The sequence below is a fragment of the Bos indicus x Bos taurus genome, chromosome 1, assembly GCF_003369695.1.
Source record: "Bos indicus x Bos taurus breed Angus x Brahman F1 hybrid chromosome 1, Bos_hybrid_MaternalHap_v2.0, whole genome shotgun sequence".
NCBI classification, from domain to species: Eukaryota; Metazoa; Chordata; class Mammalia; order Artiodactyla; family Bovidae; genus Bos; species Bos indicus x Bos taurus.
In genome coordinates this window covers 80,856,255-81,000,433 of record NC_040076.1, presented here as the reverse complement: position 1 = coordinate 81,000,433, position 144,179 = coordinate 80,856,255, and the positions used below count along the sequence as shown (strand labels likewise).

General features: G+C 42.8%; 1 protein-coding gene and 2 pseudogenes across 2 annotated transcripts; 1 reads left to right on the top strand and 2 right to left on the bottom strand.

Annotated features, from left to right (window-relative positions):
* Positions 1-3,751: 3,751 nt before the first annotated feature.
* Positions 3,752-24,882, top strand: LOC113891132 (annotated as a pseudogene).
* LOC113897305 lies at positions 13,824-19,191 on the bottom strand (annotated as a pseudogene).
* Positions 24,883-83,946: 59,064 nt separating the features above from the next.
* Positions 83,947-143,283, bottom strand: ETV5 (ETS variant 5). 2 transcript variants are annotated; one of them, XM_027538816.1, is made up of 13 exons: positions 143,115-143,264; positions 139,886-140,003; positions 139,677-139,764; positions 139,496-139,585; positions 139,351-139,401; positions 114,689-114,818; positions 113,503-113,793; positions 102,322-102,581; positions 99,962-100,018; positions 95,094-95,162; positions 94,770-94,939; positions 89,993-90,094; positions 83,947-86,421 (listed from the first exon to the last, which is right to left on the bottom strand). In XM_027538816.1, the coding sequence occupies exons 2-13, from the start codon at positions 139,928-139,930 to the stop codon at positions 86,200-86,202; spliced, it is 1,575 nt and encodes a 524-aa protein (XP_027394617.1). In that variant the 5' UTR covers positions 139,931-140,003; positions 143,115-143,264; the 3' UTR covers positions 83,947-86,199. The 2 variants fall into 2 exon arrangements, with proteins under 2 accessions (XP_027394617.1, XP_027394626.1); XM_027538825.1 differs by having other exon boundaries at positions 83,952-86,421; positions 139,496-139,543; positions 143,115-143,283.
* Between the last annotated feature and the right edge of the window lie 896 nt (positions 143,284-144,179).

The following is a 144,179-nucleotide window of genomic DNA, read 5'->3' as shown; positions in this document are numbered from 1 at the left end:
CCCTAAATCCAAAGCTTCAAGAAAATGCAGGAATATTTTGTTCATCATTGAATCCTCACTCCAGAAACAGTTATGGAATGAATAAATAGACAAAAAAATGAATAGGAAGTGGGAAGAGAGAGACACTATAATTGGCTAGCCTAGGTTACATGCCTATGCTGGGAGGCAGGTCTATTACCGAGAAAAGAAGCAGTGCCACAAAAATGGTCAATGGGAAATTATTATGAGCTGGGCAGCTATCCCAGTTTGTATCGACCACAAGACATTCTAAATTTTTATGTAGTCAGAGCTGCAGATTTTCTTTGTTAGGAATTTCTTTATCACATATGGACTGAAAAAGTCCTCATCCTGAGTGAAATTAATGTACCTTTACATTTTCCTCTAGGTGTTTTCTTTTTATTGTTTCCTTTAAACATTTGCTAGTAGCTGGACAGGTGTCACTGTGAAAATGTAGAAGAAGACACAGAAAACAAAGTGTGTCTTACAGGAAGACATTTCTGAACTGGACAGATGTGAAAGAAAGGAAAACTTTCTTTGTCTTCTGATACACATTACATCAGACTTTCTTTGAGGGGTGCTGTGTGTCTCAGGAGAAAGTTAGTTCCCTAAACAAGGGTTAGAACCAGAACCCTCTGCTTGGAAGCACAGAGTCCTAACCACTGGAGCACCAGAGAATTTTCTGATATGATTTTCTTTTTCTGGTTTGCTAGGGTAAAATGGAATATCTTAATATTGTCCTCATCAGCATATTTATAGGGCCAGCATCATTAAAAGAAGACTCAAAGAGTCGGACTCAAGTAAGCAACTAACATACAGACACATACACACATACACACACAAAAGATGGACTGAGTTTTCTGATATGGATTGAAAGACATCTGTAGGTTGCCTTGGGTAGTATGGCCATTTTAACTTTATTAATTCTTCCAATTTGAGAACGTGCACTTTCTTTTCATTTCTTTGAATCATCTTCAATTTCCTGTATTAAATGTTTAGTAGTTCTCAGCATAAAAGTCTTTCACCTCCTTGATCAGGTTTATTCCTAAAGTATTTTTTTATGCAATTTAAAAAGGGATTTTATTTTTGTTTTTACATTTCCTTTCTGATATTTCATTGTTAGTGTAAAGAAATGCAACCCATTTCTGTATATTGATCTTGTATGCTGCTACCTTGCTGAATGACTGAGTTTTTTAAGTGTAATACAAATCTTCTCAGACCACATCAGCATGCCAAAGTGAGAAGCTGAATGAGTGATTACAAAACAGTATTTGATGCTCAACCAGCTAAATTTCCCAAATCCTCTCCCCATGCCCAGCCAGCCCTAATTCCTCCTGATAATCCAAGAATTTTTCTAAGGAGGTGTCCTCACTTGCTTCCTCTTTATGGCATTTCTCTACCACCCCTAGTCAGGACCATGGGAGCTGGGGCCTCTGACTTAGACTGCATAGCTTATCTTTCAGTTTTTTTTTAATTTATTTTTCATTTTATTTTGGGCCCCAAGACATGCAGGATCTTAGTTCCCCGAACTGTGCCCCCAGCAATGTAAGTGTGGAGTCTTAACTACTGAACCACCTGGGAAGACTAAGTAGTTTAATTTCATGTAATCCTCACCACGTCTATAAGAGGGAGATATTACAATCACTGCCCCCCCCCGCCATTTTATAAATGAAGAAACTGAAGTTTAGGGAAATTTTACAGTGTCCAAGAGGTAGGATTGGGATGGTCATACTCTAAAGCTTTGGTCATGTGTTGCACAGCTTTCTAGTTGTGTATTTACTGGGTTGAGTTAATTACACTTGGAAGTAAGAAGCAGACATAGGCAAGGGAGTGCACAGCTGAATGTTGAGAGCAGAGTCCTGCCCATTCTCTCATTCTTGTGGCTGGGCAGACCAAAAAAGCAAACTCTTCCTATCAAGGGGACCCTAAATAAATGTTGAGACATAAGCTTAGGATGCCTTCAAATTACAAAGAAAACGGCATCACTGACTTCTGTTTGAACACCTAGTCTCTTAATGGGTTGCTACTTGCCCTGGTAGGGATTAGCTTAGTTAAAAAGCTAACTTTTTTCCCGCACAGGACGAGATGGTTAGATGGCATCACCGACTCAATGGACTTGAGTTTGAGCAAGTTCTGGGAGATGGTGAAGGACATGGAAGCCTGGCGTGCTGCAGTCCATGGGGTCACAGAGAGTTCGACATGACTGAGCGACTGAAAAACAATGTGGTGGTCATTTAGATTGTCTCCAGGTGTTTTTTAAATACAAAAAATGCCATGGATTATTTATATTCCTTGAATTATATATTGAAAAATATATTGATTATATTCCTTGAATATAAATCTTTGTAATGGCACTGAGAACTCTCCATATGGCTAGGGTAAAACTATATGTAGTGTAGGATAGCAGAGGTATCATATATCTTTCTTGTGACATGAAATGGAAAGATGTGAATGATCAACTCTTCCAGTCTGAAGCAACTCCAGAATTTACCTCTCTGTTTCCTTGTGAGTTATACTATACAGGAGGGTGGGTGGGAGAACTGCTTCCTCTCACAAGGATGAACAGGCAGGAGTAGGTGATAGGAGCAGGAGGGTGGAGGGAAAGGCAAGGGGCAGACGGGCTGCAGGCAAGGGGCAGGTTACTCCATGTTTTGGTTCCATCTTCACAGCCTTTTGGCAGAGGGCTCCAGGTAATCCTGTGCTATCTGCTGTTTTCAGCTCCTCTTCATTTGTGATGCAGAGTTTGTGCCCTACAGCTTTCCCAGTGACCTAACTCTACCAATTATTCTTTCATTCATTCAACAAATATTTAACCTGCACCTGCCATGTGCCAGATATAGTTGTAGGCACTGGAGATATATGCAAGTGAATAGAACAAAAACAGCCTAGCTCTGGGGAGCAGGGAGCAGAAATAAACATATGAGCAAATAAACATGCCTGTAACATGTCAGGTCATAAATGTTATCAAGAAAAATAGAGTATGGGGGGAAGGAGAGAGCCACCTTTAATCCACAAATGTGTTCAAGTCTTTCCTACTGAAATAAAACTTTATTGTACCTTATAACCACAGTCCACTCTTACTTCCTTTATAGCAAATTTCCTTAAAGGCGACATCCACATTTGCATTTGTCATTTCCTCAGCTCCCAGTTTCTCAACCAGCTGCAGCCCCAAACCCAAAGGTCCAGTTCTGAGCTCATTTCCCCCTGAGCCCCACTACTGTTCCTCCACTGCCAACCCCTGCAGTTGGCAGAGCCATTTTTAGTCCTTTCTCACTTTCCCTTCCCCCATCCAATCAATCATAAAGGCCTTCTTACTTTACTTGCTGAATGTCTTTCTCTTCACCCCCATTGTCACTGCCTCTGTTGGCTTGCTAGGGTTGCTGCACCAAAGTACCACAAAGTGGGTTGATCAAACTACAGAACTTTATTATCTCATGGTTCTGGAGGCTGGAAATCCAGATTTTGGTAGGTCTGATTCCTTCTGTAGGCTGTGAGGGAAGGATCTACTCCAGATCTCTCTCTTAGGCGTGTGGATGGCCACCTGAACGTTCACATGGCTTCTCCTTGTATTTTCACATTGTCTTCTTTCTGTGTTCAAATTTCCCACTTTCTCTTGATTGATTGATTGGCCATGTTGTACAGCGTGTGGGATCTTAGTTTCCTGACCAGGGATGGAACCCACACTCTTTGCAGTGGAAGCACACTCTTAACCACTGGACCACCAGAGAAATCTCCAAAATTCCCCTTTTTATAAGTAGATCAGTCATATTGGATTAGGCACATTCTAATGATCCCACTTTACCTTGACTGGACCTCTGTATATACTCTCTCTCCAAATAAGATCACATCCTGAGGTGTTGGGAGGTAGGACTTCAACCCAGGAATCTTGGAGGGGCACACTTTTACCCCAAACAGCGCCTCCATTCAAGCTTTTGTCACTTCTCAACTGTATCATTTCTTATTTGTCTCCTTAGGGGAGACCCTGCTTCCAGCAGCATCTTCTTTCAATCCATCCTCCTCTCTGCTGCCAGAGGATCACCTAAACCTGCGGTGGCTGCCAGGATAAATCCACAAACCGGCCCTCTGTCCTCTGCCTTCTGCCATCCTTCCCAGTCTTACTTCCCACCACTCAAGTAGCATTTTTGCAGCCATCTGGAGCCCTTCGTCATGATTACCCTGCCTGTGAGCTTGACTGTGTGTGGCTCCTCCTGCCTGGGATGGTCTCTCTTCCTACTCTCACTAACTGAACGCTTCATGGGGTCTTCAGGCCAGCTCCAGCGACATCTTTCCTCAGAAGCCTTCCTTAACACCCCCATTCTGGGTTTTGTGTTTTCCCTCCAGGACCTACGTTCCCTCTGCATTTCTCTCTGCTTTTCTTTTACTTACTAGTCTGTCTCCCTTACCAGAGCCTCTAGTTCAGTGCCTAGTATACCAAAAGTACTCACTACACATTTGCTGAACACATGAGTAAGTGAATAAATGAAACCTCCTTTAGAAAATTGCAGTGTCAGAGTGAGTTAGTTAGGTGGTGATAACAAAAGTTTTTACAAGGCAGGGACAAAGTCAGCGGTGGGTGTGGTAATCAGAAAGGTTTAAAATTCTCACACGCGACAGATACTGCATTTCAGCTGCTGTCGCGGTTCGGGGGAAAGTACTGCTACTGCATTGATTCTTTGTTTGGTAACATGACCAGCAAGAAAATAATTGCAGTGTTTGGAGCAACAGGTAAAAAACTTCTTACTTTAAAAGTGTGTGCTGACTTGGCTTACTTTCTTGTTTTCCTGTTTTTAATTTCAGAGCCTGCAAGCATAAACTGAACAAAGAGCCCTTTGGAGAAAATTGAGAAAAGTCTATCATTTGCTTGCATTTCTGATGTGGTAAAGGGGCAGGGTGATTTGACTTGATTTGTTCAGAAATGATCTCAGAGGCACAAGGACATCTGACATAGTGTCTTGTTCTTGATCATGGGCTGATTTGTTGGTGTAAGTCTCATTTCAGCACAAGTTATCCGCTACAGACTTTTCTCCACTCGCTTCCTGACAAACACAAGGAGCAAATGTGAGAAGGCCATGGGCATGCAGAAGATAACTGCGTCCTGACCAGTACTGGAAGGACTCTGAAAGGACGGAGTGGGTGGGGATTAGGAGAACGCATGCCCGGACTTCTCTCATGCACAGCTGCCCGAGCCCTGAAACTGGCATTTCTGCTTCCACTCTGCCTCCCTCACAATCTGTTCTCCAACAGCTAGACCTATCTTTGCCAATCTTTCCAATCAGCTCACTCTCCGTCTGTCAGTTCTCATTCCTGCCTTTTGATGATCTATTTGAAACTTCAGATCATGGCAGGTCTCGGCTGAAAACCCCGTAACAGCGCCCCCTACATCACTCAAGTGAAACGAAAGCCCGACTATTGGCCTGCAAGACCCTTCTCGCACTTCCTCCTTTGCCATTCTCCCTCTGCCACTCTGCCTGTTCCTCACACTCCCAACTTAAGGCCTTTGCACTGGCTGCTCCCTCAGCCTAGAATAATCTTCCTTCCTTCGTCACCCACGATGTTTTCTCTCTCATGTCTTCCAAGCCCTCTCCATAACCGCTCTCCAGACTTTCCTTTTTTAATATGGCAACTTCACTCCACCCTGCCACCGTCTGACTCCCCTTCCTGCTTGATTTCTTCCTTTACCATCTTCTCTCCATACTAGGATAGAAGCTCTATGAGGACAGGGGTTTTGTCTGAAGGGAGGCAAGTGCTAAAGTGGGGAGAAAAGAGAAGTAAATTATCAAGAAACCAACAGCCATGGGCTTCCCAGGTGGCTCAGTGGTAAAGAATCTGCCTGTCAATGCAGGAGACACCAAACAGTTCAACCCCTGGTTTAGGAAGATCCCACATGCTGCAGAGCGACTAAGTCGGTTTGCCGCAGCTGCTGAAGCCTGTACCCTCTAGAGCCCGTCTTCCGCAACAACAGAGGCCGCCAAAATGAGAAGCCCTCATACTGCAACTAGAAAGTAGCTCCCACTAGCCTGGACTGGAGAAAGCCCATACAGCAGGGAAGACCCAGCACAGAAGCTGCCCACATTGCCCCCAAAACAACTCCAAGAGCCAGGTATGACACTGACTTTAAAAGGAAAAAAAAGGCAATCAGATGAGGGGATGATTGTATATCGTATTAGGGCAATAGTGAAGTTGTTGGTTTTTCCTGAAAGAGATGAGAAATCACTGAAGGGTTTTGAGCAGAGTTGTGACATGATAAGACTTGGTGCTAAAGTTTCATATTGGCTTCTGTTTGGTGAAGAAGCTGTAGGGGGCAAGGGCTGAAGCAGGGAGACTTATGAGGCTGTTGCCCTAAACCAGGCATGATTGACAGTGGCTTAGACTAAGGAGTGGTCATATCCCAATATGTTTTACGGAGCATTGACTTGGTTCCCTGATGGGTCAGATATCAGAGGTGAAGAATGACTCCTAAATGTTCTGGCTTGAGCAACTGAAAGAATAAAGTTGTGATTCACTGAAATGGGGAGGACCTGGAGGCAGCAGGTCAAGACAAGTCAGGAGCCCTGTTTCAGTCTCTTTAAACTTGAGTTGCTGCCTAGGCATTCAGAGTAGAAGGATGGTAAGAGCCTTGGGAGTGGCTCCTAAAGGAATCAGGTTAGAGGTGTTAAAGTTGAAGAAAGTTGACTTGCAGTTGGCTGAGGAGGTGTGCTGATTGCTTTACTGCCCAGTTTTAATCCTTTGTTCAATAACCTTGGATTTCTGGGTGTGTGTTTGGGAATTTGGGAAAGGGTTACTAGTTTGGCAGGTAAAAATACAAGATGCCTAATTAAATGTGATAGGGAAAGTGTTAACCGTTACTTGTGGATGCGTTTGCATGTCAAACTCTTGAGCATCATCTCCAGTGTCTGCCATTAAAATGTTGCTCTCTTCATGGACTCACCTGCAAGGGAGCACAGCCAATATGGCTGAATTTGTCCCCTGGTTAGAGTCTTAATGAGACATCAAAGTGGGTGTGATTAGGAGAGCCAGTCCTGGTTTTGGTTCAACTCCTTTTATTTTTTCATACTTGTCCATATCGCTTGCTTCTCCATTTTATGTGGGTCCAGGCAAAGACTGTCCATCTGAAAGCTGAGAATGCAGAGCACAGAGGTTTCATTATTTGTACTTCCTTCATTCACTGATTCTTTCATTCAGTAAACAGATATTGAAAGCTTGCAGTGTTCCAGGAACTAATCTCAAAACATGATTGGCAAACGGGGATAAAGAGTAAACAATTTGTCTCCAAGGTGAACTTTAAGTTACAGTACAGTCATAAGGAAATAATTACAACAGTCAGTGTTTTGAGTTGCACCGTGTCCCTCCCCAAGTTTGTATGTTGAAACCCTAATCCCTAGTACTTCTGAATGTGACAGTATTTGCACATATACAATGTGTTATTGTATTGTTAAAGAGGTCATTTAAAGAGGTGGTTCAGTTAAAGTGAGGCCATAAGAGTGGGCCACAGTCCAATCTGACCGCTGTTCTCTTGAGAAGAAGGAAGTTTGACACAGAGACACGAGGGGCTCAAGTGTGCACGGGAAAGCCCACATGAAGACACAGTGAGCAGCCTCTCTTTTCACAATCCGAGGAGAGAGGCTTCAGGCGAAATCAAGCCAGCCGAGGACACCTTGTTCATGGACTTCTGGCCTCCAGGGGTGTGAAAAATATGGGTTGGTTAAACCCCCATTCTGTAGAATCTGGTTATGGCAGTTCTAGCAAACTAATAAGGTCAACAGATTTTTTTAAATTGATTTTTAATTTTTATAGAGGCAGCATTTCAGAAATAGTGTTCTCAATGTAATATCTTCTCCAATCTCTGAGGATATTAATTCTTTAAAAATTTTCTTCTGTTCCCTGCCTTTTTTTATCTTTTCTTTTTTATCGGTTTGTTTATTTTCGTTTTACCTTTCATGCTGGAGGCTTTCCTCGAACATCTGATGAACTTTGGCTATCCATTCATATTCAGTACAAGAGCACAAAACTGGCTAAGGATCCAAAGGTAAAGTCCACTGAACGGCAGGCTGACAGGATTATCAATAATCTATCAGTTGGGGTACCCCCAAAAAGAAGTGCCACACTCTCTCAGAGAAGTTGAGAAAATTTAGTAAAGATGGGAAAGAACAGAAAGACCAAGTAAGCAACACAAAAGGACCAAAGGATAAGAGAGATGACCAAACCCTGGGAAGAGCAGCAGTGTGAAGGGGTCACCTCTGCTCCAACCCTTGGGTCCCCTGTTGATGCTCTCCTCTGGCCAGACCCAGACTGAAGGCAAAAGAGCCCACTGATGGAGTCCATACAGGGCAGCCTCTCAGGGAGCTAGGCAGGAGAGAGAACGGAAGATGTTTTTTGAACCACACACACAAAGTTCAGGACAGATATGGGACCAGTTTGATGGAGGATCCCAAATATCAGTGAATGTGCAGAGTATGTGGCACCCCCCCATAGGACATTCAGTAAATATTTGTAAAGTGGGTTAATCAGGTGAGTGATGATCATATCATGAACAGTCTTAAACATCATAAAAAGAAACTTCTGCATTTTCAACTTTTAAAAAAAAATAATAGAATAGGAACTTCTTTTGAAAGTAAAACTCTATGAAGAACCTAAAAAATGAAACCTATGACCGGTTAAGGCTTCTCTTGTGGCTCAGATGGTAAAGAATCTACCTGCAATGTGGGAGACCCAGGTTTGATCCCCAGGTTGGGAAAATCCCCTGGAGAAGGGAATGGCACCCATTCCAGCATTCTTGCCTGCAAAATTCCATGGACAGCGGAGCCTGACCAGTTAAAAGTAGAATTGCTCAGTGGACTCTGGGGTGGAGGCTCTGGTCCCCTGCTCCCCTGGCCTCCCTGTTGCCTCCGGGCTCCCCCATTCTTTCTCTCCTCCATGGCTTCTGCTAAGCTACCTCTGAGAACGCTGTGAGAAACCTAATTTGAAAACCGCTCTTGCAAGCCATGGGAATGCCTCCTGAAGTAGTTAGAGCAGCAGTTTTACTCTGAGTAATTGGATTCCTTAATCAGCTTCTTTTAGTGAACATTCTTCCTGATCCTTTCTGTATTTTTTCTTCCCCAATTCTGCAGGAGCTCAGGGCGGCTCTGTGGCCGGGCCATGTTGGAGGGCAAAAAGTATGTGGTGAGAGCGCTGACCCGAGATGTGACCCAACCAAAGGCGCAGGTGCTCCGGGACCTTGGGGCCGAGGTGGTTAAAGGGGACCTGAATGACAAAGCATCGGTGGAGGCTGCCTTGAAAGGAGCCTATGGGGCCTTCCTGGTAACCAACTCCTGGGACCATTTCAGCAAAGAGAAAGAAGTGTGTCAGGTGGGACCCATGTTCAAGCCCTTTCTTTTTTCCTGCCTGGCCATGCTCCCCTCCCTGGAAGGGGGTGGGCCTCACCCCATCACTTCCCTCTGGCATTTATGAAATCCATGTACTTCAGGTGGATTATTAGGTGACTGTAAAATCAGTGTCATGTGACATCTGTCCAGAGGTGACCTTGGAGATCTGAGAGTGGTCGTGTAGTGAAGCCAGCTTTTAGAGCCTCTGATTCTTACCGTTTGTTGTCGATGGCATGTGAGGGTTGGCAGCAAGGACATCCCATGAATTAAGGTTACTCTGAGAGTGAAATGGGAAGAACAAAATGGAAGGACTATGTTTAGACTTCCGGCATAGAATTTGGAAATGAATTAGCAATGGGTACATAAGAAAAGAAGTAAGCAAACAAGCAAATGAGCCACAAGGATGAACTCCAGGGAAAATGAAAATTTGTAGAAAAGGTGAATGTGACCATAAAATATCGCGTGGGTCTGCTTCACCCATGTTAGCACTGATGAATGATGTAGCCCCAAATATGATATTCTGAGGATGAAAAAAAGGCAGTTGTGTATGTATGTGATGGTTATGGTGGTGGTGGGCTGTATGTGTGAGAATACTGTTGTGCTGTTGTTAAGATATGTCCAACTCTTTGCGACCAATGGACTGTAGCCCACCAGGCTCTTTTATCCAGAGGATTTCCCAGGCAAGGATACTGGAGTGGGTTGCTGTTTCCTTCTCCAGGGGGTCTTCCCTGACCCAAAGATCAAACTCGCTTCTCCTGCTGCATCTCCTGCATTGCTGGTGGATACTTTACCACTGAGCCACCAGGGAAGCCCATGTGAGAGAGACAGAGAGAGGGAGAGAGAGCGCTGATGATGAGGCTCATCTGTTATAGTAGAAATTTAGTAGATGATTCCTTAAACTGAGAAAAATCGAGAATTAGCAGTATAAACATGTTATTTAGAAATAAAAAGCAGCTAAAAGAGATGAAAATGAGCACGTAGAATATCAGGAATGAGCCCATAGAATTTCTGGAAAGTAGTTATCACCATGGGGGTACAGCGAACTTTTCTGTCATTAAAAGATCTACTTATAGTAGTATTATAAGATCCCTTCCCCTATGCCAGTACTATTTGCAAATTATACATAAGTTTAAATAGAAAATATGAAGATTAGATTTTTAAAATGTAATGAATGGGGTCAGACTTTTTCAGAAATGGTAAAATTCAAAAAAATTAAGAGCAGGATTGAACCATTTTAGGAATGTCTGTTAATTACGTCACTTACAGCTTGTCTTTAAGTGATAAATTTAGGAAGGGCTTATTTTAGGAACTCTGAGTTCTAATTCTGATATTCACTCACTGTGGAATGTAGGGGTACAAGTCATTTCTCTGTCTCACTTTCTCAACCTAAGCCAGATTAGTTATGTCTTCTCTGTCTGGTATGGGGTTTTGTGAGGAAAAGAAGGAAAAAAGAGAGAGGGAGAGGAAGGATGAAGGAGCTTTGAAAAAAATGGAACTAAAACTACAAAAAAGAAAATATATGTACATCCATGCATGCTTGTATGTGTGTGTGTGTTTATAAAAACCAATTATATACATATATATCTCCCTCCATTTTGCCCTCAGTATCCAAATGGTGAACAGATATACTCTATCATCAGAAAACATCACACACTGCTTTCTCAGGTATCCCTGAGCTTCTTATATATATATATAATGTGGTAGTGGATCACAGAGTACTGAGCCCAGAGGCAGGGGCCGGATTCCTTACTGTTTGCACCAGAAGATGGGTTCAGCATTTTGACACAATGGAGCCTCTGCTCCTGGATCCTGGTGGCCTCTCCTATGATCTGAGGCTGGGAAAATCCCCTCCAAGGAGCACAGTAAGAGAAAGGCGGGTGGGTAGAGGACCCAGAACCAGCCCCCCAGTCTGCATGCAAATTCGACCTTCTCTATAAGGCGTCTACCTTTGTCCCTCAGGGCAAGGTGGTGGCTGATGTTGCCAAGAGCCAGGGTCTGAAGCACGTGGTGTACAGCGGCCTGGAGAACGTCAAGCGCCTGACAAACGGCAAGCTGGAGGTGCTGCACTTTGACGGGAAGGGAGAGGTGGAGGAGTATTTCTGGTCCATTGGCGTTCCCATGACCAGCGTCTGAGTGGCAGCTTACTTTGAAAACTTTCTTGGCCCATTGAAACCGGTGAAGGCCTCTGATGGAGATTACTACACCCTGGGTACGTGGAGGGTTGGAATGAAACTACCCTGACACCAGCTTTCCTGCTGCCCAGCCTCCTATTCCCCTCCTTCCTCTCTCCGCATGCCATCCGAGTGCCTGCTGTGTGGTTGGCTCTGGGTGAAGTGCTGACAGGGGCCCAGCATTGTCCTAGATTTCCCGGGAAGCTGGATCTTGGGCTGGAAACACCAAGGATTACACTTCCTGTCTCATCCAGCTGACGCTCCTCATATAAGCAGTGAGCCATGTGGCCTCAGGCCTCAGTTTCCTCATGTCTAATAGGAAAGTTGGACAAGATGACTTTCCCTTCTAGCTCATCTCTCTGCCCTTCTGTGGCCACAGGGAACACATTCTTCTCTTGACCTGGATCTCAGGGTCAGAATCCTGAGAGGGTCCATGGCCACCCTGAATGCACCCGAGCTTGTCTGATCTCAAGCTAAGCAGGATTGGGCTGGTTAGTACTTGGATGGGAGAATCCTGAGAGGGACACTGACTCCCTGGGAACGGGTTTCCAGCCCTGCCTGCAGAGTCTGGTTCCATAAGTCTGGTCTGGGGCCTGCAAGACTATAGTTCTAACCAGGACTCCTGGTAATTCCAATGCTGCCAGTCCACTGGCCAGCACTCCCCTGCCCTTTGGGGACATTTTCTTTGCCCATAGTCCAGGGTGGCTCTGTAGCATGGAGGGAGTGTGAGAGAATCAGTGACTGCAAGTCAGTCTTTCTTCCCTGCCGAATAATTAAGACTTACCAGGGACGTAACTCGTGTCAAAGTAGATCTGAGCCTGGAGTGCCTGCCACATGTCACGGATGACTTGGGTAATAGTTCAGCAGGTGACCAGATAAGTATGTAAATGTGATACATCGCTTTACCCCACTTCCCTTCTTCCTATGCCTCTACCAGATTTCAGAAGCCTGCACACGTGACATTTCCCAGGTTCTAAGCTAGGATATTATAATCTATGAATTAGATTGGCCCTAGGTGAAGAGGTGATGCTTTAAACTTCTGCTGGTATCCAGTCCCATTTGAGTTGCCTACATTTGTAAAAGGAAATGGCAACCCACTCCAGTGCTCTTGCCTGGAGAATCCCATGGATGGAGGAGCCTGGTGGGCTACAGTCCATGCGGTTGCAAAGAATAGGACACGACAGCGACTTCACTTTCACTTTCACTTTCTTTCATGTTTGTAAAACCCAGCCTCAGGTATCCCTGAGCCTCATCCTCTCCCTTCCGTCAAGCGCCGCCCCCTCCATAGGGAATAGCTCCCTGCCACCACCCCGCCCCCACCACACACACCATGCTATACTATGCTAAGTCACTTCAGTCGTGTCCGACTCTGTGCGACCCCATAGACGGCAGCCCACCAGGCTCCGCTGTCCCTGGGATTCTCCAGGCAAGAACACTGGAGTGGGTTGCCATTTCCTTCTCCAATATATGAAAGTGAAAAGTGAAAGTGAAGTCGCTCAGTCGTGTCCGACTCTTAGCGATCCCATGGATTGCAGCCTAACAGGCTCCTCCTTCCATGGGATTTTCCAGGCGAGAGTACTGGAGTGAGGTGCCATTGCCTTCTCCTACACACACACCATAGGGAATATCTAGCATTTACTGAAGACTTACTGGGTGTTTGGTGTCTGTTTCACAGATGGGGAAACTGAGGCACAGATAGATTAACTTTGCCAAGATCAATAGTAAGGTAGAACCAGAACTTGAACTCTGGTAATCTGACTCCAGAACCATACTCTTTTAATGGAAAAAAAAAAATTGTTTTTTTTTGGTCTCACAATCAGGCAAGTGGGATCTTAGTTCCCCAACCAGGGATTGAAATCGTGCCCCCTGAGGTGGAAGTGCAGAGTCTTAACCACTGGACCACCAGAGAATTCCAGAACCATATTCTTTCTTTTTTTGCAGTCAATAAGAAATTTACTTGTTTTAAAAAAATCCAAATGCCAGCATTGTCCAGAAAAATTTAACAGGTTTATTTATAATTGTTATAAAGTTGAACTGATGAGACTTGTTCACTGAAACATTCTGACATTCGTTAATGTTTTATGTCCCACATTTATATTAAAAATTCGCACACAAATGAAAATGGAAAAACTGCCAATACCTCATTTCTGTCCCCTATTTTTCCATTTGCAATCATATACTTAGGTACCTTTTGACCCCATGGGAAAAAAATATCTAACGTTCAGAACTACCAGTAGCAGGAAGAAGATAATTTTTTTTTAAAGACTGAAATGTTTACCATCTTAGTGGATTCTTAAGCACGTTCTCCACATATGCGGCATGCTAGCTGGATGTCTTATGGCATAATTGTTACACGTTTGGCATAGCACACAGGTTGGTGTCTTCAAAAAGGCCAACAAGATAGGCCTCATTTGCCTTCTGCAAAGCACCAATAACTGCTCTCTGGAAGCGCAGATCTGTTTTGAAGTCCTGAGCAATTTCCCACACCAGATGCTGGAAGGGGAGTTTGTGAATCAGAAGTTCAGTGGACTTCCGATAACGTCTAATTTCACGGAGTGCCACAGTACCAGGCCTGTAAAGATGAGGTTTCTTCACTCCTCCAGTAGAGGGCGCATTCTTGCGAGCAGCTTTTGTAGTGAGTTGCTTCCTCTGTGCTTTACCGCTGGTTGATCTGCCTACATACGAGCCATGGTATAGAGACCTTACTTAACCCTTTCTTCTTTGGCTGGAGCTAAGCGAGCTAGAGGCGACGCTGGCCGGCTGCGAACAGAATTCCAGAACCACTGTCCCTTAGCATCTTTTAAACTCAGCCCAAGAACTTCAATCTTCAAATAAAAGCAAACCTCAGAGTCAGAATAGACTTGATTCTGAATGCCTCAAAAACAGAGACTGCCTTTTTACAATTATAAGATGTAATTTATTTATAATATAATTTATTTATATTTATAAATTTATATATTTTATAATTATAATTTATATTTATAAATTTATATATGTTATAATTTATGCAGAGGAATGAGCAGACATTTTGCCTACCCAGATATCAGGTAGGAGATTAATTTTGCTGAAAAAAGACAAACTGTGACATTTAGTTCCTGGCTGCTAAACCTTAAGTCACTTTTACACTGGACTGGACTTCAGAGACCTTGACTCTTGTCCTGGCCTGTTGTTTTCTAACTGTAAGGCACTGGGTGAGTCAATAGACTTAGATTCTTCAGTTTAAAAACCAGCAGTGCTGGGGCTAGATCACGTCCACATTGGGTTCCAGCCTCAGGAGTGTGGGCTTCTGGGAATCTGTGAGAGGCTGTGCCCACCCGTAGGAAGGGCACAGAATTCGGAGTGATGGATGAGGGCTTGAGTTCTGCTGCTTGCTGGCTGAGTAACCTCAGGCAACTCCCTGATATTGCTATGTTTCAAGGTTGTTTTGAGGATTAAACCAGCCAATATGTTTGCTAACTGATTCATTCAATAAATATTTGAAGGCCTCCAACGTGCCAGTCACTTACTTTACTTTACTGGGGATTCAGTAATAAACCACTCAAAGCAGACAAAGCTCTGCCCTCATTAATGGAGAAGGCAATGGCAGCCCACTCCAGTACTCTTGCCTGGCAAATCCCATGGACCGAGGAGTCTGGTAGGCTGCAGTCCATTGGGTTGTGAAGAGTCAGACACGACCGAGCGACTTCACTTTCACTTTTCACTTTCATATATTGGAGAAGGAAATGGCAACCCACTCCAGTGTTCTTGTCTGGAGAATCCCAGGGACAGCGGAGCCTGGTGGGCTGCCGTCTATGGGGTCGCACAGAGTCGGACACGACTGAAGCGACTTATCAGCCCTCATTAAGCTCATATTCTGGTCGAGGAGGTAGACAGCAGAGAAGCATAATAGAGAAGTAAAATGTATTATATGTTAGAAAGCGATAAGTGCTCTAAAAAAATAAGGCTGAGTAAAGTGTATGTGGAGTGTTAGCAGTAAGCGTGGTGTGTGAAATTTAAATTAGGGGATTGGTGGGCTTCTTTGAGAAGGTGACATCTGAGCAACTTCTGATAGAGGTAACTAACTGGCTTTGTGAATATTCAGGGGAAGACATTTTCAGGCAGACAGAACAGCCAGTGTGGTTGGATCAGAGCAGGTTGGGGGCTTGGGGAGAGGGGAGTAGGAGGTGAGGCCAGAGGTAGTAGAGGGTCTGGTCCTGTAAGCCATGGTTTTTCTCCTGAGAGACACAGAGAACCATTGGAGGGGTCTGGGCAGATATGACATGAGCTAACTTTAGTTTTTACAGAATCACTCTGACTTTTGTGTTGAAAAGAGACTGTGGAAGGGCAAGAGTGGAATTGGAAATAAGGGGCCCAACTTTGCAATAAACCAAGTCAGAGATGGTGGTGGCTTTGTTGTTCAGTCGCTGAGTTGTGTCTGACTCTTTGCGACCCCATAGACTACAGCACACCAAGCTTCCCTGTCTTTTGCTATCTCCCAGAGTTTGCTCAGATTCGTGTGCACTGAATTGGTGATGCCATCTAACCATCTCATCCTCTGCCGCCTCCTTCTTCTCCTGCCCTCAATCTTCCCCGACATCAGCGTCTTTTACGAGTTAGCTCTTCTCAGATGGTGGCTTAGACTAGCGTAATGCCAGTGAGGATGGTGAGAAGTCTTCAAATTCTAGACACTATGAATACGACTACAAAAAAAAAAAAAGGATCTGGGGTGGGAGACAAATGTCAAGGTTGAATCTAAGATTTTTAACTTCAGAAACTGGAATCATAGAGTTGCCATTAACTGAGAAGGAAGTCTGTAGCAGAAGCAGGTTGTCCAGGAATTCATTTTGGGGCACAGTGAGTTTCTAATGTCTTTTAAACATTAAAATGTAAAATGTCATTAAACATTTAAGTAAGGATATTGAGTAGGACATGGGACAAATGCATCTGGAGCTGAACAGAGATATTGGGGTTTTTACACACAGAAGATGCTTCAGTTCAGTTCAGTTGCTCAGTCGTGTCTGACTCTTTGTGACCCCATGAATTGCAATACGCCAGGCCTTCCTGTCCATCACCATCTCCCAGAGTTCACTCAAAATAACATCCATCGAGTTATCTCATCCTCTGTCATCCTCTTTTCCTCCTGCCCTCAATCCCTTCCAGCATCAGAGTCTTTTCCAATGAGTCAACTCTTTGCATGAGGTGGCCAAAGTACTGGAGTTTCAGCTTTAGCATCATTCCTTCCAAAGAACACCCAGGACTGATCTCCTTTAGGATGGACTGGTTGGATCTCCTTGCAGTCCAAGGGACTCTCAAGAGCCTTCTCCAACACCACAGTTCAAAAGCATCAAATCTTCGGCACTCAGCTTTCTTCACAGTCCAACTTTCGCATCCATACATGACTACTGGAAAAACCATAGCCTTGACTAGATGGACCTTTGTTGGCAAAGTAATGTCTCTGCTTTTCAATACGCTATCTAGGTTGGTCATAACTTTCCTTCCAAGGAGAAAGCGTCTTCTAATTTCATGGCTGCAATCACCATCTGCAGTGATTTTGGAGCCCCCCAAAATAAAGTCTGACACTGTTTCCCCATCTATTTCCCATGAAGTGATGGGACCAGATGCCATGATCTTCGTTTTCTGAATGTTGAGCTTTAAGCCAACTTTTTCACTCTGCTCTTTCACTCTCATCAAGAGGCTTTTTAGTTCCTCTTCACTTTCTGCCATAAGGGTGGTGTCATCTGAATATCTGAAGTTATTGATATTTCTCCCAGCAATCTTGATTCCAGCTTGTGCTTCTTCCAGCCCAGCATTTCTCATGATGTACTCTGCATATAAATTAAATAAGCAGGGTGACAATGTACAGCCTTGACGTACTCCTTTTCCTATTTGGAACCAGTCTGTTGTTCCATGTCCAGTTCTAACTGTTGCTTCCTGACCTGCATATAGGTTTCTCAAGAGGCAGGTCAGGTGGTCTGGTATTCCCATCTCTTTCAGAATTTTCCACAGTTTATTGTGATCCACATAGTCAAAGGCTTTGGCATAGTCAGTAAAGCAGAAGTAGATCTTTTTCTGGAACTCTCTTGCTTTTTCCATGATCCAGCAGATGTTGGCAATTTGATCTCTGTTCCTCTGCCTTTTCTAAAACCAGTTTGAACATCTGGAAGTTTACGCTTCACGTGTTGCTGAAGCCTGGCTTGGAGAATTTTGAGCATTACTTTACTAGCGTGTGAGATGAGTGCAATTGTGTGGTAGTTTGAGCATTCTTTGGCATTGCCTTTCTTTGGGATTGGAATGAAAACTGACCTTTTCCAGTCCTGTGGCCACTGTTGAGTTTTCCAAATTTGCTGACATATTGAGTGCAGCACTTTTACAGCATCTACTTTCAGGATTTGAAATAGCTCAACTGGAATTCCATCACCTCCGCTAGCTTTGTTCGTAGTGATGCTTTCTAAGGCCCACTTGACTTCACATTCCAGGATATCTGGCTCTAGGTGAGTGATCACACCATCGTGATTATCTTGGTCGTGAAGATCTTTTTCGTACAGTTCTTCTGTGTATTCTTGCCACCTCTTCTTAATATCTTCTGCTTCTGTTAGGTCCATACCATTTCTGTCCTTTATCGAGCCCATCTTTGCGTGAAATGTTCCCTTGGTATCTCTAATTTTCTTGAAGAGATCTCTAGTCTTTCCCATTCTGTTGTTTTCCTCTATTTCTTTGCATTGATGGCTGAGGAAGGCTTTCTTATCTCTTCTTGCTATTCTTTGGAACTCTGCATTCAGATGCTTATATCTTTCCTTTTCTCCTTTGCTTTTCGCTTCTCTTCTTTTCACAGCTATTTGTAAGGCCTCTCCAGACAGCCATTTTGCTTTTTTGCATTTCTTTTCCATGGGGATGGTCTTGATCCCTGTCTCCTGTATAATGTCATGAACCTCCGTCCATAGTTCATCAGGCACTCTATCTATCAGATCTAGTCCCTTAAATCTATTTCTCACTTCCACTGTATAATCATAAGGGATTTGATTTAGGTCATACCTGAATGGTTTAGTAGTTTTCCCTACTTTCTTCAATTTAAGTCTGAATTTGGCAATAAGGGATTCATGATCTGAGCCACAGTCAGCTCCTGGTCTTGTTTTTGCTGACTGTATAGAGCTTCTCCATCTTTGGCTGCAAAGAATATAATCAATCTGATTTAGGTGTTGACCATCTGATGGTGATGGCCATGTATAGAGTCTTCTCTTGTGTTGTTGGATGAGGGTGTTTGCTATGACCACTGCGTTCTCTTGGCAAAATTCTATCAGCCTTTGCCCTGCTTCATTCTGTATTCCAAGGCCAAATTTGCCTGTTACTCCAGGTGTTTCTTGACTTCCTACTTTTGCATTCCAGTCCTCTATAATGAAAAGCACATCTTTTTCGGGTGTTAGTTCTAAAAGGTCTTGGAGGTCTTCAAAGAACCGTTCAACTTCAGCTTCTTCAGCGTTACTGGTTGGGGCATAGACTTGGATTACTGTGATATTGAATGGTTTGCCTTGGAAACGAACAGAGATCATTCTGTCGTTTTTGAGATTGCATCCAAGTACTGCGTTTTGGACTCTTTTGTTGACCATGATGGCTACTCCATTTCTTCTAAGGGATTCCTGCCCGCAGTAGTAGATATACTGGTCATCTGAGTTAAATTCACCCATTCCTTCTTTACTAAGAAGATGCCTGCTGCTGCTGCTGCTAAGTCACTTCAGTCATGTCTGACTGTGTGACCCCATAGACCGCAGCCACCAGGCTCCCCCATCCCTGGGATTCTCCAGGCATGAACACTGGAGTGGGTTGCCATTTTCTTCTCCAATGCATGAAAGTGAAAAATGAAAGTGAAGTTTCTCAGTCGTGTCCGACTCTTAGCGACCCCATGGACTGCAGCCTACCAGGCTCCTCCATCCATGGGATTTTCCAGGCAAAGTACTGGAGTGGGGGTGCCATTGCCTTCTCCAAGAAGATACCTAGTAAATGGTAGTTCTTTTTTTTTTTTAAATCAATACCCAGGTATTATGATATTTTCTCAAACAAACCTTATAATTGCATAGATGGTAGCGACTCAGTGTTACATGGTGTTCCCATACCTTTTGTTTAACTGGTTGATTAAATCAGATTGACGGGACCTACCAAGGATGTGACATAATTAGCTATTTTTATCTTTTTATTTTTTAAACTAGCACTGCCAATGGGGGATGTACCAATGGATGGTATCTCGGTTGCTGATATTGGAGCTGTCGTCTGCAGCATCTTTAATTCTCCAGAGGAGTTTGTGGGCAAGGCCGTGGGTCTCAGTGCAGAAGCGTTGACCATACAGCAGTATGCTGATGTTCTGTCCAAGGGTTTGGGGAAAGAAGTCTGAGATGCAAAGGTGAGTTTTTAAGAAACATAAACATGATCACAGGAGGTCACATCCCACTAACTTATAAATTCTGGGAGACTTTTCACAGATTTGAGCAGGGTTGATCTGAGGCTATCGGAAGAAATTGGAGAGGATTCCTGTTCCATGAATCTGTCTTCATCTGTTGGTGCATCTGAATCCTACCCTTAAGACATTATTGCTTTGGCTTCAGATTAATCAGCTTATTAAAATGCAATTCCTTTTGGGTGGAAAGAACTTAGACTCTGAAGACCAAGGTACAACGTTCTCATATACACCGTCCTATCCCTCCCCTCCCAGGGACTCATTGCTGATCAGGCCAGTGTGCCAGAGTTAGCCATCATCAGGCAAGGCACTTAGCCTCTCTGAGTTGTGGCCTCCTCATTCACAAAGTGGATGAGAGTATCTACCTGGGGCGTTTTGTGAAAATTAGGGTATATTCAGGGAGCTTAGGCTAGTGTTTGGCATATAACAAGCATATCTCAAGGACCTGTTATATACCTGGTGCTACCTTTGAGGACGTCACAGCAGAGTTGGGGTGAAAATCTCACACATGTGACGTCACAGTGATCAGACAAGAGCAGAACGCTGTGGTGCTTGATTGTGTTGCCCACACTCTCTGCTCTACGGGCGGTCAGAGAGGGTAGGAGAAGGTTTCACGGAAGGAGTAGCTTCAAGGTGGTCCTTGAGTCTGGGCAAGACTGCGTATGGGTGAAGGGAGCGATAGAGCTGGCCTGACAAGTTCTAGAATCAACAGGAATGAACTGGAGGCAGTCTGGGGAAGTGAGCAAGTCCTGGTTCTGCCCTTATCCCTCTGGGGACTCTTGGGAAGTTACTTAACTTCTCCATGGTTGTGTGTGCGTGTTCAGTCATGTCTGACTCTTTGCGACCCCCTGGCCTGTAGCTCACCAGGTTCCTCTGTCCATGGAATTCCCCAGGCAAGAATATTGGAGTGGGTTGCCTTTCCCTTCTCCAGGGGATTTTCCTGTCCCAGGGGTGGAACCCATGTCTCCTGAGTCTCCTGCATTGGCAGGCGGATTCTTTACCACTGAGCCACCTGGGAAGCAGACTTAACCTCTCCAGACTCCCTTAGTTGATATGTTAAAGAAGATTAGTACACCTGCCATAGGCTTGTTGCGAGGATGTGGTGAGACCCATGTGGGAAAGGCTAGCATTGGGTCTGGCATTTAGTAAGCCCTCGATAACGAACTGGGTTGGAATGGCCTGGGCTTGAGTGTGGCCACGACAGACCTTTTATGGAGAAGTGAGGGCAATGGTTCATCCTGAGTGCTTCCAGCCATTTCTCCAAGCAGCTGTTGTCCGAGGATGGAGAGAGAACAGTGTTTCTGAGAAGGAAGTGTGCATCTGTGTGTGCCTGGCCTGCACACTGTCGCATCTGAAAGGAGGACCCTACCTTCCCTCAGGCTGGCAGGCATCAACTAACACGGCCCTTTGCCTCTCCTGGCTGCTGTTCTCCCATCTGTGAAAGGAGAGTGTAGTCTGGATAGTTTCTCAGGTTCTGCCCAGCACTGACATTTCTCCAGAGCAGAGAGAGTCCCTTCCTTTTTACAGAGTTCGAGTCTGCTTTTGCAAATTAGGATTGATTGGAACACACCCACACTTTCGTTTGTGTATTGCCTCTGGCTGGTTTCAGGATACATTGGTAGATCTGAGCAGTTGTGACAGAGACCATATGGCCTAAAAGCCTTAAATATTTATACCTAGCCCTTCAAGAGTAAGTTTGGTGAATCTGATCTAGAATGTTTCCTAGAGTTAGGGGCAGAGGGTTGGTTTTCATTTTCATCGCATCTCTTGGGCCAGTGAATCTTGAGAGGCTGTCTAGACTCCCATTTCACCTGTTCAGGTACTGGCCCTGTGAGGAGGCCGACAGATATTTTGGGGAGAAAACTATTGTAGGTATCAATCCAGCTATAAAACCACATTTGGGGATCTTACTGAAAACCACTCAAATTTCATGGAGAAAATGTTACTCCCAAGCCCAAGAAGTCATCACTCATTCAAAAGATGTACTTATGAGAACATCTGCAAAGTCATCTATCCCTGGGTGCAAATTTACTATTTAGTGACTGACCCCTCTCCTAGTACTTTGCATTTGGGTCTTGTATTCATTTTGTCTGTGGGGTCTGAACTCTATAAAGAAGAAGGGGCTGCTGCTGCTAAGTCGCTTCAGTCGTGTCCGACTCTGTGTGACCCCATAGATGGCAGCCCACCAGGCTCCCCCGTCCCTGGGATTCTCCAGGCAATAACACTGGAGTGGGTTGCCATTTCCTTCTCCAGTTCTTAGAAACTACTTTGACTTAAAGCCACTGGTGCTTGTCTGGAGTAGAAAAAGGCTTACAGGCTGCGGTACTCTGGGGAAGGATGCATGTGGCCACAAGGTGGCGCTCCAGCCCTGGCAGTCTGACTTTCCCTGTCTGTTCAGAAGGTCGCTGTTTGCTTAATTTGCTTCAGTGACTACCCCCTCACCCCCGACCCCACTCCTGAACTCCCCAGAATAAACTCCCATCAGAAACTCTGATCTGGCTGAAACTGCCTGTCTAACTCCAAAAGGGACAGTGTTCTCTCAGAAAAGTGAGACACAACAGAGCAAATCTCTTTTCTTCAAAAACCTGCAGAAAAGAATCCCTTATTTTCCTGAGGAATATTAGTTACCAAAGTTACAGGATGAGAGAGTAACTCAAGGAGACAGACATTTTAGAAGTCATCTTCCATGCTTCTTTGATGGTGTTCTATTTTCAAATTCACTAAAATTTAAAAATGTTTTCTGATTTCAAAAATGAGAAATTCTTATGGCAGAAAATACAGAAATTTATTTTAAAAAAGAATATAAAAGTCACATTGTTTAATCTATCAGAGATAGTAACTGTTAAGATTTGTACATTTTCTTCTAGTCTTTTCCCAATATATATGTAATAAAATTAAAACAACATGCCAAGTACCGTTTTGTATCTGGCTTTTTCACTTGACATTAAATTATGAGCATATATTTCTATTCAATTTTTTAAAAAATATTGACTGCATAATATTTCTAGTGTAGATGTACCATAGTTACCATAGTTTATTTTACCATTCCTCTATTTTTTGGATATGCAGATTGTTCTTGATTTTTCATTATTATAAATGGCATGACAGTCATTGTTTTATATGAGTTTGCACCTGTCACATTATTCTAAGGCCAGATAGAGGTTAGAGTTTTCGGAGCGAGGTTAGAGTTTATTGCTGGAGGCTAAAGACTGATTATATTGGATCCAATAGTTAGAAATGTTCTTAATGGGAATCCCATGGTAATCCAGTGGTTAGGGCTCTGAGCTTCTCCTGAAGGGGGCAAGATTTTGATCCCTGGTCAGGGAACTAAGATTCTACATACCATGTATCATGGTCAAAAAAAAAGAAGAAGAAGAAAGAAAGAAGGAAAGAAATGGTCTTAGTTGATGCAGATGGCGTCACTATAGATCCACTTAGTGTCAGAAGGGTTTTGCAGAGGGTGACAGAGGGTGACTCAGTGGGTGTGTGATGGGCAGTGTTTGTTGGGCCTGGCCCTGGCAGAGGCTGCATGGCTGAAGTTCAGATGCTTGTTTCCAATCAGGAGGGAAGGATGGAGAGTCTAGTGCCTTGATGCTTCATGGAGGGCTTGATGGGTTGAAGATCTCCAAGGAATGCTGAGGAATCCCAGGAGGAAATGTATATGAAAACTAGTCAGATAAAGGGGCTATACACCCATGGTACCTTATCCCAAGTGCTTGTGGCCAGAAACAATTCAGCTTTCAGAATCTTTCAGCTTTTAGATGGGTTTATGTCTGTATCACCATCAGGGGCTGGGGCAGGACGCTATAACCAAACATATCAATATCTCTGCAGAGAAAGACAGGGCAATTTCCACTAAACAGGATGAAGACTATAAATAACTTCTCATAAGTTTAGATAAGGTTTTGCCTCCAAATTGGTTCAGGAAAGTCAGTATGTTGCCAAATTGCCCATGAAAAAAATTTCAGTGTTTCTTGGGTCTTGGGATTAGGCAAAAGAATTTGGATTTGTATCATCATGAAAGTGAACAAGTTCTTCTCCAACTGCTTTAAATGAGGGCTATAACATTTCCTGTTGTTTCTTTTCTTTCCTTCTTTTTTAACTTGTTCTTAAAAGATCACCCCAGAGGCTTACCAGAAGCTGGAATTTCCTGGAGCAAAGGAAATGGCCAACATGTGTCGGTTCTATCAAATGAAGCCAGACCGTGACATTCAGCTCACCCACCGACTGAATCCCAAAGTCAAAAGCTTCAGCCAGTTCATCTCAGAGAACCAGGCAGCCTTGAAGAGCTCCTAAACTGTTCACACAGGCCTCTGAGAATGCAGTGTTCTTCCTCCCAGATCCTGGTCTTCTCTAGAGCACTAAATCTATGTTTATAGAACAGATAGCTTAGAATACAGTTGTTGTACCCTGAAGGCTTCCCTGGGTTGGGTGTGGGGCGGGGGCCGGGGCGGGCGGTAGGACGCTGCAGAGCTGATTGACGCAGTAATTGACCCACAAGTAACGTTCCAGCTGCTAATAAAGGTAGCACACTTGTCAGGCTAAGTGAGAAGCTCCCAGCCTGCCACCCTTTGTAGTTCTCTCTTCCCAACCAACAGCCATGTTGCCTTGAAGTCTCCGGCCTGAGCAACTTGGAGCTCCTTCCCTCTCACAAATCAGTGGGGATGGGGGGACCCTCAGCTTTCTCCTTCATAAGTGACCTTGAGGCCTGTTTCTGGAACTCTCATAGACAACTCCAGTTTTTTCAAGCGCGTTGTCACTTCTCTGTGAGGTTTTAAGTGATTTTAATTTTCTTAAAAATCTTTGTAGAGGGTTTTCTGGGGAACTCGGTGTTCAGTGAACAAGTGTTGGAAATGGAAATTCAGTTTTGCTTCAAGGTTGGAAGCTCATCTCTGATTCAGTCATTAAATCAGCTGTTGAATCATCACTCAGTTACTCGTCTTTTCACTCACCCACCCCTCATTTATCCATCCCACAGCTTTCTTTTCAGCACCAGCACCAATGGTACATTTGTAGGCCTTGCTCCCCTCCTGTTTTCTTATTGGAGTGGTCCATTCTCCAAAGGTTGCCATGGCCCCTTTTCAGTTTGTGGTTGGGTTTGTGTCATGCCAGGGCAAGAGGGGGGCTATGTCACTACTTAGCGACAAGTGAAGCCCAGAGCCTGTGCAGTGGGTAAAGTCCAGGAGCTTGAGACCATGTCTGGCAAAAGGTAGTAAAGTGGAAAAAGAAGGTGATGGAAGTGCCCCCAGGGTGTCCTTTTCTGTTGCTAGCTTAGCATTTTTCTTTTTTTTTAGCTTAGCATTTTTCTATCCCATATTGTAATTGTCTTGCTTACTAGCCTTCCTCTTGGCTGTGAGAGATGTGGACCCCTTTTTACCCCAGCACCTGGCACATGGTAGGCGATCAATAAATGTTGATTGACTAAATGTGTGCATAAAGTTAACTGATCATACCATTACAAGGAAAGGGAAATAAATAGGTGCATGGGTTGGAGAGTGGTGAGAACCAGCAATTGAAACTTAAAGTGCAAGAGGCTGTCCACGTCCGGGAGAGGGCTTGACCCCTACTACTCTGGGGCAGGTAGCGGATGGGGCCGAGCAAGGACAGGGTGATGGTGCCTGTGTGAAAGGGCACAGTGGCCTGGGACCTGGCTCAGAAGAGGACACTCAGCAATGCCAGACGCCAGCCTTTCTGTCTCTTAAGGCATCCAGTGGTGTTTGTTGAAAATGATGGAGGTTATTGCAGACAAATTTTGATTCTTAAGGGGAAATCAGTCAACTTGAGGACCATGCTCCTTTCTGAAGGGCACTCTCCTTATTCCCCAAGGGAACAACTCGATTTGGCCTAAGTTATCAACCCTGAGAAATGGGTATGGATAAATTTCTAAAACAGGAAAAGAAAAACAAAGCCCTAAACTAAAAATAGGTGGCTTATTACTCATCTAGTGGGCCAGGCAGGAAGAATGGCCACTGCTTCCTAAATAAACCTCAGCATCCCCTAGGTGGAAGTGTCTGTAGGCCAGCGGGTCCCCTGGGCTCCCTGTGTGTTCACTGGGGTGGCAGGCTGGTTCTTTTAGCCTTTGGTACAAGGCTAGGGTAACTCTGGGCCAGCCACACGCTTATTCCTGGAAAGCCCAAGAAACCCATTCTGGGTTTAAAATATTTATTTATTTATTTGGCTGTACCAAGTATTAGCAGCAGTACATAGGACCTTGGATCTTTTTTGCAGCCTGTGGGATCTTTAGTTGCGACATGCAAGCTCTGAGTTGCAGCACGTGGGATTTAGTGCCATGACCAATGACAGAACCGGGTCCCCTGCGTTGGGAGTGTGGAGTTTTAGCCACTGGACCACCACAGAAGTCCCCCTTGGTGGATTTAGAAGCAAACTTTACAGTGGCTGATCTGAAACGAGTCTGCCTTTTAGAGATCTTGTTTGCATCTCCATCTCACACAATTAATAAAGGGAAAGAGCTGTTAACGTTGGCCTAAAACATTTTGACACTTGTGGACAGTAGATGAAGGGCTCTACTACCACCCCTGCCCCTTTCCTGCTATGATCTCCAAGCCGACGGAGAGAAAAGCTTCCCTTCCAAGTTTCTCAGAGAAGAGACTTGGGGACCCACAAGAGGCACAGCAGGTGGAAATGAGCTATGCACCTTAGGAAATGCAACCACCCTCTGTGGTCCAGGGAATGGGGTGGGTAGGGGTGAGGGTGGAGATGCAGGAACAGAAGGGGTGCAGGGGGTGGTATCTCTCTGTGATTCTATAAATGTTCCTAGAAACGTTGGCTATAAAGTCACACAATGCTGGGTTTGACTTCTGTCTGTGCCACTGACTAGTTGTGTGGATTTGGCTTCAGTTTCCCCATCCTCACAGGCGCTGCTGGGCTCCGGCTACAAGATTAAAAGTGGAAAAAGCACTTTGGATAGTCTTTGGCAGATAGTCAGTGCTCACTAATTATTATTGAGAAAAATTCCTGCCCTCATCCCCTTTGGGCTTCCCTGGTGGCTCAGATGGTAAGGAATCTGCCTGCAATGAGGGAGATCCAGGTTTGATCCCTGGGTCTGGAAGATGCCCTGGGGAAGGGAATGGCAACTTACTCCAGCATTCTTTTTTTTTTTTTTTAATTTTTCTTTTTTTTTTACAGTACTAATTTTTTTTTTAAATTTTATTTTTAAACTTTGCAATATTGTATTGGTTTTGCCAAATATTGAAATGAATCCGCCACAGGTATACATGTGTTCCCCATCCTGAACCCTCCCCCTCCTCCCTCCCCATACCATCCCTCTGGGTCATCCCAGTGCACCAGCCCCAAGCATCCAGTATTGTGCATCGAACCTGGACTGGCAACTCATTTCATATATGATATTATACGTATTTCAATGCCATTCTCCCAAATCATCCCACCCTCTCCCTCTCCCACAGAGTCCAAAGACTGTTCTATACATCAGTGTCTCTTTTGCTGTCTCGTATACAGGGTTATTGTTACCATCTTTCTAAATTCCATATATATGCGTTAGTATACTGTATTGGTGTTTTTCTTTCTGGCTTACTTCACTCTGTATAATAGGCTCCAGTTTCATCCACCTCATTAGAACTGACTCAAATGTATTCTTTTTAATGGCTGAGTAATACTCCATTGTGTATCTGTACCACAGCTTTCTTATCCATTCATCTGCTGATGGACATCTAGGTTGCTTCCATGTCCTGGCTATTATAAACAGTGCTGCGATGAACATTGGGGTACACGTGTCTCTTTCCCTTCTGGTTTCCTCAGTGTGTATGCCCAGCAGTGGGATTGCTGGATCATAAGGCAGTTCTATTTCTAGTTTTTTAAGGAATCTCCACACTGTTCTCCACAGTGGCTGTACTAGTTTGCATTCCCACCAACAGTGTAAGAGGATTCCCTTTTCTCCACACCCTCTCCAGCATTTATTGCTTGTAGACTTTTGGATCGCAGCCATTCTGACTGGCGTGAAATGGTACCTCATAGTGGTTTTGATTTGCATTTCTCTGATAATGAGTGATGTTGAGCATTTTTTCATGTGTTTGTTAGCCATCTGTATGTCTTCTTTGGAGAAATGTCTATTTAGTTCTTTGGCCCATTTTTTGATTGGGTCGTTTATTTTTCTGGAATTGAGCTGTAGGAGTTGCTTGTATATTTTTGAGATTAGTTGTTTGTCAGTTGCTTCATTTGCTATTATTTTCTCCCATTCTGAAGTCTGTCTTTTCACCTTGCTTATAGTTTCCTTTGTTGTGCAGAAGCTTTTAAGTTTAATTCGGTCCCATTTGTTTATTTTTGCTTTTATTTCCAGTATTCTGGGAGGTGGGTCATAGAGGATCCTGCTGTGATGTATGTCGGAGAGTGTTTTGCCTATGTTCTCCTCTAGGAGTTTTATAGTTTCTGGTCTTACGTTTAGATCTTTAATCCATTTTGAGTTTATTTTTGTGTATTGTGTTAGAAAGTGCTCTAGTTTCATTCTTTTACAAGTAGTTGACCAGATTTCCCAGCACCACTTGTTAAAGAGATTGTCTTTAATCCATTGTATATTCTTGCCTCCTTTGTCAAATATAAGGTGTCCATATGTGCATGGATTACTCCAGCATTCTTATCTGGAGAATTTCATGGACAGAGGAGGCTGGTTGGTTACAGTCCATGGGGTTGCAGAGTTGGATATGACTGAGTGACTAACACTCAACCTTCTTCATATAGCACTCTGAGTTCGGGGGTACCTATGGGATACTAACCTGCCATGCACTCATGGCCTCCTGGAGTGCAGATTCATCTCGCTCTCCCCGCCCTCTGCCGGAGGTCTGGCCCTTGCTGCCATCTCCCTTTACTGACCACTAGATGGCAGGACGAGTCTAGCATCTAGCATGGGAAAGGGTCCCTGCAATCTCATCGAAGCTGGCTTCTTCACCAGCATCCATTCTCCTGCCCAGGGCACACTTCCAACTCTGATGTCCCACTAAACTGCACAAGGGGCAGAGACGATTCCCCGAAAGGAATTCGGGGCACTGTTAGGAAAAGGAAGTGTCTACTGGGCCAAACACTGTGCACTCTCCAAAGCAGCTGTTCCCTGGCAAGAGTCAGCTCCTGGAGTCCTCGCAGAAGTGAGCAGGAAGGCAAGAGCATAGACTTTAAAACTCCCCAGAGTATAAGCTGTTAGACTATTTCTGAAGGGCTATTCAGCTAACGGTTACAAGAGGACTAAAAACGTGCACACCCTTTGACTTGGCAATGCTTCTAGGAAACTATTTTAGGTAAATAAACACAAATACAGATAACAATTAAATTTCCAGGATTTTATATGAAACTGTTGCTCATGAGTGAAAAAATGGAAATAAGCTAAATGTTCAGCATTAAAGGAATGGATAATTTAATTATTGAATAGTTTTAAAGTTCCCTTAAATTTTAAATTCTTAAAAGCTAGAATTTGTAAATAATTTTACTGGAAAAAACTTATTATGTTTCAAGTGAAAAATGTTGGACTTCCCTGGTGGCCCAGTGGTTAAGTGGTTAAGTGCTTAAGCAGTGGTGGCCCATCTGCTTCTAATGCAGGGGGTCCCAGGTTTGATCCCTTTTTGGCCAATTAAGATCCCATATCTGCACAGTGTGGCAAAAAAGAAAATATTGTATGTAAAATAATGTTATACCTAGCTTAATTCCAGTTGTGTAAAGTATGCAAGTATATGGTAAAATATTGAGAGGAAAACCACCAGGACATTAAAAGTGGTTTTCGTTGAACAGTGAGATTTTGGTTGGTTTCTACTTTCTCCTTTTAAGTTTTCCCTTTTTTCCAGGTTTTTGTAATTAAAATATGTTAGACATTAAAATTTTGTGTAAAAAAGTTCCTTTTAAAGTTTAACAAATATCATAGATGATCTTAATTCTTCCTTATGTTATGACAACTATAATAATTGTTATTTACTATGTACTAGCCACTTGCCTGGAAAATCCCATGGACAGAGGAGCCTGGTAGGCTGCAGTCCACGGGGTCGCTAAGAGTCAGGCACGACTAAGCAACTTCACTTTCACTTTTCACTTTCATGCATTGGAGAAGGAAATGGCAACCCACTCCAGTGTTCTTGCCTGGAGAATCCCAGGGACAGAGGAGCCTAGTGGGCTGCCGTCTATGGGGTCACAGAGTCGGACACGACTATAGCGACTTAGCAGAAGCAGCCACTATGATAGGAGCTGTATGAACATTCTTGCACTAAATCTTTACACAAACACTATAAACAAGATTATCTTTCTCATTTTACAGATAAAGAAACATATTTTGAAGAGTTTAGGTAATTTGCCCAAAGTCACACATTACTAGGTGGCAGAGCCAGGATTTAAATTCAGGTTTGTATGTATGCAAAGTCTGTGAGCTGTCCTGCATATCAGGACTTTGATCAATGCAATTCTCAACTTAAGAAAGAACTGGGTCATCGAATTCATTCAGAATTTAGTTGTTTGGAATTTGGGGCATATTTTTCTCTTAGAAATACTGTCACAATGCTAACCCACAACACTGTATAAAGGCCAGCCTCCAAAACCGGTGAAACCACATTACTCATTTACTGTGAAACCACAACTTTTGATAAGGTGTTTCTTGCTAACCCTTTCCCCCAGATGTACAAGCAAGTGAGTATAGGGGTGAGGACGAGGCAGTACTTGGGGATGTCATGAAAAGGCTGTCTCAAGCTGTATGTGTGAAAAAGGAGAAAGCAGACTCAAGGTGTGACCCAGGGTACAGCAAAAGCCATGACGTCTGAATGGCTGACTGTGTGAGGCATCCAGGATAGGAGGGGTGGGCCTGAGGGACAAAGCCCAGCCTAGAAACCTGGGAACCCTCAGGAGGGCTGGCTGTGTCAAATCCAAATGTTTCCTGGAGCCAGGCAGGTAAATTTATGAAGCAGCCAGATGTAACACGATAAAGGACGCTGGGAACCACAGCAGTGAGAGCCTGGGTGACCCAACTCCAGGGGTTAAGAACAGAATTTAGGAGAAACACAGTGTCACCAAGCATCATTGCTTCAACTGTTCCTAACATGATGGTTTTCTGACTTTAGGGTTTAATAGCTGAATCTTCCTATTTTGTAGAAGGAGAGGTACCTGGTGAGGCTGTAAGGACAGATCATGAGAGGAAGGAGCAGAAACAAGACTCTGGGGTCCCCGCTTTGTCAATGGGGAAAATGTCAAAGGCAAGGGCTGTGGGGGTCAGGGAGGAGCTTGTTGGCAGTAACTGCTCCTGTTTGTATGTCATTACAAATGAAGCTTTCTCTCATTGCTTCCAGCAAAATTTGGCCATGGGGGAAGAGAAAGAAGAAAGGAATTAACATTTGTTGAGAGCCACACAGTTTCAAAATCATCTCTTTTAAGTCTTACTATCTCCCTGAAAAGTTGGTATACGTGGCAAAGTCTAGCTAGATGTTTACCAAACCTGTTTCCTCATCTTCCTGGGCACGCAGCTGGACCTCATTTCTAAGTGTTCTCTGCAATTCATTGCAGTGATAGATGCTAGCCTGCAAGTGGAAGGGATGCAGTGTGTTTCTAGGCCCAGAAGAAAACCTTCCACTTGCCATAGTCCTACATTTTCTCCCACCTACCTTTGGCTGGACATCTACAAGGCTGGTGACCTTGAAAGCCGTGCTTAGAAAATGGTGAAGTCAGATAAAGAAAGGATGCAGGCACCTATCTCCTCTCTTGGAGAAGAGCAGCCCAGAGACCAGGAAAACTTGTTGTGGACTTTTTGAGCATCAGAAATCAGTTTCTATAATGTTAGAGCCAATGAACTCTAACTGTGTGTGTGTGTGTGTGTGTGTATCACAGCCACTAGCATTGCTTTAACCAATACAGCATTTTAAACACCCATTTTACAGATAAGTAAAATGAAGGTCAGAGAAGCCAACTAATTTGCCTAAAGTCACAAACTGAAAATGAAAGAAGTTGAACCCAGGTTTATCCTGTTCCCAAGCCCAGGCTCTTTCTATAAAAACATACTGCTTCCAAGAGAAACGATAAATGCCACAGTCATAATTTGTGATTTCATACCTTATTTTAACCAGCACACCCACCCCCCAAATCTGATGGGTGCCTCCAAAATGCAAGCGAGTGGGAAGAAATCATGTATGACTCACCAAGATCTCGCTCTACCATCAAGTTGCAGAGGGGGCAAGGCACAGGCAGGTCCCGGGTCTTTCTCCTGAGAGCCAGGCCGGCTGCTGGCAGAGCAGCGTGGGGCCTGACAATCCCGGGGAGGTTTTTCCATTCCCAATAGCGCTCTCGCTTGGTCCTCTTGTTCATTAACATCTGTGTCCCCTCCAATTTGGGCTCTGGCTTGAACTCTGTGAACTGCTCAAAGAGGCTCTTGCTACCTCTTTGTTCAGACAGACAATGGTTGCAGTAACAAAGAGGAAAATCAGATGCAGGTGAAAGTTTATTTTTAACGTTTCCGAGGCCAAATGGGGATTTCACATGAAAATCAGAGCCCTCACTTCCGCCTGCTCTCTCCGAAAGTGGCTGGGGTGCTTTGGGCTGGCCAGGACTCCAACACGCTTGGATCTTTTCCAAGCAAGTGCACCATGGATGAGGTAGATGGTTCAGTCTTTCTGGGGCCTTCGTTTGGCTAGAAATAGACATTTTGTTTGAAGATGGTGTTCAGCTTTGGCTGACAGAATGTGATAAGCCTAGGAAAGCAGGCATGCTGCTCTGGCCACCCAAATACATGAGGTTTCTTTACATTTTAGTCAAGTCAGACTGAAGCCTGAAAAAAATGTGTAATAAAGTGAAAATTCTTGGAAATCAGTAGATGAAAAGCTCCCTTCGAAGTGGGCCCCTAACTCATCCCTCCTCTGTGGCTCCCCTAGAGGCCTGCAGGGAGCAGAGGCTGGGAGGCTCCTGGGAGAAACGTGAAGGGCCATCAGAAGTAGCTCTTCAGGGCACACCCACATTGTGCAAAGAGCTTGACTGTGTTGCCTCCTCATGTCATCTCGGGAGGTAAGAGTTATTGTCAGCTGTGCTTGATTGATGAGCGGACTGGCTCTGAGAGGCGATGAGCCAGCCCAGTAGTTGCAGATCACACCTGGGATTATACGACTCCAAACTCGCACACCTTTGGGCAATTGTCTACAGCAAAGGAGGCAAGAATATAGAATGACTGCAAAAACCATCTCTTCAGCAAGTGACGGTGGGAAAGCTGGATAGCTGTGTGTTAATCAACGAAATTAGAACACACCCTCACACCATCTGCAAAAATAAACTCAAAATGGTTTAAAGACCAAAATATAAGACGTGACAACATAGAAGAGAATGTAGGCAAAACATTCCCTGAGGTAAATCTTAGCAATGTTTTCTTAGATGGGTCTCCCAAGGCAAAAAAATAAAAGCAAAAATAAACAAATGGGACCTACTCAAAAGCTTTTGCACAGCAAAGAAATCATCAATAAGTTGAAAAGATGACCTACAGATTGGGAGAAAATCTTCGCAGACAATGCAGACAATAGGGGTTAATATTCAAACATACGAACAGCTCATACAACTCAATATAAAAAAAAAAACACAAGAACAAAAACAAATCCCAACAACCCAATCAAAAAATGTGCCAAAGACTTAGACTTTTTCCAAAGAAGACATACAGGTGGCCAATAGGCACATGAAAAGATGTTCAACATGGCTAATTATTAGAGAAATATAAATTAAAACCACAATGAGGTGTCACCTCACACCAGTCAGAATGGCCATCATCAAAAAGTCTACAAATAATAAATGCTGGAAAGGGTGTGGAGAAAAGGGAACCCTTCTACATTATTGGCAGGAATGTAAATTGGTGCAGCCACTATGGAGAACAGTATGCAGCTTCCTTAAAAAACTAAAAATAGAGTTACCATATGATCCTGGGTATATATCAAAAAGACCCAAAAACATTAATTCAAAAAGATACAGGCACACCCATGTTAACAGCAGCACTATTTACAATAGCCAAAACATGGAAGCAACCCAACTGCTTATCAACAGATGATTGGCTTAAGAAGTATGCTGTGTATATGTGTGTGTATATGTGTATATATGCATACACGTGTGTGAATGCTCAGTTGTGTCCGACTCTTTGTGACCCTATGGACTGTAGCCTGCCACGGTCCTCTGTCCATGGGATTCTCCAGGCAAAAATTTTCCTTCTCCAGGGGATCTTCCCGACCACCCAGGGATTGAACCTGCTTCTCTTGTATCTCCTGCATTGGCAGGTGGATTCTTTACCAACTGCGCCACCTACTGTGCGTGTGTATATATATATGTATGTATAATGTATATACACACACAATGGCGTATTGCTCAGTCATTAAAAAAAGAATGAAATATTATCACTTGCAGCAAAATGGATGGACCTAGAGATTGTCATACTAAGTGAAGTCGGACAGAGAAAGACAAGTACCGAATGATATCACTCATATGTGGAATCCAAAAAATAATGCCAGTGAATCTATACACAAAACAGAAACAGACTCACAGACATAGAGAAAAAATTTATGATTACCAAAGGGAAAAGGGAGGGAGTGGAGGGATAAATTAGTAGTATGGGATTAATAGATACAAATGACTATACACACAATAGATAAGCAACGAGGATCTACTGTAGAGCACAAGGAACTATAACGTATACTTTATGATAGACTATAATGGAAAATAATCTGAAAAAATATATAACAGAATCACTTTGCTATATACTTGAAACTAACACAATACTGTAAATCAACTATACTTCAATAAAAAAAGATTACTTGACTCCAAAGTAAATTTTCCCCATTGACCCATAGTGAGGACAAGCATTAGCTTTTTTTTTTTTTTAATTCTTTATTCAATTTGTTACAATATTGCTTCTGTTTTTTTTTCTGTTTTTGTGTTTGGGCTGTGAGGCATGTGGGATTTTAGTTCCCCAACCAGAGATCAAACCCGAGTCCCGAGCATGTGAAGGCAAAGTCTTAACCTCTGGACTACCAGGGAAGTCCCACTTTATTTTCTTTTCCCTGATTTTTCTACCCACCAGAAAAACATGCAGAAATGGCTCTGTGCTTGCACTCTCTGGAGCCCCAGCGGTCATAGTTTTCTTGCAGAAATGAGGAAACCAGAAGTTGTGAGTTCATAGTAGCCGTGACTGTAATAGAGTGTTTCAAGAAAACAAAACAAACGCAAAACGGCTTGGTCTTCTTTTTCACTAAATTCACTTTACATTAAACTGGCCTTCGGGTACAAACTGGCTTTCCTTTCGGATGTCATTCTTTCACTGGCAGGTCTTGGGTGGGGTGTGGATTGAGGAAGAAAGGAAGAGGAGAACAAGCAGTCCCAAGGGCTAAGAGGTGCCTTCTTTTAGGACACTCAATGAATGTGCCTTCTTCTTCTTGCTTGTATTTTTTGTTTTTCTTTGTGAAGCAGGGGAAAGGTGGGGTGACCACCCAAGGAAAGGGAAGAGCAAGGATGGGCATCATGAGGAGGTAGGGTGGAAGTCCAAGTTTGGGGAGGGCCAAGTGCGTGTGTGTGTGCTGTCTCTTCAGTCATATCCGACTCTACGTGACCCTAAGGACTGTAGCCCGCCAGGCTCCTCTGTCTGTAGGATTCTCCAGGCAAGAATACTGGAGTGGGTTGCCATGTCCTCCTCCAGGGGATCTTCCCGACCCAGGGATTGAACCCATGTCTCTGCATTGTAGGCAGATTCTTTGTCGCTGAGCCACCAGGGAAGGCTGGGTAGGGGCAAGGGCTGCCTGTAAAGCCAGCTCCATGAAGTGGGTGGGGCTGCCTGAGGCAAAGCTGACAGCTGGGGAACACTGTTACGTCAACGGGGGTTATTGCCATCTACCTGCTTCCTCTCTGCTCTAAGCACCCCCGACTGTCAGTCCCTCCTGCCTCCTGGTGCTAGCTCCTTTCCCAGGAAAGAGGCACTCACTGAAGGTCACCAAACTGGTTCTTCCCAAATCCCCAACTCCAGCCAGTACTTTTTTACCACATAGTGCCCCCTATTACACCATTTTCCTCACCGGCAACTTTTGTGAAGCTCAGCAAGGGCAAAGTCACTGCTGAATCTTCTCTTACAAGCTAATTTCTCCTTCTTTTTTCCCATTTTAAAAGGGCCATTGCCAGTGACCAGGAACCCTGGAATGGAGTCCACATTGACCCTTCCTTTCCCAGGAACTCCCATAGTCTCATTCACAAAATCCTATCAGTCCTGTCTCCCCCATGCCTCTTGCATTTCTTACTTCTTTTTACTCTTTCTGCTTCCATCCCGAGCCAGCATCTTGTATCTGACTCTTGCATCTGCTCCTTGGCTGGTCTCTCTATAGACTCTTTCCTCTTCAGACTATCATCCCATATCTATTTATTATTCATTCATCAAAAGTGTATTTATTGAGCACCCACAAAGTGCCAGGTAATGTATTGGACACAAGATATATCAGGGAGTAAGACAAACATGGTCCAGTTGCAATTGTCAGGCAATTACAGTGCCTGAGGGTGAGTGTGTTGATGGAGTGGGTACAAGCTGCTAGGGAATGCCTCAGGGAGTCCAAGTCCAGATGGGGAGAAGTGTTAGGGAGGTCTGCACACTGCTGCCAGACTTATTTTCATAAAATAACAATTTTATCCTGTTTTAACCACAATGGGCCTCCGATTACTTTTGCTCCTTCAGGTCTGCAAAGGGATGAATGTTTCCTAACCCTCAAATTCATGTGTGGAAACTCTAGCCCCCAGTGTGATATTATTAGGAGGTTAGGGCCTTTGGGAAGTGATTGGGTCATGAGGGCGGAGCACTCAGGAAAGGGATTAGTGCCTTTGTAACAGAGACCCCAGAAAGCTCTTTTGCCCTTTTGCTGTCGTGTGAAGACACAACGAGAAGTCAGCAGTCTGCAACCCAGAAGAGGGCTCTCAGCTGAAGCTGACCCCATGGGCTTGCCAATCTCAGACTTCCAGCTTCCAGAATGGGGAGAAATAAATTTCTGTTGTTTATAAGCCATCCAGTCTTTGGTACTTTATTGCAGCAGCATGAAAAAACAAGGTTCAAACTTTGCACACTGAGATCCTAAGCCCTCCCTCTTCAGCCCAGCCTTATCCCCAGGACTCTGCTGGCAGAGGCAGCAATCATAGCCATAGCAGAATAGAGAAGCTTCCTTGTGACTATATACGCCTCAGGTCCTCTTCTAAGTGCTTCTCCCACGCTCACTGTCACCGCATTCTCTTGGAGGGCGACACAGTTCCTATCGCTAGTGTCTCCTCATTTACAGGTGAGGAAATGGAGACATGGAGAGGGGGCTAAATGGCAGAATCTGGGTTCAAATCTTGGCCATGTGGCTCCAGGTCTGACACACGACCACAATGGCCCTGCCTGTGGAACTCGGCCCCATGGATCTTAGACTTTCTATCAGTTCAGTTCAGTCGCCCAGTCGTGTCCGACTCTTTGCAACCTCATGGACTGCAGCACACCAGGCCTCCCTGTCCATCACCAACTCCTGGAGTTCACTCAGACTCACGTCCATTGAGTCGGTGATGCCATCCAACCATCTCATCCTCTGTTGTCCTCTTCTCCTCCCACCTTCAATCTTTCCCAGCATCAGGGTCTTTTCCAATGAGTCAGTTCTTCACATGAGGTGCCAAAGTATTGGAGCCTCAACTTCAGCATCAGTCCTTCCAAAGAATATTCAGGACTAATTTCCTTTAGGATTTACTGGTTTGATCTCCTTGCAGTCGAAGGGACTCTCAAGAGTTTTCTCCAACACCACAGTTCAAAAACATCAATTCTTCAGTGCTCAGCTTTCTTTAAGGTCCAGCTCTCACATCCATACATGACTACTGGAAAAACCATAGCTTTGACTAGATGAACCTTTGCTGACAAAGTAATGTCTCTGCTTTTTAATATGCTGTCTAGGTTGGTCGTAGCTTCTCTTCCAAGGAGCAAGCATCTTTTAATTTCATGGCTGCAGTCACCATCTGCAGTGATTTTGGAGCCCAAGAAAATAAAGTCTCTCACTGTTTCCATTGCTTTCCCATCTATTTGCCATGAAGTGATGGGACCAGATGCCGTGATCTTAGTTTTTTGAATGTTGAGTTTCAAGCCATTTTTTTTCACTCTCCTCTTTCATTTTCATCAAGAGGCTCTGTAGTTTTTTTGCTTTTTGCCATAAGGGTGGTGTCATCTGCGTATCTGAGGTTATTGATATTTCTCCCAGCAATCTTGATTCCAGCCTGTGCTTCTATGATACACCCTAAATTCCCCTTGGGGGCTTTTCCCCTGGTCCTCTCTCTCCCAGGAAAGCCCTTCTCTCTCTTAGCAACCCCTCTGGCTTTTTCAGAACCACCCTGTATAGAAAAAGAGCTAAGTCTGGACTCAGTTCTGTGTTTCAGTCCCAGTTTCCAGCCGTCAAACCCCTTCTTCTCCCTGACTCTCAGTTTCCCCTTCTCTACAAGGGGAACATTACTGTCCTCCTCCCAGGGCCTTTCTGAGCACGATGTGAGAATAACATATGTGAGTGAGCTTTGCAAACTCTGAGCCCTATGCAAATGCAAGGGAGTTGACAGCATTTTCACCTGTTTCCCAAGGTAAGACAATTTCTGTACAGCCTGTACTTCATTATAATGACATTTGATTATATATTCCCTTGGGCACATGCCTTCATCTTTCTGAACTTCAGATGCCTCATCTGTGAAATGGGCATAATATCTTCAGCCATATTGGATGATTGTGGGAATTAAATGCAACAGTGTTTTTTTTTTTTTTTGCAACAGTGTTTTTAAAGGATTAGACACACAAGAATGTGCAATGTTTATCTCCCAAACCTTGACTTTTCTCCAGCTGTTGGGGCTAAATTGTTTATGTCTCTAACTAGAAGAAGGCTGTCCAAAATCATTCCTTCTCTTTCCCTCCACAATTTTTTTTTTTAAATAAAGGAAAGGCACCTGTCTCCTTGGAGCTTCGGATTTAATTCAGCATCAACATTTGGAATATTTATTTACCAAAGAAAAATACTTTCCATGCTCCTTTTGACCATGTCGCCCAGATGCACCGCCACCGGCCGCCCAAAGCCCATTCTGAAGCAAGAGCATTTTGTGAGCACAGCAGTGCTCTGTGACCCTCCAAGTGCTTGTTCAGCTGAAATCACTCGTGTCTGGCACAGACCTTCTCTTTTCATTTTGGCAGAACTTCAGGGAGTGAAAAGCTGGGTTAGTGTTAGGGCTGGGATTAGAAATTGAGACTCAACAGATCATACTGTTAACACTTCTCCTCTTTGCTAACTTTATGAAGTTCGAGAAAAGCTTTCTGGGGAACGCGACACCAGCTTATTTGCCAAAAGCTGACATGGGCCAAGGAAGATGTAGTCAGCATTTGGAATCTCCTTGCCTTAGAATATAACAGCCAAGGAGGGAAGAAGGATGCTGGGGAGCTGGGAGCCGGGGGCTGAGGGGGTAGGTGTGTGGAAAGGAATTGGAAAGATTCAGGATGCTGAGCGGGCTTGGCTCCTTGTGATTCCACCCCCACAACACAACATCTCTTAAGCCATTCCTTCCTCTCTTTCTCTAGCTCAGCCCCTGTCCTGGTCCTCATCACCCTTACCAGCAACAGCGATACTTTCTAATCTACCTCCTTGTCCCTCTTGTTCATCCTAAACACGGTTGCCAGTTTTTATTCCTCTGCTTAAAAACATTCAAGGCTCCCCAGTGCTTATTAAACAAAAGCCCCACTTTTAGGTGAGTGCTCAAGCTCCCCTGTACCCCCACCTTCAAGCAGGCCCCAAACTGTCCCCTGACCTCATCTCATCCCTCATCCTCCACAGAGCCTCAAACACCAGCTAGGTAGACACGTGGTTATCCACTGACTTGCCAGTACAGTACCTTCCAACCTTCCAACCTTTTGAGCTTTTCCCCAGGCTGGTCCTTCTGCCTGGATGGCTCAATCCTAGTTCCCACCTTCACCTGGATTCCTCTGCAGGCTCCAAGACTCAGTTCAAGGACGGCTCCTTCTACAAAGCCTGTCTCAGCTTCTCCAAGCAGAGCTGACACCAGCTCCTCTCTGCTCCATGGGACAGTGTACTGCACTTGTTCACGTGCACCACTGCGGGGCCTTGAAACTGGACTAGACCTTGTCTGTGTCTCCCCCACCCTCACCTAGTGCCTTGTTCGGCTTATACTCTGTTACTTGGGTTTATGAAAGCTGATGAGACAAACTCCCACGATGCCAAGGAGAAGCCAGAGAAGTACACTGAGTTTTTGGCTGTGTCAGGCTCATGGGTTCTGCCTGTCCTAATCTCCAGAGCAGTGCAGTGTGCTAGGGAAATGCCTTCTCGTTTACTCTGGGTTGCTGCTCCCTGAGAACATGTCTCCAAGACAGTGTCCCAACTGGCAACTACTCCAGCTCAGTTAAGCTCCTGGAAGTGATCCCTAGTATGTGGCAGACCCTGTGTTTGACTCTGGGGACACACAAGTGAGTGTGATTCTGTGCCTGCCATGGGGGTCCTCACAGATAGACACATACATAATTTCAAGACAAGACAGAAGCTTGATGGTATGCTCAGTCCAGTCTGGGAGCATCAGGGTAGGCTTCTTAAAGGAGGTGCTACTGGACTGAACATTAAAGAATGTACAGGAGTTTGACAGGCAAAGACAGTGAGTCTAAACAACACAGCCTCAAGCTACCATGAGCATTCAGGACTGAAGGTTTATTGGTGGGGTGGGGAAGAGGATGACAGGCAGAGAGAGACAGTGACAGAGAAGATGATGGCATTTGAGCTGGACTTACAAAGATGAGAGTTTTGGATGTATAGAGATCTGAATAAGATAGAGGTTGAAGGACAATCTGGGCAGAGGAACAGCTTGAGCCAAAGCATGGAGCATTGATGTAACTTGCTTTAAGTGGTCAACTCCAAGAAAGTTATCACTGGAAAAGACAAAAGCTCTAATTTGAAAAGATACATGCACCCCAATGTTCACAGCAGCATTATTAATAGTAGCCAAGACATAGAATGAACCTACGAGTCTATAAACAGTTGAATGGAAAAAGAAAATGTGGTGTGTGTGTATATATATATAATGGAATATTAGTCAGCCATAAAAAGAAAGAAAGGATGCCATTTTCAGCAACATGGATGGACATAGAGATTATTATACTAAGAGAAGTAAGTCAGACAGAGAAAGACAGATATTATATAATATCATTTATGTGGAATCTAAAAAATAGCACAAATGAACTTACTGGGTGGAGAGCAGATAAGGCCTTCCCCAGTGACTCAGCAGTAAAGAATCCGTCTGCAATGCCAGAGGTGCGGCTTCAATCCCTGAGTTGGGAAGATCCCCTGGAGGAAGCCATGGCAACCCGTTCCAGTATTCTTGCCTGGAGAATTGCATGGACAGAGGAGCCTGGCAGGCTATAGTCCATAGGGTCACAAAGAGTCGAACATGACTGAAGTGACTCAGCACAATAGCAGATATATTATACATATATATACTTTACATTATATTCATCTTCATTATGTACAAGAGGCCAAATAAATTTGTCATAACTTATCTAACCAATCTCCTATTATTAGAGACTTTGGATGTTTTCAATTTCTTCTATGATAAACATCTCTGGATATGAAGTACTTTCGCCCACATTTTGAGTTATTTCCTTAGAATAAATTTCCAGAAGTGGAATTACAGGGTCACAGGATACAAAGTCTTTTATGGTTCTTAATACATTTTGCCAAATTTCTTTTAAAAGATTTGTACCGATTTACACTGCCACCAGCAATGTGTGAGGGTGCCAGTTTTCCCACATCTTTGGCAGCTTTGGACATTTTAATTAAAAAAAAAATTTGTTTTGCCAGTTTAATAGGGGAAGAACTTTACGTTGCTTTAATTTGCATTTTTATTACTTTGCCTAACATTACTTAATAAATGTTTCCCATGTTGCTTCAATGGTCTTAATAAGCTCTTTTATGATCACAAAACTTTTTGATGGTTGGGATTTGATGACTGAATATAAGAATAGGGCATTCCAGTTTAGTGACCACCATGAGCCAGAGCAGAAGGTCAGAAAAGCTCCCAGATAGGGGGTCCAGAGCTAAACTCCTTGTTTTCAACACTCTCTTCCTTCTGGGCTCTTCATCTTGGTGAATAGCACCACCAGCCATCATGTCATTCAAGCCAAAGTCTGAGTGTCATTGTTGACCTCTCCCTGTGTTTACTGAACCATACTTGGGTCCACTCTCCTGTATGCAGTCAAGCCAATCTACTGACCCCACGATGTAGTGAAGTAAAGTGCAGTGTTTATTGCAGGGCACCAAGAAAGAAGTCCAGGGCAGCTAGTGCTCAAAATACTCAAAACTCTCCAATTGGTTTTAGCAAAGCATTTTTAAAGGCAAGATGAGAGAGGGCTCTGTGATTAGCTTGTGCATAAGTATCTGATCGGCTGATGGTGACATAACAGGGTGGTGTCACAGGGCTTAACATTATCAATCCTCAGATCCCTATAGGCTTGAGGGTTTGTGCTCATGGTCATCAAATAGTTACTGTCTTTCTTTTGGTGGGGGTTTTTGAAGCTGTAAAACAACTCAGGAAATGTATATCAGATACTGTTATTTAGGTACCTCAGAGAGGATCTAAAGCAAAGGATATGGTGGAGGGATTTCCCCTTCCCAAGGACCCAAGGGGTACTGCTCAGTTTTACTTGCCCTTCATCACCTACATTTAATCAATAACCAGCTCCTCTAAATCACTCTTGAAGCACTACTGCTATAGATACTGAGTTCAGATCATATCATCTCTATCCAAAACAATTGCAGAAGCCTCCTAATTGATCTTGTTTCCCTCTAAACCATGTTCCACATTGCAGGCAAAACTATCTTTCTTACACCCGAATATGACTCAAGTGTGTTAACAAGTCCTGTTACTTTTGATGAAGTCCCCAAATTATATGCTACTTAAAACTATTTTGCAGGATTCCCAAGTGGCGCTAGTGGTAAAGAACCCGCCTGCCAGTGCAGGAGACATAAGAGATGCGGGTTTGATCCCTGGGTCAGGGAGATCTCCTGGAGGAGGGCATGGCAACCCACTCTAGTATTCTTGCCTGGAGAATCCCACGGACAGAGGAGCCTGGTGGGCTACAGTCCATAGGGTCACAAAGAGTCGGACATGACTGAAGCGACTTAGCACAACACAACACAGTCCCTTTTGCAAGCCTGCCATGATCTGAGCCCTGCCCTTTCTCAGGTGGTGCAAAGAAGCCTGTGTACTTGTCTCTCCCCTGGAGCTGTACGGAGACCATGACCTAGACCTTTGAGGACCACAACCACATCCTCAAAGTGGCTGACTGGGGCTGGGGTTAAAAGATGGGAAGCAGGACCTGGTTCAGATGAGCAGCGTTACTGATAGGCCCTACATCCGGACCAACCACCAGGGTGGTGCTTTACCTGGGTCTTCTTAAAGTAGCTCCAAAATTGGTCCATGAAATATTTGTTACTGGTTCATGATGGGGTGAGTATAGGAAAGAAAGCATGCATCTAGAAATTATTATGGAAATTTATAGGGTAATTTTATGTTTGGTCTTCCTTTGGTTTGGCATCTAATCATAAAAAATTGTATTTTGTTAGTCTTTTAAAAATTTCACTTGTCTATTAATTGAATTTATTGTATTTTAAAGTTACTGGCCTACAATCTGGTGAATTGGAAATTTAAAAATAAAAGCCCTTTGACTACAGACTGTGGACTTGAATTCTCTTGGAAAAGTTCAGTCTGAAACAATCTTCCCATAAGTTTGTAAATGAACTTTCTGGAGTAAAGAGATATTTGCATGCCCAGCTGGGAGAGTATGTTTCAAAGATGGAAGAAAATTCACAAAGAGAAAGAAATCACAACTTTAACTTATATCTTAACTTCGTGATTTTCATAGAGAAACTGTTTAAAAATAGAAAGTTCTGGCTTTTACCAAGTCAAGTTGTAACAGTCCTGGATATATTGAACAGGATGGTAACTTGGAACGCTTAAGGACGAGAATTGGTTTCAAGCAACTCCTTATTTTCCTGGTCTATAAGATGAGGGGGTGGGATGGAAAAACACCTTTAGTGTTTCAGCTCTAAGACCTTGTGCTTTCATGATTCTACGCTTGACTATTTAGTTTAAAACTTTGCTAATAAAGGTAACCACTGCTGTGTGACATGGAGTAACAAGAGGGCTTGATAAAAGAAGCAGATGGGTAGTAGTTATTTAATCTTCATTGACTGTCTACAAATTCACCACCTTTTTAACAGAAGAAACTGCCAAATATCGAGGCATTTAACAGAGACCTGGGTTCTCAACCACTGTGTGACTGAGGACCAGGTAGCTTCACTTATATGTACCCTGTGCTTTGTAATGAGGAAACTGGACTGTAGCCAGCATCCCTAAAGTGTCAAGAGGTCTCCCAGGGGTACAGAGGAGAAGGAGCCAAGCACGTTGGGTACTTCTTGGGGTTTTCCCCACTCTCGGCCAGAACAGCTCCTGTTTAGAGATCAGGTCTTTGTGTAAGACTTTGTTAGAAGAAATGCTTCACTGCTCTAAAGAGTTTGGAAAAGCAATCAGGTGATACAATTGCTAATGTCTGTTTCAGTTTTCTGTCTGCTGATAGGCATTGTACCATTTAGTGGCCAATGCCTGACTTGCTGTCATGATGTCTAGATGGAGGGACTGAAAGCTGAAATGCATAGCAGGCAAGCTATGGAAATGAAAGGAGGAGGCTTGATGTCAGCTCAGCAGGGAACCATAGAGAGCATGGTGAGCTGGAAAGTGCACGTCTTGTCTAAATGAAACCTCAGAAATTCAGCTCCTTCCCACTGTTGCCTTGTGGGGATGTGGGCACCTCTCTAAGTACCCAGTACATATTCTGGGAGCTAAATGTGACTCATGTGCCTCCACATTGTGGCTAACCTGAATTTCCCAGAATTTTTTTAATACTTATTTTTATTTATTTATTTGGCTGTGCCAGGTGTTTGTTGCAGCATGCGGGAATCTTTCAGTTGCATCATGCAAACTCCTAATTGCAACACATGGGATCTGGTTCCTTGACCAGGTATCGAACCCATGCTCCGTACACTGGGAGTGTGGAGTCTTAGTCACTGGACCCCAGGGAAGTTCCTCCTAGAATTTTTTTTACGCTAAATAGTGGCACATATGAACAATCGGTCTGGTAGGCCTAATTATCTTCCCAATTGTTTGGCACTGTATTTGGCACTTGGTCACCAGACTATGGATGTTAGCTATCATTATTATCAACATCATCATTATTACCTAATAATGATGTAGCAGACTTGGATCTGTTAATAATTGCAATTGAATTTTAACATGATTATACAATTTTGTGCTATTCAAGTTTAATTCCTTTAAAAGCCGTATCATGAAACTGCAGTGTTTGGGAGAATTACTGACAAGAAGAAAAAGGAAATAAATGATGCTTCTCTGTGAACTTGAGTCCTGTCCAAGGTGGGTTCTATGCTACCCTGCCAAGTGTGGGCCCTTCAACCTCATCAAGGCTCCTAGTGAAGTGTGTGGGTGTCCAGTGCTACTGCACACTTGGACATGTGTGCTGTGTGTGTGTCTGAAAGTCAGACCTATTCCAGTGAAGATACAACCACAGTCACACTCGGAGAGCCCAGATTGTTGACTTCTTTATTAGTGCCGTAATTACTGTAGCTTTAAAGGAAGTTATCATCTCTACAGAGATAGGCCCATTCCTTAATTTTTTTTTCCAAAAAAGTCTTAGATTGTTTATCAATTTATTTTTCCAGATAAGCTTGCCGGCTCATGTGGGATAGAAATGTCTAGAGGCTGATTTCTGATAGCACACTGAAACCTTGCCCAGGTAATTGGGGTTCTATCTAAAAAAAAATTGTAAAACAAAACACAAAAGAAAGAAATTTTTAAATGCTCAGTTCTACCAGCCTAACAAAATGATTGTCATTTCTCTACATTCTCCCTCACACATATTTGTACATTGTTAAGTAAATTAGATAATCATGACTTTATTGAATTTGTTGGCGGCTGGTGAAGGGGTAGGTGGTTACAAAAATATAGGATATATAGGATATAGTTTTTACCCTCAAAGGGAGGGAGATGGAGAGGTAAAAAGAATCTTAAAATGGAATAAATCAAGCAGGGGATGACAAGAGTGGGAGGTGGCTAAGGAAGAAAGAAACATAAAAGAGAAGGGTGCATTAACTCTGACTATGAAATTATCTGTCTGAATGTTCCCTAAACCGTTTTGAAACCTGTTTTAGCTGAGGGTTTTTCCATTGTGATTTCTTTATTTTTTTAATTTTAAAAAATTGGTATTGAGGTATAATTGTTTTACAATGTTGCATTCGTTTCTGCTGTACAATGAAGTGAGCCAGGGGTGTGTATTCATATACCCCTTCCCTCTTGGACCTCCCTCCCAGTGGAGGGTTTTTAATGCTGGAGTCCTAGCTGGGTCTGGAGGCTAGAGTTATATTTATTATTATGTACAATGTTGTGTTTTTCTTTTATTAAATTTTATATTAAGAAGAAAACCATTCCTCATGTTATGACCGAGCCTTTATAATTATTTTTTGTACTCTCCTAAAACATTCCTCTTGTATTAGGTATTTATGTTATATCCAGTTTATCCCTAATGCAAATAACAGTGACAGTAATATGTAATAACAGTAGAAGTAACAGTGGCAAACATCTTTATACATACAGCTTTTTTCTTTCATTACAATTATTGTCGTAGGATAAATTCTGTGGAATTGAGAAGCTCGGTTTTAAAAATATGATATTTTGGGGGAGGGCACACCACCCAGCCTGTGGGATCTTAGTTCCCTGATCAGGGATCGAACCAAACCCCCTTTACTGGAAGCATAGAGTCTTGACCACTGGACCACCAGGGAAGTCCCTTAAAATATAATTATTATTTTGACTTGTGTCATATTGCCCACTGTCTTCCTAGAAGTTTGCATACATTTATGTTGCTACTGGATTAAGTGAATTTCAATTTTTCTGTAGACTTCTGTGAATTGGATTTTATTCATTTTTGTTTTTATTGTTTTGATTTTTGTGTCTTTGAAGACCATTAAAGTAAAGGATCTTTTAAAACTCCTATTTATTTACTTTTGCTGTTATCATGTTAATTACCTACCTTGGTCTGCTCTCATTTGTCTAATGGGGTTGAGGTGATGTTCTTATATATATTTTATCCATTTTTATACAGTGTAAATGATAGCTCTTGGAGAATTATTTTTACAAATGGTTACACTGGCCAGCTGTTTTCCTTTTTAAATCTTAGTTTAACTGCTGCTGCTAAGTCGCTTCAGTCATGTCCGACTCTGTGCGACCCCATAGACGGCAGCCCACCAGGCTCCCCCGTCCCTGGGATTCTCCAGCCAAGAACACTGGAGTGGGTTGCCATGTCCTTCTCCAATGCATGAAAGTGAAAAGTGAAAGTGAAGTCACTCAGTTGTGTCCAACTCCTAGTGACCCCATGGACTGCAGCCTACCAGGCTCCTCCGTCCATGGGATTTGCCAGGCAAGAGTACTGGAGTGGGGTGCCATTGCCTGAGTTTGTGCCAAATTTACCCTGGGCTTCCATGTACTTTGTTTCCATTTCATTCTGGTGCCTACCAAGCTAGACTGCAATTACTGGTTTGTATGTCACTCTTCTGGTGATCCATCAGTTCCTTTCTATACCCCCAACACCTTACATAGGATTTTTTATATGATATTTGCTCAAAATTGCTTGTTGAGGTTTGGAAGAAAAAGAATGCTTGAGTGAAGGAATTAAGTGAGGGAATGCTCTGCAGTGATACTGTCCTTTTGAATTTCTAGAACTAGAGGGTGTCCCGAGTCTTTCTCCTTCAGTCAGGAAGGCAGCAGGAGACCTCTGGCTGACCCAGTGCGGAGGCCTATGAGTTGGAGTTCAGGTTTTCCTCTTTTCCTTGGGGCCTTACCCAAGACTCAGGTCCTACACGGTAAGTCCCTGGGGGTCTGGTTGGGGAGCTGCTTTCCTTTGGCATCACTTTCTGGGCAAAAAGTTCCAGTGTTTGGATTTTATTAGCCAATAAAATTAAGGGGAAAACGCTGGAAAAAAATCACAGCACACTGTTGTTACTCTTGTGAATGAATCACATAACTTGCAGCTAGACTATTCATGTCTAAATGGATTTTCTGTGCTCTAAGCCAAAACATATTTCATAAAGTTACACAGAGGTGGACAGAATCCCAGTTAATAAAAACAGTCATGGGTGAAAGATGCATGGTCTGATGGAAAGGGAGGTGATGGATGTTAGGTTGCTGGGATTGTTATATTTAACTACGATTTTATTTATTTTTAAAGAAAAATGAAACATTTTATTAAATAGTTGAACTTCAACATTATTACCAAACCCTAATCAGTAAAGGGAATTTATTGAGTGTTTGGAGATACAAATATGCTGATGGAACTTTATGAGGCGTTTTGAATAATTTTCAATATTGTATTATCAACCAGTTTAATTCAATCCTAGTTTTTCTCTAGTCATAGTAGGAAAGTTTCTTTTCCATCCACATTTATTTGTTGATGTAATATCCCTCCCAGAATTGTTGCAAAGTCCTAGAAGTTTGGTCAATACTTGAAAACAAAATAAATAACTCTACAGATTCTGACAGCTATGGATATCTTAGCTCAAAACATTATTTCTGTGATCCTTTCCCTCCACAATATTTTGTGATGATATATTTCAGAGCTTAACTTCTTCAGAGCCTCCATCATAGCCAGAGGAGAAAAGAAAAAATGCAAGTCATTGTTCTGAAAGCTTAAAAAACCCAGGACTTTGATCTGAAAAAGGTAACTTTTCATTCTATTATTAGAAATCTTCCCTGCTCCAACAAATCTCATTATTGGTGATCCTTGGCTGCTGGCTGGTGGCTGGATTTCAGCTGAAATTACAACCACCTCTTACAACAAGGCTATTTGTAACAATGGCTAGGAAATTTGTGGCATGGACACAGACTGCTTGGCAAAAGTAGTTACAGCCTATGTCTAACATATATCATTTTCCTTTTCTCATATATATAGTGCAGATATAATGTAGAAAAGTGAAAAATATGCAAAACAAATTTGATGTATACGCAGAATTGTACCAGATGTGAACAGTGGGTTACTTCTGGGTTGCAGAATTGAGAGTGACTTATTTATTGTTTGTTTGCTTGTATTTTTTTCTTGCAATAAGCCTGCACTTTTTAATAGTAGGGAGAAAAGAAGCTATTTTTCCTTTTTTTTTTTTTAAGTTTTGGAACATTTTGAACAAATATAAAAATAGCAAAACTAGATTAGTAAACCTAGACCATTACTTAGATTTGTGCACTGGGTTTCAGACTTGGCTTTGGACCCGTGAGCCACTTTTCCCCTTCCTCTTTCTCCTTTTTGGACTGGAACTATCCATACCAGGCCTGTCCTGGCCCGCCACTGTGTTTTGGAAGGACGTACTTGTTTTCTGGTTTCATGGGTTCACAGATAGAGAGGAATTTTGCTCTAGGAGGTACAATATCCGTAAGTCGTAAATGATTTAGATGATGAAAATTTTGAATTGATGATTTTTAGATGAGATTTTGGACTTAAGAGTTGATGCTGGAATGACTCTGGGGGGTGCTGGGATCAGGTGAATATATTTTGTACATGGGACAGATATGAATTTTAGGGGGCCAGAGGGCAGATTATACTGGATTGGCTAGTGTCCCCAAAATTCATGTCTTTCCTGGAATTTCAGAATTTGAACTTATTTTGAAATAAGGTTGTTGCATATACAGTTAAAATATAAGTTAAGATAAGCTCATGTTGGAGTAGGGTGGGCCCATACTCTGATATAACTGGTGTCCTTATAAGAAAAGATGAACACAGAGACACACAGGGAAAAGACCATGTGACAAAGGAAGCAGAGATTGGAGAGATGTGTTTAGAAGCCAAAGAATGCCAAAGACCAGACACCAGAAGACACCAAAGTCACAAAATGGGTTCTCCCCTAGAGCCTTTAAAGGGCTTCCCTGGTGACTCAGAGGGTAAAGAACCCATCTGCAGTTTTTAATTATTTTTGGGTTACATTGCACTGCATTGCAGTAACTTGGTTCCCCAACCAGGAATCGAACCTATACCCCCTGCCATGGAAGCCCAGATTCTTAACCACTGGACCACCAGGGAAGTCCCCAGGTTTTTTTTTTTTTTTTTTTTTTTTACCACACCACGTGCCATGAGGAATAGTTCCCCTACCAGGAATCAAACCTGTGCCCACCACAGTAGAAGCTCAGAGACTTTGCCACTGGGCTGCAAGGGAAGATTCCACACCCCGCCACCCCCTCGCCAACGCCAACTCCAATATTCTTGCTTGGAGAATCCCAGACAGAGGAGCATGGTAGGTTACAGTCTATAGGGATGCAAAGAGCTGGATGCGACTGAGCAACTACACATGCATGCATTAGAGACGTTAGAGAGAGCATGCCTCTGCCCACACCTTGACTTCACACTTCTAGCATTCAGAACAGACAATAAATTTCTGTCGTTTTAGGCTATGTAGTTTGTGGTGCTTTGTTACAGCAACTCCAATAAACTAATATAACTCAGATATGTGTTACTGTATTGGGATATTATGCATATTATAAAATATATATAGAAATAGGTATTTAAAATGTGTAAAAATAAAAAATGTTTAAATATAATTTTATCTTGTTTATTGCATGTAAAGAGTTTGAGAGCAACAATATTGAGTATTTTCTGTTTGAAAATTAATTTATTTTGGAATGATTTTACAGAAACATTGCAAAGATGGTGCACAGAGTTCTCCAGAATCTTGCCTGGTGTGGGCCAGGTAGGAAGCGCAGTGCCCTCCAGATCAACAGGCAGCCTGACACCTTACAGCACTGACCTTGGAGTAGGAGACCAATGTGAATGGTTAATGCTGCTGTCCACCATCCTCCTGCCTCAGTTTCCTCATCTGAAAACAGAGATGATAATACTTCCCTCATAAAGTTGTGCAGATGAAGTAAATCCTAGCTTGTCCTTGCTAAACGACCCTGGAGAAGACATCTGACTCTTTAAGGCACAGCTTCCTCTTCTGTAAGTGGGGCGAGTCATACCCTCCCTACAAGGTTACAATGGGGTGTGAAATCGGTCAACTCTAGGCCACCAGGTCTTTGTTCTTCCCTTTACCCCTCAGACATGTTTTCTTGGCGTTTCCTTTAAGAGAGTACTTGGTTACAGCTGCAAACATGCCAAAAGGAAGATCAAGTAACTACATGGTCTGTTAGGACCTGCAACGAAAACTCCCTGTGAAACTTAAAAGCCTGTGGCACTATCGGTATTGAGGTGCGTGCACGTCGGGGCGGGAGTGGGTAGGGGGAGAATAGCGCCCCTTTAAGGACCTTCCAGTCTTGAGTTTCTTTGTACCAAGATAAGCCAAAAATCTAGGCTTGATGCTTTTATGCTGGGAGTAGTCCTCAGCTCTGTCTGGAAAATTCCAGGAGGAGGCTTCTTCAGTACATATGTCTGAGAAGAGCTGACTTGTTCTAAAAGGAGCAAGTGCGTGGGCTGCTACGCAGGGCTGCTGCTCGGCGCCTCCCCTCGCCCCCACTTCTGTCAGCGCCAGCCCTGCTCTCAGCTGAGGAACCTCTGCCATCCCTGCTCCTTTACCCCTGAGACTCCCTCAGGGGGAGGGCACACCCCCCAATGTCTGGACTTCAACCCTTTTCTCCTTTTCCATAATGACTAAGACCACAGGGTACTCATTTTAGAGCAGGTTGTTCTTAGATCATTTAGTAAACGTTTCTCAATCCTGATTATACTTTAGAATCTCTTGGGGAGCTTTTAAAGCATACACACTCCTGGGTCACACCATCAGAGAGGCTGGAGAGAGCCAAGGGATTGATATTAAAAAAAAAAAAAAAGTCTCCCCAGGTGAGTCTAAAGTCCAGCCAGGACATAGAACCAAGCAAGTGTTTTGGACCATTGCTTACTGAAGGCAGAGGTCTTGTTTCTCTTGTTTACCACTGTATCCCCTAGCAACACAAATATTTGTTGAAAGAATAATTAGAGTTACTCCTTGGAGTCCTGGGCAGTCTGTTGGATGCCACTGATGGTTGGGGGAGATGAGGGCCAATTTACTGGGCACTAGGTCCTCATTTTTATCTGTTAATTTTAAAATATATACTTCCAGGTAGGATATGGAAGCTTGTCATATACTGATCAAGTCTGGTTGTTTTAGACAAATGTGTGCTGTGGTCAGTTGTGCCTACTCTTTGTGACCCCATGGACTGTAACCCTCCAGGTTCTTCTGTCCATGGAATTTTCCAGGCAAGAATATTTGGAGTGGGTTGCCGCACAAAAGAACAGGAAAAATTTCTCCTGATGCAGCAAGATGGCCTAAGAACAAGTAGCCTCATGATAAAATTCCAACACATATTCATTAAGAGGAATAATTTAATTATACATTTATGGAGTTCAATACAACACTAGAGCCATTTTTCCTACTAGACTTTATTTTTTAGAACAGTTTTGTATTTACAGAAAAGTTGTTAAGACAGTACAGAGTTTCCCACATACCCTGTACCCAGTTTTCCCCTTCTATTAATTTCTTACATAAATATATTTGCTATAATTCGTGAGCCAGTATTGCTACATTAACTAACTAGTGAAGTCACTCAGTCGTGTCCGACTCTGCGACCCCATGGACTGCAGCCTACCAGGCTCCTCTGTCCATGGGATTTTCCAGGCAAGAGTACTGGAGTGGGTTGCCATTTCATTCACTAAAGTTCATACTTTATTCAGATTTCCTTAGTTCTGACCTAATGTCTTTCTCTGTTTCAGGATCCCGGCCAGGACACCACGTTACATTAGGTGTCATGTATCCTTAACACTCTCTGTGGTTGTGACAGTTTCTTGAATTTTCGTTCTTTTGAAGACTTTGACCAGTACTTTGAGGGGTACTGGTCAGCTCTTCTAGGATGCCCCTCTGTTGGAATTAGTTGTTTCTCTCATGGTTAGATTGGGGTTATGAGCTGGGGGACAGAAACCACAGAGGAAAAGTGCTGTTCTCTCATGTCATATTCAGGGTATGTGCTGTCGACATTGCTTGTCACTGTTGATGCCAACCTTAATCACTGGCTGTAGTCATTTGTCACCTTTCTCCACTGTCCTCTTCCCAACACTTCCCTTTCCTACTGTACTCTTTGGAAAGGAATTTCTGTCAGGAGCCCACCCTTAAGGGATGGGGAGTTAGATAACCTTGCTTGAGGGAGTGGTAACTACATAAATTATTTGGAATTCTTTGACTTAGAAGACTTTTCTCTCCTTCCTGCCTTCCTTTCTTCTTCCCACCTCCTTTTCTTCCTTCCCTCCCCCCCCTTACTACTTATTCAATCATTTATTTATATCAGTATGGACTCTCGATATTTATACTTTGGGTTATAACCCAGTATTTTTACTTTTTTTTTTTTTTTTAACTTTTTTGGCTATGCCCCAAGACATGTGGGATTTTACTTAGTTCCCCAACCAGAGATTGAACCCATACCCCCTTCACTGGAAGCACAGAGTCTTAATCACTGTACTGCCAGGGAAGTCCCATATAATCCAATACTTCTTTATTTTTGTTGCTCAAATTGTTCCAGCTTTGGCCATTGGTAGCTTTTCTGGTCAGCTCCTGTGTCCCTCTGACAGATGAACATCTTTTTTTTTTAGTGTGTCTTTACTTTCTGGCATAACAACATGCTACAGGCTGATTGTGCATATTTCCTGGTCCAGACTGTAGCCATTTAAAATGTATTTGAATTGTTCTTGTGTACTCAATTTCAGATGAATGTATGTTTTTCTCAAAATAACTTAAAAATTTTTTTAAATTAGAGAAATGTGTCAGACAGATATGGATTTTGTGATGTTGGTCAGCTCTTAAGAGTTGTAACTTGTGATTTCATTCCACGGTTAAAATAAACATAATTTTTGTACCTATTTCATATTCATGATTTTCTGTATTTTTCTTTTAAGAAGTTCCCCTAATTATAAAAGTTTTAGGCCCTGGTGAGCCCATGGTATCCCTTGACTGCCTAAGTGAGCCAAGACACTTAGGAGCAGAGGGCTTCAATAGTCAGGATCAAGAGAAAGAATGACAAAATATGCATGTGGGAAAAGCTGGCCCATCCTGTGGCCAGGACAGCTGAACCTTCCCTTAAACAGACTGCTGACCACGGCTTTTGCTAAGATAAGAGGCCTGCTTTCCAATAATGTAACTTTAATTGTTTATTTGTTATTGTACTAAGCACATGGTACTAGTGATCCACTCAATAAATATTCAGTGATGACACCTTCTCCGTGTTAGGCATCTTGTGGGCATAGCTGGAAATAATACAACAAAGTTTTAAACTCCAAGGAATCTACACTGCTGAGAAAGTGATAAGATAGAAAGGTATATGGATAATTACAAATGGAATGGGACAGGTGCTCTGGGCCATAAAAAAGACTAATTCTTTTTTGAGGGGTCGGAGAAGTCTCCAAAGAGCAAGGGATATTTGGATTGGGTCTTGACCTATGAGTAGAAACTTATATATAGCATCATATTTAATAATACAAATCTCAAAAGAATCTCGGAGAAGGCAATGGCACCCCACTCCAGTACTCTTGCCTGGAAAATCCCATGGACGGAGCAGCCTGGTAGGCTGCAGTCCATGGGGTCACTAAGAGTCGGACACGACTGAGCGACTTCACTTTCACTTTTCACTTTCATGCATTGGAGAAGGAAATGGCAACCCACTCCAGTGTTCTTGCCTGGAGAATCCTAGGGATGGGGGAGCCTGGTGGGCTGCCGTCTATGGGGTCACACAGAGTTGGACACAACTGAAGTGACTTAGCAGCAGCAGCAAAAGAATCTAAATTTCCAACCATGGTGGATTGTTTAGACAAAGCGTGGTATATTCATTAATACAATAGAATGCTATATAATGATTAATAACAATAAAATTACATTTGTGAATATGAAACAGTACTCATAGTATATTACTGAGTAGGGATAGGAGATTACAAAAGCAAACTAAACAATATGAGCCCAGTTTTGTAAATTATGTTTGTATTTGTGTGTGTACACATACATTCATGTATGTTTATATATGAAAAATTTGGAAGACTTTTTATAAATTGTAGATTATTTCAATTTTCTCCTTTTCCTTCCTAATTTCTCTATATTGCATATACATTAAATATATAAAGACAAAAATTTTTAGAAAGCTTACATTTTGCAAAAAATGTTTTTGAAAAACCATAAAATAGCAATGAAAAGAGTTCCCTATTAAAATGCTGATATTTATGCATGTATGGGTGTATATATGTGTGTATGTGTGTGTGTATGGTGTCAATATTTTAACATTTTGTTGTCTTGTATTGAATGGTCTTTTCCTAATCATTGTCTCATTTAATCTTTAAAAGACTCTTACTCCTTGGAAGGAAAGTTATGACCAACCTAGACAGCATATTAAAAAGCAAAGACATAACTTTGCCAACAAAGGTCCGTCTAGTCAAGGCTATGGTTTTTCCAGTGGTCATGTATGGATGTGAGAGTTGGACTGTGAAGAAAGCTGAGCACCGGAGAATTGATGCTTTTGAACTGTGGGTTTGAGAAGACTCTTGAGAGTCCCTTGGACTGCAAGGAGATCCAACCAGTCCATCCTAAAGGAGATCAGTCCTGGGTGTTCATTGGAAGGACTTATGTTGAAGCTGAAACTCCAATACTTTGGCCACCTGATGTGAAGAGCTGACTCATTGGAAAAGACCCTGATGCTGGGAAAGATTGAGGGCAGGAGGAGAAGGGGACAACAAAGGATGAGATGGTTGGATGGCATCACCGACTCGATGGACATGGGTTTGGGTGGACTCCAGGAGTTGGTGATGGACAGGGAGGCCTGGCGTGCTGTGGTTCATGGGGTCACAAAGAGTCAGACAGGACTGAGTGACTGAACTGAACTGAACAGTCCTGGGTTAGAGGCTAGACTGGCAGTATTGTGGGTGAAAGGCGTAAATATTCATAACTGATGCTCATAGCTTCAGTGTTACCTGTGTACACACAGCTGGCAACTGGTTGAGCCAGAACTCACCCATAAGCCTCTTGACTACAGGAGCCAGAGCATTCTTCCCTATTATTCCAGAGATTATCCTGTGCGTCCATGCTAAGTTGCTTCAGTTGTGTCCAACTCTTTGCGACCCCATGGACAGGAGCCCACCAGGCTCCTCCGTTCTCAGGATTCTCCAGGCAAGACTACTGGAATAGGTTGCCATGCCCTCCTCCAGGGGATCTTCCCAACCCAGGGATGGATCCTGGATCTCTTTTGTTTCCTGCACTGGCAGGTGGGTTCCTTACCCCTAGCACCACCTGGGACGGGAGGCAAGAAACAGCCACATTAGTATCCCAGAGCTTTTTCCTGATGTCATAGCCCTTAAAAAATCATGCTGTAGAATACATTTACGTAAAAAAAATTCCTAAATGAAAAAAGCAAGTTACAAAAATATGATCCTATTTTAGTAAAACACTAGAATGTTTGCATAAACACATGGAAAAAACCTGAACTAGGATATATTGTCAAGTGCAAAACACTAGATGCAGTACATGTAATATGCTGCTTTTTATAGGAAGGAAGGTGTAAGATGAGAATTTATGTTTGTACTTGTATCTGCATTAAGAAACATAGGAAGGATACACAAATGATCAAGAAGAGTTCACTGAAGAGGGTGGGAGTCAGCTTCCCTGGCAGCTCAGACAGTAAAGAGTCTGCCTGCAATCAGGAGATGCAGGTTCAATCCCTGGGCCAGGAAGATCCCCTACAGAAGGTAATGGCCACCCACTCCAGTATTCTTGCCTGGAAAATTCCATGGGCATCGTGAGCCTGGCGGGCTGTAGTCCATAAGACTAGTGACTAACACTTCAAGAGGGTGGGAATGCACAAGAAACATGATAGATGGAGGCAGGTTAGCGACAACACTTCTTAAGGAATATCTTTTTAATACCACTTTGATTTTGAACTATTCAAAAAACTAAAATTAAAAAATATTCTAATAAACAAACCAAAACGCTAATTTTTTTGAGTGCTGGAGAAACAGGTATTTCCTCTTCTTGGTACATCTGTATTTTATGTGTGTAAGACAAGGAGTTACTTTTAAAAGTTTTTTCCAAATTTATTAAAGTCTTTGTACCTTTGGTTAAAAGAGGAATTGAATTTCTGGAGGGTATGGGGAGGGAGGAGGGAGGAGGGTTCAGGATGGGGAACACAGGTATACCTGTGGCGGATTCATTTCGATATTTGGCAAAACTAATACAATATTGTAAAGTTTAAAAATAAAATAAAATTTAAAAAAAATGAAAAAAAATGAAAAAAATAAAAAATAAATAAAAGATTTTGTGGAAAGGGCAGTCTGTAGGATACTGTAAATGAGAATCCTTTTTTCACCTGAAATTCTTTATGACTCCAGGCCACCAAGATACATTCTGAGCCTGGTGTCCATTATAAGAAAAGCAGTAGTCCCGGAACTCCTCTGGAAGTGTGTTCAAAACAAGGCTCCAACTGAAAGATGAAATGCATATTTCCCACCAAAGGCCAGTCCTCCCCACCCTCCACCCCCCGCATGTTGATTCAGGTAATGCTTTAAAAAGAAGCCCACACCACCTACTCTCAGGGAAATGGAAGACGTCTCATCCAAAGATACTCTTTGAGCTGTTAGCATTTTTGATTGATTGTGAAGTTAATATATTTTTAACTCAATTTAAGTGCTTCTCTCTCAAGAGACTGCTCCTCTGTTTCTGGTCTGTGGTGCCTGAGTTGTAGGCAGTGAAGTTTGGCTGGGTGTTCGTGGACACGTTTTCTGGGCAAGGCAATTTGAGAGATACTGACATTTCCCCTAGCTTCCTCCTTAGGCATCAACCCAGTTTCTCTCCCCATCCCTGTTGGGTATCCTGTCTCTTTCTTGGAAGACCAGACTCTGCTTTCGTCTTCACAATCTCTCTCAGATTTTTTTTCTTTCTCTTCTCCAGACTTGTCTCTATTCCACAGCTTGGTCCTCTGCCCAGCCAGCTTCTGAACGGTGCTGTCTTCCCAAGCATAGAGGCCTCTGCTTCAAATTCGGGAAGGACCTCAGAGACCTTTAGTTTGCGAATCAGGAATTTACCACATCTTTGCTAGATAGTCCTCCAATATCTTCTTAAACACCCTTAGTGACAGAGAGCTCACTACCTTTCAAATCAGTTGGCCGTCTATTGTTCATGTCAGAAAGCTGTTTCGTAAGGAAGCTGAGAGCAGGCTTGAGGTCATTTTGTTTGTTCTTAAGTTGATTTCTGATCCAAGTGAAAGGAGTGGTCTGAGAGAAGGAGGATGGGAAAGAGAAGTACTCAGCTTGACCAAAGGGAGCAGGTTCGAGACTGGCACTTGTCCACAAGGCAATGGGGGACAGTGTGAGGGGACCTGAAAAAAGCTGTGAATTTGATTTCAGGAGACAGGGCTTCAACCCAGCTCCATCTTTAAAATGTGGGTGTGTGTTAGTTGCTCAGTCGTGTCTGACTCTTTGCGACCCCAATGGACTGTAGCCCACCAGGCTCCTCTGTCCATGAGGATTCTGCAGGCCAGAATACTGAAGTGGGTAGCCTATCCCTTCTCCAGGGTATCTTCCCAACCCAGGTATCGAACACAGGTCTCCCACACTGCAGGCAGATTCTTTACCATACTAACTTTACCATACTAACCACCAGGGAAGCCCCATCTTTCAACTACTGACCCATTTACTGGGGCAGGTCATTTGTACTCTGAACCTAGTCTCTTTCATTTATAAAATTGGACTTGTAGTAATAATGATTTCACAAGGTTAATGGGAGGATTGAATGAAATAATGCATATGAAAAGAGTTTTACAAACAAGAGAATAGTTACCACCTAAGATGCTAGATGCCTAGTTTAGTGAATCTGTGAACCATCCCAGCCCAAGGAGGCTACAAAGTGGAGGGTTTGGGGACTTAGTAATATTCTGCCTGCACCTGTGTGTCATTGGCAGAATCAGCTCATAGCCGCTGTTGGCGTTCTCTGAGGAGCCAACCGCATGTGATGACAAGTCAAAGACTGAAGGATGCGAGTTTCCTTCTACTATAAAATGCTCATTTTGAAGATGGATGAGAAGGATTGATGACTTGCCCAGTCACATAGCTCAATACTGGTGGCCTGAACCTTGACTCCAGAAGTCTGATTTCTAGGCACAACTTCTGGAAGGTTTCCTGACAGAGGGGGAGTTGGTGCTTTGGACAGTGCTCTTTTCGTTGTGCACATCTTCCTGGCTGCTGTAGCAAGTTTAACATCTGTTCCCCATCCACTAAATGGCAGCAGCATCCCCTTGTCTTATGACAATCAAAAAGGTTCCCACACACTCCATGGCATCAAGGGCACAGTACCTCCCTGTTGACAAATTCAGTGATGTGCTAGCGCTAAATTGCTTCAGTCGTGTCTGACTCCTTGTGACACTACGGACTGTTGGGGGTTAGAAAATGATGTTTGCCATTAACTAGCTTTGTGATCTAAAGAATGTAATTTCATGTCTCCAAGCCTTTGTTTCCGCATCTAAGCAATGAGGGAGCAGCTCCAGAGGTCCTCTTAGGTCTCCTCTATTCCTCCGTGCTTCCAGCCTCCTGGCTTGCCTGCTCCCAAAACGCCTCCATCAGTGAGCCTTGGTGTTTAGCTCTTGACGTCATGGTTTGTATTCTTTTACAGAAGCCCTTTTGCAGCCTACATGTATTCCACACGTATTGTTTTTCATGGTCACAGCCATTGCCTTATCTTTCATTCGTTCTTTCCCTTTCTTGCTCTCATGCTCTTTCTCCCCGTGTCACCAACATCTTCCTGTTTGTATTTGCCCGTGGCAGCAACATCTTCCTGTTGGTATTTAAGTGTGCTCAAGTTTCTCTCCTTCAAAAAACCAAAAAAAAAACCCAACCAAACCAAACTCCAAACTTTGACCAACTTATCTCTCCCCTTATCACAATCAAATCTGTTTAAAAATCACACAAATAGTACAGAGAATTCCCACATACTCTTTACCCAGATTTCCCAAATGCTTGCATTTTATAATATTTGCTTTCTCTAATATAAATGCATAAACATGTTTATATGTATATATTTATCCCTTTATTTCCTTCATTATATCTTTGACTTCTTATTTCTAGTATTTTCCCCTTGTGTTTTCTAACACATGGATTTATTCATATATGTATTTTCCTGAGCTGTTGCATGTAGGGTTCTCCTTTACCCTTAAATATTAATACTTCATTTTCTATAAATGTAAGTATAATTATCAAATAAGAAAATTAATATTAACATAATATTATTTAATCTGCAGACCTTATTCAGATTGACCCACTGTCCCAATAATGTCCTTTACAGCAAAGGAAAATTCTGGATCATGCATGCTTTGTATTCATTTGTCATGTTCCTTTAGAAATTATTTTGGTTTTTGTAGTTTTTTTTTTAATCTGAAACAGTCTTCAGTTTTTTCTTTGTGTTTCAAGACACTGACGTTTTAAAAACTGTAGGGACTTCCCTGGTGGTCCAGCGGCTAAGGCTCTGTGCTCCCAGTGCAGGGGATCTGGGCTGGATCTCTGGTCAGGGAACTAGATGCAGCTAGGAGCTTGCTAAAGATTCGGCATGCCTCAACGAAGGTCGAAGATCCCTCGAGCTGTAACTAGGACCCAGTGCAGCCAGATAAATAAATGTTTAAAGAAAAAAAAAAAGTAGAGGCCAGGTTTTTGTTGTTGTTGGTTTTTGTTTTTTTTTCTTCTGTATAGGAAATCCCTTAATTTAAGTTTGTCTGATGTTTTCTCAGGATTAGAATAAGGTTATACTTCTTTGGCAGGAATACCACAGAAGTGGTATTGTGTTTTCTGCGTGTATCATACCAAGAGGCACATGATGTTGATTTGTCTTATTATCTGTGATATTAAAGTTCATTACATCGTGGTGTTAACCACGTCTTTCCACGTTTTTCCATTGCAGTTATCTTTGGGGAGATACACTGAGACTTTGCAAGTATCCTGTTAGTCCTCAAACATTTCATGTACTAATTTTAGCACTCTTGATGATTCTTAGCTTGAATTAATTATATTATCCTAATGATTCCCAAATGATGATTTTAGAATTTCTTCATTCCTTTTACATTTATTATGATTTAAATGCATGCTCTTTTACTTTTGTCAAATACCTTTTCAGTGTCTATGGAAATGATATTATTATTCCTCTTAGGCCTACTAATATAAATTATACTGATATAATTAATATAAATTATACTGACAGAATATGGTCCACTGGAGAAGGGAATGGCAAACCACTTCAGTATTCTTGCCTTGAGAACCCCATGAACAGTATGAAAAGGCAAAATGATAGGATACTGAAAGAGGATCTCCCCAGGTCAGTAAGTACCCAATATGCTACTGGAGATCAGTGGAGAAATAACTCCAGAAAGAATGAAGGGATGGAGCCAAAGTAAAAACAATACCCAGCTGTGGATGTGACTGGTGATGGAAGCAAGGTCTGATGCTGTAAAGAGCAATATTGCATAGGAATCTGGAATGTTAGGTCCATGAATCAAGGCAAATTGGAAGTGGTCAACAGGAGATGGCAAGAGTGAACATCAACATTCTAGGAATTAGTGAACTAAAATGGACTGGAATGGGTGAATTTAACTCAGATGACCATTATATCTACTACCGTGGGCAGGAATCCCTTAGAAGAAATGGAGTAGCCATCATGGTCAACAAAAGAGTCTGAAATGCAGTACTTGGATGCAATCTCAAAAACGACAGAATGATCTCTGTTCATTTCCAAGGCAAACCATTCAATATCACAGTAATCCAAGCCTATGCCCCAACTAGTAATGCTAAACTAGTAGAAGCTGAAGTTGAACAGTTCAATGAAGACCTCCAAGACCTTTTAGAACTAACACCCAAAAAGATGTGCTTTTCATTATAGGGGACTGGAATGCAAAAGTAGGAAGTCAAGAAACACCTGGTTGCTGCTAAGTCATTTCAGTCATGTCCGACTCTGTGCGACCCCATAGGCGGCAGCCCACCAGGCTCCCCCATCCCTGGAATTCTCCAGGCAAGAACACTGGAGTGGGTTGCCATTTCCTTCTCCAATGCATGAAAGTGAAAAGTGAAAGTGAAGTCGCTCAGCTGTATCCGATTCTTAGCGACCTCATGGACTGCAGCCTACCAGGCTCCTCTGTCCATGGGATTTTCCAGGCAAGAGTACTGGAGTGGGCTGCCATTGCCAGAAACACCTGGAGTAACAGGCAAATTTGGCCTTGGAATGTGGAATGAAGCAGGGCAAAGGCTAATAGACTTCTGCCAAGAGAATGCACTGGTCATAGCAAACACCCTCTTCCAACAACACAAGAGAAGACTCTACACATGGACATCACCAGATGGTCAACACTGAAATCAGATTGATTATATTCTTTGCAGCCAAAGATGGAGAAGCTCTATACAGTCAGCAAAAACAAGACCGGGAGCTGACTGTGGCTCAGACCATGAACTCCTTATTGCCAAATTCAGACTTAAATTGAAGAAAGTAGGGAAAACCACTAGACCGTTCAGGTATGACCTAAACCAAATCCCTTATGATTATACAGTGGAAGTGAGAAATAGATTTAAGGGACTAGATCTGAGAGATAGAGTGCCTGATGAACTATGGACGGAGGTTCATGACATTGTACAGGAAACAGGAATCAAGACCATCCCCGTGGAAAAGAAATGCAAAAAAGCAAAATGGCTGTCTGAGGAGGCCTTACAAATAGCTCTGAAAAGGAGAGAAGTGAAAAGCAAAGCAGAAAGGGAAAGATATAAACATCTGAATGCAGAGTTCCAAAGAATAGCAAGGAGAGATAAGAAAGCCTTCCTCAGCGATCAATGCAAAGAAATAGAGGAAAACAACAGAATGGGAAAGCCTAGAGATCTCTTCAAGAAAATTAGAGATACCAAGGGAACATTTCATGCTAAGATGGGCTCGGTAAAGGACAGAAATGGTATGGACCTAACAGAAGCAGAAGATATTAAGAAGAGGTGGCAAGAATACACAGAAGAACTGTACAAAAAAGATCTTCACAACCAAGATAATCACGATGGTGTGATCACTGACCTAGAGCCAGATATCCTGGAATGTGAAGTCAAGTGGGCCTTAGAAAGCATCACTATGAACAAAGCTAGTGGAGCTGATGGAATTCCAGTTGAGCTATTTCAAATCCTGAAAGATGATGCTGTGAAAGTGCTGCACTCAATATGCCAGCAAATTTGGAAAACTCAGCAGTGGCCACAGGACTGGAAAAGGTCAGTTTTCATTCCAATCCCAAAGAAAGGCAATGCCAAAGAATGCTCAAACTACCACACAATTGCACTCATCTCACATGCTAGTAAAGTAATGCTCAAAATTCTCCAAGCCAGGCTTCAGCAATATGTGAACCGTGAACTTCCACATGTTCAAGCTGGTTTTAGAAAAGGCAGAGGAACCAGAGATCAAATTGCCAACATCCGCTGAATCATGGAAAAAGCAAGAGAGTTCCAGTAAAACATCTATTTCTGCTTTTTTGACTATGCCAAAGCCTTTGACTGTGTGGATCACAATAAACTGGAAAATTCTGAAAGAGATGGGAATACCAGACCACCTGACCTGCCTCTTGAGAAATCTGTATGCAGGTCAGGAAGCAACAGTTAGAACTGGACATGGAACAACAGACTGGTTCCAAATAGGAAAAGGAGTACGTCAAGGCTGTATATTGTCACCCTGCTTATTTAACTTATATGCAATGTACATCATGAGAAATGCTGGGCTGGAAGAAGCACAGGCTGGAATCAAAATTGCCGAGAGCAATATCAATAACTTCAGATATGCAGATGATACCACCCTTATGGCAGAAAGTGAAGAGGAACTAAAAAACCTCTTGATGAAAGTGAAAGAGGAGAGTGAAAAAGTTGGCTTAAAGCTCGACATTCAGAAAACGAAGATCATGGCATTTGGTCCCATCACTTCATGGGAAATAGATGGGGAAACAGTGGGAACAGTGTCAGACTTCATTTTTGGGGGCTCCAAAATCACTGCAGATGGTGATTGTAGCCATGAAATTAAAAGACGCGTACTCCTTAGAAGGAAAGTTATGACCAACCTAGATAGCATATTCAAAAGCAGAGACGTTACTTTGCCAACAAAGGTCCGTCTAGTCAAGGCTATGGTTTTTCCAGTAGTCATGTATGGATGTGAGAGTTGGACTGTGAAGAAAGCTGAGCACCGAAGAATTGATGCTTTTAACTGTGGTGTTGGAGAAGATCCTTGAGAGTCCCTTGGACTGCAAGGAGATCCAACCAGTCCATCCTAAAGGAGATCAGCCCTGGGTGTTCTTTGGAAGGACTGATGCTAAAGCTGAAACTCCAGTACTTTGGCCACCTCATGCGAAGAGTTGACTCATTGGAAAAGACTCTGATGCTGGGAGGGATTGGGGGCAGGAGGAGAAAGTGATGACAGAGGATGAGATGGCTGGATCGAATCACTGACTCAATGGACATGAGTTTGAGTGTACTCCAGGAGTTGGTGATGGACAGGGAGGCCTGGCGCACTGCAACTCATGGGATCACAAAGAGTCGGACATGACTGAGCGACTGAAGTGAAGTGAAGTGAAGTGATACTGATTGGTCTGCTAGTATTGAACCATCTGTGTGTTCACAGAGTAAAAGTCACATAGGCTTTATTATTATTATTATTTTTTAAATTCTGCTGGGTGTATTTGTTAATATTTACTTATGACTTTTGCATTCATATTTATAAATTAGATTTATCTCTCTTGTGCATTCTGTCTTGGTGTATTGATATTATATTTTTATTATGGAAAACATTTACAAGTGTTCTTTTTTTCCCCGAAGCTGTGGAATAGTTTAAATAACACTGGCAGTATCAACTTGAATGGCTGGTAGTAGCTCACTGATAAATTTCTCACCTCTTTTTTGTGGAAACTGGTCTATTTTTATTTTCTACCTGTTCTTGGAGTTGATTTTAGAGAATTGTATTCTCCTAGAAATGTATTCATTTCATTCACATTTTTAAAGTTATCTGCATAGAATTAACAAAGCAGTTTCATGATTTTTAAATTTTCTGTAATGCCAGGTTGGAGAAGGCAATGGCACCCCACTCCAGTACTCTTGCCTGGAAAATCCCATGGACAGAGGAGCCTGGTAGGCTGCAGTCCATGGGGTTGCTAAGAGTTGGATATGACTGAGCGATTTCATTTTGACTTTTCACTTTCATGCATTGGAGAAGGAAATGGCAACCCACTCCAGAGTTCTTGCCTGGAGAATCCCAGGGACGTCGGAGCCTGGTGGGCTGCCGTCTGTGGGGTCGCACAGAGTCGGACACGACTGAAGTGACTTAGCAGTAGCAATGCTAGATTTATTTCTCCCTTGTGATTTCTTACTTTGTGAAGTTTCACTTTCTCATTGAATTAGTTTTATTGTTGTTGCTGCTTTTCTGCTGTAACAAATTACCACAAGCATAGTAGCTCATCATCTTAAATTTCAGAAGGTCAGAAGTCCAACTTGGTCATCACCAGCCTAAAAATCAGGATGTCCACAGGGCTGTGTCCCTTTCTGGAGGCTCTAGAAGAGAAGCCGATTATTTGCCTTTTCCATTTTCTAGTGACCACCTGTGTTCCTTGGCTTCTGGTCTCCTCTTTCCATCTTCAAAAACCAGTAATGGCAGGACAAAGTCTCACATGTCTCTGATCCATCACTTACCTCTCTCTCTCTGTTCACAACCAGGAAAAGTCCTCTGATTTTAAGGACTCATAGATTAGGTTTAATCCACCTGGATCATCCAGAAGACTCTCTCCATCTCCAGGTCCTTCATCCTAATCATATCTGCAAAGTCTCTTTTGCCACGTAAGGTAACATAGTCACAGGTTCTAGGGGTTAGAGTGTGGGCATCTTTGGGAAGTCAGTATTCTGTCTGCCATATTCTTTTTTTTCTTAAAAAGATTGGTTAAATTTTAAGCTATTTTTTATTTTTTTCTTTTATTCATTTCATCTTGATTTATTCTTATTTTTACTATTTTCCATTTCCTAACACATTGATTTGGGCTTCCCAGGTGACGTTAGTGGTAGAGAACCCACCTGGCCAATGCAGAAGGCATAAGAGATGCAGGTTCAATCCCTGGGTCGTGAAGATCCCCCGGAGGAGGGAAGACAACCCACTCCAGTATTCTTGCCTGGAGAATTCTATGGACAGAGGAGTCTGGTGGGCTACAGTCCATAGGGTCGCAAAGAGTTGGATATGACTGAGGCCACTTGGCACGCATGCAACACATTGATTTATTCTTCTTCTTTCTACTTCTCTATTCTTTATCTTGTTCTTTTTATAATTTTGGGGTCATATATTTAAACTGGTTTCTCTTCTATCTTATTTATCAGTACAAATAAAGATATGGAATTTCCTCTTCACATTGCTTAATTCTAGGTTCTGATATGTTGTTTTCATTATCGTTTCTAGACAGAGTGCACTTTCAGTTGTTGTTCTCCCTTAAGCCCAAGAAATGTTAAAGATAGAATTTTAACATTCTTTTTTTCTGAAGGTGGAAGGATTTTTAGTTTCTCATTTTCTTATTGTTGCTGTAGTCTTTCTCTCTTTTTTTCTTTTTATTGTATATTGTTCTGAGTATGCTTTCTTACAGCCTAACACTTCATGGAATTTTGTGAATGTTTCATGGGCCCTTGGGGGAGGGAGAAAGTATTTTTTTTTTCAGCGTGCAGAGTTGAAATTTTGTCTATCAGGTTTCCTTACTAATACTTATATATATAAAGGATCTTATCCATCATTGTTTAGCCTCTTGACCTGTCATGGACTGAGAGAGGAAAATTAAAATTTCCTACTAACATGTTTGTGTTTATTTCTTCTTATATCTTTTATAATTTATGGCTGTTTTACATTACATTGTATATAGATTTTCATAACTATTATACCTTCATTGTGAATCTTATCTCATTCAGTATACTTTTGATGTACAAAAGCTTTTAAGGTTTTTTGTGGTCAACTTTTATCAGTATCCTCTATAGTTTCTGTGTTTTGTGTCATGCTTTAATAGACTGTCTTTACTTTCAGCTTTTAAAATTATTTAGTCATGTACTTCTGTGATTTTGCTTTTTACATAAAAATTTTAAAATCATCTGGAATTTATTTTGATGTAAAGAGTAAGTAGGTGCCTCTCTTCGCTCCCCGCTCCCCAACCTTGGTCTTTTCAGATGGCTTATCAGATGTATAAACATCTTTATTGAATAATCAGTTTATGGGAAACATCTGTTGTTTTTGCCTTCTGCCCAGAATTCTTTGCCTCTTTTTTTAATAGCGGCCCCTTGAGCTTCCTTGGGGAACCTCCTCTTAGTCCATATGGTTTGTTTGGAACTGACACTAGCTCCTGCTCCAGGGTTGGGTATGTAAATCAACCTTAGTATCATCTCCCTGCCCACGGATATTGGTTCAGGGCTGGGGGATGACCCAAGCTAAGATGATCAGAGTCAAGATGACTCAGCGTTAAGACTTTCATTGGTATTATTTTAGAAGAGATAGTTTTTTTCTGTTGGACTTGAAGCTGTACAAGTGTAAACCTGGGTTTTCAGGGACTTCCACCATGTGTAGCCCAAGGATGAAACTAATACAATGAAGAAGCAGAGTCTTTGTGATGGAAAGAGACTATAGATACTGATGAAAATATCCTAGCCTATGGATCCAACTGTGTCTTACCCCTGGACTTTTCAGTGACCTGAGCCAATTTATACATACACAGTGACAGTTTCCATTTGTCAGCAAAAGACCCGTAACTGAAAAAATCCACTGACTTGAAATATTTTTATCATATATAAAATTATGATATGAATGTATCTCTCTAATCTTTTTCATTGACCTATTTATCTGTTCCAAGTTTCGTAAATTAGAGGAAATTTATTTTCAGGTAACTTTCGCTTAGTTGGCTCAATGTTTTAAACATTTCGAATTTGAATGTGCTGTGAGTGTTGGCTGGTAATAATTTTTAACTGCCCTCTTCTTTAGAGAATTGCTCTTGGTCAAACAGGAGAGCCCTCCTACCAGGGAGGCTATGCCCCCTGGGCCCCCCAGACTCTGCTAGTGACTGACTGTCGTATAATTGAAAAAGGGCAATTTTCTTTTCTTAAAGTAAGGCTATGTTCTAGAGCAGCAGTCTCCAACCTTTTTTACAGTAGGGATGGTTTCGTGGGAGATAATTTTTCTATGGACCAGGACGGGGGTTGGGGGGTGGATGATTTGGGGATGATGCAAGCACATCGTTGGTGGCTCAGTGGTAAAGAATCTGCCTGCAATGCAGGAGACACAGGTTTGATCCTGGGTCGGGAATATCCCCTGGAGGAGGAACGGCAACCCATTCCAGATTCTTGCTGGGAAAATTCCATGGAGAGAGGAGCCTGGTGATTCCATAGGGTTGCAAAGAGTCAGACGCAACTGAGCGTGCAGTCAAGCATGTTGCGTTTATGGTGCTCTTTATTTCCATTATTATTACATCAGTTCCCCCTCAGATCATCAAGCATTAGATCCCAGAGGCTGGGGACCGCTGTTCCGGAGCATTCTTGCCTAGCCTGCCCCCTTGCCCTTTTCAACTGCTTTTACTTCTCTCCTGAGAATACTTCCCAATAAATCCCTTGCACCGAATCCCAGTCTCAGGCTCTGCTTCTGGAGGACCTGACCTAAGAGAGAGGGAATTCTTTTCAGATGTCCTCAACTCTCATTCCTAGGATCAATCACTATCTGGAAAGAGTTGCCTCTCTAACAACTGAAGCAATGCAGATTAAGGATATTAATTTTTAAAATGTATCTGCAAAGTTTTCTGGATATACTCACCTTTCAAGACACATCAGAAAATCAACATTAGGCAAAAACCAATGTGTATATTTATTTATTCAGCCAGGTTATCAGAGGATAATAACATCATTGGGTGAAATTTAGTTGAGGAACAGGCTGCTTATTAATTATGAGTAGGGAACCAAGTACTTTTATAGTTCTTTTTGTTTTGGCATCTGTGCATTAACCAAGTGACAAAACTCAGCATCACTTATATCAGGGTAAATTGACGTCATGTGTCTGTTGAGGTGATGTAGTAGGAAACACAGTAACACGTAAGTAGCAGTCCTGCCAAAAATGTTTAATCTGGATGCAACCATGAGAAAACATCAAGTTCAGCTTGTGAGACAATCTACTAGACAACAGGCTCAGAAAATGTCCATTCACTTAAGAGCTTGCACTTCATACACTTTTCACTGAAAAGTATGTAAGTAGGGAGAAGGATAGATGAATTTAAATGAAGTATTTACTTGTGTTCATTATATTATTTTTACAACTTTTCATAGACTTGAAATAAGACAAATTTGCAAAGGAAATATTTCATATAAGCCCACAAAATATATTCTTATAAAAAATCTCACGTGTTTTCAAATTTGGTGTGCATCATTCAATTAAATAGTTAAAACCTATTTTGTCAAATCATATTGTGAAATGTGCATTATGATTATAGTCAATACTCATCTTATTTCAGCTTATAATAAGATTTTCCAGCTGCTATTAACTAAAAATAAAATTATATGCTAGCTGCCAGGCCAATTAGTTTTAGCAATATATATACCTTTCTTTTTAATTAAATACATGGGAAATTTAATCATAATGTCTAATGAAGTAAATGGAGCTATTTTGGCTTTTTAATGCATTATTTTATTGCATTATCCCCAAAAACTGTCCACTAGAGTTCAACATTCACATGAACACACATTTACGGAAAGAGCACATTGCTGTCAGTAACACTCATCCCATTAATAATAACTGATAACTTTAGCCACATATTACACTAGATAATTAGAAGGTAATGAATACTACCATTATCATCCTGCTTTGATAACTCTGATATGATTAATTATATTAGCTCTGCATCAATTTGATCTTGACCTGCTTTTAGTAATCTTTCTTACATTATGTGCTACAAAACATATTCCAAGCTTTTTATATTGTTTCTTAAAATTTTTACTGACACATTGATTTGAAAAATGACATCATACTGTTGCTATTAGAAAGTAGTACGTAGTCATGTTGGCTGATAGGTTTGATCATGAGTTCCAGCTCTGCCAAAAGATGTTCTAGTAAACGTTTTTCAGAATGTCTAGTATTGAATGTGGAAAGGCAATGGCACCCCACTCCAGTACTCTTGCCTGGAGAATCCCATGGATGGAGGAGCCTGGTAGGCTGCAGTCCATGGGGTCGCTAAGAGTCGGACATGACTGAGCGACTTCACTTTCCTTTTTTACTTTCATGCACTGGAGAAGGAAATGGCAACCCACTCCAGTGTTCTTGCCTGGAGAATCCCAGGGACAGAGGAGCCTGTTGGGTACCGTCTATGGGGTCACACACAGATACATTGAAGTTCATTTTTCAATATTGGAACCCTGTCAGAAACTGTCAGATTAAATACAAGTCCAGGTGAAAGAATCACAGACATAAGGGGCAGCTTGCATCAGAAACACCTAGAGGGCTTGTTGGTAAAACAGATTGCTGGTAAAACACAGATCCTGCCTCCAGAGTTTCTGATTCAGCAGGCCTGGGGTGGGGCCTGAAACTGCATTTCTAATAAACTAGCCAGATGATGCTAATGTAGCTCATCTGAAATCCACATTTTTTAGAACCACTGATGCAGAAGCATTTGGTAAAACCTTTTTGGTATACGTATAAAAAAATGAAAAAATGATTAGATTCTAATAACTGGTAACTTTTACTTTTGTCAAGTTAAATTGCTTTCAATCCCTTATTTTCAACAATTGAAGGAGAGCCTAATAGAGCTGTTAGTTGTTAGATAATTTCTGATGAAAGATCAGTGTGTGAATTTTGGCATAGAATTTGGAAAGACTTCCAAGAATGGAATGGCATTTCTATTAAAACAACAACCACAACACATACACACAACCCCTTCCATTCCTCAGTACTTGTTTAAGTGACCAAGGTGTATTAATTAGGGTAAGTTAAACTGCTATTACAAATAGACTCAAACATGGTTCAAACATCATCACTGCTATTTCTTAGTTGGCAGGAGTTCTGCAGGTGGTGAATCAGAGACCCTGGCTTCTCCCACCTTGTGCCTCCATCACCCTACAGTATCTTGTCATCATCTGCATCCAACTGGAATAGTGCGTGGAGGAAGGACACACGCTTTCTTCATAGCCCTAGTCCAGAAATTGTTGTTTAGCCGCTAAGTCATGTCTGACTCTTTGAGACCCCCATGGATTGTAGCCCACCAGGCTCCTCTATCTGTGGGATTTCCCAGACAAGAATACTGAAGTGGGTTGCCATTTCCTCCTCCAAGGGATCTTCCCGACCTAGGAATCAAACCTGCATCTCCTGCATTGCAGATGGATTCTTTATTGCTAAGCCACCAGGGAAGCCCAGTCCAGAAACAGCACACATTATTTCCCCTGAGAGAGAACTAAGTAACATGACTACCGTGTCTATCTGAGTCCACTCAAGAGAGAAGCCACAAAGTAATCTGAATAGGAAGAGTTTATTAACTGTGACAGGAGATTGAAATAACGAGATTGGTCATTCAGAGGTAAAGAAATAGCAGATAAAGAGCAGGTACTATTCATAGAGCTGAGATGGAGTGCCCAAGGAAGGGACCCTCCTTCTTCTCCACCCTCGGGGCTGAGTCACACTCGTTGGAGAGGTGTATTTGAAATCACACCCAGGTTCAGTGATTTGTGAGAAGGACTCAAAGAACTCAGAAAGGCTACTGTACTCTGGGTTATGGTTTATGAGAGTAAAAGGATATAGATTAAAATCAGCAAGAAAAAAGGCACTAGGCAGAGTCCAGGGGAGACCCTGTGGCAAGCTTCCGCTTGTCCTGTTCCAGGGGAGTCATATGAACAGCATTTAATTCTCCCAGCAATGATGTGTGAATATATTTATGAAGTACTGCCAATGACAGAAGCTCACCCGAGCCTTGCTGTCTAAGGCTTACTGCCCACGTGGATGACCTTGGTCGCTCAGTCTCCAGAGGTCAGTTGATACTGTGTGGTCCAAGGCCCCCCCTACTGCCCCACTATAAGTCACATTGTTAGCACAGACCACCAGTAAGGCCCAAGGTCCTAGGTAAACAGAGTCACCCTTCTCAAGCAGAATATTCTAAGGGCTTAGAGGTTATCTTCCAGAAGCCAAGCAAAGGTGAAACTTTTTTTTGGAATGTGCAGGGTTCAGACAATGTAAAACTGCAATAGAGGTCATGGCTATGGCTCACCAAAAGGCAGAGAAATGCCTGACTGGTGGAACTCGTTGGAAATCTACCTTTGCACTATGCTAACTGCCTGGGAGGGAATGATGCCAAAGGAGCTGCTGGTTCCTGGGTACTGCTGACTACTGTGTATTGCAGGAACCCTCACAGGCACTGGAGAAGCTCTGAGCATAGCAGGAGTCAGAGGCACTCTGCTACAAAATCACCCAAGGTAAGTGGTACCATAGAAAGCTGCTGGAAGCTGGCTACTGTGCCCTGCAGCAGCTGGACGCTGGGGAACCTTGATCACGTCAGGAGGCTGCATACAGGAACTAGGAATTAAACCCTCTTCCCCTTTAATGTCACACCAGTGCCCTCTGTCGACAGAGATTCAGTGCCAGCTAACAAAGGAAAGATGTTTAAAGGGCCCAGATCTGTTTCACAGAGCAAACAAAAAGGATAAATTTGAGCTGAGAGGTAATACATTGATAACTGCCCTAGCCCACTACAAGGGATGCTGGGAAATGTAGTCCAGCTACTTGTCTGCCTGCAATCTTTTTACCAAGGAAGAAGAAAACTTGTTTTGGTGGACAGCTAGCACTTTCTGTTATATGATATTTCTTAGCACTTACTTTAAATTGAAAATTAGAAACAGAACTGATGCTAAACCATGTCTCATTCTTGAAGTGAAGAAATGGAAAAAACAATAACACTTCTATCCCAATAAGATCACTGAGAGTTTTTCTTTTCTGACAAATTTTTACTTTTTATGTTTCATAATTACATATCAGATTTGGCTATATATTTATGCTGTTTTGATCAATTATGAACGGATAATTGTAGTAATCACTCTATACAGCATAATTTTTTAACTTGTAAAGCCTTACCACCAAAGGGAATTATTTAAAATAATATGTCGTATACAAGGTATGATATGTGTACTCAGTTGCTTAGTTTTGTCCAACTTTTTGTGACCCCCTGGACTGTAGGCTACCAGGCTCCTCTGTGCACAGGCTTTCCCAGGCAAGAATATTGGAATGGGTTGCCATTTCCTTCTCCAGTGGATCAGATCTTCCTGACCAAGGGATTGAACCTGTGTTCAGTTCAGTTCAGTTGCTCAGTCATGTCTGACTCTTTGTGACCTCACGACTGCAGCACGCCAGGCCTCCCTGTCCATCAGAAACTTCTAGAGTTTACTCAAACTCATGTCCATTGAGTCTGTGATGCCATCCAACCATCTCATCCTCTGTCGTCCCCTTCTCCTCCTGCCTTTAATCTTTCCCAGAATCAGGGTCTTTTCAAATGAGTCAGCTCTTCACATTAGGTGACCAAAGTATTGGAGTTTTAGCTTCAACATCAGTCCTTCCAATGAACACCAGGACTGATCTCCTTTAGGATGGACTGGTTGGATCTCCTTGCAGTCCAAGGGACTCTCAAGAGTCTTCTCCAACACTGAAGTTCAAAAACATCAATTCTTCAGTGCTCAGCTTTCTTTATAGTCCAACTTTCACATTCATACATGACTACTGGAAAAACCATAGCCTGAACTAGATGGACCTTTGTTGGCAAAGTAATGTCACTGCTTTTTAATATGCTGTCTAGATTGGTCATAACTTTTCTTCCAAGGAGTAAGCGTCTTTTTATTTCATGGCTACAGTCACCATCTGCAGTGATTTTGGAGCCCCCCAAATAAAGTCTGACACTGTTTCCTGTGTTTCCCCATCATTTTGCTATGAAGTGATGGGACTGGATGCCATAATCTTTGTTTTCTCAATGTTGAGCTTTAAGTCAACTTTTTCACTCTCCACTTTCACTTTCATCAAGAGGCTCTTTAGTTCTTCTTCACTTTCTGCCATAAGGGTGGTGTCATCTGAATATCTGAAGTTATTGATATTTCTCCTGGCAATCTTGATTTCAATCTGTGCTTCATCCAGCCCAGCATTTCTTGTGATGTACTATGCATATAAGTTAAATAAGCACAGTGACGATATACAGCCTTGACATACTCCTTTTCCTATTTGGAACCAGTCTGTTGTTCCATGTCCAGTTCTAACTGTTGCTTCCTGACCTGCATACAGGTTTCTCAAGAGGTAGGTCAGGTGGTCTGATATTCCCATCTCTTTCAGAATTTTCCAGTTTATTGTGATTCATACAGTCAAAGGCTTTTGGCATAGTCAATAAAGCAGAAAAAGATGTTTTTCTGGAATTCTCTTGCTTTTTCCATGATCCAGCAGATTTTGGCAATTTGGTCTCTGGTTCCTCTGCCTTTTCTCAAACCAGCTTGAACATCAGGAAGTTCATGGTTCATGTATTGCTGAAGCCTGGCTTGGAGAATTTTGAGCATTACTTTACTAGCGTGTGAGATGAGTGCAATTGTGAGGAAGGTTGAGCATTCTTTGGCATTGCCTTTCTTTGGGATTGGAATGAAAACTGACCTTTTCCAGTCCTATGGCCACTGCTGAATTTTCCAGATTTGCTGGCATATCGAGTGCAGCACTTTCACAGCATCATCTTTTAGGATTTGAAATAGCTCAACTGGAATTCCATCACCTCCACTAGCTTTGTTCGTAGTGATGCTTTCTAAGGCCCACTTGACTTCACATTCCAGGATGTCTGGCTCTAGGTGAGTGATCACACCATCGTGATTATCTGGGTTGTGAAGATCTTTTTTGTACAGTTCTTCTGTGTATTCTTGCCACCTCTTCTTAATATCTTCTGCTTCTGTTAGGTCCATACCATTTCTATCATTTATTGTGCTCATCTTTGCATAAAATGTTCCCTTGGTATCTCTAATGTTCTTGAAGAAATCTCTAGTCTTTTCCATTCTATTGTTTTCCTCTATTTCTTTGCACTGATCACTGAGGAAGACTTTCTTATCTCTCCTTGCTATTCTTTGGAACTCTGCATTCAAATGAGTATATCTTTCCTTTTCTCCTTTGCTTTTGGCTTCTCTTCTATTCACAGCTATTTGTAAGGCCTCCTCAGACAGCCATTTAGCTTTTTTGCATTTCTTTTTCTTGGAGATGGTCTTGTTCCCTGTCTCCTGTACAATGTCATGAACCTCTGTCCATAGTTCATCAGGCACCCTGTTATCAGATCTAGTCCCTTCAATCTATTTCTCACTTCCACTGTATAATCGTTAGGGATTTGTTAGGTCATACCTGAATGGCCTATTGGTTTCCCCTACTTTCTTCAATTTCAGTCTGGATTTGGCAATAAGGAGTTCATGATCTGAGCCACAGTCAGCTCCTGGTCTTGTTTTTGCTGACTGTATAGAGCTTCTCCATTTTTGGCTGCAAAGAATATAATCGATCTGTTTTTGGTGTTGATCACCTGGTGATGTCCATGTGTAGAGTCTTCTCTTCTGTTGTTGGAAGAGGGTGTTTGCTATGACCAGTGCGTTCTCTTGGCAAAATTCTCTTAGCCTTTGCCCTGCTTCATTCCGTATTCCAAGGCCAAATTTGCCTGTTACTCCAGGTGTTTCTTGGCTTCCTACATTTGTATTCCAATCCCCTATAATGAAAAGGATATCTTTTTTGGGTGTTAATTCTGGAAAATCTTGTAGCTCTTCATAGAACCGTTCAACTTCAGCTTCTTCAGCATTACTGGTCAGGGCATAAACTTGGATTACTGTGATATTGAATGGTTTGCCTTGGAAACAAACAGAGATCATTCTGTCGTTTTTGAGATTGTGTCCAAGTACTGCATTTCGGAGTCTTTTCTTGACTATGATGGCTACTCCATTTCTTCTAAGGGATTCCTGCCCACAGTAGTAGATATAATGGTCATGGGGCGTTAAATTCACCCATTCCAGTCCATTTTAGTTTACTGATTCTTAAAATGTCGACGTTCACTCTTGCCATCTCCTGTTTGATCACTTCCAATTTGCCTTGATTCATGGACCTAACATTCCAGGTTCCTATGCAATATGGCTCTTTACAGCATCTGACCTTGCTTCCATCACCAGTCACATCCACAGCTGGGTGTTGTTTTTGCTTTGTCTTCATCTTTTCATTCTTTCTGGAGTTATTTCTCCACTGATCTCCAGTAGCGTATTGGGCACCTACAGACCTGGGGAGTTTATCTTTCAGTGTCCTATCATTTTGCCTTTTCATACTGTTCATGGGGTTCTCAAGGCAGGAATACTGAAGTGGTTTGCCATTCCCTTTTCCAGTGGACCACATTTTGTCAGAACTCTCCGCCATGACCTGTCCGTCTTGGGTGGCCCCACACAGCCTGGCTCATAGTTTCATTGAGTTAGACAAGGCTGTGTTTAAATACAAATAATTACACTTGAAAATGTCAGAACTTACAATATACTGGAAATTATGTATTTTCAACTTTTAATAATATGATGGAAATTTTCAATGTTAACTTAAAATAATGCTAAAGGCTACCTTGTTTTTCAAAATTCTTTTATAGGCTGTATAAACAAAAAATATAAAAACTAGTGATCTAATTCACTCGGCTTTGTACCTGATATGTAATAGGTACTCAATAAGTAACATTTGAATAAATAATGAATAGATAAGAATGGCAAATAGACATGTAAATGTAAATAATGTCCAGTGTGGACAAATGTTGTGAGAACCAAGTAGTCTCCTACTGACACGGATACAAATTAATCATTTTTTTTTTGTGAGCCTTTTGCAGTAAATATGAAAATCCTTAAACTGTCTGTACCCTTTGCCAAAACAATCCATCTAAGAAATTATCCTGAAAGTCATAAATGAATAAAGATACACTTACAGTGCTTACTTGTTCAACAGATGTTTTAAAATCACCTATTTGGAGAGAAAGCAGCAAAACTGTATGTCCCACCTTCATGAAATTTACAGCCTATTGGGGAAAACAATTAACTAATTTTTCAAATAAGTGAATAATTAAGAATTGTGAGATGTGCTGTGAAAAAAAGATAATGAGTGCTGGAAAATACATAATGGGAGAAAAGAACACATCTAGGAAGGCAAGGAAATTAAACTTATTCACTTGTTTGCAGGATTAGCCGATTGCCTCTGGGGAGACCTCAGAATTGAGATTAGAGTATGTGTGGAGATTGAACTGGGCGGAGGTTAGGGATGGATGCAGAGGCAGTGTGGCTCCCCAGGTGTCTCGGTGGTAAAGAGTCTGCCTGCTAATGCAGGAAACGTGGGCTTGATCCCTAGGTCAGGAAAATACCCTTGAGGAGGAAATGTAGCTTGGCAGGCTACAGTCCAAGGGGTCGCAAAGGACTGAGCATGCAGAGATAGTGTTACATTTCAGGTCCAGGGAACAGTTTGTATCAAGGCTGGAGCAAGAAGGAGCAAGGTACAGAAGGCCAGGGCACTGGAGCATAGAGCATAAGGGAGTGAATTGGTAGTGGGTAGCTGAAGAGATAGGCAAGGACTTGTCTTGTAAGGCCAAGTTAAGGATTTTGGTTTTATCCCAAGAAATGACTACAGATATTTTTTGGGGGGGAAATTAGCATAAAATAAAATGCCCATCCATCCCTTGCTACCACTTATCCTTTGCTACCTTGCTACAACTAGGAATATCATGGTTCATTCTTTCTTTTTCATTGTTGAGTAGTATTTTGTGGTATGGATATGGATACCACTCCTGTTGGTGGACATTTGGGTTATTTTGGTAGCTACTGGGAATAAAGCTTACACAAATGTTCTTGCAGAGGTCTTTTTGTGAACACATGTTTCTCTCTGTCTTGCATAAATACTTTAGATTGAAATTGCTGGATCACAGAGTAGAGGCATGTTTACTTTGATAAGAAATTGCCAAACATGGAAGTGCTGCCACATCACGCCATGCCATGCGGCTTTCGAGGAGGCACTAAATCTTTCTGTACCTTGAATTCCCCTTCTGTAGAATTGGGTCAATACTACTCACGGCACAGGGGTGTGTTGTGAAGACACAGAACAACAATGTCAAACGTTTTTAATACTTAGGTAAGAGAGGTGGCATAGATGAAACCAGTGCTGCCTGAGTTACACAAAAATGGATATTTGGTTTTCTGTCCCAGATACCAGAAATGCATGTTCAAAAAACATTTTACCAACTCAAAATATTACTTGTTTCTAGAAAAAAAGGAATTATCAAACAGATATTCAGAGTGGCTGTACCATTTTACAGTCCTACCAGCATTGCATACTTGTCAACATTTCATGTGGTTAGTCTTTTTAAATTTTAGGTATTCCAGTGGGTGTCATTAAAGTCTCAAGAAAGGGAATGAGTTGGGCTAAAAAAAAATCACTCTGACTACAATATGGAGAAGAGTGGGAATGGGATAAGAGTAGATGTGGTAAGACCTGCTAAGGGGTGCCAGCAAAAGTGCAGGTGAGAGATGATGGTGAATTGATTATGACAGTGACGATGGTGATGGATTTGAGAAATATTAATAGAAGATAAAATTAATAGGAGTTGGCTGCTAATTGGGAACACTAGGAAAAGCTCAAATTATTATTTTTTGTTAATTTGATTTTGAGGGATGGACATCACTTGGCTTGATTTTGGATGTATATTTGTGGTGCCTTAATCTCCAATGAAGGGGATTGCTTAAATATGTCATGAGACTTGTGAACTTAGGGATAGCATGTGGTCAGGAATTATAAGAGAATATTTCATGATATGGAAGGATGTTTAAAATATATGGTTAAAAATAAATTTCAAAACTGTGTATAATATACGGTATAGCCACGTTTTCCATTTGAATAACATTACAGAGAAAAGCCTTCTGAAAAGATGTAAAGTGTTAGCTATGGTCTCCATGTTGAGTTTTCAGAGTAGTTTTAAATTTGGGCTATGGTTTTTTCTGTTTTTCTACAAGGAACATATGCTAATTGTGTAATATGAAAAAAAGTTATTTAAAAAAACACTTAACATTTCAGAAAAAGAAATTTAAGAGCACAAAACAAGAATAGAGTCCCATTGGGATGGGAAAGGTGTTGGTAACAGCATCTTCTTCTCTTTTATCCTCAAATGGCTCACCCTATACCTTCTGGGCAGAGTACTGGCCAGGATTCCTAAGCCTCTCAGATTTTGAGAGTTTGAGAATGGAAGGGCTTAGTGAGAGAGACTGGGCTGAACTCAAACCCAGGATTTTGGAATCCACGGAGCTTTTTTTGATCTCTGCCCCCAACTGAGACTAAATGCAAACCTCCTTTGGCTTTCTAGTAGCATCAGTCTGCTCTATTATCTCTCTTACTCCATAGAAATGGCCTGTGCAAGTAACCCATGAACTCCGTGTTGTCAACTCAGTCCCCATCCTCACCCTGCCTGACACATCAGAAGCACCTGCTGTAGCTGATCTCCTGCCTCCTGGAAATACCCTCCTGGTTATCCCTACTTCACCAGCCACTCTTTTGCAGTCTCTTCTGATGGTTCTTCATTTCCCCAACCTCTTAATCTTGGAGTGTCTCCGGGATTTCTTTTTTCTATCTAGACTTACTGCCTTAGTGATCTCATCCAGTCTCAGTTTTAAATACTCTCTCCACAATGATGGCACTTAGTTTCTCTTTCCAGTCTGGATCTCTCCCCTGGACTCCAGACTTGTATATCCAAGTCGACATTCCCATTTGGATTTCTAATAAGCGTCTCAAAGTTATTATGTCCCAAACAGAGTGCCTCTCCTCCCTCTTTCCCACCCTGCATTTGTCCTCCTCAGGCTTTCCTATCTCAGTGAACAGCGCCTCACACTTCCTTGTGCTCAGGCCCAGAGCTTTGGAGTCGTAACTGACTCCATTCTTCCTCTCACTCTACACATTCAAAACCTATCGGCTCTACCTTAAAAATAAATGCAGATTATGATCTCCATGTGCTGTGATCCAGAACATCCTCTTGCCCCATCTGGATTATTGCAACAGCCTACTCCTTGGTCTTGCTTCCTTCTTCACTCTCCTGCAATTGATTTCAACTCAGCAGCCAGTGATCCTTTAAAATATAAGTCAGATCATGTCACTTCTCTGCTCAAAGTCTCTAACAGCTAAACATTAACAGAGTAAATGCCAGAGTTCGTAAAAAACCTACAGACCCCAGATGATACCCACCACCCCAGTTACTTTTTCGACTTTCTTACCGTGCCCTGTCTCACTCCTTCTGACCCTGTTTCACAGGCCTTGTTATTCCATAAATAGTCCAAGCATGTTTAAAGTTTCGGGGTTTTGCTCTTCCCTCTGTCTACATGCTCTTCCTTCAGATAACCATCTGGCTCTTTATTGTCAAGTCTTTGCTCAACTGTGAGGTCTTCCATGATCTTCCTATTTAAAATTGCAACCCCCCCATCCCCACCACTCATCACATCCCTTTCTTTGCTTAATTTCTCTCCATAAGTTACTCAACATTATCTAAAAAATGCTATCATTTGTTTCCTTTTTTTGCTCCCTTCCCCAGATGTAAGAGCCTTGAGAGCACAGATTTTTATCTGTTTTTTTTCCCCCTCCAGTAATCCTAGAGCAGTACCTGGCATAGAATAGGCACTATGTATCGGATGGTGGTGGTTTAGTCGCTAAGTTGTGTCTGACTCTTGTGACCCCATGGACGGTAGGCCGCCAGGCTCCTCTGTCCATGGGATTCTCCAGGCAAGAACACTGGAGTGGGGTGCCATTGCCTTCTCCAAAGCATTCTACTCTCAGGTGGACAAATGTTTCCCCACTAGCCTGTGAGCTACTTAGGGGGTGCGGGTTTTCACTGGGTAGTCCCTACCCACTGGGTGGTCCCTGCACAATAGACACTTGATATATGTCCATTAATGGAATAATGGAAGCAAAGAATCACCCACCCACCTTAGGTACGACGAAACCAGGACATACTGGTGTTAAATGTCACAGATCTTGATGCCTGCTCCTGAGCCCACCTGAGTTACTGCACCCGCCATTACTGCCCACCACACTGAATACTTGCTCTTCTTCCCTTCCTGTAGGAATTAATTGAAGGGTTGGCCTCCCTGGGGATGACCCTTAACCAGTAAGGGCAGGAGTTGGTGGGTAAATGTCCCAGCCTCCTCAGGCTCTGGTATGTGGTCTGAATAAGATGATGCCAGTGGTGCTGCAATAGGAGCTAGTGAGTAGAGCACTTAAACATTTATAAGGTCAAGAATAGGGATTTATTTGAACATGTCATCCTAAACCTTTATTTTCCGTATCCAGAAGTTCCTGGCATCTAGTAGGTGTTCAGGGGATGCTTAGGGAATGAACAAACATATGCCTTTAATTGTGGGGCTGAGCAACCTTCAGGGTTTGTTCAAAGATGAGATATCTGTTAAATCTGCCAACACACACACACACCCATCCTCCCAACCCCCAACCTCCGCTTTGAGTTCCCAAGGAATTCCTTTCTCCTTTACCTCCTAAGGGATCTGGGAAGTAACAATTCATTAGGGGCTTCATCGATGTAGGAGGTTAGGCCAGGATGGCCCTCTGAGATCATCTAGTCAAATCCAATCAATCTCTGAGCTGGAACCAGAACCCCTATGTTCCACCTCCGAGTGTCTAGCTCTCTTTCCATAGTAGCCACTGAGAACGTTCCAAGAACATAATTTTGGAGGCCAATAGCCATGGATATTTTCAGATTTAATTTCAGCAAAGTGTAACCATTTAAGAAAGCCTGCCAGAAAGATAATGCAGATAAAAATGTACTGTGTAAACTGTGAAGTGCTATCCAGAGGTTAGTTATCTGAGGTCCACTGCCAAGGTCAACAAGACCTGGGTGTAGGGCCAGTTCTTAAATCAGAGGAGGAAAACAAAAGTTGGTCATTCAAGGGCCCCTTCCAAATGGGACACTGGTGTCTTTGCTGGGACCAGAAGGACACAGGGGCTTGTCTCTCACCCCCACCGGCCGAGTATAATACACTCTTGCTGAGTAAGATAGTTGGATGCTTATGTTATGTATGTGTTAAAACATAATTTTAACACATGATGATTTTCTGATCTTTCCCCCGTTTTTGTGTGTTTTAGAAGCCATATACTAAGCTCCAGCCACCTGTACCACTGGGCATCGACCGGCTCTCCAAGGTTTCCGACTGTGTACGTGAGTGTTTTTCTGCCACATTGGTTTACACTGGTCCCAGCTGCACTAGAATTTAGATTCTGTGCATACCCTGGCTCTCAAAACCACATTCTTTTGCCCTCACACTACTTCTCTGTCATCTAACCACTGAAAAAGCATTGTTTTACTGGCCTGGCTCAAGAAAGGGGACCTCGATGAAGAGTAAACTTCCCATTTTCTAGGCTTTCTTATCCTAGTGCTCTACAGAAGGGCGGCCCAGTGTTTGGTGACCTCCTGCATTAGGTTAACAATCTGGATCTGGGCCCAGGGGGATCATGATCCTGTGAAGAATGGGGAGCCGATTGTTAACGTCTAATCGTGGTAAAGCTGAGTGGCAGGGCTTACTTTGTCCTGGCTCCCCAGCCTTCTCCCCAAGCATCTCTTAAGCTGTTGAAGCCAATGGGTTTATGTGGCAGGCATTCATTCCTCACGAGCTCCGATTCAAGCGGCTGTGCACTGATTCAGGCTCAGATGTTTCTACACTTAGGGCTTGTAAAACAGTGAAAGAAAGATACAGATAACTCACAGAAAGCCTTTTGTTACAGACTAGAAAAAAGGATCTACTTGTTTCTCTACTGTAATAGAAGCCTTGAAAAGCCCAAATTAAGGTGCAGAAAAAGGGTGAAATAAGAGCACTAAAAGCTTAATACTGCACGGATGCACCTAAAATTGTGGGTTAAATTCATTTCACCTGCCTTCCCTAATCAAGGTTGTTTAAAGACCTGCATGTCCCCGAGCAGCATGTGGCTTAAACATGTTTGCTCTCCCACTGGGCATGCACAAGTGGGTGATCTTTTGATTTCTGAAGGCTGCAAACTCCACCCTCACAATATGCCTGTATCCTGGTTACACCTGTGCAGAATTTCCATCCCTCCTCTTTTCCCAATCACCTTTCCCCGGGCTCCCCACATCTCACTCTACCCTGATGTTTTATTCCTAAGCCTTCCAGGAGGCAGTTTTCAGGCTTGTTTTCCTGTCTCCTCTTTTTGCTGCAAACCTTGGCATTTCAGCATTTTGGCTTGCTGAGTGTCAGGCAAAATGAACCTGGTTCGGTAACAGGATTCAAACTCAGAAGAAAGGTCTTTCTTCTCTATGGCTAGAAAAAACAAAAGAGCCACGATCTTCCTAAGCTGTTATTTTTTGAGGGAACTACTAATAAAATTTTTATTTAAGGTCAAAATCTGGGGAGAAACTAGGAAAAGAGGTGGTCATCTTCTGTCTGGTTTTCCAAGAATTCATCTAAGGGGCTGAGCCAGACATCCTGGAACTCAAACTCCTAGCCTAGTTAGTGATCTTCTCACAATGAACCCAGGGCCTAAGGAAAGCGAGCTATGCTTTAAAAAAAAAAAAACAAACTGAGTTGGCGAGTAGGTGGGTTTGACGGGAGGGATGGGATGGTGTCAGCTCCCCACTGGCTGGGAAAACCTCTCTGCTTTCTACTTTCCTTCTACTCTTTTGGATCAAATGTTTAACCAGAGCTTGAGAGATGAGATTAGAAGAGAGAAGCTGTGCGCAAGTTGACTCTCAACTCTACAGTCATAAGGCTAGATAGCTAAGAGGGGGAGAGACAGGGAGAGGAAGGTGCCAGGTGACTTCTGCTTACTTTAAGATGGGGGCAAAAAAGATGCGGGTTTCAGGCACTCGGTAAACTGAAAGCAAACTTCTTTATTGTACACAGTACAGAATATAACGCAGCTTGGCAGGATGCAAACAGCCCTGCGCAGGGGAAAAGTATTTCAAATCAACTGGCAGGTTAAAGCCTTTCTGCACTGTAGATTTTCCACACTCTGGAAAAGAAGCAAAAACGAAAAACTGAAAAACCCCAAATCATCAGGGAGGTGCATGAGTCCGATGGGAATGCAATGGTGACGCCGCCATCCTGTGTCCCGAGACCGCACGGGCCACGTGGCCATAGCGGGGGAGGGGAGCTCAGGCTACAGACGATTCTTTTCATACTTGCTAAGACAGCATAAATCCATCAAAAAAAAAAAAAAAAAATCCCAACAAAACCCAAACCCAGATAAGAAAGGAAAAAAAAATCCTATACAGCATTTACAACAAATTAACCTCTAGCCAGCTTGGGGTAAAATATGCATCTATGTATAGACTATGTGTAGGTTAGAAAGCTATAAATACCATTTGGAAAGAGTCCTTTGATTAGAATACAATGCTAATTAAGGCCCAAGCTACAGGTGCAATACCTTTGTGGGCTAATTAGCTTCCAAGAGGGAAACCTTGTATTTCCACAGCTATGAAATGCACCCCTTATCTGTGACCCTCTTCACAAATGTGCTCCTGGTCACCTGGGGGACTGTTTGAGACTGCAGAGCGTTCCATCAATAGAAAAACAAAGCACTGTCCTTTGTGTATGAAGAGTAGCATAATCATTGTTTCTGTGCTCAGTGTCAGGGGAAGCACAGAACTCTCTGAACAGCAGGCACCAAGGTGCTACCACTTTCTAATGCCTTTTCCTCTACTTTGAGCTTTCATGTAGCTTTAGCTGGGTTATTTAAAACTCTTCCAATAAAATCCAGCGATCAGAGAACTCTTTTGTAAAGTGGCAGGAAACTAAGGCGCTAGCACTGTTTTACCTGTTGGTGTCGCGCATACGTCTCAAACCCTATTGAATCATATGCAGGGTTTAAAGTCCGAGGATTTAAAGAAAAAGGAAAAACAAAAATGGATGAAATGGAAATTGTCATCAGTCATGCCCAGGGAAGACTCCCTAGGGTTTCCATCAGGTGACCAGGTTTCAAATGGACATGACATGTATTATGTACATATGCTTTCCAGAGAGGGCATGGGAGGGAACATTGGGGACTATACACATAGAATCTAAACGGTGTGTCCAGGCTGCCCTGCACACCTCAAAAATGTACAACTCAGGTGCAAATGTTCCGTCAGGCTGTCTGGTGCAGAAAGCACAAAGCAGGCAATAAAGAGGGCTTGCACTCAGCCAAGGGGACGCCCCCAGCAAAGCCCCTTTCAAGCTGCAGCGTCTTCAGAAGTCGGCACTGCCCTGTTTATAGGACACAGTGCACAGTTACCAAAAGGTTTGTTTTTTTTTGCTTTAAATACCAAAACTACAAAAATCAGTTTATAAACTGGTTTTCCAAAACAAAACAATCCCCCGAATCAAAGCAAAACAAAATACTGTCAAAAGTGTTAATCACCTTCTCCTAAAATTAAAGCCATCCACACACAGCCATGTGACTGGGAAGAGAGAGGGGGCTTGCTCTACTTGGTGACCACATGGCCAGAAGGTTCCCAAGAGTAGCAATGGTTTATTTGAGAACCGTGGAGTGGGTAACAGCTATTCATCCTTTTCCCCTTCTTTCTAGACCAAGGGGAAACATTTCAGTGGGCTGCAAGAGCTGTCCAAGTTTTAAGGTAATACTTGGCAACCCTTCGTGGTTTGAGCCTCCCCAACTTAGCCTACCTCCTGTTCTATGGGTTTTGTGACTCACTTTTTCAATAAATTGTGCAAATCAGAGCCCTTCTATGTAAAGGCATTTAGTAGTCCTTGATCAATGCAGATTGTCACATACTCTGTCCTGGTTTGCGGGTACCAACCTGAACAAGGTATTGCTTTGCATATATATTGTCCATGGGAAGGAGGCTCCATTTCAATCACTTCCCAGAAACCTTGTCAGGATCAAGAGCTGAGGCACCAGCTTTTGGGTGGTTTTCTGCCCCTCCCTGTTCCCACTCCCCCGCCAAAGTTTCTGTCCTTAAGGGTGCCAATCCGGAGACAGATTGGATTCTCTATCTCCAGAGACAGATAATACTCAAAGGGCAAGCTTTAGGAACAGCCAGAAACACAAACAAAACCACTGTTCTCGTTTGCCTGAATGGGAACTGCTAGCTCTAAGGTTTGGCCGCTCAGCTGCTCAGAAACTTAGTAAGCAAAGCCTTCGGCGTAGGGGAGGCTGCCGCAGCGGTCCACATCCAGGAGATAAGCAGGGTTGTCCTCAAAGTGGGTCAGTGGCAGGGTGTCCTCCTCGCTGAGGTGGCACTCAGACTCTGCTTTCAGGAACGGACGCTGGTTGTCAGGGAAGGCCATGGAGAAAAGGGCATCAGGGTCGCAGACAAACTTGTAGACGTATCGTTCCCCAGCCACCTAGAGAGAAAATGTACCTTATGAGGCCCGGTTGGACCAGGGCATGGGGTGTGGGCACCAAGGGAAGAATGAGATATCTATTAAGCCACCAAGCTCTTGGGCAACCTGGGACCAGAGGCTCAATGGTAGCTGATTATCCAAATCCTTCGATTTATTTTGATAAATCATGGGTATGTGTTACCTGCTAAGTGTTTTGACACCACAGCTTAGCATCTGAAAAGAATATATGAATACCAAATTCAGGTTCTTCTTAAAAGAACATCCTCACTGTTAAAATCAGTCTAGAAACAACGGTTATGCTGAGGCTGGTGTTATGAGATATAAGGATTGAAAGATGCAGGAGTCAGCCCATGTGTTCAGTTTCCTCAAGTTTACAGTCTTCACAGGACAGCTTTGTTGTCCCACAGGGCTAGGAATTCAGAAGCTATGTGGGATTTTATCAGCTTGTTCCAAAACCAAATAGAACTGCTTTTTGGCTTACCTGCAGTTGAAAATGACTAATGTCATGGTTTTGCTACACTGAAGGAACTGCAAACTACCTTTATATGAATTTTATGCATTATAACATTACTTGAACCAACTAGTCTTGATTAAGGGTGGCAGGTGTATACAATCACTCATTCCTATTTGGGTTTTTTAAAAGCCAATTTACTGTTAAATCTCTGGTTCCCCAGCCAGAGTCAGCTCACATGTGGGAGAGCTAGGCAGGAGGATACAGTGATGATAATACTAGCTCTGCAAGTTGAGCAAATGGCTTCTAGCCCTGGCTTGGTCACTGCTGCTGCTGCTGCTAAGTCATTTTCAGTCATGTCCAACTCTGTGTGACCCTAGAGACGGCAGCCTACCAGCCTCCTCGGTCCCTGGGATTCTCCAGGCAAGAACACTGGTGTGGGTTGCCGTTTCCTTCTCCAATGCATGAAGGTCGAAAGTGAAGTCACTTAGTCGTGTCTGACTCCTAGCGACTCTATGGACTGCAGCCCACCAGGCTCCTCCGTCCATGGGATTTGCTGGGCAAGAGTACTGGAGTGGCTTGCCATTGCCTTCTCTGGCTTGGTCACTAGCAAGTCTCAATCTCTATGAATCCAGTTTTCCCTTTCAAAACCTGAGGGTATGGAACTAATGCTTTTCCGAGTCCCTCCCCGGATCAGTATGCTACCACTCCTCTTTCATTTAGTTTTCATTTCTTATAGGTCACATAATAAAGCAATGATCTCTTACACTGGATAGCATGTTACTATTTCTAGGACATTTTCACATATATATTACCCTTTTGAGATTAGATCCAGAATTATTAGCTACACTTTCATTGGAGACAGGCTTTGAAAGGTTGACTTTCCTTAAAGCATAAATAGGAGTGTTAGGATCTGAGCCCACCCAAGTCTCATTTCTATGCCTTCCTCTGTACTACTTTATGCTTAATTCTCAGAGTTCTCTTCTTTCTTAGAAAACCTAGGAAGTTCATAGGTGCAATTCATTGCCGTTAGTTCAAGTTAACTGTCTTGGTTACATTCCCTTGGATTGGGTCTGTATTTAGGAACCACAAAGCCAGTGGTTTCTTTTCTGCTGGCCCTCCTTCCTAAGTTTCGAATTCTACCTGGTAGTGTTAACACTGAATGGGGAGAATGTGTGAAGCTTGCACTGGGGAAAGGGGTAGTGACTGCTAATGGGTTCAGGGTTTCTTTTTAGGGTGATAAATTGTTCTAATGGGCTTCGCTGGTGGCTTAGTGGTCAGGAATCCACCTGCCAGTGCAGGAGACATGGGTTCAATCCCTGATCTTGGAAGATCCCCTGAAGAGGGAAATGGCAACCCACTCCAGTATTCTTGCCTGGAAAACCATATGGACAGAGGAGCCTGGTGGGCTACAGTCCATGGGGTTGCAGAGTCAGACACGACTTAGCAACTGAACAACAAAATGTTCTAAAACGGACTGTGAGTGACAGCTGTACTACTCTGCATACATATTAAACCCCCATTGAATTGTACCTTTAAAAAAAGGGGGTTTTTTTAGAGTATCTATTAACTATGCCAAGCACTGAAGTCAAATTCTCAATTTTGCCCTAAAGGAGCTGATATTCCTGTGGCAGATACTGACAAGCCAGGGAGTGATTTGCAATACAGAGAGTAGGGAAGTGATGGAGATGAACGCAGGTGCTCTCAGATGCAGATGGGACCACGTAACTCAGCTTGAGAACTTCAGATTCTTGGAGTAAAGAGGTGATTGATAAACAAGTAGGAGCTGGCCAGGTAATGCAGGTGTTAGGAATGTTCTTAAGTAGGATGGTAGTTTAATAGGTGTTTTTTCATTTTATAATAAGCTTGATAACTTACATGACTGACAGTGTTTGTTCACCAAACAATACATATTAAGAGACAGATGGCTGTGGTAGTGGAAGCAGACAAGTGCAAGTGAGGAAATGATGGTTGGATGGTGCCTTAGAGCCTGTACGAAGCATGAAAGTCTGAGTTTTATCCAGAAGACCATCCATGAAAAGTTTTAATAATTTAAGGAGATGAGAGGAATATGGGGTCATATTACCACCTGCCTATGAGAAGATAAGCCTGGTTTTAGCACAAGACAAGTTCTCAGCAACAATGACCATATAATTCTGAGTGCATCTACCATGTAAAGACTGCCTAAATGTATAAATGCTAGAATCTGGGTAACAGTACAGTATAAAATCTGGTTAAGAAAAACCAAAGATTTGCCATCTTCATCTTCTGCTTATACACGGCTTTTAAGATTTTGGTCTTTCACCACCTATCACAATAAGGATTTTGTTCTGGCTTCCTCAAAATATGCTTCATCCTTTATTCTGCAGCTTGTTATCAGGCGATTCTGCTCCCATTTTGCAAATCTTGGCTTTTTAACTTGTAGTTTCCAGTTTTTGAAAAAGATTTCCTTAGTCCTAACACTTAAAGAGTATTAAACCAACATATTTGGAGGTCTTGGTGTCTTAACAACTAAAGACTTCAACTAAGCTCTTGTGGGAGCAGAGACCTTTAAGTTGATTCTCTCCCTGGCTCCTTTATGGATGTAATAGTTGGCCTAAGTATCTGGACAATTAAAAAATTTTTTTCTTTGGCTGCACTGGGTCTCTGTTGCTGTATGCAGGTTTTTTCTAGTTGCGGCAGGGTGGGGGGCTACTCATTATGGTGGCTTCTCATTGCTGAAGAGCATGGGCTCTAGGCGGAGGGGCTGAGTTGCCCCACAGCATGTGGAATCTTCCTGAATCAGGGATCGAGCACTTGTCCCCTGCATTGGCAGGTGGATTCTTAATCACTGGACCACCAGGGAAGTCCTATCTGGACATTTCTGTAAGTCGAGATGGTTTATTTCTCTAAATAAAGCAGAGGAGGCTAGTTTTCCTACAGAGTCTTCCACAACCTCTGGTTTTCAGGTACCCGAGAGTATTAAAGGTGCTCTTTGTATCTCATTTAAACTCATTTTTCCAAGATCTTTCCTACCACAGAATTATGAAGCTAACATTTCCTCGAAGCCATTAGTCTTATTACAGAAGCCCTGGACAGTTTCTCTGAGAGTGATCTTAATTGTCTCTCATAATTGTTCACCTTCTGCATGATGCCCTTTTCATAGTAATAGCGTAGAGATCGGCTGAGCTTGTCATAGTTCATGGCTGGCCGGTTCTTCTGAATGCCCCAACGCCGAGCGACCTGAAGAGACAGGAAAGCAATGGAAACTCATTCCTTGGGTCTAGTGGGTTTCCTCCCAATCCCAGGAGAGCGTTCTAGAACCCAACTGCTCTGGTCAGTGATCCATTTCTCTGACCTGAATGGAAAAGCACTTAATTCCCTTAAGACCAATATTCAACAAAGGTGATGATTCAGTCATAGATGCTAAGAGGTGAGACCTGGAGGTGGAAGAATCCTAGCATTTTAAGATTGCAGAGGGCTTGGCTAGCGTCCCAGAGGAAGCAGGCTCTCTACTGTTTCTCCACATATGAATTATTGACCAATACCCATAGACCATTAACATGTTGCCATTAAGTGCTATGGTTTCTGTAGCAGTCAATAAGGAATAATTAGAATGGTCATTCCTGAAACATTAGAAACACACTAGTGAGTTGCTAATGGGCCAGCAGAGCAAAAGTTCAATTCTAATAAGATTGGAGAGGGGCTGGGAGATGTTTACGTATTGCAGCTCAAGGAGTAAAAGGGAATCAGATCATTTCAGCCTGCTGCCATCCAATCCCCTGCTCCCAGTGGACTTGCAGAATGGACATTAAAACATGTAGCACCATTATCCATTTAATGAAAAATTAACATGGCTTCCCAAACAGTTGTGAAGTGCATTATATCTAACCCGATCCACCTGAGGTGCAGTGATGGGGGGTGTAATTGGAACTCTGGGCAAAGAAGCCTTAAAGCAAGACCACTTACTAGTGGAGCTCAGCAAGACAGTCAAGCAACTCTGCTCAAGTATCCAACATCCCAAGCCCTACGTATAAGATGACTGTCAAGGCAGATTAACCTTGGAAATATGAGGCCTTTAAATGCATGCAAACCAGCGATCATATTTGGAACATTCTGGGTCAGTTTTGGAAACTTAACCAAAATAACTACATTCGTTTAAAAAAAAAGGTAAACATGGAATGAGAAGTAAGGAGACTGCAAATAGAAAGTGAAAGTGAAGTTGCTCAGTCGTGTCTGACTCTTTGCGACCCATGGACTGTAGCCCACAAAGCTCTTCTGTCCATGGGATTCTCCAGGCAAGAATACTGGAGTGGGTTGCAAATGGAAAAGTGGATCATAAAGCCACATTTCACTTAAAGTATTATTCAAAAGTATTTGGGGCAGAATGAAAGGAACATCTCAACTCAGGATTCAAGATGACCTTTAATAAATATCAGAAATGATCTGATAAGGAAGAAGTGCATCTGTCCTAATTATATTACAAAAATTCAACAGTCATGATTCCATTTTCCCTTGTAAGAAACTATGTGAAGGTTAAATTTCCATTCATTTGCTTCATGCCCCACAGCACACGATACCCTGGTTCTCTGCCTTTCTCCATATTGCACCCATTCAACTCTTTGAAATGACCAAAAAGGCAAAATTAAGCAAAAACACATCCCCTGTTTAGAGAAAAACAGTTTAAGCCAATAGAAATAGTGGTAAGAAAGAAAAGCTGGTAAATCAATACATGTCCATTTTTTTTTTCCCCAAAAGAAACAACACCATGAAGGTATTATTGAACTGCTGTTGGCCACAGGTGATGCAGGAACCCTTAAAAGAGGCCCAGCCTCACATTTGACTGTATTGCAATGGTGGAAAACAGTTCTTGACTATTTAACTTCAGCCATGGCCTTTCTTTGCTGTCACTTGCATATGCAGTAGCTGTACTGGAGAGAGGTTTTGTATATGTGTAGACTTCAAAGCAGCTCTGGTAGCCATAGTTACTGACTCATCCTCTTGGGCCAGGGCCCTGTGATTCAGTAGCCCTCACTGGGGCTGCTCCTAATGTAGTAATCATGATGCGGCACAACTGCAGAGCAGCTGGGAATAACGGCTGCCCCATTTTTGGGGGGGTGGAGGGAGCAGGCAATAGCTCGCTGCCAGCTCCTTCTTTCCTTCGTCTTTCACATTTGTTACTTTGATAGCATCTTGAGGATGGAGGCCGAAGGAGTTAAAAACAAAAGCCCAAACTCACATCTCTCTTCCTCTCTTTGTAAGAGCGCAGCCACAGCACAGGGAGCGGCTCTTTCTAAGCAGCACGTCCTTTTAAACCTCCCGATGGCATCAGTTATCTGCCACATGTTCAACAAACAACCCTACCCCCCAAAATATTCATTAATGCAGATTCACAGTTAAAATGGCTCCAGATTAAAGCCGAGTCAGTCATAATTGAGAGGGTGCTAAGCTGGATGACTATCAAAAGACATTTGATTAGGGGGCCTGCCAAAACGCAGTTCTAAAACCACAATTTCCATGCACAGTGTAATGGATATTATGGATAATTACCCAGAGTGCACTACTCAGCCACACAGCTGCCTACAATTACGTCCCAAACAGCTTCCTCCTCCGCTTCACCCTTCAAGCTCCCCCCATGACAACTTCTTACAGCATTTTTCGAGGAGTTGGTATCTTCTTGACACTACCAAGAGGAGGGCCTGCCAAGTTATACAAGGATTAGAGAGTGGGGAAAAAAGTGCTGCATGTCCTGGGGCCAAAGCGCACAGAGAAACAGAGCTGATCCTGGGGTTAAGGGAATGGAATATTTCAGAGTTCATGGAATGCTCGGGGATTTCAAGCTGCGGTGGCAAGAAGTACTTTCTGAAGAAACAGAGCTGTTTAATCAGCTGAGAGAGGCGCAAGGCCACCAGGAGACTCCCCTGTGACTGGGCAGCTTGGCATTTATGTGAGCATTCTGGATTAGCATTAGTTTCTTTAAGAAAGCCGGGGTCCTTTGCCATCTGTTCATCATTTTCTTTACCATTGGTTGGAGAGCAACAGATTCAATAACGGCTTTACAAAGGGTCATAACCAGGTTTACCTGCAGCTGTATAGCCTCTGCTTAGGCCCGAGGCAGTGGCAAAGAAGTCGTAAAAGCTCCTTTTTGTGAAATGAGATAAATCAAAAAGGGCTGCTCACATGACAGACTTGACTTTCAAAAAGCCTCAGTGAGTCTGGGCGACATGCTTTCCTCAAGCCTCATACAAACCAGGCCACATTATGAGGAAAAGAATGTGGGGTGGATGCTTTTCCGTGTGGCCGGAAACATGGCTCCATTTCTACACGACTTAGCCAAAAGACACCCTCAGGAGAACACAGCAGTACCAAACTTTGGCTTTGAAGGTAGAACAAGTCTTAACAGAAATTGTATATGTATGTACATAAGTATATCTTCTCTAACGGCCTTTAATGAAGCCCGCCTTCCTCTACCAGTCAGGATTCTCCTTAAGCCTCCAATTCACACATTCTCCTTTGCTCATCTTAACTTTCAGGCCATTTTCTCCCTCCAATTTCCTGCCGTCAACCCCCATGCCCACCTGTCCCCTTGGGTGTACTAAAGTGAGCCCTGGACCTGACTGAACATCTACAACCACAGTTCCTGTTCAGAGGCCTCCGAGAGCATTGTTCTCATTCTAATCACACCAACCCAAAGATACCTTTTTGTTCTGCTGGCTTAATGTGTAACACTCAAGTATATGCTACCAAAAGAAGCATATGTCAGACTTTTAGGGAAGTTATTTCTTTTCCATTTCTAACCTCTAGATTCTAAATCAAACAAAAATCAACCCCTTTGAAATAATGGCAAGCCCAGAGCCTGACTTAATTTGCTTTGTGATATTTAGGAAAGGGGAGATTCTATGATGTGTCCTCTCCTTTGAAGAAATGGCATTGGTTCTGTCCACTGGCCTTTCTGTCAATCTGGGCAAAAAGATGGTAACAATGTTTTTTTTCTATTAACAAAATAAGGGAGGTTTTTTCTATTAACAAAATAAGGAAGGTTGGCTATCTCATTGTAGTACTTTAAAAAAGAGATAGTAAGAACCTGATGACATTAGCTTTTTTGTGTTTGCTGTGCTGGGTCTTCATTGCTGCGCCAGTTTTTCTCTAGTTGAGGTGAGCAGGGGCGACTCTAGTTACAGTGCTTGGGCTTCTCACTGTGGGGGCTTCTCTTTTGCGGAGCACAGGCTCTAGTATTCGGGCTTCAGTAGTTTTGGCCTGTGGGCTCACCAGTTATGGCTGACTCTCGAGGACAGGCTCAGTACTTGTGGTGCACAGAGCTTAGTTGCTCTGTGGCATGTGGGGATTTCCCAGACCAGGTATTGAACCTGTGTCTCCTGCATTGGCAGGTAGATTCTTTACCACTGAGCCACCAGGGAAGCTCCTGTGATATTACATTAAAACAAAACAAAACACTAGGTTTCTGAGATTGAGATTGACTCATCTCTGATAATGTTATTTCTCTAGAGCCATTTTAAATACACCATAGGACGGTTGCAACCTATATTACCAAAATGTCTTACAATCTGTTCACATAATCTCTGACACAGAGCTTGTGTCATATGAGGGCTTGCACCAAAAAAGAGTTGGTATCACTGAAAGCACACTTGAAAGACTTTCCAAGAGAGAAAGCAGACCCTTTTAGAATGTAAGTCTTCATGGCCTCCCTCCCCAGAGTTTGCAGAAGGGTTACTAATACTTTTTACATATTTTGCAGTACATAACTTTGCCTTTCCCATTAATAGAAAAAGCACTGTCAAGCCCATTGGCCAGGCCAGAATCTGAATGAGAAGAGCATATCTGACACAGTAAAAAGGCTAGATGGAGAACTAAATAGGAACAAACATCAACAAATCAAAAATCAGCACCCAGTGCTTACCTCTTCGGGTTCTATCAGCTTGAATTCCATGCCTCGGCCTGTCCAGGCAATGAAGTGGGCGTTGGCTGGGTCGTCAAGAAGGGTAACCAGGAACTGCCACAGCTGAAGGGAACCTCGCCTCTGGTAAGGGGGCCCCTCCCGATACATGGTGGGCTCTTGTTTCACTTTGCCTGTTCAGGATAAAGATACATATGTGGTACTTTAGTCTCAAGTTTCTCACCTGATTTGGGCAAATGTTGCCAACCTGGCATCAAGACGACTGACAAAGGTGCTCTGACACGGTAAGAATTCCAGCTTTGCACAAAACCAGATGGGGCTACTTACCTTCCAGTCTCTCGGGAACGACACAAGTGTCGTCAAAGTACAACCGGGGATCCTTCTCATATGAAAAACCTGAAAGAGAATTTAGAAAGAAGATGTTGCTTAACATGGATCTCCGCTATGAGAACTCTGAAGGACTAAAACAGAATTTTCTATCATTTCAGGTCCTCAGTCCAATGAACTGCTGTATCTATGCCAGACTGAATTTGCGAGAGAACTTCACAAGAACCTAGGTGTTTGTGTTCTGATGCAACTGCGCGTTCTGCAGTCAGAACGGCATCGATTCCTGCTATTAGAGCCGAGACTGCAGGGAGGCACTGAATCACCAGAACGTTCCTGCACATCTTACTCCTGAGGTCTGCATGGATCAGTGACTAAGCCTTTATATCTGAAATGATATCTCATCTATTTCAGCTGGCCTCACTGGGGGGGATCTAATTGACCTATATGTGGTCTTGCCGTTTCCCTTTTAGCAAATATTAATTTCAATCTTTCGTACAGCTTGTCCATGCTGCCCACACACTTCATTCAATTATGAAAGAGCTTGGAAGGTAGAAAATGATGCCAAATGAGTAAAGACTGTGACAAACAATAATTTGAAAGGTAAGCTGGAGGTATCATCACCTCCAGACACTGTGAAAGGAATATGAAGAGATATTCCAGCAGTAACACTTATTGCATTGTTAAGAAAAGAGGGGAACTGACTGGGCCAACAACATATGTAAGTGGAAATGAAAGGAAGGCAGGGCAAAAAGTGGAAGGTGTCCAGGAGAAGGAAGGATGATGGCTTAGCATTCTAAACCCACTAATCTGGGACTTTCCTGGTAGCCCTGTGGTTAGGACTCCAGGGTCCCAATGCAGGGGGCACCGGTTCAGTCTCATTGGGGAACTATGCCACATGATAGTGCCAAAAAAGTAAACCCACTAACCCCTAATACGGGTTCAGTGCTGACCACCAGGTCAGCAGGCACCCTGACGAGGCCAGCAGCTCAGAGCAAAGCCAGTTAATAGACAAGCATGGTGGGACCACACCCTGGCTTGGGGTCCAGCCTATTTCAGGGGTGAGCATCCCTGTGTACTCCCTGCTAACCACATGCTTCTCAAGAGGAAACACCAGGCGCTCCTGTTTGCATGGCGGTACTCCCCACACTCAGTTCTCCGGTCAACTCGTCTGGCATGTGGACCAGGCTTATGAGTGTCAAGTATGTGGTCCCGGCAGGCAGGGGAGGCCATTTGCAGTGAAGAATGAGCACTAGATTTTTGAGAGGGATTTTCTATGACTTAAACTCCCTGGTAAAGGCTCCAAGAAATAATCTGTTCATTACAATCAGCTTGGATCAAGTTCTTCTTGGCAGGATCAGCACAATTTTAAAGAGGCCTGGGGTTGGGAAAACACTGCCCAACTTGGAAACAGATTGTTTTCAGGTTTCGTATTATTCATTTTGTTTCCTCAGCCCCAAGCATTTTTTTCTCTGCTTAACTACAAAGAAGTATATTTTTATGTAATCCAATAGATATTTATGCTGGGCACATGTTTGCGCTAGAGAAGAGGGTAGACTCGGTGCTTGCTCTAATGGAGCTCGCATCCCAACTGGTGGAGACAGATGACAAAGTAGGCAAAAAAAAAACAACAAAAAACATGGTGTAATGTGAAGAGCATGGGCCCTGAAGCCAGACTGACTGGATCTAGGTTAACTGTGTGGCCTAGAACAAATTAGTCTCTCAGTGCTCCATTTTTCTCATCTAAGGATTTGGAAGATAATTCTTACCTCACAGGCTTGTTAGTGAGAATTTAATGAGTTGATATATATTCTGTTCATTGACTGATTTATCCTTACAACAGAGAGCTTAAGAATAGCTCCCAGTACATAGATGTGCAATGCAGGATAGTTAAAAGAAATCAAGACAGTAAGGACTTGCACATTATGATAAATCTCTACAGTTAATCTCTTAATAGCACTTACCTTATTCTGTCATGGAATTCTAAGTTTCTAGAGGGTAAGGACCATATTCTGAATATCTTAGCATCCTTACTGCGCCTAGTATGGAAGTGCTCTATAACTATTGGAATAAATATGAAGGAATCTACAGTTTTCCATTAAAAGATTTAAGAATGCAATGCTAACTTCTTGGGGACTCCTATAATTTTCCAGTTTGGTACTAGGAAACTGACTTACAACAAACTGTCACAATGTATATTAAGAATTGCATAATCCATCAGGCTTTGTATTTTCTGCCTTGGCTGTTGGGAAGCTATGTATTTCCTGACTTTCTACATGAATTTTGCTACTCTGATGTTTTAACAGCCTTAATATAAAGTCAAAAGTAAACTACAAAGTTTACACACCTGCCAAAATTTCTATGTTATATTTAGAGCTTTTCTTTGAGCCTAATACACTCACAGTATATAGGGGAAAAAATGTAAACCTAGATTAAATTCTAGGTTTGGTTTTCAAACTAATCAGATGAAGCCCTGCCCATGAGTATCGTTCTGGTATATTTTGTGGTTTCTAGTCATTGCCACATGTGGTTCTCTAAAACATCTGGAAGATGCTGTTGGTTTAAGTGAATTTGTCAGTTGAATTTGCACAGCAGTTGCCATCAGTTGTGGTCACAACCATCTAGTCACTCAAAGGTGGCAGGAAGGAAGAACCTGTTTGAGGGGCAAAGTGGAAATGAAAGATTCAAAATAGTATGTAAAGATTCCAGGTGAATGCTAAGGCAGGATGGCTATCTTAGTAATCACAGATGCCAATCAGAGACACTTGTCTCACTAACTTTCACGGGCATCTGTGGTCAAGCCTGTATAAGGAGAGAAAAACTGTGTCAGAGTAATTTAGAGCAATTAAGAATGCAGATATCTTTGAAACTAACTTCTTTGATTCAGGGAAGAAGTGGGGGAAAAACACAAGCTTGCCAGATATTCTGTGTGTAGTAAGCAGCCCCAGTGCCTTACTAAAAGTATTTCCTTTAAGAGCATGCACCTCTTTAAATGTTGTAGTTATGCAAAGTGCTTTCCTCTTTCCTAGTTCACCTGCTACAGACATCAACTGCTGCAGAAACATTTGGGAACCTGGAAGAGAGCCCTACTACACATGTGTGCCCATCACAGAGGTCCAGTAGACAGCCCTTCCTTCCCAGGGCTGGACACTCACTCAGAATATCCCTGGGTGCCCGTGGCAGCCACACTTGGTCTCCCTTCCAACCAAGTCATTGGGAGACAGCCACCCATAGAAATCACTCTTGTGAACCAAATCACTCATAATAACCAGCTAGTGCTGATTTACCAGCTCTTTCAAACTAGCTCTAAAACTCTAGAACAGTGGTTGTCATCCTTGGACACAACAGAATCACCCAGGGAGATTCACAAACTACTAATGCCCGAGCCCCATCCTAGAATTTCTGATTTAGTTGCTCTGGGTGAAGCCTGGACACCAGAAGTTTTAACAGCTCCCCAGGTGATTCTAGGGATTCCCAGGTAGCGCAGCAGTAAAGAACCTGCCTATCAAAGCAGAAGATGCAAGAGATATGGGTTTGATCCCTGGCTCGGGAAGATCCCCTAAAGGAGGAAATAGCAACCCACTCCAGTATTCTTGCCTGGAGAATTCCTTGGACAGAGGAGTCCGGTGGGGTTGCAGAGTCGGACATAACTTAGGGACTGAGCAATTTGCACACAGGTGATTCTAACATGTAGCCAAACCTAAGCCTTACAACTCTAGTAGTTCTCTCATGAAATTAAAAGACGCTTACTCCTTGGAAGGAAAGTTATGACCAACCTAGATAGCATATTCAAAAGCAGAGACATTACTTTGCCAACAAATGTCTGTCTAGTCAAGGCTATGGTTTTTCCAGTGGTCGTGTATGGATGTGAGAGTTGGACTGTTGAAGAAGGCTGAGCGCCGAAGAATTGATGCTTTTGAACTGTGGTGTTGGAGAAGACTCTTCAGAGTCCCTTGGACTGCAAGGAGATCCAACCAGTCCATCCTAAAGGAGATCAGTCCTGGGTGTTCATTGGAAGGACTGATGCTAAAGCTGAAACGCCAATACTTTGGCCACCTCATGTGAAGAGTTGACTCATTGGAAAAGACTCTGATGCTGGGAGGGATTGGGGGCAGGAGGAGAAGGGGACGACAGAAGATTAGATGGCTGGATGGCATCACTGACTCGATGGACATGAGTTTGAGTGAACTCCAGGAGTTGGTGATGGACAGGGAAGCCTGGCATGCTGCGATTCATGGGGTTGTGAAGAGTCGGACATGACTGAGCGACTGAACTGAACTGAACTGAATGTGAGGGTGCATCATGGTTGCCTGGAGGGCCTGTTGGAATACAGAGCTGGGCCCTAACCCTGGAGACTGATTCAGTAGGTCTGGAGTGGGGCCTGAAAATCTGTATGTCTAGCAAGTTCCAGGTGAAGCTGATGCTGCAGGTTTGGAGAATCACACTGCTCTAGACACTTACAGAGATATGCATGATAGGAAATAAGACATACTTCTGAGGAACCGTTCTAAGAAAGAAAGCCTTCCCTGTTTCAATGTTTAAAAGAAGCCCTGAAGGTCATGACGTGGTTCCTAAGTTCCATTTTAGATAGTGTTATCTACAGCTGTATGGCCGCCTTGCATGGAAAAGTAGAAACCAGGCAGTTCACTTTCTTTCTTAAAAGTTAGGGTCATTACTACTGAAAAGGATGGCAGCCCTCACAGGTCAGGGGCGTGCCTCAACTCTGTGTCCGAGATGACTGGGGATCACAATCAGTGAGTGCTTGTGTTCACGAGCTAAGGAAGGTTTGAACTATGATCTCAAATCTTAGCTTGGAAACTGAGCCACTTTGGGCTTCCTTGAATATTATAATTTCTTAAAGAGCTACTTACCTTCATGGCTACCAGAGAAGTAGCCCCCTCTCATGTAGGACTGGCAGTTAGGCACTTCTGAAAGAGAAACACACTCCTGTCAATGGTCTCTGCAGCTGAAACTGGCAGAGGGAAAGCCCTTAAACCTCCAGCCCTGAGGTCATGTCTTTCTGGCCTTGTCTTGGGAAAGGGGTACCACCCATTTTTTGCACCCCCCACACTAAAAAAAAATCTAAAATAAGGGGAAATAAAGAAGAGGAAGCAGAGACATTACTTTGCCAACAAAGGTCCACTAGTCAAGGATATGGTTTTTCCTGTGGTCATGTATGGATGTGAAAGTTGGACTATGAAGAAAGCTGAGCACTGAAGAATTGATGCTTTTGAACTGTGGTGTTGGAGAAGACTCTTCAGAGTCCCTTGGACTGCAAGGAGATCCAACCAGTCCATCCTAAAGGAGATCAGTCCTGGGTGTTCTTTGGAAGGACTGATGCTAAAGCTGAAACGTCAATACTTTGGCCACCTCATGTGAAGAGTTGACTCATTGGAAAAGACTCTGATGCTGGGAGGGATTGGGGGCAGGAAGAGAAGGGGACGACAGAGGATGAGATAGCTGGATGGCATCACTGACTCGATGGATGTGAGTTTGAGTGAACTCCAGGAGTTGGTGATGGACAGGGAGGCCTGGCATGCTGCGATTCATGGGGTTACAAAGAATTGGACACAACTGAGCAACTGAACTGAACTGAAAGAGGAAAGAGTTTCTAAACGTGCAAGCTGCAAAATTCCCACTCTTTCCATTAATGATCTCATTTGATAAGCTTGGCCTACAAGATGGGTAATCAGTGAATGTGTGGGTGGGGGTAAAGAGGACCCCCAAAGACAAATGGAACTTTGTGTTTAACTTTCTAGACAAGAAGCCCAAAAGCAAACAATAGGTGTTTCAAGATGTTATACCTCTCCCTGTGTACACTGGCAGCTGAAGGACACAGGAATTTTCCCAGATGAAAAGTATTGCAACAGAGTAGTGACTCCTATGAAGCAACCAACAGGACAAACTTTTCCATGGCATACCCAGATCCCATACAGCCATGACAAACCAGATACTTTCTCAGAACACTATTCAACAATAGAGTCCCGTCCTACGTGTGGACTCTCCTATACTTATATTGGGAGTTCAATGGGTCATTGTATTCAAAAAAGGTCACAAAACTAGAGGCAGGACTAACATGCAGAAATATCCTTTGTCCAGTGACTTTAAGATAACAGGCCTTAAAGGGCATTATGAGAAACGCTGGGCTGGAGGAAGCACAAGCTGGAATCAAGATTGCTGGGAGAAATTTCAATAGCCTCAGATATGCAGATGACACCACCCTTATGGCAGAAAGTGAAGAACTAAAGAGCCTCTTGATGAAAGTGAAAGAGGAGAGTGAAAAAGTTGGCTTAAAGCTCAACATTCAGAAAACAAAGATCATGGCATCCGGTACCATCACTTGATAGCAAATAGATGGGGAAACAGTGGCTGACTTTATTTTTCTGGGCTCCAAAATCACTGCAGATGGTCATTGCAGCCATGAAATTAAAAGATGCTTACTCCTTGGGAGGAAAGTTATAACCAACCTAGACAGTATATTAAAAAGCAGAGACATTACTTTGCCAACAAATGTCCGTCTAGTTAAGGCTATGGTTTTTCCAGTAGTCATGTATGGATGAGAGAGTTGGACTATAAAGAAAGCTGAGCACAGAAGAATTGATGCTTTTGAACTGTGGTGTTGGAGAAGACTCTTGAGAGTCCCTTGGACTGCAAAGAGATCCAACCAGTCCATCCTAAAGGAGATCAGTCCTGGGTGTTCATTGGAAGGACTGATGTTGAAGCTGAAACTCCAATACTTTGGCCACCTGATGCGAAGAGCTGACTCATTTGAAAAGACTCTGATGCTGGGAAAGATTGAGGGCAGGAGGAGAAGGGGATGACAGAGGATGAGATGGTTGGATTCATCACCGACTCAATGGACACGGGTTTGGGTGGACTCCGGGAGTTGGTGATGGACAGGGAGGCCTGGCGTGCTGCGGTTCATGGGGTTGCAAAGAGTCGGACACGACTGAGCGACTGAACTGAAGGCTGGGTGCCAGCAATCTTCAGGTATGGACTCCGGTATACTCTGCGTGACATCTGAATGTCTATTGTGCTTCCTACCATTTGCATGACTTTTCTGTTTTGTATTAAGTTATGCATAAACATGTTTGCTTTAGTAGCTCCTAACTTCTTTGAAGGCAAACTTTAGAAAACTAGTCCCCAAAGCCCTGCATACAGAAGGCACTCAGTAACAACCAGACAAATGAATGAGATGATGAAGAAAAGAATCATATGATGTTATGCTCACCTGAATCAACGCAGTAATCCCGGGGCTCCTGCTTGATTCCCATTGGTGACTGGAACCCATGCGCTGGGGGACCAGGCATGCCTGGGACCCCATGTTCATAGAGTGGGTCATGGTATTCTTGTTTGAATCCCTGAGGGGGTGGGGGAGCTGCAGGAACAATAGGTTCTGACATTTGCCGGTGGTAATTAGGGCGATTATCTCCAGGAACTCCTGACTGAGGAGGGAAGGGGTGGCAGGGTTCAGACAGCTGTCTCTGAAATCTGCAAGAAGAAAGTAGTTACACTGTTTAAGTAAATATAGGATGAGTATCTACTATGATTTTAGCATTGAGGATTACAAATTCAAAGTACTCATTAATGCTTGCTTCTGGATATTTCATCCTTTTCTCCAAAATTATATCACACATTTTAAACCTCGTGAGTCAGGGACTGGCCCAAAAAAAAAAAAAACTACATCATAGTTTATTTTCTGTGCATGTTTACTTCATGCACAGTCTGTGTGTAGAGTTGAGCCAGATTATGTATCTGAATATATAAAACCAACTATTTGCAAATATCACTAACATTAGATTATGTTTGTTCATTGATTCATTTGCTCATCTGTAGACAGAATTAATTTTTAAAGACCAAAGAGCATTTAACCAGAAATTAACCAGTTAGAAAACATAGTTCTAAAAAAAAAAAAACAACCATATGTAACAGCAATCAAAAACAAAATCCCTAAGAAAAATCACAAAATGTGTAGGCTATACAACAAAACTTAAAACTTTTCTGAGCAACAGATCTAATTAAAGATACAATGTTTAGGACTTGGAAAGTCCTGTTTTATACCATATGCCAAAATAAATTTTATATAAAGATTTCAATGTGAAACCATGATAGTAAACATATACGAAGAAAAAATAATCTTGGGGGGGTGGAGGAAAAACCTTTCTATATATCATACCAATAGCAGAAATCAAGATAAACATGGGTATGTATCCTTGCATAAATTTCTGTAAGTCAAACAACAGAAACAAAACCTAAGGAAAAACAAACTGCGGGAGTAATTCTGTAATAGTTAGGAAATACGAGAAATAAGACCCAAATTAAACTGAAAATCTCTAGCAGCTATAGCAATGTTCATACGGTTTGATATAAGGGCCATGCTTTGTATTCTTAGTAGCCTATAGAAAGAAAACCCACCCCCAACTCAAGAACGCTGCAAAGCAAAAGAATAAAAGAATACAGACTGCGGTGGGGGAAATTAATAAAAGATGGACATGCCAACAGAAAAAAATGGGTAAAGAACACAAATAGGAAAATCACTAAAGAAATGCAAACAGTCATAAACAAAGTTTAACTTCATCAGTAATAAAAATAAGTCTAAAAATCAACAATGTAAGCCTATAAGGTCTTACTCTCTACTTTTAGTTTGAATCCTATCAATAGCTTGAAGCAAATAACTTGATCTGAATCAATTTGTGACATCTAAGGGCCAACAGATTTCTAGAATATCAAGATTTAAAATTTTAGTGAAGAGATTCGTGTGCAGAATAAAACGTTTTAAATCAGGGCTCGCTCTCTGAGTCTTTACTGTCTTACCAGTAGCAGTACCACAAGATCCTTTATAACCGGAAGATCCCCAAACTATTTTACATACATTTATCCTTTTATACCAAAAGCTCAGGATCTGCCTGATGAAATTACTGAAACAAGTTTTATGAACTCTAAGGATCAGGGGTTACTGAACACTGTGACAGTGGACTGGCAATCAGGAAAGCTGATTTTCAAGGTTACTGCTATTTCAGGAAAGCCTTGCACATGGTCTTCGAAGTATAAATCTGAAACTTGTGTTTAGGCTTGACATTTAGAATACAGGCACCAGCAACAGGCTGCAAACCTGATTTTGTAAAGAAAATTCTGAAGTGGGCAGGAAAGTAAAGATATTCTTTAGGCTTATTTTCATTAAAGTACCCAGAGCTTATGCCAGCAAGAACAGTAACAAGGGCACCCACTGTCCATGTTTTCTCCCCTCCTGCCTCTGCAACCTTCCTAGCACCTTCCAAGGTGACCTCCCCAAATCGCTTCCTTGATGGCTCTGAGATGGCACAGAACCAACTCTGCTCTGTAACCAGAGCCAGTGCAGCTGGCAGGCCCATCACTTCACTTCCGCTCAGAGCTCATCTTCTCACTTTCCAGAATGAAACTCTAGAGTTGGCCTAGTCCGATGCCCTCAGGAAAAGGTGCTTCCATGTGGGTACCAGCCAGCAACCTTCATCCCCTCCCTGCAGCATAACTTTAAGGATGTATGAAGCTTACAGGCCTGGCATCTGTGGAACACATTCTACAACTGGGATTGGCTTGTCCTGGTTTGTTGCAAAGGGCAGCTTAAGGGTAGGTCATAAAACCAGCATATTTGGAAGAAAGATTTCTCTCCGAGCTTGCTGCCGATAACAGCTTTTATTTGCAGAGATTAGTAAAGTAATTCAGTTTTTGTCCTCAAAATACACTCTGCACTTCAACCACTGTCCTTCATTTGAACCCCCTTTCCGCAATCCTTTTGAAGTAGCTTAGAATGTGTTGTATACATAGTACAGCTATGACAGAGATGCCTGTTGTTTACTGAGGCAGGCAATCATTTTCCAAGGAGGGAAGGCTTGGTTCCTAACAGACCTCTTCCTACCCCCACTAGCCACCCCGCCCTCCACCCCCACCCGTTATCCCAACAGAGCTCAGGCCATCATGAGCTCACAGTTGGTGAGCAAAAGGACACTTCTGACTACTGAGCAAGCCTATATTCAATAGGTTACAGATTAAGGCTTTCTCAGTGCCAGTTTATTTAAAGAACCAGTTATTTATTTATTTGTCAGATTTATATAGCGCCTTTCCTCCCAAGAGCTCACCCACGCTACCAACATTTGGTTTACATTATGAAAACCGTTAGATGCTTTTTCTGCATTTCCTTTTTGGTTTCTGCTGCCAACACAGAGTAAACACAATACTTAGAGAAAAAAAGGAGAAAAGTGTGGATTCAAAGAAGGCTACACAGTGGCTTTGGGTGCCCAGTGAAGGAGTGAGCAGTTCAGAGGCCAGCTGAAATGATATGGAAAACTGGCCAAGAAACCACCACCACGTACTTAATATTCCCGTTAGAGCAAAGAAAAAATTGACAGCGAAGCAGCACAGCTCAGTAAAAGAGGCTCTGGCTGCGAAGTTGGCACATCCTGGGCTGAAATCCAATCTTTATCACTTACTGACCCAAGGTCACAGAGCTAGTTACATAACTGCTCTGAACCTCAGTTTCCTCATCAGGAAAGTAAGAACAATCAGGTTACTTGTCCCATAGATCTGTTGTAAAGGTTACCTAAGACAACCCATGTAAAAGGTCCCAGCACACTGCTAGGTTCTTAGATACCATTACTCTCAAACATCAACTATCCAACCTCCTCCCCACAGCCTGCCATAAGCTAAATTCAGAAATTATGCAAAATGGTAGGGAAGATCTTAAGGAACTGGGAGACTTTCACGCACACGAGTTCCCTTGCTATCTAGACAGCCTCTAGTCTCCCTTCTCAAAAAGAGAATGCTGATTTTTATTCCAGGTGGTACCATGCCACCCAATTTCAATTAATATTTATTTTCCTGCCATATACCAAGAGCCAGGCACTGTTGCAAAAGAAAACCCAAACACTGTCCCTAAAAGCCCACCAAAGAGCTCTGAAACAGCTCTCAGAACTTTGTGTGAGGCCTGTCAGCAATTAAACTCAAATTGGCCCATCCAAACTGTGATAGAACACAGAGATGAGAAACCAAGTATGCCTTTTAAAGGCCTAGATATTTGATTTTTCAAGATCAAATATCGAAGGTGATATAAACACAAGATCTTCCCAGGAGATTAGACGGTAAAAGTATTAGTTTTTTATGTATACAACATTAATGAGTCTAAAGATGAAAAGATTAGGGGTAGAGAACTTTACATTTTTAAAACTTTAAACAAAGAGCTAAAAGTGTATAGGTAATAGTATCTATATCATTTTAGGAAGATTCCTTTAGTAGTTTTCTTTATGGAACATAAAAGTGATTTTTAAAACAAGATTGTCATGGAAGCTAACATTTGAGTACTTTCCCTATGCCAATGTGATTAAGTCACCCAATGATTCTATGTGGTAAGTATCTAGTAGTCTCCCATTTTCAGATAAAGAAACCAAAGCTTGGGAAAGTTAAATGCCTCCCTGAGGTCATACAGATAGGAAGTAGCAGAGTTGGGACTCAATTTCAGATCTGTTAATCAGTTCAACTCCAGAGCCTATATTATTCATACAATTGTTTCAATAATTGCTTTTAAATACCTTCTTGATGACATTTAAATATCATACAGTCCAGGCAGCTAGAAAACTTAAGTTTGGAAATTCAGAAATATACACTTGAAGAACTCTAGGATTGAAGAAATAATAAATACTTGAAACTGAATTTTTAAAATACCACAGGTCAGAACTTGTGGGGTATAGCTAAAGCAGGACTTGGTAGGGAGATCAAATAATCGATTACTTGTAACCAGGGTATTTTGGGGAGTAAAAAGAAAAGCTATCAGGAATTACTTTCACAAGCTATGTGACCCAGGAAAAACTGAAGGTATGGTCACCCCAGCCTTAGGAGAAATCTTATTTGGTCATGTATTTAGAGTATAAAGAAGCTACAAGTTAGCCAACCAAAGAAGCTAAAACAGAATAAACAAAAATATAGAAAATTTCAGTAGGAGCAGAAACCAATGAAATAGAAAGTATCCAATAGAACAAGCAAATCTAGAGTTGATTTACTGAAAAGACAAGTGATATAACCTGCTAAGACTAACACAGTCTAGATAAATAGAATAAAAAATGAAAAATGGATAAACAGATGATGCTATAGAGGTTGTTAAAAGGGCACTTTTGTTCAGTTGCTCAGTCACGTCTGATTCTTTGTGACCCCATGGACTGCAGCATGCTGACATTAGGAACAGCTTTATGCCAATTTTTATTTCTTCATTTTTAATGCACATGGGCTTAGTTGTTCTGTGGCATGTGGGATCTTCCCAGATCAGGGATCGAACCCACGTCTCTTGCATTGGCAGGCGGATTCTTTACCACTGAGCCACCAGGCAACACCATGTGCCAATTTCTAAAACTTGTGAAACAAATTCCTAGAAAAATTTGTTAAATTCACTCAACTAAACAGAAATCCAGACCAAGACCATAAAAGGTGAGGATACTGAACCAGTAATTAAAAATCTTCCCACAAAGAAAATATCAGGCCCCAATGGCTGTACTGGTAAATTCTTCCAAAATTTCAAAGAATAAAAAACCCCAATTTCACACAAGCTATTTTGGAATATATAGAAAGGAAAATATCATTACTCATCTGGTGAGAATAACCTCAATGCTAAAACCCAACAGGGATAATATAAGAAAGGGAAATTATATATCATTCTCAATCATAAATACAGATGCAGGAGTCCTAAATACATGTTGGAAAACCTAGCCCAGCAATGTATATATGATTATATATAACAAAGTTTAGTTTATCACAAGAATACAAGATTGGTTTCATATAAAATCAGTGTAATTCACCACATAGAAAAATTAAAGGAGAGCTATTCATTTGATCTCAATAGAGGCAGAAGAAGCATTTGATAAGATTCAACATGTATTCATATTAAAAAAGAAAACCAACAAAACCCAGCATTCTAGGGATAGAAGGAAATTTTCTTCAGCTTAATAAAAGGTATAACAAAAACAACCCTATTTTAAACATAAGGAAATGCAGAAAATGAGCCCTCTTAAGATGCAGAACCCTAAAAACTTCCCATACTGGAACTGTTGTTGTTTTTAGTTGCTAAGTCATGTCTGACTAGAAGTACACAACTCAGTCTGCTGAAGATTCCATTAAGCATCTATGAAACTCAGTTTCGGACACTAAAGTGAATTTGTGCTGTCACACATAACACACTGTTAACAGAAGTGCATGAAAGGGATGTGTCTGACAGGCTACAAGTGTGACTCACTGTCAGGTTCTTCCCTGTCTAAAAACTAGAAAATGTGAAGGACAAAAATGAACAATTAGGGTAGACCTGAGAGAAAGGAGAAGAGAAAAACCTGCATATATTATGTCTCTTTAGCATCTTCAGGGAATAAGTAGTTTTCTACTAAATCACAATTATAGAAAATGTAAGCTCATCCTCTAAGCTCTAAAGTTTTGATCACAACCACAGAGAGAACCTTCTCAACAGGCCATTCAGACAACAGACCCTTTCTTGATGACTCTGGGGACTGGGTTCTGACTATCAATTTCAGCGTGATAGCCTATTGCAATACTAATGCCCGTAGGGAGCATCAAGAAGTAGAGGATTTTTAAAAAGGGAATTTTTAAAAAAATTGTTGTGTGAGAACCTTCTCCAGTTGTAAGTGAGCAGGGGCTACTCTCTTGCAGTGCGTGGGCTTCTCATTTCAGGGGTTTTTCTCATTGCAGAGCACAGCCTTCTAGGCATGTGGGCTTCGGTAGTTGTGGTGCATGGGGCTGAGCTGCTCCAAGGCATGTGGGACCTCCCCAGGACCAGGGATCGAATCCATGTCCCTGCACTGGCAGGTGAATTCTTTACCATTGAGCCACCATGGAAGCCCGAAGCAGACGATTTCCCCATCAGGGTTATCTTCTTAAATTTTGCTTTTTGATTTTTTGCTTCTTGCTGTCACGTGAGTGTGCAGTGGATTTCAAAATTCCTACTGAGTCGCTAAGTCGTGTCTAACTTTTTGCGATCCCATGGACTACAGTACACCAGGCTTCCCTGTTCTTCACTATCTCCCGAAGTTTGCTCAAACCCATGTCCATTGAGTCGGTGATGCTATCCACCCATCTCATCCTCTGTTTCCCCCTTCTCCTCCTGCCTTCAATCTTTCCCCAAATTTCTAGATGCTGCATTTCTTAGAGGAATCTCTTCAGTTGAACTGCGGGGACTCAACTTGAGATGGAATGACAGTTTTTCTTTATACCATATCTGGCTAGTACTATGGGCATAACATAGGAAGATTTTTGCGCACATTGTAAACAGCACAATAAACTCCTATGAGAGTGGGAAGGTTGAATGAGAAGCAGTCTTCCTTTTCAAGGAGCAGCTGGTCTTTAAGGGTAAATGAAACATGTCTGAACATGCCAAATTACATGGCATTTTTTTCCTCTTTGGGGGGAGGAAATCACGAATATAAATCATGGCTTTCAAATATAGTATTTATCTCCTAAAGCAAATTTTGAGTTGTAAAGAATTATATACTGATTATATAAAACATTAAGAATATAACTGACTAGATTATATAGTCTTAGCAAACAATCACTGTCAATAAACACATTGAAGACAAGATATTGAGCAAAATATGGTCTAAAGAAAGGGGTATACATCATGGTTTTTAAACCTCAAAAGAACTTGTTCTACTCAATTGAAGGAATAAGGCACTCAGCAAAACAAAAAATAAAGGTGTGACAACATGGGTTTAGATAAATGATGTAGGAATTAAGTGGGATTTTGTAGTTTTAAGAGAAAGTCCTGCTAGTTTAAAGAAACAGATGGATAAAATTCAAGGTTGAAATGATTTTTCAAGGTCCCTTACTTAGCTTTTAGTACATTGTCAGCAACCCCTCTCCTGTAAGCATAACCAAAGTGGGGTACTTATGTTTTTGGTTTCTAAAGGTAGGACCTGGTATTTGGCTATGTGACTTTTAGGAAGTCCTTTAGATGCTCTGAGGTCTAATTTTTTTTTTTTAATCTGTAAGATACATTTTGTTTGTTTTTATCTTGCCTTTGTTACAGAGCTATTTAGAAAATCTCAGATAAGACTAATTTCCTTCTATCCTGCAAAATACCACATTTTTGTTATGGGGCTAATTTTGAAGTAACATTCCCTCTAACTTAAAAGCACAAGAAAAACTCCAGTTACTAACTAATCTACTCCAGTTTCAAGCAGGCATAAGTTATTAAATGTGTAGTTACTAAGCTTATCATGCTGCTGCTAAGTCACTTCAGTTGTGTCTGACTCTGTGCGACCCCATAGATGGCAGCCCACCAGGCTCCCCCGTCCCTGGGATTCTCCAGGCAAGAACACTGGAGTGGGTTGCCATTCCCTTCTCCAATGCATGAAAGTGAAAGTGAAGTCGCTCAGTCGTGTCTGACTCTTAGCAACCCCATGGACTGCAGCCTACCAGGCTCCTCCATCCATGGGATTTTCCAGGCAAGAGTACTGGAGTTTATCATACCTGACTGCAATTTCTATTGTGTTGTTAGTGGCTCAGTTGTGCCCGACTCTTTGTGAGCTTATGGACTATAGACTGCCAGGCTCCTCTGTCCATGGAATTCCCTAGGCCAGAATACTGGAGTAGGTAGCCATGCCCTCCTCCAGGGGGTCTTCCCAACCCAGGGATTGAACCTGGGTCTCCCACACCACAGGCAGATTCTTTACAGTATGAGCCAGAATTGGACTACAGATCTTAGTTTGTCTCATTTTCTGTGTGCAATCCTCTATCTACAAGCATAATCACTTGTCATGTTTTTGGTGTATTTTGCATCACACAGATATCATTATCTCAATAATAGACAAGCACAATAAGAACAAAATTGAGTACTGGGCACTTGATTCTTAGGGGAAAAAAAAAGTTGTCTAGGTGTGGGGGTAGAAGACAGGGGTACACCATGATTTCCCAAAGTACGACAGTAATATTTCCAGGTCCTGCCCCAGACCCACAACTCCATCTCTGGAGTAGAGCAAGAAGTCTACACTACTAATAATCCCCCGCTGAGGACTCCTCTAGTACACCTTCAGATCTGATAATACAGTGCTCTGGTACAGAAGCCCAAGAGCCCATGTTTGTTTGTGTTTTATCTATGCAGGCACCTGCCCTTCACCTCAGTTCTGTTAAAGATCTCAGTATCACTCTGTGTGTGGGTGAGGTCTTGATTTCAGACCCACCACTCCTAAAGGCGGAGGGGTAAGGGGAGGTGAGTGCAAGATGGAAGGCAGATTTCAGGGAGGAATTGCCCCCTAAAAGAAATATCTACTTTCTGGCTCCTGCCTTTGGATACCTGAGGACAGACACTCAAATCGCAGGGATCAAATGTCCTCCTTTCGGGAGGAGGCCGGGTAGCCTGGAGACAAAGCTACTCTATCACTGAGACTAAGGCATCCTATCTTCCAGGGCTGCAGGAAGATGAATAACTACCAGCAGAATTAGTAATAGGAGATTCTCCCCCAGTTCAGTGAGCCATTGATACAACCTGTTTACACAGGCTCTCTGCACATGAAATGGATTAAGGGAAAATATGAATAAGAGATTTAACACAAAGTGATTTCCCTTTACATATGGTATAACAAATTAAAGTTGGCTAATTATTTCAAATACAAAATATATACCCCACCTCAACCCGCCTCTTCAATTACTAATCTCTGCATACAATCAGAAAAGACAGTTTAAAAACACAAAACCGAAATTATTGAAATAAAAATGGTATCCAGGCCTGCGTTCACAAACTGGCAGGCCTCAGGGGTGATTCTGCCCACAGATTTTGTTTAGTCTGCAAAGTATTACTGCTGTAATACTTTACAGCAGTAAAGTTGAATTAGTTGCCAGCTTTAAAAAACAAAAACAAAACCCCTGGAATTTCTACACTAAAATTCCAAATTTCCAAATTCTCTTAAAGAAGTACAACTGTTATTACAAGCTAGTGACTAACACACACTTTGAGGTACCTGCCTCCTTCAGATGAAGCGGCTTCCTGTGGAAACTGAGGCCCACCACTGAGCCAGCCAGTGGTCAGCCAGCCAGTCAACACTCTCTCCCCTCAGGCCCTGTATACCATTGGTGTTCACGGCCCCTGGATCAGCAGGGGGATAAACACTAACCAGACAAATTATGTGGTTCTTTATGGTGACTTTCACCGCAAAGGGGGAAGGGAACTGGAACCAGACAAGAGTACTTGCTTTTTTCTGCATTTCATCTAGAAATAGTGACCTCCAATTAAATACCAGCAGGCATCTGGGTTGGACCAGGCCAGAGGAAGATAACTTATATATTCTTCCTCTCCCCCAAGCAGAGCAAGAAAGGACAAACAATAGTCATCACCTTGTAGCCATTGGTAACCACAGATAACTACCTGCCTACCTTATCACTTCATTCCAGAGGGACTGAAACAAAAAAGGCCCCCAGAATATCCTGTATTACGGGAAGGCCACAAGCACGCAAAGTTCTAGAATACCACAGATAATGAACTTCAAAGGCTGGGACCTAAGAGGTTAAGTTTGGTGCTTGCAGAGTAGATTCCTTTTACATCTTAGTTTTTCTGAGAATGAATCACTTTGGACAAGTTATTCTGATGCCTCTATTTCCTTATTAAGAATGCAGAAATACCTGGAGTGAAATCAAGATCTCTATCTCAAAAGTAGAAAATTAAAAATACAGTCCAAAAAAAAAAAAAAGAAACAGTCCTCAGGTAATCCCCCTACTGTGAAAATGTATTAAAATCAAATGAGTAATAACACCTCCGATAACTCAGCAATCTTCCCTAATACGTAAGTAAAAAGGTAATAAAGTATTAATGGGTAGCATAAATCAAGGTATGATTCTAGCAGGTGGTATCCAATGAGGAGCCAGCGAAGCTGCCCTCAGCCAAGGTCAACAGACAGGGTCAACATCCTGAGCAGGTCCGTCTTCCTCTGCTTCTACAATGGGGAAGAGTACCAGCCACCTCTCCCATACCTACTTCATAAGGGTGTTGCAAGGCCTATATCCCCTCTGCAGTACCTTAGGAGCAGGGTGATACGTTGTTTAGTCGTTCAGTCGTGTCTGACTCTGTGTGACCCCATCAGGCTCCTCTGTCCATGGACTTCTCCAGGCAAGAATACTGGAGTGAGTTGCCATGCCCTCCTCCAGGGGATCTTTCTGACCCAGGGATCGAACCTAGTCTCCTGCATTGCAGGGGGATTCTTTACCACTGAGCCACCAGGGAAGCCCCAAAGTGATAACATAAACAGGTCATATTCATATTATTAGTAGTCTTACCTCAAAACATGCCTCAGTGAAATGAGAGCTTTATAGGTACCTGGCAAATGACTACTACTTCCCCTCACCCTGGGAGATAGAGGGGTGGGAGGAGGTGGTAAAGGAAGCCCAGATCAGCACCCACCTCTGTTCTGATGGATACTGGTTTTCAGGCATCATCTTTGGCATCTGCAAGGGCTGATGTGGCGGCCGGGGGACCGCAAAGGTTTGCTGCTGTGGTCCAGGTTCCGGAAGCGAATGAGGGGTGGGGGTGGGGCCCACACCTGGGACTGGGCCAGCTGCAGGGGCATGTGCCGCCGAGGTGGGCAGAGTTGCCTGAGGTGGGGGAAATAGGGAATTCTGATGGGTGGGAGACAGCGGGGTGGTAGGAGGGGTTAATGGCTTGAACCCAGAGGGAGGCTTCCTATCATAGGCACTGTAAACAGAAAAAGAGAAGGAACCATTTAGCCGCAATGAAGCCATTAGCGTGGTCACCAGGTCCAGCAGAACTTGAGGTTGCAGCCCACGGTTGCCAGGAAATGACAGCATTAACATAGTTAAATTGCTGGCAGCCCCGAGGGAATATTTGTACCTCTGAAAAGTGACAAGCACACTGCGTCACAGGGACTTGTTTAACACTTCTAGTGATTCTTCTCAAAGATAATTTTAGCCTCAGCTTCCGGTTTCCTTTTTCCCCTTTTCTAAAAGAATTCTCCATGTATGCGCGTGCAGGGGTGGATTGATGAGGGGAGAAATTAGGTCCTGGGGGAGTTTTCTGGCCCCCTCTCCCAAGAATTCCAGGGTTCCCAGGAACAAGAACCTTTGAATTTTCTGCTGTAACATCCCTTAACAAAGCTTCTCCTCCCCTTTTCAGGCAGATCTATGTTTATCTTCTAGAGCAAAGAATGATTTAAAATTAAAGCTTCATTCCTGGGGCTTGGATATTCTTAAGTAAAGGGCACTGGCATGGGGATTTTCTTCATATATTCTGATGTGAAGATTACTTCTTTGGTGCTTAAAGTTCACATTAACATATGATAGACATGAAGGAGCATATAGTCCCTCCCTTGAAGCCACAGATCAAATAGCCCAGCATTCAGGGTTCTTTCCCTTGGGAGGGCTCAGGGCCCCATGAAATCAGTCCCCTGCAGGGCTGATTTAACAGTTCTGCACGTTACATGCAGACAAAGCCCATTTGGACTGGCTACAGCTAGAGGATCATTATATTGCCACCAGAGACGGGTGTGCTACACTGAGCGTCTGCTGAATAATACTGGAAACAATCAACGAGCCGGCCACTTCCTGGCCAGCCTTTCTCTGGCTCCACTTACCAATAGTTGTAGAGGCACTTTTCTCCATAATTAGCACCGAGAGCCTGCTCGTGGCTACAGGACGACAGCTCAGAGGAGGGGCTGTGTAGCTCCCGTTTGATCTTGGTTGGAGGTGGGGCATGAAGCACCACTGAAATCAGAAGAGGGATGAGGGGAGGGACAGAGAGGACAGTGATTAACAGGGAGCACAATGCTTCCTTCTGCAAACCCTATACTAGCTGATTGTTCTTGGAACTCATGTCCAGTCACACGCCAGAGGAAGCCAAACACTTAACACAGAGCCTTCCATCTAAAACCAATGAAAAGTTCTTTAAAGTCAGAAATCATCATCTGACACTTTAAATTAGCCAAGGTTCCCCACCCCCACCCCCACCCCCACCCCCGCAAACTTTTTCTATGTTGGGTCCACTGCCTGGAGGCTCTGAAGCCCTTAAAGATCCTGTAGGTGATGGTGCTTCAAGAAAAACACAGGTGTGATAAGAATGCCAAGGATTGCAGACAAGAACAATTCTGTTTCGGAAAAGGACAAAACACCCAAAAATATACTGGTAGACATTACACGTTAGCTTATCTAAGGCTTCAAATTGCCATGGCAAAAAAAAAAAAATAGAGGCGTATATACAAACGAAATATGACTTAAAAAATATGATTTTAAAGTCCTTCCTCAAGCAACTGTAAATATCAGCTCTGAGTAAGAAATACCCAATCTTTAGGGGCACTTCAAAAACTTTTAAATTTTATATTGGAGTACAGCAGATTCACAACATTGTGATCATTTCAAGCGCACAGCAAAGGGACTCAGCCATACATATACAGGCATCCATTCCCCCCCAACTTCCCTCCCATCCAGACTGCCACATAACATTGAGCAGACTTCCCTGTGCTACACAGTAGGTCCTTATTGGTTATCCACTTAAAATACAGCAGTGTGTACACGTCAATCTCAAATTTTCAAAAGCAAAGGAATACAACGATGGACCCCAAACCACAAACGAGGAGAGGCTAGCTGCATACGGGAGGCCTGGAAAACCTCCATGCTCGTGTCTGCTTCATGCCTTTCCAGTGCCCTACCAGGAAGGGCAGGCGCTCAGAACCAGTCCTTTCACAGATGGTGCCAATTACTCTTCCTAAATTGATAGTATACAGAGCTGCTGCTTTGTATGGAAGTCGATCGAACATTCCATATGTGATGCTGAGACAGCAGAGGAGTTAAGTTTTTCAAATGTATCTAGGAGCTAACTCATTTTAAAGAGGGTGCTTTACCCAAAGTAGAAGGGCAAACTCTTAGAAGACGCTGTACTGTAAGGATTGTCTTCTGGCTGTGGGAGGGAGAGGGAAAGGAACGAGTTAAGCTTCTCTACCGGCTGTTATCCACTGGATTGCAGTTCTCATTAAATGGCTAACAGTGCTTAGTGCTCTGGTGACCACCGAATTTTTCTGTTGCACTCAATGTTTACTCCTGAGCCATCTTCCAGAAGCTTAGTTTTCTTAGTGATTTATATTAGGTAGAATTAGTGAAATGACAATTCTTTTCTAAGACTGAACAATCTTTCTGCCAACTGGTTTCTCAGGTGCTTCCTCCAACCCTGAATTCTGGACTCAGAAGTGAACAAATGAGACTGAAGACTTGATCACAGATGACAAGTTTATAAAAGCAAAGTCCTGCCAGTGACTGACTGGCAAGGGCAGGTTTTCATAATTCCTTTCCTACAAAACGCCAACTGCTTTTCCCAAACACACAAAATAAGTTCGGAACTGGCAGATTATATTTAGAAGTCATTAGAGTCTCTCTCGTGATTTTTTTGATGGTGACATCATGGCAGCCAACCCTCAATTGCTATCAAATGTTTTCAGACATTCAGACACAGAAAATGGCTAAGCTTGCTCTTGTTAGAATGCTGTTGGTAAACGAGAAGGGAGAGTCGGGTATGCAGGGGATGTTCTGGTTCTCGGCACTGCTCCTGGGTCATTGCTTCTCCTCTTACCAGTCTTCTGTCATAAAAGTTTTGGACTGGTGATGATGCCCCAACATAAGCAGCAGTTACATGTCCTAGAAAGTACTTTTCTGACTTTATTTTAAGAAAATCATTTATAATCACTGTTTCTCCTAAGTTTGGAGAGTAAACAGCAATAGCATTGTTCAATTTTCTCATTTCAGGCTTCAGAAATGTTTTGACATTTTCACGGTATTATAAAAGTTATCAGTTCTACTGACAAGATTAATACCAGAGGGTAAACCAAAGTTTTCCAGAAAGCAAACTTTTATAATGTCTGCAGAAATACCATATACCCATTTTGAAAGTCTTAAGTTTTGGCTAACTCTGATATCTGTGGGCGCTCAGTTGTGTCTGACTCTTTGAGGTCCCATGGACTATATAGCCCACGAGGTGCCTCGGCCCACGGAATTCTCCAGGCAAGAATATTGGAATGGGTTGTCATTCTCTTCTCCAGAGGATCTTCCCAACCCAGGGAAGAAACCCACGTTTCTTGCATCTCCTGCACTGGCAGGTGGATTCTTTACCACTAGTGCTACCTGGGAAGCCCGATTCTGATGTCTTAATTTCCTCACATCTACATGGCACTCCTAGTGTGTACCACACCATTTGGGCTCTACATTATATGGTACCTTCTCTCATACCATAACTGTCCTATTACCTGGAATCTTATGTTCTCTATCCAAAGGAGGAGTTCAAGAAGTAAATGAGTGCTGTGGTTTGAATTGTTGTAACCTCCCAAATTCATACGCTGAAATTCTAATGTCTTATGTGATATTAGGGGGAGGGGCCTTTGGGAGATGATTAGATCACGAGGGCACAGGTGTCTGAGGACACAAGTCAATGAAGGGGAGCCCTCACCCAGCCATGTCGGCACCATGATCTCAAACTTCTAGCTTCCAGAACAGTGAGAAATAAATTTCTGTTGTCTATTGGCTCCCCAGTCTGTAGTATCCTTGTTTAGTCACTAAGTTGCATCTGACTCTCTGCGCCCCCATGGACTGTAGCACGCCAGGTTTCATTACCTCCTGGAGTTTGCTCAAACTCATGTCTATTGAGTCAGTGATGCTATCCAACCACCTCATCCTCTGCTGTCGTCTTCTCCTTTTGCCTTCAATTTTCCCCTTCAAGCTCTACTAAGATTCAGGGGTTATATTTCGAATTAATTTTTAAAATTTGATGGCAGGGTCCACATTTACCTTTGAAGGCTAGACATGATGTTAGTCATATTTTTTTTCCCCTTGGGAGTCAACCATTCGAAGGAGGGAGAAGAGAGGGCAATGTGGCAGGAATGAGATTTGGAAGTTTCACAGATAATGGACAGGAAAGCCAAGAAGGGGCCGTTTGAGGGGTAAGGAAGGATGCTCAGTCTCCACAGAGAGGTTGCTGGGTCAGAGGATGTATGAAAGAGCCTGATAGTCATATGCATGTGTTTTAAGTAGGAAAGTAGAAGCCCAAGGAATGCTCGTAACTTTTAACCTGTTTCCTCTTTGTAAAATGAGATATATGATGCTGCCTTGAGAAGGCTGGACTGTGAAGAAGGCTGAGCGCCGAAGAATTGATGCTTTTGAACTGTGGTGTTGGAGAAGACTCTTGAGAGTCCCTTGGACTTCAAGGAGATCCAACCAGTCCATTCTGAAGGAGACCAGCCCTGGGATTTCTTTGGAAGGAATGATGCTAAAGCTGAAACTCCAGTACTTTGGCCACCTCATGCGAAGAGCTGACTCATTGGAAAAGACTCTGATGCTGGGAGGGATTGGGGGCAAGAGGAGAAGGGGACGACAGAGGATGAGATGGCTGGATGGCATCACTGACTCGATGGACGTGAGTCTGAGTGAACTCTGGGAGTTGGTGATGGACAGGGAGGCCTGGCGTGCTGGGATTCATGGGGTCGCAAAGAGTCAGACACGACTGAGCAGCTGATCTGATCTGATCTGATCTGAGAAATAGAGAAAATGGCACAGCATCTTGCAGATGGTGCTATGATGTTGTATAATCATACACTATGGTTTCAAAAATAGAGTACTTACCTTCACACAGGTGACTTACTAAACCATGACAGAGACTGAGGACTATAAACCATGGCAATGAATCACAATTAAAAGAGGAGCATGAACTCCTGAAGAAGTTTAAGAAAAAAAAAAAGCTGTTTGACTATTTGAATTGATAAACATTTTCTACAACAGAAAACTTGAGTTTAATTAAGGTCAGTTACAGAAGATGGACCCATAAAGCCAATGATGTCCTATGAACAATTTCTGGCAAATATGGGCCACCTTCCTTATTGTAAAGATTTCTTTCATTCATTCATCCATTGATTCATTTGTTGAGCATCTTCCATGGGTCAGGTTCCTGAAGGTGCTAGGGATATGCTGGTAAACAAAACAGACATGGTGGTCCTTTTCCTCATGGCATGCATAATTTAGTGAGGGATCTGACTTCTAGCATCTTCCGATAAATGTAATTAGAGTTGGACTAGAGTCTATCTGATAGTCCACTTAATTTAGGCCTTTACAGTTATGGATAAGGACCCTGAGGACCAAAGGAGTTAAAGGAATGGCTTGAGGTCTTGAAGCTGCTGATACTGGAGAGGAAAGGAAGGAAGAGCGCCCCCAACTGTCATCTCAGTCATCTACCACATTGTCAGAAATGGGCGATACTACACTCACCCACTATGTTCATCAAAAAGAGGACATAAACCCTGTTTTCAATGAAAACAACAAAAATACCACATTACACCTTATTAAGAGAAAGTGTTCTAGAACAAAAGAACAATGGATAACTAATACCTCTGGAAAAGAACCAGGTAGACCAAGAAAGAGGCAACCAGACGGATCCCTTATCATTGGCCCTGGCTAGTTTACTTAACATTATTTTATCCAATCTTCCGAACCCAGTGAGAAAGCTGCTTTCATTGTCTCCATTTTAGAAATAAGAAAAATCAAGGCTCAAAAGGTAATCTGCCAAAGTCTCATAGCTCTCAGTGGTCAGTATACCCATCAGTTGTCAGTCATTCCATTATATTGCCTCCCAAATGGAACCTGAGCAAAAAGGACTAAATCAAAAAGGGATTAGAACAAATAGGGAAAGAGATGGAGAAAGAAGACAACTGCAGAGAAGCAGAGGAATGCTCTTTGCCAGTTCTCGGGGTCTGTATCCTCGAGTACTCTACTCTCCAGCTGCTGACATGCCTGACACATCTAAAGCCACTCAAGGACTTACACTTTCTCCTGTCTCTAGGTCCCCAAAACGCTCAGGTTCCCTCCCTCCCTCCTACTAGCAACAAACATCTCTTGATTCTAGTGGTTTCTACTTCTTAGTCCTTGCCTCCCGTCCTAGTATTCCATCTAATAAGATCTCATTCCCCCTTCTATTGTCCAGCTAATCAAAATCTTTCCAGATAGCTGAAGGCACTGTGGAAGACCTGGCATCTACAGCCAGTCATTGACCAGTCAGATGCCACACTGTTGCTGTGGATACCCTCATGCACCCCCCAAATGCCCCGCCCCTCCTGAAGCTGTTGCTTGACAATTCCCTCCTAAATGCCACCTCTGAGACAAGAACACTGTGAGCGGGCTCTCTGGACCTCTACTTGACTATCAGAACTCTGTTAAGGATCCATACACAAATGAGAGTCTCCACTTGTCAGGGGTAGGAAAGATGGGTTGGCTGGCTGATAAGATATGTCTACATCCGTGGGCATGCACTACAAAGTACAATGTGTTGCTCTGTAGACCACCATAACACCATTTAAAATTTACATAGGATGTTCACAAATCAACCAACTTAATTTCATAGTTCCTTTTCTTACTAGGAAACTCCTTAGAAGATTTTTCTATCTGACACCATGATCAAAAATCAAGCCTGATCCTAGCCAGTGTAGTAAGTTAAGAAAAATGAATAAAAGGAAAAAAGAGAAGGAAAAATACCTCAATCACTTATTGCCAAGTGGGTACATAGAAAATATGAAAGTATCCACCAAGTATGAGAATCAATAAGCTAACTTACCAAGATCATTGGCTACAAGGCAAGTACATAAAAAGAATGACTTACATACATAGTAACCTAAACAATGTGAAATTAAAGAAATACATTTAAAATAGCAACAGATAGCATCAAATACCCAGGAACACATCTAATACCTAGGAACACATCTAATAAAAGACATGCAAGGTAGCTAAACTGAACTATAAAACCCCGAGGAAAATCAAAGAATTCTAAATAAATAGAAGAATACATCAGTTCACAGGCTGGAAGGCTTGATACTATAAAGATATTAATTCTTCTCAAATTTATCTATAGGCTCAATATCAAACAAAATCTCAGTTCAGTTCAGTCTCTCAGTCGTGTCCGACTCTTTGCAACCCCATGAATCCCAGCACGCCAGGCCTCCCTGTCCATCACCAACTCCCGGAGTTCACTCAGACTCACGTCCATCAAGTCAGTGACACCATCCAGCCATCTCATCCTCTGTCGTCCCCTTCTCCTCCTGCCCTCAATCCCTCCCAGCATCAGAGACTTTTCCAATGAGTCAACTCTTCGCATGAGGTAGCCAAAGTACTGGAGTTTCAGCTTTAGCATCATTCCTTCCAAAGAAATCCCAGGGCTGGTCTCCTTCAGAATGGACTGGTTGGATCTCCTTGCAGTCCAAGGGACTCTCAAGAGTCTTCTCCAACACCACAGTTCAAAAGCATCAGTTCTTCAGCACTCAGCTTTCTTCACAGTCCAACTCTCACATCCATACATGACCACTGGAAAAACCATAGCCTTGACTAGATGGACCTTTGTTGGCAAAGTAATGTCTCTGCTTTTCAATATGTTATCTAGGTTGGTCATAACTTTTCTTCCAAGGAGTAAGCGTCTTTTAATTTCATGGCTGCAGTCACCACAAAATCTCAGTACTCAGAAATGAGAATGAAGAAATTACAATCAAGCTTTAACAGGGAGTCTCACAAAAACCAAAAAAGCCAGATACTACATGACCCCATTTACAATAATATTCAAAAGGAAACAAAATTATTCTATGGTGTTTCAAGTCAGGATGGCGGTTACTCCTGTCTCTAGGGGTGGTGCCTCTTTAGGGGGTACATAGAGTTTCCTCACTCTCATAAATTCTAGGTCTTGATCTAAATGCCTGTACCATTTGTGAAAATTTATCAAGCTACTCTTGTCACGCATTATTTCAGTTGTTTCTATTTAAACAAACAGCCCTGGGACTTCCCTGGTGGCCCGGTGGTCAGGACTCCACACTACATTTGATCCCTACATGTCTTGGGGCCCGGCCCCCAAAAAAGGCAGCTCCTGTCCTGGTCAAACAGCACCACTGAGTTAACACTAAGATTTCTTCAAGCTTTAGAAAATCTTTCTTCGGTGATGGTGCAGAAGCAGCCTTTCAAGAAATAACCCAATTGTTTCAAAATAGAAATAAGTAGACAAACTAACCCATTCAAGAGAAATAATAATTCCCTCTGACAAAATCTGTTTCCTGCCCACAAGTACAGGCCTGTGGCTTCTGTCCAAGGCAGCTACGATGCCAGTGCTGGCAGTGAACTTCACTATTTCAGCGCAGAGGAGCAAAACAAAGGAAAACACTTTTGTTGAATGTTACGATGAATGACAGTTGGAGTCAAAAGGAATTTTTTCAGAAAGACAAAAACCACCTTGTCTAATAAGCCTTTCCTTTGGTGCCTCATGATCGTCAAAGTTTCAATTTGCCACAGCCTTTGTTGTGAATACATACAGCATTTTTGTAATAGATACTGAATGTTAAAGAAACTGCCAATCAGTTATAGTGCGGTCTGACCGGGGAGAGACTAAGCCAGTCCTGCGTCTTTGGCTTCACACAGAGGCCTCCTTCTCTTAGGTGTTGCCGTTAAGGTTTTGTTTTGGGGTTTTCCTCTCCACCTTCTTCAGTTTCATTTTCATTACCTTCATCTAGAGCAGACTCATCTGTCCCAAATCAGCATGCAGGCCTGACCTCAGGGCAGACCTTATTTGGTTACGCCTGACAGCCATGATCTTACTGTACATGGAAGGTTGTGTCTCATGATGCAAGTTGACCAGAACACCAACATCTGCCTCCACATGGCACGTCTTGCGGCTATGCCCCAGTGCCAGCCCATGTCTCCAGAGCCTCTCATAGCGCTTGTAAACAAACGTGGTGCGGATGTACATGGCCATGGTTGAGAGACTTTTCAGGATTCCCAGAGCCATAATCCTACAAAGAAGCTTCATCCCTCAGCTTACTGCTCTTTCTGCCACCAGCGGTGGGTCACTGTTCCTTTCTCAGACCACTACCACCTCACCTCCTTCTCCGTAAGGAATACGTACTGTGTAGTTCCAAGAATGGTGGCAGGGGGAGCCCAAGACACCTGCCTGTACTGCTCTTTGGTTGTGGCGGCGAGTAGAATGCCAGGAAAGAAGACAGAGGGACATGTCAATTTAAAAATGATGTTGGCAAAATAGAGCATGTGTGGTCTCTACTCCCCTGATTACTCCTAACTTGTCAGGGTGCCACTGGCAAAGACGAGAGGGGGCTTTAAGTCACTAGATGTGGTGTCCCTTGAGTTCTGCACACAAAGAAACCCCAAAAGACCTACTTTCCAACATACTGCTGACTTTCCTTAGTCCTGGCCTTCCTTGGACAAACTCTGAGACAAAGCATAGTCAGCCAGTTAGTAAGAAAAGGATAGACAGGCTGAGGTTTATTTAAGTTCTACCATATTACTGGAAGTTGGAAATCAGTCTTTATTTTAGTTTTCTACTACTTTGTGTAGATTAGAAACCATTTCAAACATAAAACATATTCCTAATCTTGGTATTTCTTGTAATTGCTATAGCAAATGACAAGGACAGGCCATAATTCCCTGTTCTGGGAACCAAAAGAGGTTCAAGGGAGATTAAGTGGACAGGTTCTGGCACTTAAAAAATATCTGGAAAAATATCTGGATGCCTTTTGGATTTCTAAACCAAATAAGAGACATGCTCAAACCCGTTTGAATGGATGGTTAGCACTGTTTCTGCCTGGCAACAGTTTCCAAAAATAAAAATTTGAAATGTTATCAAATTTAGGGGCACAAGTTCCAAAAGTAGAATTGGTGGAGATATGGGGGACTGCCATTTTCTCTAATATCTGACAGTGCTAACCTTTGTAAGCATAAATTAAAAAATTGAATGTAGCAAAAATCATCCATAAATAGTAAAAAATCAACTATTTAGTAAGCTGTGCTAAAAACTGTAAGTCCCTCAAAAGCCTTCTCTTCAAATGTGCACAAACCTCTCCATTTGACTCACTCAGTTCTTTCACCACTGTTTTAAGGTCAACAAAATAACATGGATATGAGGTGAGAAAACCCACAACATAGGGAATTTCCATGCCTAAGGTCAGCATTTCTGTATATTTGTGTTTCTACATATCCTTTAAATATGTACCCTAAAAAGTCAACTACAAAATAGCTGGCAAGGACTCTTCAAAAAAAAACAAAAACATGAAACAGTCAGTGTTACTGGGGGGAGGAGGGCAAGGTGGGCAGATTCTTGTCTGATATAAGAGATGTAACAATAAGCTTGATGTACAATTCTTAAATTCTAGATCAAAAACAATATTGATATCAGTTATAAAAGACAGCTGGGAAATTCTGAGTATTACTGAATAAAAGTTAATTTTCTTAGACTATGTAGAAGAATGTCCTCAGTCTTTTGAGATGCACACTGAAGTATCTGGGGGTGAAATGTGATAAAGCTTGCAACTTTCCAATAACTTGGGAAGAATATATAGAGAAATGAAGTAAATGCAGCAATATGTCTTGAAAAAAAAAAATCAATAAAATGGCTATTATATCATCTCCTCTGAGATACTTGGAGAAAAAACCCTATCTTACGGTTGACTGAACAGGTCAGCAGACGTGCTAACAACTTCAAAACCATGCCCTTACACACGAAGGAAGTCACCCCTGGCCTATTACCAAACCTGAAGAAGACTGTCCTGTTTATCTGTACCTTTTACCATGTTTGGATAATACAGCCCCAGGAATCTAAAATTACACAAGGACAAATGTTGTCATACTCTAACATCTAAGCCAGTGGTTCTCAAATATTTTTTTGGCCCTGGCCCACTTAGAAAGGAGAAGGGAACACCTGAGAGGGAAAAATAAACTGCCACTGTTATCACCATGACGACTGTCCATGCCACCTCTACAGCTGCTGGGTAAAAAGACCACAATTACACAAGTACAAAACAGTAACAAAAGTAAAATCAACCAGTAGTTTCGTATACACATTAATAACACATTCAACAGGAACTAAAACAGAAGCTCAACTCAAGATCACAAAGCATTTTTGGAAAAAATAAAATAGAGAATGCCCACTCCTTGTGAATGTACGTGCATAACAGGTTTAGAACACAACCAGAAGACAGGACAGCTCAGATTCCATCCCCGGAGTCCTCAGGAGGGCAGCCTGCAGCCATCACCAACCTGTGCTGGTGACAGAAGGAATGCAAGTTCTCTTCCTCAGTGTTCTCCTTCATGTTTCCTTCTAAGCAGCTGGTTTGGTTCCTTCTGCCCAAAGAGGTTAAGCACGGCCAGGGCCCAGAGAGGAGGTTGGGATTGGGTGACCTGGTCTTTTGGGGCCCTGAGCACCTGGGGGTGGGGAGAAAGGCACAAGAGTTTCTGGGGGCTCCAACTGGCCCAACCTAGCTTATTAGGATAAGTGATCAGAAAAGGGTGGAGCTTAAGACCTAAATTGTGTTAAGTTTGTTGGCTTAGAGAATCCTCTGTGCATTTGTCTTGGGAATCAAGAATGGCAGCAGGACTCTGGGCTGGAAACAAGGCTCTCCATATAACTCATGGGAAATATGACAAACGTCTGGTGCAGCCAACACCTGGGTGAGCAGACCACATCGAGGGGCTGAGATTTCCGGGTAGGTTCATTCTGAATCTCAAACAGCAAGAACAGCTATATTTGTCCTGGGCAAAGTCCTACATGGAGAAAGCAAGGTTTCTGTTCTGGGATAGAATTTAGTATCAGTAGGTATAGAAACGGAGAAGGCAATGGTACCCCACTCCAGTACTCTTGCCTGGAAAATCCCACGGATGGAGGAGCCTGGTAGGCTGCAGTCCATGGGGTTGCTGAGAGTCGGACACAACTGAGCAACTTCACTTTCACTTTTCACTTTCATGCACTGGAGAAGGAAATGGCAACCCACTCCAGTGTTCTTGCCAGAAGAATCCCAGGGACGGGGGAACCTGGTGGGCTGCCAGACGTCTATGGGGTCGCACAGAGTTGGACACGACTGAAGCGACTTAGCAGCAGCAGCAGCAGGTATAGAAAAAGATCTCTTCATGATTGTCACAGCAATAGTATTCAAGATTTTAAGTAATCTGTTTTCCATCATACTAATAAATTTACATAGTTTAAGAAATCAAATAGAACTACAAGGTTTATGGTGAGTAACAATAATATTCAGGGTTTTAGACTAGAGATTAATCATGGTGGTAGGGAATTATGGTGTTGATTATTCCAGTTTATTACTTCCTTGTTTCTCAGTGAGGACCAAAGGACTGGATATTAATTACCCTCGTGGTATATCTCAGGGCCCTAGGGTAAAGAATCAACCCTGAAGTAGCAGAATTCATCAATTAACAACTATAGAAGTCCTCCCTATATGGCCAATACCATCTTCTGTACAATAAATAACACAAGAGCCAAATTAGAAACTGATAAAGCTAGTTCCTAGAACATCTGGTGCCAGGAATCAGATTTCTTCCACGCTGCGGGAAAAACCTACAGTCAGCATAAGACAGGCTTCGGGAATTGGGGTGTGGACAAAAAAAACCCAACAAAACCACTCTACTTTTCATGATTTAGAGCTAGAAATTTGGGGTAATATGGGTCAGCTTGAGAAAAATGTCTTTGAACTTATTATCGTGGTATGGACTACGGGAAAAGGCTATCAGATCCCAACAAATAGGGTTAGAATTACACAGTATTGGAACAGAAACAACCCAAGAGCAAGATTTGAATCTTGACAACTCTGCATGAAGATGGCTAGGGAATACCAGAGCGAAATAATAACCTGCAGAAGCAGAGCTAGGTCTTGCTACAGTGGAAAAAGAGGTGAGGGCAGAAGACACTTCTCTTACTCATAAGAGTAAATAAGGTTATACCAAGTATCAATACTTGGAAATTCTAGGGCAGGAACCTTTGGGGGAATATAAGTCCAGGAATACTTTGTTGGTGAGTTTATATAAAAAATGATAGGCACTTACTTGAAAGATGGTATGCATTGGGAATTTGGGATTAATGCATGTGTGTGTGTATGCATGAGTAGTCTCTCAGTCGTGTCTGACTCTTTGCGACCCCATGGACTGTAGCTGCCAGGCTCCTCTGTCCATGGGATTCTCCAGGCAAGAATACTGAAGTAGCTTGCCATTTCCGCCTCCAGGGGAATCTTCTCAACCCAGGGAACAAACCTGAGTCTCCCGCATTGCAGGTAGATTCTTTACCTGCTAAGCCACTGGGGAAACTGAGGATTGGGTGTGTATATACTGCTATATTTAAGATAGATAACCAACAAGAACCTACCATATAGCACAGGGAACTCTGTTCAGTATTCTGTAATAAGCTAAATGGGAAAAGAATTTTAAAAAGAAAAGATACATGTATATGTATAACTGAATCCCTCCGCTGTACACCTGAAACTAACATTACATTGTTAGTCAATTATGCTCCAATATAAAATAAAAAGTTTTTAACACAGGTATGGAGACTGTCTCCAGAGAGACCCCTATCAGTTCACAAATGGGATGGGCAGAAAAACAGGGTTAGCAGGGACATGAGATTACTTCAGAATTCTGAAAATGGAAACCTAGAGGTCTTGAATACAAGTTTAGAAATGAAAGGGAGAAAAAGGAGCTCAAAAAGAAAAAAATGGCCCAACTTTGAAAAGGTATAAATAGCATCAGTAGAGAGCAGTATCTGAAACTCCTGAGAGGTCACCTGCAAAGGCAGTGGAATTTCTCCTGGAAGACGGGAATTAAGGGTTATTGATAGAATGTCTCCCACCTGGGTTTTAAATCAGACAACAGAATTGATACCACGAAGAAGTTAAAACCATGCTCTGTAAGCCCCTCTTCCATTTTGTTTACCAGGGATGACCCTAAATCTCTGCTATGGACTCAAGCTGACAAGAGTGATACGGGTCTAGGTTGTGTCCTAGCCAAGTACTGGGCTTGCCAAACGCTGCTGTCTCTGGGGGAAAGGCTTCACATGGGGTTGGCTTCAATGACAAGAAGCTGCGATGCTCATACTGGCTCTGGAGAGTAACATGCTGCCAACTTGTGTTTGGGCGGGACTGGTGTTACGGTATTTTATGCTCTTACTGTTCCCTGGAATGTAAAATATATGACACAACATATTAGTATCTTGGAGATATTAGATATTAATATATTGGAGTTCTCAATGGAGAACTCCAGCTCTGAAGATACCAAAGCTCTAGCTTCAGGAGCCCCCAGGTTGTAGCTTCTGTTAGACCTCCAAACAAAGCCCTGCGGCTAGGGTAAAAGCAGGAAAAGATTAAGTGGCAGTTTTACTTATAAAGGGATTTTAATTTCTCTGTGGAAAAGAGGAACTGACTGGACAAGGGGGTTATACTTTATAGGAAAGGGCTTTATTGGGGGCATTTTTACTAGGATGGGATCTTATTTGAACTAGAATGTTTATATTTTCTAGAGGCTTCCCAGGTGGCGCTAGTGGTAAAGAACTTGCCTGCCAATGCAGGAGACATAAGAGACATGGGTTGGGTCTGGAAGATTCCCTGGAGGAAGGCATGGCAACCCACTCCAGTATTCTTGCCTGGAGAATCCCATGGACAGATGAGTCTGGTGGGCTACAGTTCATGGAGTTGCAAAGAAGCGACTTAGCATGCATGCACGTTTATGTTTTCTAGTAAATTCATATAATGGGGAGGAGAGGTGGGTGATTTGGAGGTTTGCTTCTGTTAGGCCCAGCTCAATGACTAATTACATCATCCCACCAAGTTTCCTTCCTCTTCCACTGCCTCTTCCTGCAACAGCAGCCGCTGGCTGAAATACCATTGGGCAAAGATGAACAACTAAATTTTGCCCGTGGAAGTCAGTTTGGCAGGTATTAATGTACGCTTGCAACCCAAAAGGTAGAACTGCACCACCCAGGCTGACCACTCAAAATGTGTGTGGGGTCCTCTAGTCTCCAGGGGGTGCTCCAGGTTCCCCCTACCTCTTTATTCCCCCCTCCAGAGAGGAAAAATCATGACCCAAGTCAAGGAAGATGCCCAAGTCCTAAAGGGTGGGCAGGGGGCATAGCTTTGGCTAGGAAGAGAAGGGGGCCTCAAGGCCGTCTATTTACCTCTTCTGCAAAGGGGCTGAAAACGCTGGGAGAAGCTGGGAAGAGGTCAAAGTGATGGGCTAAGCATAGGGAAGACTGAATGGCCAAGGAGTCCTCAAGGGGGACCTGTGGGCCAGGGGCGAGTCTGCCAGGGTAAGGAGGTTGCTGCTCATGTCCTTGGTTATCGACTAGGAGGACCAGTTTCTAACTGGAATTTAGGATATTGGCCTTATCCTTTCTTCACCTCTACTAGTACTAACAGTAATGACAGGTGATTTTTTTTTTTTTTTTTAAGGGTTTCTATTCTAAGTCTGGCTAAAATAGATGGGAAAAGACTCTTTAATACTTTTTTCTCCTCCCAAAAGAAGTGGTCATGTTAGTAAGAGGAACCCACCTTGGATGAATGTACTAAATCAGGAATGTCCTGACTCACAGAAGGGAATTGCAGGTCAGAAAGAGGACCTATTACTGAACAGCTACATGTGCTCAGCACAAAACTGCATCTTTCAAATAGTCATTTCTAAACACAAAACGGGTGTTCTCAAACAAGGAAGATAATCTAATGCCAATGGTAGTAGACAGGTTGATTTTTTTGACCTAGATGAACTAGTTTCAGATTGACTTCCTTCAAGTTCACACTCTTGCCACACTTCAGCATTATTCTTGAAACAGCTTGGGTTTGTGTAGTTCCTTTTCTTCCAGCGACTCATTTATCCTAACAATTTAGGGCTGTTATTTTAGAATTCTGAAAATGGAAACCCAGAGGCCTTGAAGAGTTAGAAATGAAAGGGAGAAAAAGGAGCTTAGAAAAGAAGAGGCCCAACTCTGACTGAAGTAGGTTGCATATTAGTAGATTCGGGGCTCTGCCATCAGAGAATGTTGCACAGTACGTGTATTCTAATTGCATCAGAGTGTCACATCCGCAAACTCTGGGCTGTGGAGAAACCAATATGATAGACAACTTCTTTAACTTTCACCATCAAGAGAGAGAGGCCTAGAGACAGCCCTGTTCTCCCAGCTCTGTTGGAGGCGAAGGGCTGGCCTCCCTCACTGTAGGCTTTCCGTCAGCCACAGCAGACTCTACCATGAGGGGCTGCTCAAGATGGAACACACAGTCAGGAAAGAGGGAAACAGGGCAATCCTCCTGCATAGAGAAAAAATGCAAAACAAGCCTTCTTTAACAGCCCTTCTATAATTTATTCCCAATTCATTTGATTCTCATCCAAACTGGCATTAAAGCAGCAACAATACTTGAAGTGGGATTTAATCACTGTGGAAAATTTTACCTTCAAGTTTAAAATTCATCTTAAAAATGTAACAGGAGGAAACTCAAACCCTAAGGAAAGTGGCTTCCCCTCCGAGAGAATCATTCCTCTTTATCTACAGCTTTGCTGCTCCTAAACGCAGAAACGCATCAAGTGTGTGAAGAGGGCCTACAGTGTGACTTGACCCCTCACACAGAGTCTTACTGGGGTACAGCGTTAGCTGCACAAAATCTAGAGGCAGCCTGGGAAGACTTGGGTAGAGTTTGCATTTTAACAGAATCAGAAAATGAAAAATGGCCCTAGCTCGTTTTTTTCCTATTCACCCCTTAGGTCACCCCAAGGACTCTTAGAACTAATGTTACGGACTTACCTCCCTGCAGGCTGGAGGCTGGTGTTGGGGGCTGCTGAACAGGGTAGGGAGGCAAGAAGAATGGAGTGGTGGTGAGCAAAATACATTTCCCCAAGGGTTGGCTGCGTGCAGAGAAGGATGCCGTGGCTCAGACAGAGGTGAAGAAACAAAAGACAGGGGTTCTCTGCTTTTGGACACTGAGAGCCTAAGAGAAACTGGTTGCTTCTTGCTTCAACAGGAATGTGAATTGAGAAGCGGGGACTATGTTTAATATGTCAAAATACACACTACATTAAAGCCCTATGTTGCTATTTCCTTATTCCCCAAGAAATAAAGATTTCAAGGCTGGTGGGGAAGGAAAGAAAAGGAAGCTGGGGAGAAGCAGAAATGTTCTGACTCTGAGGGTACCCCCAGCACAGTGACGTGATCACCACTGAATTATTCTCTACTAAAATTCAGATTAGGAAACGTGGGGTAGGCCTTCCAGGATCTGGTCTTTACAGTAGGCAGCTGAGTGGAGGAGACATCCCCCCTCTCCTTCTATTCTACCTTTTCTATGGGAAAAGTATAAAAGACCCTCATTAAGTGCCCTTTCAGGCAATTACAAAGCATTTCCAGGCACTCAGCTGAAAAGTGTTTATGTAAGCTAAGTCCTCCTCAGCCCCTCTGGAGAAGCAGCACAAACATCAGCATCCTCTTACACAGCAGATATCTAGGGTTACCTCCTGAGAGGTTTCAAACTCTCACAAAAGGACAATCTGCCCAGGCCTGTTCTTTTTTTTAATAGGGAAAGGACGACATCCTTGGAAAACCAATTTATAGCAAGGGAAATATTGCAGAAAAAAAATCCTTAGAGCAAAACACAAATGCAAATAGCCTCGTTAGGAAGAGCAGGAACTAAGAGATCTCAGTTGAAAACCCTGAGAAAATGGCACCGGATCATTACTATCAAGTTTTGTTTTGGTTTTTAATGGACTGTCCTTTATGCTTATCAAGCCCAGCCATGGTCTAGCCCACACAGTCCTTTTTGGGGTGGGGGTTGTCTGTGAGCTGTTAGCCAAGAGCCTGGGAGATGTTTAGGGTGGGCAATACTGAGGCAAGTGTACCCCTAGAAGCTGGCCTAGTTTTGGAGTGAGGAGGCCACTCTGATTTGGGGGTTCATCAGAGGCTGGGTTCATTCTAGCACTTCCTGAGATGTTCATTTGACGAGGCAAGGCATTTGAGTGCCCAGTGGGAGAGTATACCTGAGGAGCAGTCTGGGAAGGGTCACTTTAAAATGATATGTTTCTGGCCACAGTGGGAAATTAAATGGGGGAGAGACTGCCAAGGAGTAGAGAAGTTATAGCTGGGTCCTCCCATGTTAAAAGGTACATGTGAGTGCTGTGGCAGGCAAACACCCCACCAGTTCTTCAGGACTGGAATAAAGACTGGAGAAGAGGAGGCAGGAATCTTCAGTGGAGAGATAAAGCCTCAGCCCCAAGGGAACCAAGAGATAAAAGGGTAATATTCTCAGATCAAGTCTCAACACCTCTCTCCAGGGAAGCTAAACCACCCTCTCCCATTATCACTCCCTTTAGACAGCTTCAGTCTAAAATGAGAGACAAAGGGGTGGGGGCAGATCGGAGGGTGGGCAGCAGCCCTTCCGCCTAAGCCCAGGCCACCAGCCTGGAAGTTGGAGGGTTAAAAATCAGCACTTAAAAGAAAACTCAAACCCTATTAAGCCCAGGCTTGGAGAACAGGGAGCAGCAGGGAAGCCAAAGGAAACTAATTTTGGAGGTTCTCCAAACTGCCAATCACAAGCATATTTCTAACAGTCCCAGTGTTGTTTGAGTTGGTTGTTTTTCCACAGGCTGCACAATGGGGTCTGGTTATTCATTGAAAAAGTCTGCAAGGGAGCCCCGCCCTCCATTCACAACCAATTTGGAATGCTCCATTCAGGCAAGGGGGGGTGGGGAACTCAGCAGCTCAGCTCGCTGGGGCAGACGGAGCAGAGCCCAGCTGTCGCCGCAGGGACGCTTGCTCGCCCAGCGCGCAGTGTTTATGTAAGAAATTCAGACACTGCAGGCGCCTGCCTGCTCCACACTCTCCCTAAGACTCAGATGGCCGAGACCCTGGCTGAAATCCGCAAGGGTGTGCAAGTCAGCTCCAAGTGAGGTCGGCAAGTGCCCTCTGGCAAAAGGAATCTATCTCGCGCTGCCCACTTCAGAAACTGACTGTAGCTACCAGCTGAAACAGACTTTAGCGGTATTTCTCCTGCCCCCAGGGGTGAGCTGGTTTGCATTAGAGGGCAGCTCTCTCTGGAAGCCAGCCTTTCCAGACTCCTTGCTTTTCCATTCCTATAACAGTATTGGGAGCCACCTCCCCAAGGGAGTGGGTCTCTGGAGACACTACAGGAGTCTGGCTGCAAAGGGGGGAGGGGTCAAGCTATCTATTATGAACAGTTTCACAGTTCCTTTTCCTGGCTTTGCATCCGGCCTGAAAGGTTTATAATACTCCCCCTGAATGCTCATGAGACATCAAAAGAGAAGAGAAGATCTATCGTCTGTGGGTGAAACCTACTCCAAGGGCAACACAAAGTACAAGGCTAAAAACTGGTTGGGTTTCTACTCTTTTCAAACCTTCAATAATCACCCTAAGGAAGATGTTATGAAGCCAGTCTAGTGTAGACTTCGTTTCAAGGGAAGAATATGCTGCTTCAGGAAAACCAGATCCAGGGGATAAATGTTAGCACGTGGGTTTTCCCTCTTTTTCAAAACATATTGGACTATTTTCAAATGTCTTATGTGGACCGCTTCTCACTGCCTGCCCCCACTGCCACAAGCCAGTGAACTCAGATGGTTGACCACTGGAAGCATTTCTCTGAATATAACTAACCAGACTCTCCATTCAGTGCCTTGGCTACTCTGCAGAACAGTCTGAAACTCCTGGCTAGATCTTATCCTGCTCCCTGGAATCTTCACCCTCAGCTGCAGCTTTCGTCTAGATGCCTCCTCCTGTTAGGCAGGTGTACCTCTTTGCTAGGCAGGGCCCCTTTATGAAGGGACTCTTCTCAAGTGTAACATCTGAGTTTCTGAGTTGCTAGTCCACGGTCATTTACCTGCCAAACTCAAAGGTGGACTTAACCTTTTGGTTACACACTCACACACTCGTGTGCGCACCCACTCAGACACACTAGGGGCCTAGTGTCTTTGTGTCTCCTTTATTTTAAGCTGAGTCTTTTACAGGAATGGGACAATGATAGAAACTGACGACCAAAGCCTCTGTTAAATGAGCTTGATGAGTTCACAAAATGGATTTTTAAAAAAGAAACCTAATCCGGTACTGGCATCAGCATGCCTGGCGCTTGTCCAAGAGCTGGGAGCTGCAACATGACAAGACTCTGAGCTCCTTGGACTGCAAGTGGAGAAGCGCTATGTGCCAGGGCACAGATGGGGCCCAGGCTGCCTCAAGGGCAGCCATGTGCCCAAGGGGGGGCTGTCAGCCTCTGAGCCCAGATGAGCTTTATCACAATTAAAACCCCAGAAACATGTGGAGGAACAGTCTCTGGGTAGAGGATTACACATCCGACCCTACCCCACCCCACCAGTGGTAATGTTTTTTCTAGGACTGAAGTTAAAACAGTGATACTAGGTGGGTGAAATGGCAGATAATAGAAATTCTCAGCTTTATCAGACTACCCACATCTTAATCTTAAGGCAGAAGAATGCTGAAAAACAGGGGACAGACTGTAATTTCGTGATGCTGGGATTTTGTTACCTCTGGAATCTACAAAAGTGATCTGCCCAGCAGACACAGGTGTAATTTTCTATCCCAAGTCTTTTGCACCAAACATGGGAGACTGGAAGGGTTACTGGGTTTTATTAGAGGACTGAGAGCAGAGAGACATAGAAGAGGAAGAGAAAAAGTCTGTTGTTTTTAATAAGTCTAACTGAATTAAAGTTAGATGAAAACAGATTTTGTGTAAACACATGGCTCTGTTCAATAAATGGGAATGCTAGGGCTTTGGTTCTTAGGAGTCCTGCATTACAGGGATTTTGGAGGCTATCAAGGAGAGGATTTCAAATCATTTAGCCCTTTCTCAGTGGTAAGGTAGGGAGTGGACTAGCTAACAAAGACATTGAAAGGTTTCTAAAACTTGGAGTCAAATAACCTCTAGCTTTCCTGCTCCTGCTTTAGCTCTGGTTTCTCCCACCTTCAGAGCTATAGGCTCTGGCAAAGGATTAAGTAAGAGCCTCAACTCCCTCAAGCCTCTTATTTTTAAAGTGCCTACTGTTGTCTTTTTCACCTTGTGCTAAGAAAGACTTTAGGATGCTCCTTTCATATACAAATGGCCCAAGAACAGAAAGCAAGTAAACGGAGAGTTTGCTACAGTGTGTCTGGGGCCAAAATGACTGCTCTCTCCCAAAGGAAGTCACCCCTCCCCCCACCATATCAACCTCCTGAGCAGTTAAAAAAAAAAAAATCCAGATGAATAATCTCATATTGAAATGGGATTAAGATCAATATACTTTAGGTTCAAGGGCTGCCATAACAGTTAATCCTATTTCCCAGCCATCTATTGCAAATGTCTTTATGAAAAGTTGATTTTATCAGTTAATTAGCCAGTCTTAGGAAATTACCCTTACTTCCTCCAGTCAGTCCATTCTTTTTGAAGCACAGATCTAAAAAGAACACTTCAAGGGGAAACATGGCCATTTGGATTTTAAAACCATTCTTTAAACTATATTTGTTTAGAGATCATGTTTTAAAATAAGATTTTACCGTGTCTTCTCCTCAACGTAAAATATTTTAGTTCTTCAAAATGCTGACAGGTATAACAGTCACAGTATCACACTGAAACGAGTGAAATTTTAAAAACTCAAAACTTAAATCTGCATTTAAAAACACTATGTATATATGCTAGAACCTAGTAATACCCTAGGTTTCCCTGAGGGCTCAGCGGTAAAGAATCCACCTGCGATGCAGGAGACACGGGTTCAATCCCTGGGTCAGGCAGACTCGCTGGAGGAAGAAATGACAACCCACTTCAATATTTTTGCCTGGGAAATCCTATGGACAGAGGAGACTGGTGGGCTACAGTCCATGGGTCCCAAAGAACCAGATTGAGAAAAGAGACTAATACCCTAAGATGCCCAAACAATCAGTTCAGAAAACTGAATATTAAGGTGTCCAAACAAACAGTTCAGAACACTGAATTATCAACTCCTACCCATAACCCAACACTAAGCACTTTGATTTTCCATTATTATCCTCGGTTTCGATTTGCAGCTAATTCTGTAAAATGTAGTACACACTTATTTACTGGCCCAGATTCCGTGGCTTGGTAGCTCTGTGTGTTACTGCACACGTAGCTAAACACATTTGTAAAACACAGGATACATAGTGTGTACACACACAAACGTCTTTTGGAAAACATGTCAGTTTTCTGATTTTTCTGTTTTATCATTTCTCTTTCTTTCAAACCCTATGCAAAAAACTCAAAGCACCAAGGTACTGAGCAAGTTTCTTGGGACTGTAGAATGAAGAGAACTACGGATTAGACTGGGCAGCCCACCCTCAACCAGGCTTTCCTGAAGGCCAGCTCCAGGCATCTGAAATCATGAGGGAGCCTCTGAGTGTGACAGTGCCCTTGGCTCTGCAGCTTTGTGACAGCTTCTTTAAGGACAGGATTTTATATACTTTTCCTCCCTCATTTTACTTAGCCCCTCCCATTTGCCCCTAATCACCAGTGTATCTCCAGCTGTCTGGACCTTATATTATCCCCTTAATAAAATGAAAGGGTTAGGCAAGACCATCTCTAAAAGGGACTTGTAGCTCAAACAATCTGGGATCTTCAGGGTTATTTATCAGGATCAAGGGACAATGGGTGGCAAAGGCAGAACCCCTATGTCTATAGGTGGCACTTTTTATTCCCTTGAACATGACCTTTAAGAGATTCTAGGGGGGATACTTAACTAACTTCTGTATTTGTGAAGTAAAGGGAAATCTATACAACTAGAAGTAGGCTGGGCGTTTCTTTAAGACTTAAGAAATGTCTCACCTCTCTTTTAACTCTTAAGAACAGTGGTTTCATTTATTAAAAAAAAATTTATGAATGGATGCCTATGGGTAGGAACCAAAATCTGGAAAATATAGAAAAATCTCTTTAGAAGCTGAGCTGATAGCGTTTACCAAAAAAAGTAAGCCATCATCTTCAAACCTGACCTTCTAAAATAAGTTACCCACATTACTTGGTATTTCTTTTTCTCTCACATACATACCAAAACTCTCACATTCAACATGGAAAACTAGTCAAGTCAACAGTAACAAAAAAGGTAGACTACTACTCATGGCAGGTCACATAAGAGTATTTGTTACAAATGTTTCAGCCACCCTAGGGGAGAGATTTGCTTTACCCAGCAAGTGCAAGTTTGGTTTCCAGTTCATTGATCCAGTGATTTAAACCAGTTCGTAAGATTTTATTAAATTTGCATGAGCTTCTCCTACTTCCCTGGAACAGTCAGGGCTCTTCCAGAAGGGGGCTGGAGTGGAAGCTGATCCTCAATAGACTGTGAGAGGTACTCACAGAGAAAGGGTCTGCCCAGCCCTGGGCTCTGCCAGCTCCCGTGAGTCTATACTGCCTGTCTCAACTGCAGTGAAAAGTCACACATATAACAGCAAAGAGACATAGTTCAAGAATACACCTCCCCACATCTGTGTTCCTGCCTAACCTCTGTCTGAATCTATCCTTCTTTCGGCTCCATCTCTAGAAAGAAGAGTCGGGGGTGGGGGGGGGGGGGAATTCTCAAAGACTCTCTGAGGCTACTCAAACATCTGCTTTATCCTTAAAGACAGAAAACCCCAACCTTAAGAAGTTAAAGCAAAAAGCAAACAAAGAAACACATCACACTTGGTAAGCAGAAACATCTCCCAAAGCAGCTCCATTTTAGGTATGGCACTTTAAAGAACTTAGCACGTTCTATTTGCCGAGCAGGAATTATTTCTAAGAAGCCAGAACACATTTATTGATTCCTTTACTGAAGCCTCTTCCTGCAGATAAATATCTATCCAAATATCCTGTCTGCTGACATCTTTCTCTAAGGAACCTACCTCTGCTTCAGCACATGAAATCTATCTGAATGCAGTCATCTCACCTCCCTTCTAACTCTTTTGGGTTATAGAGAAACAAACAAAAGTGTCATAAAAGCATTTCAAAGAACCTCTGCCAAGAAAGCCTCCCAAACAGACTGCAGTTTATGCTGCTCTGAGCAAGAACTGGAAAGGCTGGGCCAAACTGTCAACACAGAACAAAGTAGGATTACAATCCTGTCTTTTATCTTGCAAACACATGCGCGAGCGTGCACACACACACACACACACACTCACACACTTTAGGTTATCTTTCTTTAGCCTTTCAGCGGCAAGTTTCCCAATCATTTGAAAGCAATCAGAGGGCAATAATTAACATGCATTTACTTTCCTATAGAAAACATCCACACCAAGCTGTGACAAAGCTAAGGTAACCCTGCATCTGTGAGTTACACTTTGTTCCCTTTTCACATTTCCTAGCATCTCCCCATGAATATGAGGCCTATCATTAAAGAATGTTTAGCTAGTACCTCTGGCCTTTCATGTATTGATTTAGAACACACAGCTTTTACTTAGATCCAAAGATATCCTCTCTCCCAGTGGCATTTTTACACACACACACACAAGATAAAACAAAGCTCGGAAAAATGTGTTGGTGCAAAATGAGAAATCAAATCCTTGCCTGGCTCAGGTGCTTGCTATTATAAACTATGACTAAGACACAAATTTTTCTATGATGCAACTCTCAAGAGGCAGCATTTTCTCCAGGCCTCTCTTCTAAACCTGCTCATTCGCCAGTGACTAATGCTCTCTAGAGCTGCCCTGTGCTGCTCAAATTTCATCAGCCAGCTTTGTCCTTGATAGCTCTGCCTGGACCATAAAAGCTCCCAAACCTGTTGAGGACAGCCCCCAAAGATCAGTGCAAAGCTAACTGTGCCCTTGCCAGTACCCTAGAGCTGTTTTCTGAGCTTCCACAGCATTTGTTATCTCAGTGATATGAGCACTTAAAGACCATTTTAAGTAAAGGTTTTTACTCTTTGAATGATAGTCTTGACAACTACATGAAAAATAAGTGTAAATCAGGTCACTTCTGTGACCATTTTTGGGTCAACTTTGAGCTAGAAAAGAAATTGACAACATGTTGGGTGAAGCCACAATTAACTGGAATCTTTCATTAACTATTTTCTGCACCTTTAAAAGAAAAAAAAAATGTCAGGCTCATGATTTCTATCAAGGACCTAATTTATAAAAACCGAAAAAAACCACTGGAAGAGAATGTCTGATTAATGGATGCTTGGTCCAGTAACTTATATATAACTTTAGTTAACTTGAGAATTAGGATTTTTTGAGCTTGAAGTTTTGCAAAATTCTTTAGGCACAAATTTTAAGATAAAATCATGTTTGGTAAATCTTACCCGCAATAAAATAAAAGCACTTTAGAAATAACTTCAGTAAGGAACGAAACAAGAGTTTGGGGAGGGGGTTAACTCTGAATTATTAAAAGAAACCAAACACATACCACTGTCCAAAGAGGCTGGCTACAGCTGAAAAGTATTCTAGACACGGATGATCAAGGACCAAACACTCTCAGAACACATGTGCCACCACCAGAAAGGTACTTACAGTTATCAGACTGAAAATCTGGGACAAACTGTTCGTCATCAGGAACTTGTGCTAGAAAAGAGATTTTTTATTTTAGATCTTTAAGTTTTATTAAAAAGCACAGTAAAATGTTTTATGTGGAAAACAGAACAGCCAAGAAACTTGCCTTCAGCTAACCAAGCCTCTTGAAGTTGACTGAGATCCTGAAACAACTCTGGAATTGAAAACAGAAGACACCAGAATGAGGAGAATTCTCCTAGGGGGAAGAGGGAAGAAGCTGGCTGTGTGCTGCAGTTTTCACAGGGAGCCATATGAACAAGCCACAGCAGAGGGGAGAGCTGCACTACCTTCAGAATCATGAGCCAGATCTGTGTCCAAAAACTTCCTCTTTCTGTCAATCACAGGCCGCCCTCTACTCTCCTCTGACCGAGATTTCTGAAAGAGGCCAATAGACAGTTAAGACGTAAGTGTAGTAAAGGGGTCCAAAGGGGGCTGTGCCATAAGACTCACGTTCGAAGAAGGAAGACAAAACAAACCAAAAGCCACATAAACTTACCCCTGGGACCATAAAAGGGACTTGTTGATCATAAAACCCATCCATGGTGCTTCCAGCGTCTCTAATATCACTTTGGAAGTTCTCAGCATTGAGCAATTTCTGGGGGGAAGGGGTCCTCCTGTAATAGGAATTTGGGAGATTTTAGCCCAGGTGAGGGGAAAGAAATGAAATGATTTTATATTGCTTGTTCTTTTAGCAATGTTCTTTTCTGTGGGAAATCATTCACTTTCTCTGAGGTACTTAAAGACCACCACTCAAGGTGTAAGCTTTATAGACTAACCTGGGCTTGATTAAGGGCATCAAAGATGCATGGTACACTTAGTGCCAAATCCACTCACCTAGTCATTCTTTTAATCTTTTTTATTTAATTATTAAGATTATAGGTTTACTATCATCTGTCTCCTACCAAAAAAAAAAAAAAAGGACCTTATTTTCATCTAAAAAGATGATTTCAAGATTCTTTCTGTAAAAAGATTCCCCAGGGTGTTTGTAGTGTTAGGGTTTTTTTTTTTTTTTTTAAGACAATTTAATTTTTGATAATACAGTGACAGGAAGTAAAGAAACTGGGTTTAAGCATACCAAATTATTTGCAATTAAGAATCTGACATACATAGTGCTTCTAAAAGTATTTTGTAGGTCAGTTGTAAAGAACTATATATAGTTCCAAGAATACAAGGATCCAGAGATATACTTATCTTCAGATACAACTCTTAATTAAAACTTAAATCTTTTGTCCAAACAGATATAGTGTTGGTAATGTCACAGATCTCTCCATGGCAACTCACAAAGAAAGCTATAACATTTCCAACTTTTAAAAGAATAAAATAGCTAAGAAAACTAATGCATAAAGTTAACTAAATTCCATTATACATATTTTAAATGCATGTCTACCACAGATCTTTAAAAATCATTAAAAGTAAAAGTTTCATGGAAAGAAAAATCTGTTTATTATAGTGAAATCAATTTTTCTTACATGATTTAGAAAATTAAACTGTTTCAGCACTGTCAAGTATTGGGTTTTGGAAAGAGAGGCTGGGGATCCAAATGGACAGGAGAGAACTGTTTCTAATTTGGGAGGTATAAAGTAACAATGTCAGGAAGGTACCATTCTTCAAATAAAAATGAAGTTAGGTCAATAAAATGGGAGAAATATTAATTTCACTCACCCCAGCTCTAAGCAATTCAAAATAATTAAGGATAAATCTTTTTAACTAGTATACAAATTTTAAATAGGGAACCTTTTCTCAGTGGGCAATGGCACCCAATTTGCTTTTCATACTATGTGAAGCATATCAAATTTTTGTATGTTAGTATACAAGGAAACCCTTCACAGCCAGCCTCCCCTCCACACCTTAGTCCAAGTAATAAAATATTTTCAAAGTCAGAGGGAGAGAAGCAAAACTACACACTTCGTAACTTCCTAGAAAAACACTCCAGGTAGCTTGCCTGAATGCCTTTCAAACAAGCGCTAAAAAGTTCAACATAAAGTTTTCTTCCCAAATGTCACCAACCCGTAAACAAAATCAGAGAGGGCATCAGCAGCGAGTTGAAGGGCAAGAAAACGAGTTCTCTGTAGCCTTCAAAAATTTGTCAGTTTAAATAAATCATGGCCTTAGAAAGTCTATAAACGTCTATAGGAGAAGTGGACAACGGGTAGGAGATCGGAGGGGGAGATATTTTCAGAGACTCACAATGAAATACGACGCAAAAATACTTCACCATGAAGAGCAAAAATTGTTTTTAAAAAATTAAAAAAGCTGTTATAAGCAAACCCAAAAGAAGAGGTATCGAAGGTCTTTAAAGCAGCTCTCAAAGTTCAAGGGCTAGAAAAATCGCGTTCAAAGTATACATATTTTTTTAAGCTTGAAGGGAAAGCTCGAATTCATCCAGGAGTTTAGACCACTTCCTTTGTGCCCCCCCCCAACCCCCACCTCCCGGTACCCCCAGGAAAAACTTTAACACAGCTTAGCGGCGCGATCGAGGCCCCTCCCCCGCGGCGCGCAGCGAGCCCGGTTTTATGAATGAGAGAGCGAGCCGCAGCCGCCACATCAGGTAAAGGCTGTAACTGGATCCCTCGCACTGGGCCCCATTCACAAAACAAGACACACTTCCACCCAATTCCCAGCCTTCTCCATTCATGAAAACTCCTTCAGATGAGCCCCCGCCCCCACTCCCAACGCAAGCCCTGCCTCCGACGCAGGCCCCTCACCCCAGCGTTTTAGGAAGAAAGCTCAATGCTTCATTCACAAAAAAAAAAAAAAGGAAAAAAAAAAAAAGCCGCAGGGAGCAGCGAGCCAACGAAAGAAACCCGCTTCATTCATAAAGTCACCCACATTCATAAAAACGAGCTGCGGCGCCGGGAGCTACCAACCGCCTCCAATCCTTCCCCCACCCCCAAAACCCTTCCAAACATCTCTCTTTGGCACCCCTCCTCAATCAGGAGTTCGGCTCCCCCCTAGAGGTCCCCTCCCCTCTGAAAATTCGGTCAGATCCCTAATCCAGCTCGAAGCTCCATCGTCTCTCCATCCCCCTCCGCACCCATCTTTTTCTTTTCCACCATCCCCAGGCCGCGGTTCTTATGTTCCCCGATTTCTCCAGAATCGCCGGCAACCTGACGCCCTCAGTCTGCTGGGGGTGGGATGGGGGGGATTGGGTGTCCGCTTTCCACAACCTGAAACTTGCAAGGCCTGCATAAGTTCCTGGCCGACCCCTAACGCCACACGCTGCACATGCCTATGTCACTTAACCCTTCCTGGTACTGGGGTGGGGGTGCATCACCTCTCAAACATTCCCCCTAAGCTGCTTTCTCCCTCATCCTCCCCACTGCAAAGATCGGCGGAGTGCCTCTTCTCGCGAGCCTCCAAGTCCCCTCGAGGTTCTCAGATCTCCAGAGACTGTAAAGACCGCAACTCCGCACCCCTCCATCCCCACCCGGGAGCCCCCGCACCTCGCGTTCCCGCCGGCCTCCCCCGCGACGTGCGGAAACCCGTTCTCCTCGCGCTCCGGAACCGTTAGCCGCCCCCGTCCGACGCCTCCCAGGAACCGAACCGGACCGGGCCCCGGGAGGGGAGGGGGGAGGTGAGCTCCGCGAGGGAGGGGGGCCCAACCTCGATTTAAAAAGTGCACCCCGACTTTGAGGATTCTGAATCAGCCAGTGAACTCTAGGCAGCTGGGCCCTTCCTGGACACCCCCCTCAGAAGCCCCGGTTGTCCACTTGACGCCCCCTCACCTGAGGCGGCGGCTCTCCTCCCCTTGCAGCGGCCCCGGGGCGCAGGCGCGCTCACGCACGCGCGCACCGGGCCTGGGAGCCTAGGCTAATGGCTGGGCCGAACCGCTCCGGGGACACTGAACCGCTCCGCGCACCAGCGGCTGGACTCTGCGCCGCAGCTGCCAACCAGGCTGGAGCGCTGGCCCGGCCCCCAGCGGCCTGCCGCTCCGCCCTCTGCTATTGGCCCGCGGCTGTAGCCCAGCCGCGTTCCCATTGGCCCGAGGCCGCTCCAGCGGCTGTCCATCGCTTCTTGTTTACCCTGTCTGCGGGCAAATCCAGCCAAGCCGCCCCATCAACTCCGGTTCCCATTGGTCAACAGCGCGTCCCTCCCTACCCCTCAGGAGTCTGTTTTGCATAATTTATGCAGTGGGGGACCATTGACCAATCAGCTCAGGCTTGTTTATATAATGAATATAAGGACGTTTTTCATTCATAAAAAACGCGACCTGAGGGGGAAGCTTAGCTGAGTCAGTGAAGCACTTAAAGGGGCAGAGAGCCTCGAGGAGCCGCCGTTCCTTCCTCGCAGCTCTCTCTCAACTTTTTAGCGAGGTTTGGCTCTTTCCCCTTTCCCATTCACTCCTACTTCTCTCCCCCAATACCCCCCACTCCCAGCAACACCCCCGCCAGGATAGGGCTACTGGGCGCCAGTCGTTCGCAGCTGCAGAACCAAGAGAAGCTATCATTTTAGGATTCAGGCGAGAGGAATCCGTCATTCCACCCAGAAAGAAACTCGCTGACCGACCTGGGCGTTCGGCCCACAGAAACACAGAAAACGGAAACCGAGCTCTCTAATCTTAGTTACCTTTAAGAGAGGCCTTAATTTCCTTTAACTAGGTTTCCAGTGGGGGAAGAATAAGCAGTATCTTCCTTTTAAAATCTGAGCTCTCAAACAGATTTTAGTTACTATTTTATGCTGGCAGGCCAAGGCCCAACCAAATCTCGATTTCTCTCCACGTTTAATTGCAGTTTATAACCGCCAGAGTGGGTTTTAGGACCCGAGATGAGAGAGGGTCGGCGCTCAAAGAA

Coding starts and splice junctions, on each gene's coding strand:
- ETV5 (XM_027538816.1), bottom strand. CDS start 139,930: ATGGATGGGTTTTATGATCAACAAGTCCCTTTTATGGTCCCAGGG. Junction 139,586..139,676: donor TCTGGCTCATGATTCTGAAG/GTAGTGCAGCTC, acceptor TCTTCCCCCTAG/GAGAATTCTCCTCATTCTGG. Junction 90,095..94,769: donor AGCTGATAGAACCCGAAGAG/GTAAGCACTGGG, acceptor CTGTCTCTTCAG/GTCGCTCGGCGTTGGGGCAT.